Raw genomic sequence first — 144,179 nt, 5'->3', positions numbered from 1 at the left:
AAATTAACTTTGCTCACCTTTATGCCAATAAATTCAATAACTTAAATGAATGGAAGAATACCTTCAAAAATATAGCTTGCCCAGATTAAGAGAGGAAGAAATAAATTAGTTAAACATTCTCTCCTTAGAAGAATATTAATTAAATTAATATTAAATTTAAATAAAATAATAAATTATTAATCAACTCCCTAAGAAAAAATCCCCAGAACCAGATGGATTTACATGTGAATTTTACCAAACATTTTCCAGGATGTTACCTAATATTTTCCAGGATATTATCAAAGAAAACTGCCCAGAAGTCATAGAAACAGAGGGTAAAATAGACACTGAAAGAATTTATCGATCACCTACTGAAAGGGATCCTAAAATCAAAACACCAAGAAATATAGTGGCCAAATGCCAGAACTATCAGACAAAGGAAAAAATACTGCAAGTGGCTAGAAAAAAACAATTTAAATATAGAGGAGCCACAGTAAGGATTACCCAGGATCTAGCAGCATCCACATTGAAGGATCGAAGGGCCTGGAAGATGATATTTTGAAAGAACTTGGTATGCAACCAAAAATAACTTACCCAGCCAGAATGAGCATCATTTTCCAGGGAAGAAGATGGATGTTCAATGAAATAAGTGAATTTCTCCTATTTTTGATGAAAAAATGTTTGATCTACAAATATAGAACTCAAGAGAAACCTTAAAAGGTAAAAAGAAATCTTGGGAACTATATTTATGCTGTAAAGATATATAAAGAATACATGTATACCTTGTTCTAGAAACTAGAGGTGGAAAGAAAATTGTACCAGAAAAAGGGTAAAGTGGGGATACTACATCTCACAAAGAGGCAAAGGAAACCTATTATATGTGAGAGAAACAATAGAGGGGGATGAATATAGTGTGTATCTTACTGCCATCAGAATTAGCTTAAAGAGAAAAAATTTTAGACGTGTTCAATTTATGGTGAAAATTCTCCCACCTCATTAAAAAGTGGGAAGGAAAATTGAAAAAAGAAGGAATAAGCTAAGCGGAAAGGAATACAGAAAGTGTGAGGAAAAGGAGTAAGATAGGAGGAGGAACTCTAAGGCGGGGGGAGGGATATTAAAAAGGGAGGGCTGTGAGAAGCAAGTGGTGCTCACAAGTCTAATGAATCCAACCATTCTGGAGAGCAATCTGGAATTATGCCCAAAAAGTTATCAAACTGTGCATATCCTTTGATCCACAGTGCTACTACTGGGCTTATACCACAAAGAGATACTAAAGAAGGGAAAGGGACCTGTATGTACCAAAAAAGGAGGAAGAGGAGAGGGAGGGGGGGAGGAGGAGGAGAGAAAGAAGGAGAGGGAGTAGGAGGGGGAACAGGAGGAGGAGGGGAAAGAGGAAGGGGAGTACGAGGGAGAAAGGGAGGAGGAGGAGGGGGGAACAGATTAGGGGCAAAAGAGGAGGTGGGGGAGGAGGGAAAGGGGGAAGAGGAAATTTGGAAGGAAAATATCTATGGCACAAGAATGGAAGTCAGACCAGGAGACCCAATTGATGCAATACCAGTGGTAAGAATAGGTGATGGAAACAGAAGCAATAGCAGTTTAGGAGCCCTCAAGCCTGAGACAGTAAAGGTGCTAAGTAATTTGTCTGACAGTGATTACAAGGGATACCTGTACTAATAGCGGGTGTCAAACTGCAGTTTCACAACTCAATTGCCTATACCTATTTCTAGCTCACAGTTGAAGAGTAAAGAGGAACACTTGCAATTAAGAGGGAGCAAGTAATACAAGTGGTTCCTAGGGAGCAAGGCCCTAAAGAGGAATACGAATTGTAATTACAAGAGAACAAGTTCCATTACTTGGTAAAGACCAGAGTACAGACAAGAAGAGTACTAATCATATCTCTCCAGATTACATACTATCTTGGAAACACTGAAAACACCTAAACTTTTCGAATTACCTTTGAAAACATCAGTGTAGAAAAGCCTCAAGCTTGAATCAGTATCTCTCCTCCTGACTCATGTCAGGAACAAAACCCAACTTTTACATAAATTTAAGGAAAAAGGTTAAAAAATTAGTCCCACACAAGGAAGAACATTACGATAAAAAGCTAAAGATCAAGACAAAAATTCAGAAGACAATGAAGTAAAAACAGGTAAATGCAAAACTTCAAAGAGGAAAATGAATTGGATAGAACCTAACAAAATTCTAGAAAAGATATAAATTATTATAAAAAAGAGAATAAGAGAGGTAGAGGAATAAATATGTGAAGAAATGAGAATAAAGGAAGGAACTTATGAAAATACTATTAACAATGTGGGAAAAGAGATACAAAAATACTAAAGACAATATTTAAAAGACAGAATTGATCTATTGAAAAAAAAAGGTACAAAACTTCATTGAAAATAACTCCTTAAATATTATTGCTCTGTAAGAAATGACCAGCAGGATGATTTCAGAAAGGCCTGGAAAGACTTACATGAACTGATGCTGTGTGAAATGAGCAGGACCAGAAAATCATTATATCCTTCACCAACAATACTATATGATGATCAATTCTGATGGATGTGGCCCTCTTCAACAATGAGATGAACCAAATCAGTTCCAATAGAGCAGGAATGAACAGAACCAGCTACACCCAGGGAAAGAACTCTGGGAGATGACTATGAACCACTACATAAAATTCCCAATCCCTCTATTTTTGTCCGCCTGCATTTTTGATTTCCTTCACAGGCTAATTGTACGTTATGTCAAAGTCTGATTCTTTTTATACAGCAAAATAACTGTTTCAACATGTATACATATATTGTATTTAACTTATACTTTAAATATTTAATATGTATTGGTCAACCTGTCATCTGGGGGAAGGGATGGGGGGAAGAAGGGAAAAAGTTGGAACAAAAGGATTTGCAACTAGCAATGCTGAAAAATTGCCTATGTAAAAATCTTGTAAATAAAAAGCTTAATAATAAAAACATTAAATTAAAAAAATTCTCATGGAATAATAAAATCACTCAGAACTTCAAAAAAGGAAAAGAACTCCTTAAAAACAGAATTGGCTAAATGAAAAAAAAAAAGACCAAAAAAATCTCATTGAAGAAAGTAATTCTTTAAAAATGAAGGAATTTTATATTTTGACAAGAAACAAGATAAAAAGATTGAAAAATAGGAAAAAATGTGAAGTATCTCATTAGAAAAGAAAAAAAAAACGGACCTAGAAAATAGATGGAGAGATAATGTAAGAGTTATTAAACTACTTGAAAGCCATGATTAAAAAAAAGAATCTGGGTATAGATTACTATATTAGTATAGTATACTAATTATATTAATATTAATAGATTATTAGTAGTATATAACATAATTATACTAATACTAATAGATTAGTAACATAGTAATACTAATAGATTAGTATACTAGTATAGATTAATAAAAAAATTACTAATAAAATTGGCTGATATCCTAGAACCAGAGGGTAAAATAACAATTAAAAGAATACACCAATTCTCTAATGAAAGAGATCTCTTTGTAAACTCCCAGGAATATTATAACCAAATTCTAGAGACTTCAGAATTTCAAAAAGAAACTATTACAAGCAATCAGAAAGAAACTGTTCAAATAGGGTGCAAACACAGTCAAGATAACAAAAAAATTTAGCAGATTCCTTCCAAATTAAAGAAACTGAAGGCAGAAAATCTCAGAGTTTAACCAACAATAATCTAGCCAAGAAAACTAAGTATAATGCTTCAAGAAAAAAATGGCTATTTAATGTATTAGAGAACTATTAGATAATCCTCATAAAAAGAATAGAGTTTAATAGAAAATTTTATTTTAAACAGTACTTCAAGTGTTAAAAGTCAAACATAAAAGAGAAATAGTACAGGGCTCAATAAGATTAAATTGTTCACTTTTAAAATAAAGGTTGAATATACACACAATTTTTTAGAACATTACATAGACAGGTGGCACAAAAGTAAGTCAATTAAATTAGAATGATGTAAAAATGGATGGGAAAGAGAGAGGACTGGATGAAAGAAGAGGGAAAAGAGAACAAGAATGGGGAAAATTGTTTCATATAAAAGAAGCATACAAAGAAGAACTTTAACCAGGGAGGAGAAAATGGTGGCAGAAGAGCTATGAGTATTGCTTAAACCTCATCCTCATATAAATTTGTTCAAAGATGCAATCTATCTATCTATTTATATCTATCTATCTATCTATTTATCTACATATGTGTGTATACATATATACACAGAGATAATTGGGAATAGCAATCTAGTTTACTGAATATGGAATTTCGAAGGAAAGGAAATAAGAGAAAGGACAGTGATGATGGGAAGGTGATAATGGAAAACGATGAGGAGGAGAAAAAGAGATTTTAAAAAAGGGACATAAGAAAAAGAGAGAGAGAAAATAAAATACAACAGAGGAAATGCACAGTTAACAAACATTATTGTAAATGTGAATGGGATAAACTTGCCTATAAAATGCCAGCAAATAACAGAATGGATTGGAAGTCAGAATCCAACAATGTGATATTTATAAGAAAAACACTTGGAAAAAAAAAGTCACGAAGTTTGAATGAGTAAATGGAGTAGAATTTATTCTTTTGCAACTCAAGTAAAAAAAAAGGAATATATTTATAATCCCCCCAAAAATGAAAAGATATAATTCATTTGAAACCTTTTTTATGATTCAGGTTATGAAAATGCACTTCAAAATTCAAATAAGAAAGATAGAGAAAAAATTAGGGAAATATGTGAGAGAGGTGCAAAAGGAGATACAAGTTCCTTAATAATCAAAACTGGCCAAGTGAGAAAGGATGAACAAAAACTCACTGAGGAAGATAATTCCTTAAAAATAGAATTGAGCAAATCGAAGCTAATGGCTTTATTGAGAAGTCAATTTACATTAAAGCAAAATATAAAAACATGAAAAAATAGAAAAATGTGAAATATCTCATTGGAAAAACAACTGACCTGGAAAATAGATGCAGAAGAGATAATTTAAAATTATTGTTTTACCTCTAAGTCATGATTTAAAAAAATGAGTCTGGACATCATCTTTTAAGAAACTATCAAGGAAAACTGTCCATATATTCTAAAACTAAAGGGTAAAAAATGGAAAGAGATACTAAAATAAAAGCTCTCTGGAATATTATAGCCAAATACTAGAACTTTCAGGTAAAAAAGAAAACAATTGCAAACATCCAGAAAGAAACAATTCACAGTCAGGATAATGCAAGCTTTAGCAGTTTCTACAGTAAAGGATTGGAAGGCTTGGAATATGATATTCCAGAGAGCAATGAAGCTCGGATTGCAACCAGCAATCACTTACCCAGAAAAAACTTAATATAATCCTTCAGAGGAAAAAGTAGTCATTCAATGAAACAAGATTTTCAGGCATTCATGATGAAAAGAACAGAGTTGAATGTATAATTTGAATTCCAAATATAGGACTCTGGAGAAGCATAAGGAAGTAATTAGGAAAATGATATCATAAGGAACTTAAATTAGTTTTATCTATTTATAATTATACATGGAAAGATGATACTTGTAACTCATTAGAACATTTCATTATTATGGCAGTTAGGAGTATATAGAGACAGAGGGCATTGATGTGAATTGAATATGAAGGGATACTATCTTTCTGAAAGAATGATGAAATTGAGGGATGAGAGAGAAATGTACTGGGAGAAGTGGAATAATGTAAATTACCTACCATAAAAAAGAAACAAGAAAAAGCTTCATTGTGGAGGGGAAGATGAGGGAGGAGAGGATGAGTGAGTGAATCCTATTCTCATCAGAACTGACTCAAATAGGAAATAATATGCAAACTCACTAGAGGCATAGAAATCTATCTTGCACTGTAGGAAAGTAGGAGGGGAATGAAATATGAGAAGGGAGCAGAGTGATAAAAGAGGGCATATTGGGACAGGGAGTGGTCAATAACAATATAGTCAAAATATTCTGGGAGGATCAGTTGTGAATGACTTTACTATTCTGAGTAGTACAATGAGCCATGACTAGTCTGAAACACTGATGATGAAAATTCTATCCATACCCAGAGAAGTGATTTTATGTGAATACAGATTGAAGCATTCTTTCTCTCCCTCTGAATAATGTTCTGCTGGAAATTGAATACAATTTAGAAAAGGGACATAAGAAAAAGAGAGAGAGAAAATAAAATACAACAGAGGGAAATAAATGCACAGTTAGTAGCCATTATTGCAAATGTGAATGGGATAAACTCAACTATAAAATGACAATAGATAACAGAATGGATTGGAAGTCAGAATGCGGTCTTTTGGGCAAGATGGTGGAGAGGAGGCACACAACTGTGTAAGCTCCGCATTTTCTCTCAGAATCCATCTCATTACAAGCCTCTGAATTAATGCCTGACTGAAAAAAAAACATAAATAGTTACCAAGAGAAGACACCCTTGAGATTCGCCAGGAAAGGTCTGTTTTTGCTTTAGGGCGGGACGGTTTTAGATTGGGCACAGGTTGAGGGCAGCGGCAGCGGGAAGTTGGCAGGCAGCTCACAGCTGAGCAGACTGGAGGGGTTTGAGGTGTGATCTCAGCCGCCTCTGGGGGGAAAGCTTCGCTACAGGATTGGATACTTTACCCTGGCAGCAAGTCAGTAGCCCAGCAGAGAAGCTAAAAACACCGGTGAAGAATTCAACCCCAAACAGCTGGAGTTCCTTGGGACCTGGCCACCCCTCCCCCACAGCATCTCAGCATACTCTCAGAGTCTCAGAACACAGGCACAGCACAGTCCTGCTAGTGCCTCGCTGTTCCCCTTACAGTCTGTAGAAGAAGCTCGGTAACAACACCCAGCCCCTCCCCCCCAAAAAAGCAGATTTCATTTGGGGATTTTTTCCTTTTTTTTTTTCTTTGCTAGTTTGTATCTGATTCTTCTCTGACAAAATGAGCAAAAAATTGAAAAGGACCTTAACGATTGACAGCTTTTATATGGACAGAGAGCAGACTCTAAACCATGAGGAGACTAAAAGCAGATTGTCTCCAGGTGAATCCCCATAGGAGGAGATCATCTGTTCCTCAGCACAGATGAATCTCTCTCTCTCTCTCTTCTTCTTTTTTTTTTTTTTTTTTTTTTCTCCAGGTGAATCCCCATAGGGATTAATAGCCTTTTATTTACAGGTTATATATATGGGTAACTTTACAGCACTGACAATTGCCAAACCTCTTGTTCAAATATTTCCTCTCTTACTCCCCACCCACTCCCCCAAATGGCAGGATGATCACTAGATGTTAAATATATTAAAATATAAATTAGATACACAATAAGTATACATGACCAAATCATTATTTTGCTGTATAAATAGAATCAGACTCTGAAATACTGGACAATTAGCTTGGGAAGGAAATCAAAAATGCAGGTGGAAAAAAATATAGGAATTGGGAATTCAATGTAATGGTTTTTAGTCATCTCCCAGAGTTCTTTCGCTAGGCGAAGATGGTTCAGTTCATTACTGCTCCATGGGAAAAGATTTGGTTGATTTCATGGCTGAGGGTGGCCAGGTCCATCAGAACTAGTCATCATGTCATCATCTAGTATTGTTGTTGAAGTATATAATGATCTCTTGGCCCTGCTCGTTTCACTCAGCATCAGTTTATGTAAGTCTCTCCAGGCCATTCTGAAATCATCCTGTTGGTCATTTCTAACAGAACAATAATATTCCATAATACTCATATACCAGAATTTATTTAGCCATTCTCCAACGGATGGGCATCCACTCAGTTTCCAGTTCCTAGCCAGTACAAAAAGGGCTGCCACAAACATTCATGCACATACAGGTCCCTTTCCCTTCTTTATGATCTCTTTGTGATATAAGCCCAGTAGTAACACTGCTGGATCAAAGGATATGCACAGTTTGATAACTTTTTGAGCATAGTTCCAAATTGCTCTCCAGAATGGTTGGTGGTAGTCACAGTTCCACCACAATCTATTAGTGTCCCTGTTTTCCCACATCCTCTCCAACATTGCGCATTATCTTTCCCTGTCATTCCAGCCAATCTGACAGGTGTGTAGTGATATCTCAGGGTTGTCTTAATTTGCATTTCTCTGATTAATAATGACTTGGAACATCTTTTCATATGGTTAGAAATAGTTTCAATTTCTTCATCTGAGAATTGTCTGTTCATATCCTTTGACCATTTTTCAATTGGAGAATGGCTTGATATTTTTATAAATTAGAGTCAATTCTCTATATATTTTGGAAATGAGGCCTTTATCAGAACCTTTGACTGTAAAAATGTTTTCCCTGTTTATTTCTTCCCTTCTAATCTTGTCTGTATTAGTTTTTGATTGTACAAAAACTTTTCAGTTTGATAGAATCGAAATTTTCAATTTTGTGATCAGTAATGATCTCTAGTTCTTCTTTGATCATAAAGTCCTTCCCCTTCCACAAGTCTGAGAGGTAAACTATCCTGTGTTCCTCTAATTTATTAATAATTTCATTCTTTATGCCTAGGTCATGAACCCATTTTGACCTTATCTTGGTGTACAGTGTTAAGTGTGGATCAAAGCCTAATTTCTGCCATATTAGTTTCCAATTTTCCCAGCAATTTTTGTCAAACAGTAAGTTCTTATCCCAAAAGCTGGGATCTTTGGGTTTGTCAAAGACTAGGTTGCTATAGCTGTTGACTGTTTTATCCCTTAAACCTAATCTATTCCACTGATCAACTAACCTATTCCTTAGCCAATACCAAATGATTTTGGTAACTGCTGCCCTATAATATAATTTTAGATCTGGTACAGCTAAGCCACCTTCATTTGATTTTTTTTTCATTAATTCCCTTGAAATTTTTGACCTTTTGTTTTTCCATATGAATTTTGTGGTTATTTTTTCTAGGTCATTAAAATAGTATTTTGGGAGTCTGATTGCTATAGCACTAAATAAATAGAATAGGTTAGGTAATATTGTCATCTTTATTATATTTGCTCACCCTATCCAAGAGCATTTAATATTTTTCCAATTGGTTAGATCAGACTTAATTTGTGTGAAAAGTGGTTTGTAATTTTGCTCATAAAAGTTCTGATTTTCCCTTGGCACATAGATTCCTAAATATTTCATATTATCAGTAGTTACTTTAAATGGAATTTGTCTTTGTAACTCTGACCGTTGAATTTTGTTAGTGATATATAAGAATGCTGATGACTTATGTGGGTTTATTTTATACCCAGCAACTTTGCTAAAGTTGTGGATTATTTCTAATAACTTTTTAATGGAATCTCTGGGGTTCTCTAAGTATACATCATATCATCAGCAAAGAGTGATAATTTGGTTTCCTCGTTGCCTATTCTTATTCCTTTAATCTTTTTCTCAGTTCTTATTGCCAAAGCTAGCATTTATAACACAATATTCAATAGTAATGGTGATAGTGGGCAACCTTGTTTCACTCCTGATCTTATTGGGAATGGTTGCAGTTTGTCCCCGTTACATATAATGCTTAGTGAAAATTTTAAATACATACTGCTGATTATTTTAAGCAAAAATTCCATTTATTCCTATACTCTCAAGTGTTTTTAATAGGAATGGATGTTGGATTTTATCAAATGCTTTTTCTGTATCTATTGAGATGATCATATGGTTTTTGTTAATTTGGTTATTAATATGGCCAATTATATTGATAGTTTTCCTAATATTGAACCAGCCCTGCATTCCTGGTATAAATCCTACTTGATCATAGTGTATTATTGTGGGCATGATTTTCTGTAGTCTTTTTGCTAATATCTTATTTAAGATTTTAGCATCAATATTCATTAGGGAGATTGGTCTATAATTTTCTTTCTCTGTTTTCCACCTGACTGGTTTAGGTAACAGTACCATGTCTGCGTCATAAAAGGAATTTGTTAGGAATCCTTCATTCCCTATTTTATCAAATAATTTATATAGCATTCGGACCAATTGTTCTTTAAATGTTTGGTAGAATTCAAATGTAAATCCATCTGGTCCTGGGGATTTTTTCTTAGGGAGTTGATTAATAGCCTGTTCTATTTCTTTTTCTGAAATGGGATTATTCAAGCAATTAACTTCCTCCTCTGTTAGTCTGGGAAGTCTATATTTTTGGAGGTAGTCATCCATTTCACTTATGTTATCAAATTTATTGGTATAAAGTTGGGCAAAATAATTCCTTATTATTTCTCTAATTTCCTCTTCATTGGTGGAAATTTCTCCCTTTTCATTTTTAAGACTACTAATTTCATTTTCCTCCTTCCTTTTTTTAATCAGATTTACCAAAGGCTTATCTATTTTATTGGCTTTTTCATAGAACCAACGCTTAGTTTTAATAATTAGTTCAATATTTTTTTTACTTTCAATATTATTAATTTCTCCTTTTCATTTTAGAATTTCAGATTTAGTATTTGATTGGTGGTTTTTAATTTGGTCTTTTTTTTAGTTTTTTTAGTTGCAAGCTCAATTTTTTAATCTTTTCTTTCTCTGTTTTATTCAAGTAAGCCTCTAAGGATATAAAATTCCCTCTTATTACCGCTTTGGCTGCATCCCACCAATTTTGATATGACGTCACATCGTTGTCATTATCTTGAGTGAAATTATTAAGTGTATCTATAATTTGCTGTTTCACCCAATCATTCTTTAAGATGAGATTGTTTAGTTTCCCATTACTTTTTGGTCTATATACCCCCAATTTTTTGTTGAATGTAATTTTTATTGCATTGTGATCTGAAAAGAAAGCATTTACTATTTCTGTCTTCTTGCATTTAATGTTGAGGTCTTTATGCCCTAATTTATGCTCAGTTTTTGAATAGGTCCCAAGAACAGCTGAGAAGAAACTATATTCCTTTCTGTCTCCATTCAATTTTCTCCAAAGATCTAACATACCTAATTTTTCTAATATTCTATTTACCTCTTTAATTTCTTTCTTATTTGTTTTGTGGTTTGATTTGTCTAATTCTACGAGTGCAACGTTGAGATCTCCCACTCTTACAGTGTTGTTGTGTAATTCTTCTTGAACTCTCTTAACTTCTCCTTTAGGAAGTTGGATGCTATACCACTTGGTGCAAATATGTTTAGTGGTTATATTGCTTCATTGTCTAGGCTACCCTTTAGTAAGATGTCGTTTCCTTCCTTATCTCTTTTAATTAGATCAGTTTTTGCTTTTTCTTGATCTGAGATAAAGATGGCTACCTCAGCTTTTTTGACTTCACCTGAAGCATAATAGATTTTGCTCCAGCCTTTTACTTTTACTCTGTATGTATCTCCCTGCTTTAAATGTGTTTCCTGTAGACAACATATTATAGGGTTCTGACTTTTGATCCAATCTGCTATCTGCCTCCACTTTATGGGAGAGTTCATCCCATTCACATTTACAGTTAGAATTACTAATTCTGTATTTCCTGCCATCCTAATATCCCCAGATTATGCTTTACTTTTTCTTGCCCCCACTTTCCCCTTTTTAAATTTATGTACCACACTTGTATTACAACGCTCACTCTCTTTAAAATCTTTCCCTGCCCCCTTTGAATCTTTTCCCCTTTCTTCCCTTATTGCTCTTTTTCTTTTCCTTTTTCTTCTCCCCATTTTTAATGAGGCGAGAAAGAATTTTCCCTAAAATAGATGTGTCAATTATTTTCTCTTGGAGCCAACTCTGATGAGAGTAAGATTCACACAATGTTCCTCCCCCTCTCTATATACCCTCAGATATAATAAATTTCCTTTGCCTCTTCATGAGATGTGGTTTCCCTCTTTTTATCCCCCCTTCCCACCTTATTCTACCATCATCCCTTTTCCATATCTACTTCCCTTTTTTATGTTATATCAGTAAAATCAAATTATACATGTATTCTTTTTTTATATCCACAACAGAAATTCAGTTCTCAAGAGTTCTTTTTACGTTTTCTGCATCTCTTGAGTCCTATGGTTAGAGATCACATTTTTTGTTTAGTTCTGGTTTTTTCCTCAGAAGCAAATGGAATTCATTTGTTTAATTAAATGTCCACCTTCTTCCTTGGAAGAAAATGCTCAGCTTACTGGGTAGTTTATTCTTGGCTGCAATCCAAGTTCTTTTGCCTTTCAGGATATCAGATTCCAGGCCCTTCGATCCTTCAATGTGGAGGCAGCCAGATCTTGGGTGATCCTTTTTGTGGCACCACGATATATAAATTGTTTTTTTCTGGCTGCTTGTAAAATTTTTTCCTTAATCTAATAGTTCTGAAATTTGGCCACAATATTCCTTGGGGCTTTTATTTTGGGGTCTCTTTCAGAAACTGTTCGATGAATTCTTTCAATGCCTATTTTACCTTCTGATTCTATTACATCTGGGCAGTTCTCTTTGATGATTTCTTGTAAAATAGTATATAGGCTCTTTTTTTCATCATAATTTTCAGAAAGTCCAATAATACTCAGATTATCTCTCCTAGATCTATTTTCCAAGTCTGTAGTTTTTGCAAGGAGATAATTCATGGTTTTTTCCAATTTGTCATTTTTAAGGTTTTGCTGGACTGATTCTTGCTGTCTCAATGAATCATTAGTTTCTATTTGTTCAGTTATAATTTTTAATGAATTATTTTCTTCATTAACTTTTTTATTTCTTTCTGTATATGTCCAATTGAGTTTTTGAATGAATTGTTTTACTCTATGGAATTTTTTTCCATTTTCCTAATTTTTTTTTTTTTAGTGAATCATTTTCTTTTTCCAATTCAGAGATCCTACTTTCTTGTGATTTATTTGTCTTTTCCAATTCACAAATCCTACTTTCTAGTGAATTCTTTATTTTTTGCAATTCACAAATCTTACTTTCCTGAGATTTTTTTACTTTTTCCAATTGACAAATTTTGTTTCCCTGCACTTCCGGGGAATTTTTTATCTTTTCCAATTCGTATTTGAGGAAGTTATTGCTCTCGTGTAAAGCTTCTCTTTCCTTTCCCCATTTATCTTCTAACTGTCTTTTGAGACTTTTAATGGTCTCTTCTATGAGAGCATCATGTAAATGGGGACAGGTGACATTCCCCTTTGTGGTATTTTCTCGTGTCTGTTTGCTATTAGTCTCTTCAGGTTTGCTGACCTGCTCTTTTTCTGCATAGAAACTGTTGATCATTCTTTTAATCTTTTTATTCATTTTTTAAAGCCTTTAGGGTATGCCTTCTAGGCCAGAGGGTTGCCAGCTTCCTCTGCAGAACAGAGAGAGATGTAAACTGCCTTCTGGCTCCGAGGTATTGGAGTGCTCTGAGTGAGAGTTTTCCCTTCCCCCAACCAGAGGTGGATTCAGCACTAGCCGCGGTATCGAAGTGCCCAGTTGGGCTGTGTGGGTTAGCGACTGTCCTAGGCTAGAGACTAAGTGGTGAAAGTTTCACTGTCCCAGGCCAGAGACTCTTGTGGGGCTGTGGGTATTAGCAGCTGACCTCTGATAGCTGGCACTACCAGAAGTCTGCCCGGAAATCTCTGCCCCATGAAAACCAGCCCTTATGAAAGTTCTATGGCCCAAGCCAAGCCCCCTACTGCTCAGATGAGAGGCTAACCTGTGCTGTGCCCTCCTGCCATGCAGGTTCACTACTGCCCCAAGGAAAAGCCCCATAAAGCAGGTTGGGGCTGCAAGCTTGTGCAAATACTTCATTTAAAATCAGAATAGAACAAAGGGAATTGAATGACTTGAGGAGACAAGAAGAAGCAGTCAAGCAAAAGCAAAAAAATCAAACAATGGAGAAAAATGTGAAATACCTTCTTGGGAAAACAACAGACCTGGAAAATAGGTCTAGGAGAGACACTGAGAATTATTGTACTCCCAGAAAAATACAATGAAAAAAAAAGAGCCTCGACACTGTTTTCCAGGAAATTATCAAAGAGAACTGTCCAGAAGTCATAGAAACAGAGGGTAAAATAGACATTGAAAGGATTCATTGATCACCCACTGAAAGGAATACTAAAATCAAACCACCAAGAAATATAGTGGCCAAATGCCAGAACCCTCAAACGAAGGAAAAATACTCCAAACTGCTAGAAAAACCCAATTCAAATATAGAGGAGCCACAATAAGGTTCACCCAAGATCTAGCAGCATCCACATTAAAAGATCGAAGGGCCTGGAATATGATATTCCAAAAGGCTAAGGAACTTGGTATGCAACCAAAAATAACTTACCCAGCCAGAATGAGCTTCTTTTTCCAGGGAAGAAGATGGTCATTCAACAAAATAAGTGAATTTGACCTATTTTTGGTGAAAAAACCAGAACTTAACAAGAAGTTTGATCTGCAAATATAGAACTCAAGAAAAACCTAAAAAGGTAAAAAGAAATCTTGGGAACTATATTTCTGCTGTAAAGATGTATAAAAATTACATGTATACCTTGTTCTAGAAATTAGAGGTGGAAAGGACATTGTATCAGAAACAGGGTAAAGTGGGGGTACTATATCTCACAAAGAGGCAAAGGAAACCTATTATATCTGAGAGAAAGAATGGAGGGGGATGAATATAGTGGGTATTTTACTGCCATCAGAATTGGCCTTAAGAGAAAAAAACTTAGACATATTCAATTTATGTTGAAATTTCTCCCATCTCATTGAAAAGTGAGAAGGGAAATGTGAAAAGGAAAGGAATAATCTAAGCAGAAGGGAATACGGAAACTGTGAGGGAAAGGAGTAAGATAGGGGGAGGAACTCTAAGGTGGGGAGGAGGGATACTAAAAAGGGAGGGCTGTGAGAAGCAAGTTGTGTTCACAAGTTTAATATTGGGAAAGGGGGTAAGGGGGAAAGAAGGGAGAAAAGCATAAACAGGGGTTAACAAGATGGCAAGGAATACAGAATTGGTAATTTTAACCATAAATGTGAATGGGATATACTCCCCCATAAAGAGGAAGCGATTAGCAGAATGGATTAAAAGCCAGAATCCTACAATGTGTTGCTTACAGGAAACACACATGAAGCAGGGAGATACATGCAGAATAAAGGTAAAAGGATGGAGCAAAATCTACTATGCTTCAGGTGAAGTCAAAAAAGCAGGGGTAGCCATCTTGATCTGAGATCAAGCAAAAACAAAAATTGATCTAATTAAAAGAGATAAGGAAGGGCACTATATCTTGCTAAAGGGTAGCCTAGATAATGAAGCAATATCAATATTAAACATTTTTGCACCAAGTGGTATAGCATCTAAATTCTTAAAAGATAAATTAAGAGAGCTGCAAGAAGAAATAGATAGCAAAACTATAATAGTGGGAGATCTCAACCTTGAACTCTCAGAATTAGATAAATCAAACCACAAAATAAATAAGGAAGTCAAAGAGGTAAATAGAATACTAGAAAAATTAGATGTGATAGACCTCTGGAGAAAACGAAATGGAGACAGAAAGGAGTACACTTTCTTTTCAGCAGTTCATGGAACCTATACAAAAATAGACCATGTATTAGGACATAAAACCCTCAAACTCAAATGCAGTAAGGCAGAAATAGTAAATGCATCCTTTTCAGACCACGGTACAATAAAAATTACACTCAACAAAAAGCCAGGGGAAAGTAGACCAAAAATATTTGGAAACTAAATAATCTCATACTAACGAATGATTGGGTGAAACAGCAAATCACAGATATAATTAGTAACTTCACCCAAGAAAATGAGAAAAATGAGACATCATACCAAACTGTGTGGGATGCAGCCAAAGCGGTAATAAGGGGAACTTTCATATCTCTAGAGGCCTACTTGCATAAAATAGAGAAAGAGAACGTCAACAATTGGCTTGCAACTAAAAATGCTAGAAAAGGAACAAATTAAAATCCCCAGTCAAACACTAAACTTGAAATTCTAAAAATAAAAGGAGATATCAATAAAATTGAAAGTTAAAAAAAAAAAAACTATTGAATTCTTTAATAAAACTAAGAGTTGATTCTATGAAAAAACCAGCAAAATAGACAAACCCTTAGTAAATCTGATTAAACAAAGGAAAGAGGAAAATCAAATTGTTAGTCTTAAAATTGAAAAGGGAGAACTCGCCACTAATGAAGAGGAAATTAGAGCAATAATTAGGAATTATTTTGCCCAACTTTATGGCAATAAATTCGACAACTCAAATGAAATGGAAGAATACCTTCAAAAATATAGTTTGCCCAGATTAACAGAGGAAGAATTAAATATCCTAAACAGTCCCATCTTAGAAAAAGAAATAGAACAAGCTATTAACCAACTCCCTAAGAAAAAATCCCCAGGACCAGATGGATTTACATGTGAATTCTACCAAACATTTAAAGAACAATTAACTCCAATGCTATAAAAACTGTTTGAAAAAATAGGGATTGAAGGAGTCCTACCAAACTCCTTTTACGACACAGACATGGTACTGATACCTAAACCAGGTAGGCTGAAAACAGAGAAAGAAAATTATGGACCAATCTCTCTAATGAATATCGATGCTAAAATCTTAAATAAAATATTAGCAAAAAGATTACAGAAAATCATTCCCAGGATAATACACTATGACCAAGTAGGATTTATACCAGGAAGGCAGGGCTAGTTCATTATTAGGAAAACTATTAGCATAATTGACTATATCAATAAGCAAACTAACAAAAACCATATGATCATCTCAATAGGTGCAGAAAAAGTATTTGATAAAATCCAATATCCATTCCTGATAAAAACACTTGAGAGTATAGGAATAAATGGAATTTTTCTTAAAATAGTCAGGAGCATATATTTAAAACCATCAGTAAGCATCATATGCAATGGGGAAAAACTGGAATCTTTCCCAGTAAGATCTGGAGTGAAGCAAGGTTGCCCACTGTCACCATTATTATTCAATATTGTATTAGAAACACTAGCCTCAGCAAAAAGAGTTGAGAAAGTGATTAAAGGAGTCAGAATAGGCAGTGAGGAAACCAAATTATCACTCTTTGCAGATGATATGATGGTATACTTAGAGAACCCCAGAGATTCTACTAAAAACCTATTAGAAATAAGCCATAACTTTAGCAAAGTTGCAGGTTATAAAATAAATCCCCATAAATCCTCAGCATTTTTATATATCACCAACAAAATCCAACAGCAAGAGATACAAAGAGAAATTCCATTCAGAATAACTGTCGACAGCATAAAATATTTGGGAATCAATCTACCCAAGGAAAGTCAGGAATTATATGAGCAAAATTACGAAAAAACTTTCCACAAAAATAAAGTCAGACCTAAACAATTGGAAAAATGTTAAGTGCTCCTGGATAGGTCGAGTGAATATAATAAAGATGACAATACTCCCTAAACTAATCTATTTATTTAGGGCTATATCAATCAGACTTCCAAGAAAATATTTTAATGATCTAGAAAAAATAACAACAAAATTCATATGGAATAATAAAAGGTCAAGAATCTCAAAAGAATTAATGGAAAAAAAATCAAATGAAGATGGCCTAGCTGTACCTGATCTAAAACTATATTATAAAGGAGCAGTCACCAAAACCATTTGGTATTGGTTAAGAAATAGATTAGTTGATCAGTGGAACAGGTTAGGTTCACAAGACAGAATAGTCAACTATAGCAATTTAGTGTTTGACAAACCCAAAGATCCTAACTTTTGGGATAAGAATTCATTATTTGATAAAAACTGCTGGGATAACTGGAAATTAGTATGGCAGCAATTAGGCATGTACCCACACTTAACACTATATACCAAGATAAGATCAAAATGGGTACATGATTTAGACATAAAGAATGAGATTATAAACAAATTGGAGGAACATAGGATAGTTTATCTCTCAGACTTGTGGAGGAGGAAGAAATTTGTGACTAAATATGAACTAGAGACCATTATTGATCACAAAATAGAAAATTTTGATTACATCAATTTAAATATCTTCTGTACAAACAAAACTAATGTAAACAAGATTAGAAGGGAAGCATCAAACTGGGAAAACATCTTCCCAGTTAAAGGTTCTGATAAAGGCCTCATTTCCAAAATATATAGAGCACTGACTCTAATTTATAAGAAACCAAGCCATTCTCCAATTGACAAATATGGTGAAAGGATATGAACAGACAATTTTCAGATGATGAAATTGAAATTATTACCACTCATATGAAAGAGTGTTCCAAATCATTATTAATCAGAGAAATGCAAATTAAGACAATTCTGAGATACTACTACACACCTGTCAGATTGGCTAAGATGACAGGAAAAAATAATGATGATTGTTGGAGGGGATGCGGGAAAACTGGGTCACTGATACATTTTTGGTGGAGTTTTGAACGAATCCAACCATTCTGGAGAGCAATCTGGAATTATGCCCAAAAAGTTATCAAATTGTGCATACCCTTTGATCCAGCAGTGTTTCTACTGGGCTTATACCCCAAGGAGATACTAAAGAAGGGAAAGGGACCAGTATGTGCCAAAATGTTTGTGGCAGCCCTGTTTATAGTGGCTAGAAGCTGGAAACTGAGTGGATGCCCATCAATTGGAGAATGGTGGGTAAATTGTGCTATATGAATGTTATGGAATATTATTGTTCTCTAAGAAATGACCAGCAGGATGAATACAGAGAGGCTTGGAGAGAATTACATGAACTGATGCTAAGTGAAATGAGCAGAACCAGGAGATCAATATATATGTCAACAACGATACTGTATGAAGATATATTCTGTTGGAAGTGGATTTCTTTGACAAAGAGACCTAATTCAGTTTCAATTGATCAATGATGGACAGAAGCAGCTACACCCAAAGAAAAAACACTGGGAAATGAATGTAAACTGTTTGCATTTTTGTTTTTCTTCCCAGGTTATTTTTACCTTTTGAATCCAATTCTCCCTGGGTAACAAGAAAACTATTTGGATCTGCACACATACATTGTATCTAGGATATACTAGGACATATTCAACACATATAGGACTGCTCGCCATCTAGGGGAGGGAGTGGAGGGTGGGAGAGAAAAATCGGAACATAAGTGAGTGCAAGGGATAATGTTGTCGATAAAAAGTTACTATAATTAAAAAAAAAAAAGGAAATCACAATCCAACAATGTGATATTTATAAGAAACACACTTGAAACAAAAAAGTCACAAAGTTTGAATGGATAAATGGAGTAGAATTTATTCTTTTGCAGCTCAAGTAAAAAAAGAAAAAACAGTATATATTCATAATCCCAGAAAACAAGCAAAAGTAGAGTTCATTTGAAGCCTTTTTCTATGATTCCATGTTGGGGGTGCCTATGAAGGAGAGAATCTGAAACTCAAAAGTTTTAAAAACAAATGTAAAAAATTGCTTTAAATGTAACTGGGGAAATATTAAATAATTAAATTAAAAATTATTTAAAGATTTCCCAAATTAAAAAAAGTACTAAACATATATGAACCAAATGGTATAGCATGAAAATTCTTAAACATTAAATAAATTATAGGAGAAAGTATACAGTAAAATACCCAGTGGGGGACCTCAACTTTTCTCTTTCAGAGCAGGATACATCCAATCTTAAATAAGAAGTTTAAGAAGATGTATAGAATTTTAGAAAATGTAGATATAATAGAGTTCTATAGAAAACTGAATAGAAAATGAAGTGTATCTACTTCTCAGTTGTACATGACACCTTTACAAAAATTGACCCTGTATTAGTGGCATAAAAAACTCACAACCAAATGGAGAAAAAGAGAAATATTAAACATTTAATTTACACACACACAGCATTCAATAAAAGATCACAGAATCATACATTCAAAATTAATCAGAAACTAAATATCCTAATCCTAAAGAACAGATGGGTAAAAGAACAAATCACAGAAACAATAATTTCACCAAAGAGAATGACATCAATGAGACAACATTGCAAAATTATTGGATGCAATTAAGACAGTACTCAGGGAAGATTTTATATCTTTAAATCCATACATCAATAAATGAGAAAAGGAGGAGATTAGTGAATTATACACGTAACTAAAAAAACATCTAGAGGAAGACAAATTTAAACATCTCCATTTAAAAACCAAAATGGAGTGCTTTCTCCAGAGACTCATTAATTCAATATTTTATTCCCTAAAGAGATCACATGTGAAGTATGTGTTCTTTCCACACATTTTATTAAATATTAAATTATCACATGTGATTATTTTTTAAAAAGATATTAATCTGGATAAGAAAAGAATAAGAGAGACAGACAGTAAGTTTGTCAGTTTTCTCAAGTGCTAGCATCTGCCCCTTTATGATTACTTCATATTTGTTTTGTGTTCTTCGTGTAAGTATTTTTATTTTCCAAGGGCCTATCCAACACTCTTTATAATAAGCAGTTAATAAATACTTTTACTGATTGATATGTTATCTTCCTTCATTTATTCTAAAAATCACTAAAAAGGGAGATATAACTTGTCCTGCTTTGTCCTAAAAAGTAGAAACAACAATGATGATCAAAAGTTTTGCAAAGAAAAATTTCAGATATAAGAATAGATGCCTAACCATTTGAGTGGTACAAAAATGAAAGGAATTATCTTCTGGAGGAATGGGCTTTGTACCCTGGATATGATTGGGGAAAAAAAAAAAAAACAACAAGATAACCTTTATTTACCTTGTGTTTCTTTGTGTGGGTGGGGGAGGGATCCTTCTTCTTGCTTGTGAGTTTGGCTAGATGGACGTTCAGATCCCTTCTATTTTTGCCACTCAAGAATTTCTAAGCTTCCTTGAGGGAAATCTTACAAAATACAACAAAAAAGCCTATGTTAATCCTATTTGATTTTCTGCTCATTTGAATAAAAAGGTTCTTATATCAGTTCAAAATGTTTTGCCAAGTATATAGCAGGCTCAGATTAATCCCAGATTAAAGAAATGTAACATTTAAGAAAAGTCAAAGGAATAAGAGAAAAAAAAAAAAGGTTCCCATCTTGATCTATAGATATATAGCATCAACGGTGCAATTAATGATTCCTTGCATTTTTTGCCCTCAGTTACCTTTACTTAATCAATTATGCAATTTATATTTCCTTATAACAATCTTTTCAGCAATGGGTTGCTCTTTTGCTCTCTTTAATGAATCATTTCAATGTCCCAGCTCACTGCAAAGTGTCACTGAATTCCCATAGGGACTCCTTCAAAGTAAATGATTTTAAAAGGAGCAAAATGAGAATGAGAATGAGATTTAAAAAGCGAACAAAAGAAGGGACACAGCTAATAGGTAGGTGAAATCTTAGAACCTATAAGTGAATTAATAACTTGTATTATATTTTATATCATTCTTTCCTCAGTAGCCTCATTAGATCTAGAGCTGGAAGGGATTTTATAAATCACTGAGTTCAAGTTTCCAAGCAATGTGGAAACATTAGTGCTCCTCCCAGAAAATAGCTTTGACAGATAGATGACTATCTCCATTTTGCTCAGAAATTCACTGTGATCAGGAACGAGCTACTTTATAAAGCATCCATTCTATTAATTATACAAAAGGTCTAATCATCAAGAAGAAAAATAAGGGTCCTAGCCTTAGAAGTACTTGTGTTATAATTGGGGTGGAATGCACTTTTAGTTGAAAAGATCCTTAATTTTTAATATATCAGTTATTATGAGTAAGGGACAAGGTAGCTAGATATGCAAAAGGATGGACAGCTTAAAAGTTGCTTTGCTGAAAAAATATTGTGTACAAATAAAAAGTTTACAAGGACAAAATGCAGATAGATAAATAAATGGGTAGACACAGCTGCATCTATTTATATTTCTATAGATAGAGATATATCACACAAATATAAGCATATGCGAACATACATATAGACTTATATGTGTATGGATATATGTCAAATGTTTAGAAGGGAAAGGTAGACTAAAAATGACAATGTCATCAACAACATCTTAGACCATCACTAGTTGTCCTAATTTTTGTCTTGCCACTGAACTTCAATGACTAGAAGAGAGAATGAGACTGATGTTTTTGTGCAATTCAGCCTTACTGAGTGCACGAATGAAGATATCATACTTTGATGTTATTGGTCCTCTTCAAAATGAAGGAAGACAGATGTGTATATGTGTGTTTTTCAAGTTAAAATAAAAGAATGGTATGTACATATTTATATATGTATCATTTCTCTTTTCCCCAAAGATTGAAGTAAATTGAACTATGGCTGATTCTCACTACTCCACAAAGGGTAATATGGTCTAATTTTGGCATTTATCAAATGGGATAAAGGAAGCGATAATCTTTTTTAAGGATAACAACTATAAAGAATTTATGAATACAATTGAATATAAAATAACTACCTGTGTATATACAGGTTCATTCATCTTTAAGCCTCACCAGTGTCTCAGAAAAGTAGGATAAAATTTGAGATTTTGTTCATTAAAATATATATATTAACAACACACATTTCTATTGCTTTAAGACCAGTAAAGTATTTTACTATTCATGTCTGTTGAATGCTTTATATATGTATGAGTGATATAACCATTGTGCACATCAATTCATTTGTTCCATTTTTTTTCAAATAAGTGATTATTTTTACTGAGGTGAGGCTATGTATATATAAATTAAAAAAAAAAACAAATTAATTGTACAAAGTCACTGATAAACAAGGTTTGAGTTATAAATGAAACAATTTAAAATGACTGAGGAAACTTGCAAATACTCTAAGGATTATATATAAAATATCAAGTTAGGTTCTGAGAGTTCATAGTGAGACTTAGAATGACAAAGTATTCCAGTACACTCGCTGAAGAGGAACAGTTTTATGGAAGAGAAAGAAGATGAGTGCCTCAACTTTACCTCAAATCTAGATCTTTTCATCATATTGCCCCTCCTATTCCCATTATAATTTTAGCATCATCTCCTGTCAACTACAATCCATCCCCCAGGATATCAGTGATTGATTGGCTATAGTTTTTGCATCGACAAAGAAAATCACATTGAATGTGAAATAGGAAGGTAGATTTATGTTTTATTGAAGAATCTAGCAACGAAATTAGATCATACATAAGGAAATTTCTTGATCAGCCCATTGAGGTAATAAAAAACAATAATTTCCAACAACCATGAGCTATGAATGATTTCTTCCCCACATCTGTTTTCTGAATTTTTCCCCATTTGTTTTAGTCTATGTGTGTATTAAGGGAAAAGTATGCCATAGAATATTTTGTTGGAGAATTATTTAGCATTTTTTAATATTATACTATCCTAGTAAAGGATTATATCAAAAAGAAAATAAAATCTGGACAATTAAATGACCATCAATTGATATTCAGGAAAAAGGAGTATATTAGTTGGGATTCTTCATTTATTAGGTTAGAACAACCACCATTTCATCCCACCTCACAACCTTAATATTAACCCTAAAATGGTAGGGAAGAATATGACAATCTTGTCCTAGGAATCCCACATGCCAAAGGAGAATGAAAAGGTTCGAAAATACCTTACATGTTAAACATATACTTGTGCAGCTTCACATATATAGGCAAAACATTTAAAAACAGAAATTAGTCAAATAGCCAACATTATCAACAAACAACTTCAATTAAACAGTCCATATAGTGTAGAAAAAGGAAACTGGAACATTTTCTCTGAGTTTGAAAGTTATTTGAAAGTTATGTAAAATACGGAAAAATAATATAGGTCATAAAAAGATGTATCCATAAAGTAAGTTAAAAACAATGCATAATTTTCAGTTGAAACAACAGTAAAAATAAACAAACATGAAAATAGAAATTACTGGAAAAATGATAGATACTAAGTCAACAATTTTGCTGGATATAATGTTGCAGAAAAAAGTCAGCATATAGCTAATTGGATTTTTGATGGAAGTAGAACTGAAATGTTTGGAAAGATAACCAAAGAATTATCAGCCTCTAAAGAATGTACTAGATTTCATGAAGATTTTGAATATTAAATTACATAGGAGGGAGCAGAATGGTCAAAAAATATTGCATCTATTAATATATCTTAATGTAACTGAATGGGCAACTAAGTCTTAGCAAGGAGAGTGACCTGGACAAATCATATAAGACTTAATTATTAGAGCCAGAAATAATGCAACAAAGGCGTTTGCCTCTTATAACAATCTGGACTAAAGTGTTTCCTCTGACTGTTGAGCCTAAGAAAATCATCATTCTCTGAGTCTCACTTTCTTCATTTGCAAAACAAGATAGGGAAAAGGTTTGAACTAGATTGCTGCTAAGAGCTCTTCCAGTTCTAAAGTATGATTATATCTTAAATTGTTTATAAATATTATTTGAAATTTTCTAAAATTTCATCAAGCTGCTGTCAGTTTTGGAAGTGAAACAATTTCCCCCCCCCCAAAAAAAAATCAGTAATACTGATGAATAATAATATACACAAATACATGTACATGCAAACACATATGTATGTAATGTGTGGGTACATTGTGACCTGCCTTTTTTGTAAAACTATCCAAATTAATTAAATATTATACATAGGAAGTGACAAAATATAAAAGAAGGGTATTATCATAAAATCACAGAATCATTGGTGAGCCCAATGGCTGCTTGAAAGAAAATAATATATATGGAAAATATGTCAAATGTGGGAAATGATGCATACATTAATACAGCTATTAGGAAATAATTATTCCACACAAAGAAAATAATCTGAAGATGAGAAAGATTTCTTTCCTTGGTTCAGCCAAATTCAGAAGCATGCAATATAACATAAGATCTTAGCCTGAAGTGAACCAACAGCCAATAGATAGATTAGCCTTAGAAATAGGTTGACATTAACTCTCACAAAAATCAATATTGCAAAGTGGGTGAAAGCAGTAAGGATTCTATTATCTAAGTGATGATACTGAAAAATGTGATAATACATAAATAAAAGATAGGTAGAAATATATTGTAGGTGAAAATAAACAACTTCACTGGAGAGAAAGTATATGCAAGCCTGAGAAATGGAGAAGAAAATTATGGAGGAGTGGGATGGGAGATAAAAAGGGGATACAATTTTGGCCTACTTATCAAAAACTAAACCCTAGATCAGAAAACAGGAGAATTTGAAAGTTTTCAAACAGAAACATCATCTGATGAAAATTCAACCAATATGCATTTCTTATTCTTTTGTAAGGTTACATCAAGAAAACTGAGTCTGTCAGCTCCTTTCTACTAGTGCCACGTATTTCCTGTTATTTTCATTCACCATTATATACATTGAAACACGATCTGAATAATAGTGTGGTAGTTTTCATTTGCAGTGCCTGTATGTCTTTTGACACCCATCCCCATGCTACAGGACATAATGGGCAAAGGTGTCTGAAAACCATTTAGAACAAAGCAGGAAAAATAGAATTAAATACAGAAACTAAATTTTATAGACTTTATAGAAGGGTAGAAAACAACATCTTTAAAAACTAAGCTAGTTGGGGGCGGAGCCAAGATGGCAGAGAAGACACAGGCGACTTTCTAAGCTCTTCTCTTACCCTCTTTATCAATATTATATCGAGCCTCAAAAATAGTCTTGACTGCTACAATTCGTAAAGATAAGAAGTAGAACAACTCACCGGCCAAAGAAAATCTGCAGTCTCGCCAAAGGTTGGTTCGGGCCAGGGAGATCGGCACAGATGGGGAGAGAAATAGGGTTCCGAGGAGAGTCTCAAACCGAGGTGAAGGCACAGATCTCAGCACAAGCGCGCAGCCACAACCTGCAGTACGAGGCTTTTCCTTGGGGCAGTTTGTCGATCCTGCACGGCAGGAGGACGCAGCCCGGTTTAGCCTCCAATCTGCGCAGTGGGAGCTCGGCTTGGGGCCATAGAGCTTTTCCAGGGCCGATTTGCATTGGGCAGAGACACTGGGGCAGAGTTCGGGGCGGTCTGCGGTCTGCGGTCTGTGGTCTGCGGTCTGCAGTCAGCTGCTAATACTCACAGTCCCACAAGAGGCTCTGGCCTGGGGCAGTGACACTTTCACCTTATGTCTCTAGCCAGGGCAATCGCTTAACCCACTCAGCCCCTACTAAGCAGTTTGATAGCTCCACCAGTGCTGAATCCACTTCCTGTTGGGAGAAGGGAAAACTCTCACTCAGAGCACTCCCATACCTCGAGGCCGGAAATCGGTTTACATCTTTCCCTGCTCTGCAGAGGAAGCTGGTAACCCCCTTGCCTAGGAGACCTACCCTAAAGGCTTTAAAACATGAATAAAAAGATGAAAAGAATGATTGACAGCTTCTATGCAGAAAAAGAGCAGGTCAGCAAACCTGAAGAGACCTCAAACAGCAAAAATGCATCAGACTGTCCTCCTTTACATGATGCTCTCATAGAAGAGACCATTAAAAATCTCAAAAGAGAGTTAGAAGATAAATGGGGAGAAGGAAAGAGAAGCCTTACAAAGAGCAACAACTTCCTGCAATACGAATTGGAAAAAGTAAAAAATCTCAGGAAAGTAATGAATAGTGAATTGGAAAAAATAAAGATTCACTAGAAAGTAGGATTTGTGATTGGAAAAGACAAAGAACTCGCATAGAGAAAGTAGGATCCGTGAATTGGAAAAGACAAAGAACACGCAAGAAAGTAGGATCTGTGAATTGGAAAAGAAAATAATTCACTAAAAAAAATTAGTGAAATGGAAAAAAATTCCACAGACCAAAACAATACATTCAAAACTCAATTGGACATATACAGAAAGAAGTAAAAAGCTAATGAAGAAAATAATTCTTTAAAAATTAGAACTGAACAAATAGAAACTAATGATTCATTGAGACAGCAAGAATCAGTCAAGCAAAAACAAAAAATGACAAACTGGAAAAAACCATGAATTATCTACTTGCAAAAACGACAGACTTGGAAAATAGATCTAGGAGAGATAATCTGAGGATTATTGGACTTTCTGAAAACTATGATGAAAAAAGAGCTCTAGATACTCTTTTTACAAGAAATCATCAAGAGAACTGCCCAGATGTAATAGAATCAGAAGGTAAAATAGGCCTTGAAGAATTCATCAGACACCTTCTGAAAGAAACCCTAAAATAATAACCCCAAGGAATATTGTGGCAAAATTTCAGAACTATCAGATTAAGGAAAAAATTTACAAGCAGCAAAAAAAAACATTTAAATACCGAGGTGCCACAATAAGGATCACCCAAGATCTGGCTGCCTCTACATTAAAGGAAAGAAGGGCCTGGAATATGATATTCAAAAGGCACAGAACTTGAGATACAGCCAAGAATAAACTACCCAGCTAAGCTGAGCATTTTCTTCCAGGGAAGAAGATGGACATTTAATGAAACAAATGAATTCCATTTGTTTCTGAAGAAAAAACCAGAACTAAACAAAAGTTTGATCTCAAGCATAGAACTCAAGGGACGCAGAAAAGGTAAAATAACTCTTGAGAATTGTATTTCTGTTGTGAATATACAAAAAGAATACATGTATAATCTGATTGTACTGATATAACATAAAAAGGGAAGTAGAGTAGGAAAAGGGATGATGGCAGAATAAGGTGGGAAGGAGGGATAAAAAGGGAAACCACATCCCACAGAGGCTAAGGAAACTTATCATATCTGGAGGGAATTTAGAGAGGAGGAACATTGTGTGAATCTTACTCTCATCAGAGTTGGCTCAAAGAAAAAATAATTGACATATGTTTTTAGATAAAATTCTCTCTCGCCTCATTAAAACAGGGGGGGAGAGGGAAAAGGGAAAAGAAAAGAGTAATAAGGGAAGGAAGGGGGAAGACTCAAAGGGGAGGGAGGGATTATAAAGAGGATAAGTATCGTGATACAAGAGGGTACATAAGTTTAAAAGGGGAAAGGAGGGTTGGGGGAGGCAAGAAAAAGTAAAGCACAATCTGGGGTTATTAGGATGGCAGGAAATACAGATTTAGTAATTCTAACCGTAAATGTGAATGGGATGAACTCCCCATAAAGAGGAGGCAGATAGCAGACTGGATCAAAACTCAGAACCCTCCAATATGTTGTTTACAAGAACACATTTAAAGCAGGGGATACATATAGAGTAAAGGTAAAAGGCTGGAGCAAAATCTAGTTATGCTTCAGGTGAAGTCAAAAGCAGGGTAGCCATCCTTATCTCAGATCAAGCAAAAGTAAAATTGATCTAATTAAAAGAGATAAGAAACACATCCTGCTAAAGGGTAGCATAAACAACAAAGCAATATCAATATTAAACATATATGCACCAAGTGGTATGGCACTCAACTTCCTAAATGAGAAGTTAAGAGAGTTGCAAGAAGAAATAGACAACAAAACTGTAATAGTAGGAGATCTCAACCTTGCACTCTCAGAATAAGACAAATCAAACCACAAAACAAATAAGAAAGAAATTAAAGAAGTAAATAGAATATTAGAAACATTAGGTATGTTGGATCTTTGGAGAAAATTGAATGGAGATAGAAGGGAATATACTTTCTTCTCAGCAGTTCATGGAACCTATTCAAAAATTGGCCATATATTAGGACATAAAGACCTCAAAATTAAATGCAAGAAAGCAGAAATAGTAAATGCTTTCTTTCAGATCATGATGCAATAAAACTACATTCAACAAAAAGTTAGGAAATAGACCAAAAAGTATTTGGACACTAAATAATCTCATCTTAAAGAATGATTGGGTGAAGCAGCAAATTATAGATACAATTAATAATTTCACTCAAGATAATGACAATGATGAAACATACCAAAATTTGTGGGATGCAGCCAAATCGGTAATAAGAGGGAATTTTATATCCTTAGAGGCTTACTTGAATAAAACAGAGAAAGAAAAGATTAATGAATTGGGCTTGCAACTAAAAAAACTAAAAAAGACCAAATTAAAACCCCTATCAAATACTAAATTGGAAATTCTAAAATTAAAGGAGAAATTAAAAATATTGAAAGTAAAAACTATGTGAACTAATTAATAAAACTAAAGTTGGTTCTATGAAAAGCCAATAAAATAGATAAGCCTTTGGTAAATCTGATTAAGAAAAGGAGGGAGGAAAATGAAATTAGTAGTCTTAAAAATGAAAAGGGAGAACTTTCCACCAAGGAAGAGAAATTAGAGAAATAATAGGAGTTATTTTGCCAACTTTATGCCAATAAATTTGATAACCTAAGTGAAATGGATGACTACCTCCAAAAATACAGACTTCCCAGTCTAACAGAGGAGGAAGTAATTGCTTTAATAGTCCCATTTCAGAAAAAAGAAATAGAACAGGCAATTAAACAACTCCCTAAGAAAAAAATCCCCAGGAGCAGATGGATTTACATGTGAATTTTTACCAAACATTTAAAAGAACAATTGGCCAATGCTTATATAAATTATTTGATAAAATAGGGAATGAAGGAGTCCTACCAAATTCCTTCTATGACACAGACATGGTACTGATACCTAAACCAGGTAGGCTGAAAACAGAGAAAGAAAATTATAGACCAATCTCCCTAATGAATATTGATGCTAAAATCTTAAATAAGATATTAGCAAAAAGACTACAGAAAATCATCTCCAAGATCAAGATCCACTATGATCAAGTAGGATTTATACCAGGAATGCAGGGCTGGTTCAATATTAGGAAAACTATCAATATAATTGGCCATGTTAATAACCAAATTAACAAAAACCATATGATCATCTCAATAGATGCAGAAAAAGCATTTGATAAAATCCAACATTCATTCCTATTAAAAACACTTGAGAGTATAGGAATAAATGGACTTTTCCTTAAAATAATCAGCAGCATCTATTTAAAACCATCAGTAAGCATCATATGTAATGGAGACAAACTGCAACCATTCCCAATAAGATCTGAGTGAAACAAGTTGCCCACTATCACCGTTACTATTTAATATTGTATTAGAAACGCTAGCTATAGCAATAAGAGCTGAGAAAGAGATTAAAGGAATAAGAATAGGCAATGAGGAAGCCAAATTATCACTCTTTGCCGATGACATGATGGTATACTTAGAGAATCCCAGAGAATCTGCTAAAAAGTTATTAGAAATAATCCACAACTTTAGCAAAGTTGCTGGTTATAAAATAAACCCACATAAGTCATCAGCATTCTTATATATCACTAACAAAATCCAACAATCAGAGTTACAAAGAGAAATTCCATTTAAGGTAACTACTGATAATATAAAATATTTAGGAATCTATCTGCCAAGGGAAAATCAGAAACTTTATGAGCAAAATTACAGACCACTTTTTACACCAATTAAGTCTGATCTAACCAATTGGAAAAATATTAAATGCTCTTGGATAGGGCGAGCAAATATAATAAAGATGACAATATTACCTAAACTAATCTATTTATTTGGCGGTATACCAATCAGACTCCCAAAAAACTATTTTAATGACCTAGAAAAAATAACAACAAAGTTCATATGGAAAAACAAAAGGTGAAGAATTTCAAGGGAATTAATGAAAAAAATCAAAATGATGGTGGCTTAGCTGTACCAGGATCTAAAATTATATTATAGAGCAGCAGTTACCAAAACTATTTGGTATTGGCTAAGGAATAGATTAGTTGATCAGTGGAATAGATTAGGTTCAAGGCATAAAACAGTCAACAAATATAGCAACCTAGTCTTTGACAAACCCAAAGATCCCAACTTTTGGGATAAGAACTTACTGTTTGATAAAAATTGCTGGGAAAATTGGAAACTAATATGGCAGAAACTAGGCATTGATCCATACTTAACGCCGTACACCAAGATAAGGTCAAAATGGGTTCATGACCTAGGCATAAAGAATGAAATTATTAATAAATTAGAGGAACATAGGATAGTTTACCTCTCAGACCTGTGGAAGGGAAGGTCTTTATAGCAAAGCAGAACTAGAGATCATTACTGATCACAAAATAGAAAATTTCGATTATACTCAAACTGAAAAGTTTTTGTACAAACAAAACTAATGCAGACAAGATTAGAAGGAAGCAATAAACTGGGAAAATATTTTACAGTCAAAGGTTCTGATAAAGGCCTCATTTCCAAAATATATAGAGAATTAACTCTAATTTATAAAAATCAAGCCATTCTCCAATTGAAAAATGGTCAAAGGATATGAACAGACAATTCTCAGATGAAGAAATTGAAACTATTTCTAGTCATATGAAAAGATGCTCCAAGTCATTATTAATCAGAGAAATGCAAATTAAGACAACTCTAAGATACCACTACACACCTGTCAGATTGGCTAAGATGACAGGAAAAAAATAATGATGATTGTTGGAGGGATGTGGGAAAACTGGGACACTGATGCATTGTTGGTGGAGTTGTGAACGAATCCAACCATTTTGGAGAGTAGTTTAGAACTATGCTCAAAAAGTTATCAAACTGTGCATACCCTTTGATCCAGCAGTGTTACTACTGGGATTATATCCCAAAGAGATTATATAGAAGGGAAAGGGACCTTTATGTGCACGAATGTTTGTGGCAGCCCTTTTTGTAGTGGCTAAAAACTGGAAACTGAATGGATGTCCATCAGTTGGAGAATGGTTGAATAAATTGTGGTATATGAAAATTATGGAATATTACTGTTCTGTAAGAAATGACCAACAGGATAATTTCAGAAAGGCCTGGAGACTTACATGAACTGATGCTGAGTGAAATAGAGCAGGACCAGGAGATCATTATATGCTTCAACAACAATACTATATGATGACCAGTTCTGATGGATCAGGCCATCCTCAGCAACGAGATCAACCAAATCATTTCTAATGGAGCAGTAATGAACTGAACTAGCTATGCTGTAGAAAAAGAACTCTGGAGATGACTAAAACCATTACATTGAATTCCCAATCCTATATTTATGCACACCTGCATTTTTGATTTCCTTCACAAGCTAATTGTACACATATTTCAGAGTCTGATTCTTTTCTACAGCAAAATAACGTTTTGGTCAGGTATACTTATTGTGTATCTAATTTATATTTTAATAATTTTAACATATAATGGTCATCCTGCCATCTAGGGGAGGGGGGGGGGTGTAAGAGGTGAAAAATTGGAACAAGAGGTTTGGCAATTGTTAATGCTGTAAAGTTACCCATGTATATATCCTGTAAATAAAAGGCTATTAAATTAAAAAAAAAAACTAAGCTAATTGATAGATAGATAGATAGATAGATAGACAGACAGACATATGAATGGATGGACAGAAAATTTGTCAAATGCTATTTAAAACATTCTTTTCAGGAAGCCATTATAATTTCAGAATGTATTTGTAGTCACATACTTTATAGTCAGATTTATGATCAGACAGACAGACTTTAGGACAAAACCAGTCTTAGAGTTCATTGTTGAGTTTGCTTACAATTTATTGCATATATTGCACAATCATCCAGCTATAGCACATCCTAGCAGAGAGATTGAATTACAATTTGAGAAATGAGCTCTTGATTTTTCTATGTTTCAATTCGTATATTTTACATAGATAGAAAAAGAGTAGATAATGGATTAAATTATATTCATTATTTTAATAGATGCATTTGGCCAACACAGGCCCTATACTTTGCATTGAATGGGTGAACTCCCCAAAAGAAAGATATCAAGGAACACTTTATTCAGGCTTCACAGCTATCGAACTTCTATAACTCCAATAAGTAAATGCTCCTAATCTGCTGGTTTATGGTATTCCTCTATGGAATTATATACTTGTTTTATACAGCTGCAATCTATTGTATTCATTATATTACCCTCCCCGCCCCGACTCTATCCAATTGTTGCTATCAATGGCACAGATGTTATGTATAAAAAAGCTTTATTTTTTTAGTCCATGGAATGATAAATTGCTTATGAATTTTAAACAGGTATGTCTTCAAAATATAATTACAGAGCTTCTCTATGAAACAGGATTATACATTTTTATTCAGCTCCACACTATCTTCCTGATAGGAGAAAAGTTGTTAATTTAATGGTGATACTAAAAAGCAGTAAAGCCACAGATTGCTATGGAGCCATATCTTGGAAAGGATTAGATTCTTTGGCCACCAGAGACTATAAGACACACACAGGGACCATGTTGGGAGAAAAAGAAAGGGCTGCCAAACATAAATTGCTGCAGATTATATAGCTGTCACCTTGGGGATTGTGTGGCCAAGCTTTGGAGAAGTGTACTTGAACCTGTCTTTCTCCTGAAGGAAAATGAAGCATTCAGTACTATAGTTGACAGGCAGGGATTAAAGAAAAATGGAATATGACAACTCAAAGTGAAGGGAAAGATAAAATTGCTAATAGCAGCTCTTTAATTCCTCAACATGCTCTACCCTGCTATAAGGCAAAGGGTCCCTTGACACAAATCAATATCATAGTGAAAATCTATCAGCCCAGAAATCAAACCAAAGACTGTTATTGTTTCACAGGCTAGGGCCTATTGCCTTCTGACCTCCCATAAACATATAAGTGTGTTTTAAAGAACTGTGACAGGCAAAATAACCCAGAATAATTTATTATGTTATATATCACAAATAGTCCCAACAATAATTCCTTATCAATATTTTCAAATACCTATGGATTTTAAAAGATTTACAAAGGACAATTATATTTCTCAGCATTTTGGGAAAATAATAATAGATCATAAAGGATAAATTATATATTTTGAGGGAAAAGAGAAGGCAGAAAATTTATAAATGTTTAAAAAATAGATAATAGAGCCATTTTTGATCTTGCAAAGAAAAGATACGGGCAAAAATATGAACTGGTAAATATTTAACAAACTGCTCTGAAAAAAATGTACTCAGAAAATATTTTAATTTTAATTTGTATACAAGGATTTTCTCTGTTGCTTACTTAAGTCTAGACTCATCAAAACTATAGATTAAGATGCACATTTTAACACTTGTATGCATCCTGTGTACAAATGTCTATATTGAAAATTTAACAATTGACTCTTTTTTGAGCTGATTCCAACATTCCTAGAAAGTAAGACAACATAGTAGATAACTCACATGTAATAAAACAAAACCACTTTTCAGTCATGACTGATCTCTTGTATAGACTCACAAGGGGCTAGAAGTCTTTTTGCTAACAGTGTTTCCTTTTTCCATTTTACAGATTCTTTTTGGGCTTCTCATAAAGTCTTTTCTTATTAAGTAAATCAGTTTTCAGTTTCTAATGCATACATTATCAGGAGTCATTCTGTGCTACAGCTGGAACAAGACGAGGAAATTGATGAAAAAGTCCAAATCATCTGATCCTTCAAAGTTCATGACGTCCTCATTTGGTCAAGTTGCACTCTTACAAAACCAAATTAGTTCTATTCAGGTGTTTGATGGGAGAGGTATTCCATTGTGATGATTTATCTTCAACTATCCATGGTATAACTGTTTTGCTTTTTTACATAAAATACAAAAATGTGTGACCATTTCCTCAGTCACTCCTAATCTTTTCTTGTAGAATAACTCTATTTCATCTGAAAGCTTTTAATGATGTCTAAATTGATGAAGAGCTTGTTCATATTTCCCCAATGACTCTGCGTAATTGCTTCAAATTGAAAGTGTTTGTTCTCACCTAGTTAAGGTAACAATGTGTATTTTCTGACCTTTTAAGTGATTGATTCCCTTGGCCTTGCATCTTGCAACAAGAAAACAACAACAAACAGTAAATGAAACCAAATGAGTAGCTTCATCTTGCAATTTACGCAACACTCCATCTCAACTTGTCGAACATTGCAAGGACTCCTTAAATTTAAATAAAGAAGAAATAGATTATACATAAATAGACACAGAAATAAACATATTATGAACAAATAATTATAAAGAATCAGTGGCATATAGAATATAACTAAAGAAACATGTTCAAAATTGATTAATGGAATAGGTTAGCTTCCCAGAACAAAACAGCCAATGACTATAGCAATCTAGTATTGACAAACTCAAAGATCCCAGCTTTTGGGATAAGAATTTACTATTTGGCAAAAACTGCTGGGAAATTTGGAAACTAGTATGGCAGAAAGTAGTCATTGACCCATACCTAACACCATGTACCAAGATAAGGCTGAGATGGATTCATGACCTGGACATAAAGAATGATGTCATAAACAAATTAGAAGAATATAGGGTAGTTTATGTTTCAGATCTTGGGAGTGGAAAAGAATTTTGCGACCAAAGAAGAACTAGAGATCATTATTGATTATAAATAGATAATTTTGATAATGTTAAGTTAAAAAGGTTTTGTACAAACAAAACTAATGCAGACAAGATTAGAAGAGCAGCAACGAACTGGGAAAATATTTTTTTCATTCCAAGGTTCTGATAAAGGCCTCATTTTTAAAATATATAGAGAATTGACTCAAATTTATAATAATTCAAGACATCCTCCTATTGATAAATTGGATATGAGCAGGCAATTTTCAGATGAAGAAAACTGCCTTTCATTTCTAGTCATATGAAAAGCTGCTCTAAATCATTATTGAGATAAGGGAAATGGAATTAAGACAACTCTGAGACACTACTACATACATCTTAGATTGACTAAGATGACAAGAAAAGATAATAATGAATGTTGGAGGGGATGTGGGGAAAATGAGGCAGTGATACATGATTGGTGGAATTGTGAACCAATCCAACCATTCTGGAGAGCAGTTTGGAATTATGCTCAAAAGTTATCAAAATGTGTATATCTTTTGATCTAGCAGTTTTTCTACTGGGCTTATATCCCAGAGAGATCATAAAGGAGGGAGAGGGATCCACATATGCAAAAAAAAAGTTTGTGGCAGCACTTTTTGTAGTGGCAAGAAACTGGAAATTTATGATAAATGAATGTTATGGAATATTATTGCTCTGTAAGAAATGACCAGCAGGATGATTTCAGAGAGGACTGGAGAGACTTACATGAAATTATTCTGAGTGAAATGAGCAGAACCACGTGATCATTATACACTGCAACAACAAGACTATACAAAGTTCAATTCTGATGGATGTGGCTCTCTTCAAAAATGAGATGATTTAAACCAGTTCCACTTATTCAGTGATGAAAGAGCCATCTACATCCAGAGAGGACCGTGGTAACTGAGTGTGGATGACAAGATAGCATTCTCACTCTCTCTGTTGTTGATTGCTTGCATTTTGTTTTCTTTCTCAGTTTTTTCAATGTTGAAAAACTACCCATGTATATGTTTTATAAATAAAAAAAGCTGTGATATGGGGGTGTTTCCAAGATGGCAGAGAGGACACACATTTCTTTCTAAATTTCTCCTAATAACCTCATGCTAATTATGAAATTCAGCCTGTGAATTAGTGCTGGACTGGCAGAATCCACAAATACTGGGAGTGCAGCAAATTACCAGAAGATAATTTTGAAGATTGTCAGAAAATGTCTGTTCTGGTCAGATATAGGAGGAGGCCAGGTACAGGCAGGCAGGCAGAGCACGGAAGAGAAGGGGGCAGAGCAGTCTCCAAGGAAATGATGCAGACTTTGTGCTATGGAGAATCTATGAAGAGGAATCTACACCAGTGTTGGCCACTCTGCCGTGGCTGCAAGCCAATAGATCAGCAGAGAAGTTAGAAAATATACAACACAAATAGAAAGGTAAATAGTGAACCCCGAAACATGAGAGTCTCAGGGGACTTGGCCACACACACTAGGAGACAGTGCAGACCCAGTGCAGCAGCAGCTTCTTTGCTGCTTGCTGCCTGTAGAGGAATCTTAGAAACCTCCCTTGCCCTAAAAACAGATCCTAATTTATTTTTAAATGAGTAAAAAAGGCAAAGAGAACTCTATAGATAATTTCTATGGTGAAAGAGAAGAACAGATTTCAAACCCTCAGGAGACTAAGAGCAGATTATCTCCAGATGAAGCCCCAAAGGGTGGTATAACCAGGTCTCCACCACACAAGGCTCTCCTAAAAAAAATTAAAAAGGATCTAAAAAGACAGCTAGAGGAAAAATGGGCAGGGGAGGGGGAGAGAAGGAAAACTTTGCAAGAGAGTTTGGAAAAGGAATACAATTCATTAAAAGATAGATTTGATAAAATAGAAAAAGAAAATAATTCCCTTATTATTGTTCTGTAAGAAATGACCAGCAGGACAAATACAGAGAGGATTGGAGAGACTTACATGAACTGATGCTGAGCGAAATGAGCAGAACCAGGAAATCATTATATACCTCAACAACAACACTGTATGAGGATGTATTCTGATGGAAGTGGATTTCTTCAACAAAGACAAGATCTAACTTAGTTTCAATTGATCAAGGATGGACAGAAGCAGCTACAGCAGCTACACTTAAAGAAAGAACACTAGGAAATGACTGTAAACTGCTTGCATTTTTTGTTCTTCTTCCAAGGTTATTTATACCTTCTAAATCCAAAATTCCCTGAGCAACAAGAAAACTGTTCAGTTCTGCACACATATATTGTATCCAAGATCTACTGTAATCTATTTAACATGTATAGGACTGCTTGCCATCTGGGGGAGAGAGTGGAGGGAGGGAGGGAAAAAATCGGAACAGAAGTGAGTGCAAGGGATAATGTTGTAAAAAATTACCCTGACATGGGTTCTGTCAATAAAAAGTTATTTAAAAATAAATTAATTAATTAAAAAAAAAGAAAATAATTCCTCAAAAAACAGAATTTGTGAAATGGAAAAGGTAAATAAGTCCCAGGAAAATAGAATTTGTGAAATGGAAAAAGAAAATAACTCCTTAAAAAACAAAATTTTTGAAATGGAAAAAAATTCACAGAACAAAACAACTCATTTTAAAACTCCAATGAGACATCAAGGCTCAGTCACACAAAACCAAAAAAATGAAAAAAAAAAAGAAAAAATGTAAAATACATACTTGTAAAACATTTACCTGGAAAATAGATCTAGGAGAGACAATCTAAGGATTATTGGATTCCCTGAAAACCATGGTGAAAAAAAGAGACTAGAAAATATTTTTCAGGAAATCATCAAAGAGAAATACTGTGATGTCATAGAATCAGAAGGTAAAATAAGTATTGAAATAATTCACCAAACACCTCCTCAAAAGGACCCCAAAATTAACACTCCAAGGAATATTTTTGCTAAATTTCAGAACTATTGGACCAAGGAAAAAAATTACAAACAGAAAGAAAAAAAACATTTCAAATACTGAGGAACCAAAACAAGGATTACTCAAAATCTAGCAGCTTCCACCTAAAAGGATTGAAGGGCCTAGAATCTGATATTCTGAAAGGCAAAGGAATTTGTAATGTTGCCAAGAATAAACTACCCTGCTAAACTGAACATTTTTTTTCCAGTGACAAAGATGGGTATTCAATGAAACAGGTGACCTCCATTTATTTCTGATGAAAAGACCAGAGCTAAACAAAAAAAATTTGACCTCCAAATATATAGAAGCACAAGAAGGTAAAAAAGAACTCTTGACAACTGTATTTTTGTATAGGTATACATAGAGAGTGCATGCATAATTTGATTTTACTGTTATAAAAAAGGAACTAGAGGTGAAAGGTGATTATACCAGAAAAAGGAAATTGTACAGCTAAAAAGAGGGAAATTACATGTCACAAAGAGGCAACGTTAACCTATTACATTTGAGGGAAAGAAGGGAGAGGGATGAAACTTGCGTGAATCTTACTTTCATCAGATTTGGCTCAAAGAGAAAATATTAGACATATTTGGTTTATAGAGAAACTTCTCTCACCTTCTTGAAAAGTGGGAGGGTAAAGGCTAAAAGAGAAGGGGTAGGCTAAATAGAAGGAATACAGAAATAGTAGGGGAAAGGTATAAGAAAGGGATAGGGACTATAAAATGGGAGGAATTCTAAAGGGGGAGGGCTGATGGAGGCTCATAAGTTTAATACTGGGTATTACTGTGTTGCTCCTAAGTTTAATACTGAGAAGGGGGTAAGGGGAAACATAAAGAAAAGTTACTGTGGGGATGATAAGATGACAGGAAACACAGAATTAGTAGTTTTAACAATAAATGTGAATGGGGTGAACTCTCCCATAAAGCACAAGTGGATAGCAGACTGGATTAAAAGCTAGAATCCTACAATATACCAGAAACACATTTAAAGCAGAGTGATACATACAGAGTAAAGGTAAAAGATTGGAGCAGAATGTATTATGCTTCAGGTGAAGTAAAAAAAAAAAAAAAAGAAAGAAAGCAGGGGTAGCCATCCTGATCTTAAATCAAGCAAAAGCATTGATCTAATTAAAGGAGATAAGGAAGGAAACTATATCTTATTAAAGGGTACCATAGATAATGAAGCATATCAATACTAAACATATATGCATCAACTGGTATAGCATGGAAATTCCTAAAGGAGAAGTTAACAGAGCTACAAGAAGAAATAGACAGCAAAACTATAATAGTCAGAGATCTCAATCTTGCATTCTTAGAACTAGATAAATCAAAGCACAAAATAAATAAGAAAGAAGTTAAAGAAGTAAATAGAACACTAGAATAGTTAGGTATGAAATATCTTCAGAGAAAACTAAATGGAGTTAAAGGAATTCACTTTCTTCTCGGCAGTTCATGGAACCTATACAAAAATTGACCATTTTTTTTTCAGATCACAATGCAATAAAAATTACATTCAATAAGAAGCCAGGGGAATATAGACCAAAAAGTAATTGGAAACTAAATAATCTCATCATATAGAATGCTTGCGTGAAACAAGAAATCATAGACACAATTAATAATTTCATCTGAGAGAATGACAATAATGAGACAATCTGCCAAAATTTGTGGGATGCAGCCAAAGTGGTAATAAAGGTAAATTTTATATCTCTAGAAACTCACTTGCATAAAATAGAGAAAGAGAAGTTCAATGAAGTGGGCTTGTAACTAAAAAAGCTAACGGAAAAAACCAAATAACCCCCCCAATTAAATACCAAACTTGAAATTCTAAAAAATAAAAAGAGAGATTAATAAAATTGAAAGTAAAAAAAAATGATTGAATTAATAAATAAAACTAAGAGTTGGTTTTATGAAAAAAAAAACAACAAAATAGATATATCTTTAGTACAGGGAGAACTTTCCACTAATGAAGAGGAAACAGGAGCAATAATTAAAAGTTATTTTGCCCAAATTTATGCCAATAAATTTGATAACATAAGTGAAATGGTGGAATAACTATTAAAAATATAGGTTGCCCAGATTAACAGAGGAGGAAGTAAATTGTTTAAATAGTCCCATTTTAAAAAAAAGAAATAGAAGAAGATCTTAACTCCCTAAGAAAAAATCCCCAGGACCAGATGGATTTACATGTGAACTCTACCAAAGACATAAGGAAAAATTAACTCCAATATTATATAAAACTATTTGAAAAAATAGGGAATGAAGGACTCCTGCCAAATTGATCTGGAAGAAAAAAAGGTCAAGAATTTCAAGGGAACTCATGAAAAAAATAATCAAATGAAGGTGGCCTAGCTGTGCCAGATCTAAAACTGTACTATAAAGCAGCAGTCATCAAAACCATTTGGTACTGACTAAGCAATAGACAAGTTAGTCAGTGGAATAGGTTAGGTTCACAGGAAAAAATAGTCAATAAAAATAGCAATTTATTGTTTGACAAACCCAAATACCCCAGCTTTTGGGATAATAATTCATCATTTGAAAAAAAAAAAACTGCTGGGAAAATTGGAAACTAGTATGGCAGAAACTAAGCATTGCCTGACATTTAACAACATATACCAAGATGAGGTCAAAATGGATTCATGATCTAGGCATAAAGAATGATATTATAAAGAAATTAGAAGAACATAGGATAGTTTATCTCTCAGATTTGTGGAGGAGGAAGGAATTTGAACTAGAGATCACTATTGATCACAAGATAGCTATTTTTGATTATATCAAGTTAAAAAGGTTTTATACAAACAACACTAATGTAGACAATTGGGAAAACATTTTTACATTCAAAGCTTCTGATAAAGGCCTCATTTCCAAAATATATGGAGAATTGACTCAAATTTATAAAAAAAATAAGCCATTCTCCAATTGATAAAGTTTCAAAGGATCTGAACACACAATTTTCAGGTGAAGAAAGTTAAAACATTTTTATTCATATGAAACAATGCTCCAAATCACTATTGATCAGAGAAATGCAAATTAAGACAACTCTGAGATACCACTACATACCTATCAGATTGGCTAAGATGATAGGAAAAGATAATGTTGAATGTTGGAGGGGATGTGGGAAAACTGGGGCAGTGATACATTATTGGTGGAACTGTGAACAAATCCGAACTTTCTGGAGACCAACTTCGACTCATTCTCAAAAAGTTATCAAACTGTGTATAACTTTTGACCAGCAGTGTTACTACTGGATTTATATCCCAAAAAGATCTTAAAGGAGGGAAAGGGACCCACATACCAAAAAATATTTGTGGTGGCCCTTTTTGTAGTGGCTAGAAACTGGAAATTGAATGGATGCCCACTAATTGGAGAATGGCTGATTAAATTATAGTACATGGATGTTATGGAATATTATTTTTCTATAAGAAATTACCAACAGTATAATTTCAGAGAGGGCTGGAGAGACTTAACATATATTGATGCTAAGTGAAATGAGCAGAATCAGGAGATCATTATATGTAAAGGGCTGAAACGCTGAGTTGATGCACTGAGGATGGACAACTGAGCACTTAAGGCTAACTACTGATTGGACAATACTCTATTAGCATATGCTTGGAAAATGGTCCTTTCCACTATTCCGTGCTGGTTAAATCTTTTGGTCTATACAGAGAATTGTGGGAAGGATTAGGGAGAAGAGTAAGACAAGCCAGAGTCACTTTGGCTTGTAGAGGAAGAGAAAGAAGGTCCTGCTTCCATCCTGTTCACTTCTACCCCTAAAGACCAAGAATAAAGACTAAAGACTTGCTTATCCTATATCCAGCTGATTCTAAGGTATCCAGGGTGCTAACTTGATCTTCACAATTATATATGACAACAAGACTAAAAGATAAATTCTGGTGGATGTGGCTCTCTTCAAAAATGAGATGATTCTAACCAGTTCCACTTGTTCACTAATGAAGAGAATCATTTACACTCAGAGAGAGGACTATGGAAAATAAGTGTGAACCATAACATAACATTTTCACTCTTTCTGTTCTGTTTTTGCTAGCATTTTTGTTTTCCTTCTCAGAAAGGAAAGATCTTTCTCTAGATCCAATTTTTCTTGTGCAGCAAGATAACTGTATAAATATGTATACATATATTGGATTTAACATATATTTTAACATATTTATCATATATTGGACTACCTGCTATCTAAAGAAGGGGGTGGGGGAAGAAGGGGAAAATCTGGAAAAGAAGATTTTACAAGCAGCCAATGGTGAAAAATTACTCATTCATATGTTTTGTAAATAAAAACCTGTAATAATTTTAAAAATAAGTAAAATGTTTTAATAAAAATAAAATCAAAATAAAATAATACAAGAAACTATAATGAAAAAATATACTCAAAAAGAAAGATGAGATGCTTACATGGCAAAAGTTAATGCTCACCTATGTTTCATATATTAGTATTGTTCAATGTTAATATAAAGCAAGGAATTTTACTTCAGATTGGTAGGAAAATTTATGGGAAGGATGGGTGGGAATTGATCATTTGCAATTTGCAAAAATGTAATCATGAGTTCACACAACTACTTGAATTGTTAAAAGTAGCTATTTATTTTATTTTTATTTTACTATATTACTCATATTCATTATCATAACTGGTATTTTCCTAAAATTCTTCAAAGATATTTCCTCCTTCTGAATGTAGTTCACATATCTATTTAGTCAAAACATTGTAACTTATATATATGGTGTCAGGTATATATATATATACACATATGTATATTATATACATATATGCATATTACTATGTTCTTTCTCATTTAGAAAAGCAAAGTTAGGAGAAATGTCCTTTAGCATTTTAAGACACAATAGTATGATTTCATGTTGAAGTTCTACCAAGGATTTTTTGCACTCATGGGAAAGATAAGAAATATAAAAACAACTAGAATGAGAAGAAGCTTGGAAATTATAACTTGCAAAGATTATTTAAAAGACCTGGAGATATGTAGTTAAGAAAAGAAAAGTTATGAAAGAAAAGGTGGCTATCTTCAAGTATTTGATGGACTGTCATGTCAAAGTAGAAATGGACTTACTCTATGAGTAATGCCTTATATAGAAGCAATTACCTTAAGTTTTAAAGAAGTAGATGTAGGTAGATTGATAAATTAATAGGTGGAGGTTGAAGAAGTGAAGACTTTCTCTAAAGTAGACTAATCAAAAAGTAAAATGAATTTCTCCTAAAGTAGTAGGTTCCATTCCAGTAGTAATCATAATGGAATGCTGTTCACTAGAGCTTATAGTGGATCCTTCTCACTAAGGGAATGTTGGGTGGCTACTTTTGGGGGAAGTTTCATAAATCCTTCTTGGTGAGAATATAGGATGAAATTGCCATCCTCTGAGGTCTATTTCATTCACCAGATCTGGGCTCTCCTGTTATGATGTAGTCATCTTTCCTCTCTAACACTTATCCTTTTCTTCTATAAAATAAGTATTTAGGTTGGATGATTTTTAAATTCCTGTCAAATACCTATTATCATGACTAGATATAAAACCACATGATCATAGAAAGTACTCAAAGATCCTAATTCTCCAGTAATTTTATTTTGTGAGAGTAGTAAAATCAATCTATTTCTTATTTTTTTTTTTTTGCTCTGTCATGGTGATAAACCAATGCAAATTGGGCAATTTGTAGGCATTATACAGAACCAATCTGAAAAAAAAAGACAAAGATGTCAGTTCAGTGAACTGAGGAATAACATAAACTTTGAAAAAAAAGCTCAATTTTTTTTTTAATTTGGTAGACATAACTTAATTTTTTTTTAACTTAAGAAAGAAGAGATTCTCTGATGGTAATGAATTAGTTTGTGAATTGGTAGAGAAGTCTACAATCATCCCTTCTATTTTTTTAGGCATAATTTACTGTATAAAATATTAGAAAACATCACAACTTGCCTTGTCCCCTTAGATTAACATGGTAATTTTAAATTTTTAGCAATACTATCAGTTTGCTAAATGATTATCATTTTTACTCGTTTTCAGCTCCAGCTGAGGGATAGAGAGGGCCATAGTTCATAGATACATACTAATCTGGTTGCTGAAGGTTACTTAATTTTCCTTAATTAAACATAACCACAATAGTTTTTCTTTAGTTGATGAAAGGATTACAGAATTATCTTTGGGGGTTTGCATAACAGATGATGTTTGAATAAAATATACTTGCATAAACTCTAATTTTATTTGAGAAAGTGTTGAAAGCTGAGTTTCCTAATAATTAAAATATCTAACCTTATCTTGATTAAAAGGTAAGATTATCTTTATCTTGGGTGATGATCCACAAGAATATAATGTGAGACACATTATATTACATAGAGACTGCAGACAAATCAATTCTAATATCCATATTTTTTAAAGAATAAATTGAATTTTCAAACTCCCAATGCAAACTTTCTAAAATAGATACTCATGTTACTTTGGAGTTGGGATAATTCAAAAGTCACATAGTAAGACTTCAAAATTGATATCTTAATCATGTTAAAAATGTTTCATTTTTGTTATCATCCAGCCTCCAAATAGAAGTAAGCATTAATATTCATACTATTCTCTACTTGCCTTGGTTTCCTATATTTTAAATAGAAATAATAATGGCATTAACATTCCAGGACTATTGTGAAAATAAAATGAAATAATAGTTGCCTAACTTAAGGAGGTAACTAGTACATAGGACTTATATAAATACTAGCAGTGATTTTCATTGTGATTAATAATAAGAGCAAGAATTTTATAATATTGTGACATTTTTATATTTTATGTTATATTGACATAATAATAGATAATATTATCTGATCCTCACAACAACTGTGGAAAGTAGATGCTATTATTCCTATTTAATGTATTGACAAACAGGCTGAGAGAGATCTAATATCTTATTGAATGTCACATGGTTAGTAAATGAAGGAGGATTTGAACTCAGGCATTCTGACTTCAAGTCCATTGTTTAACTCCACTGCTTTTGATAGCTGTATCATTGAATTTCAATAAATATGGAAGAGAGAGTGAGGCTGACAATTTTGCTTAACTCTGCCTCACTTAATCTAGCTAGCATGGAACTTGAGACATTCACATCATGATATCATTGGTCCTCTTCAAAAAGAAAGGATAAACCACAACAGAAATGTTTCATAATGCAGCACATTCCATTTTAATTATCAGAGTAGAAGAGATTCTGGACATATATTCCCAACTCAACAGCATGTTTGGATCCATAAATGGTGGTTGCAACATCTTCCCTAAAGCAATCTAGTGAATAACTCAAACATCCTACAAGATGTCTTTATAAAATTATAGTAATATGTTTCCACTTGTGTTCTTCCTATTTAACTATCAGCTGGTATCTATCATCCAGAAATAAATTTTAGAAAAGGGAAATTATGAAAGTTGTATGTTGAGAATGTCTAAAACCTTTGTTTACCACTGCCATACCTTCTACCAAAGTTTGTGGCACACTGTCTCACTTTTACATATAGAATTTAAGGGAAAGTGGACTTGTTTGAATAACACATGAAACAAAGGGGGTAATTTATAAGTCTTTCTGGCTAAGTATCCTTTATTACACATCATTGGGGTATTTATGAAATTGCCATTTACAGTGAGTAAATTTTTATGACATTTCCTTGTTTAACCTTTTTAAGTTATCTTTTTCTGTATACTATAGTAAGTTTATTAAAATTTAGTACACATTGCTTTATGAATTATGTTGGGAGAGAAAAATCACAGCAAAAGGGAAAAACCATGGGAAAGAGAAAAAACATAGAAAAAAGAAGTGAACATAACATGTGTTGATTTGCATACAGTCTCCTTAGTTATCTGGATGTAGATGGCATTTCCTGTGCAAAGTCTATTGGGATTGCTTTGGATCATTGAACCCAGCTTTTGGGATAAGAACTCACTATTTGACAAAAACTTCTGGGAAAATTGGAAATTAATATGGCAGAAACAAGGCATTGACCCTAGTCAATGAAACTAGGCTAATGTTGAAAATTATCCTTGCATAAGTTTTGAAAATAAACAAAAACTTTAATATAAAAAGTAAAATGGAACTATTTAAGTATTTTATTTCATTTTCTGGTAATCTGATCAATTTATATTTTTGCAAATATCCATTGATTTCATTTAGATTGTTAGACTTGTTACCATAGAGTTGGGCAAAATAGTTCCTAATTATTGCTTTAATTTCTTTTCATTGGTGGTAACTTCAACTCTTTGATTTTGATGCTGGTTATTTGCTTTTTTCTTTTTTTTTCTTATCAAATTAACCAAAGTTTTATCTATTTTGCTATTTTTTTTCCATTAAAGCAACTCTTGTAAAGGGCTGCAACTCTTGAGTCAATGCACTAAGGTCAGACAACTGAGCACTTAAGGCTAATTACTGATTGGACAATACTCTATAAGCATATTCTTGGAAAGGCCCTGCCCACTATCCTATGCTGGCTTTATAATTGGTGTGGGAAGGATTAGGGGGTGGAGTAAGACTAGCCAGAGTTACTTTGATGGTAGATGAGGAGGAAGGGGGTTGTGGAGATTCTATGTCTGTCCAATTCACTTCTATCCCTTAAGACCAAAATTAAGACCAAGGACTTTTTGCTTATCCTGACTCCAGCTGATTCTAAGGTATCCAGGGTGCTAACTCTGTCTTCACACTTAGTTTTATGTATTAGTTCAATAGTTTTCTTAGTTTCTATTTTATTAATTTCTCCTTTGAGTTTCAAAATTTGTGATTTGGTATTCAATTGGGTTCTATTGATTTGTTTGGTTTTTTTCCTAACTTTTTTATTCATCAATCTCCACTTTCTCTATTCTATTAATGCAGCTGTTTAGAAATATAAAATTTCCCCTAAGAATTGCTTTATGTCTACATTCCATTTGATTTTGGTATGTTGTCTCATTATTGTGATTTTCTTGGATGAAATTATGGATTATTTCTGTGATTTGTTGTTTGACTCACTTATTCTTTAGAATTAGATTATTTAATTTCCAATTGGCTTTTAGTCTATCTTTCCCTGGCCCTTTATTGAATATAATTTTATTGCATTGTAGTCTGAAAAGAAAGCATCTACCTTTCTGCCTTTGATTGTGAGGTTTATATGCCCTAATATATGGTATATATATATTTTTTTGGTATAGATGCCATGTACTGCTGAGAAAAGTGTATTCCTTTTTTTTTCTCTATTCTATTTTCTCCAGATGTCTATCATATCTAAGTTTTCCAGGATTCTATTAGCATCCCTAGCTCTTTTCTTGTTTATTTAGTAATAAAATTTGTCTGATTCTGAGAGGGGACACATAGTTTTGCTATTTCTTACTGTAACCAGTTTAATATATTATCTAGGAATTTGTATACACCTGGTGCATATACATTTAATACCATTATTGCTTCATTGCTTACAGTACTCTTTATCAAGATGTACTTTCCCTCCTTATCTCTTTTAATGAAATCTATTTTTACTTTTTCTTTATCTGAAATCAGATTTGCCATCCCTGCCTTTTTTTCCTTCAGCTGAATCATAATAAATTCTGTTCCTATCTTATATCTTTACTCTGTATGTGTTTCTGTGTGTCATATGTGTTTGTTGGAAGTAACATATAATAAGATTCTGTTTTTTAATCCACTCAGCTCTTTGCTGCAGTTTTATGGGGGTTTATCTCGTTCATATTCACAATTATGATTATCAGCTCTATATTTCTCTTCATCTTATTTCCCCCCTGCATATACTTTTGCTCTTTTTCCACACTCTCCTTAGTGTGTGTATTTTCTTTTACCCATCCTATCCACTACTTTATCTCCCATTACCTCTCTTTCCTTCTCTTAGTAATGATTTTTAACCTACTCTACCCATTAGCTTATCTTCTATAAACCTTTTCCCTTTTCTCTTATTTTCCCCCTCCCCATCCAGAGTATTTCTGTCCTTCCTTTTATCCTGTCCCTCTCTTCTTTTTCTCTTTGTCTTCCTACTTCTTAAAGGGTTAGATAAATTTCTATATTTAAATGAATGATTAAATTATTCCCCCTTAAATGAGGGATCAAGTTTCAGATAATGCTCATCCCTTCTCTTGCTTCCCTCAATTGTAATAGGCCTTTTGTACCTCTTCACTTGAAATAATTTTCCCATTATACATCATTTTTCTTCTTTTTTTCAGTACAGACTTTCCCCCACCACTTAATGTTTTTTTTTTCTTTGATGTCATCACAACAGGTATCATTCTCTACCACATCCTAAGTCCATGTGATGACCCCTCTGTCTGCCCAAATAACAGATACAATTCTCAAGAATTACAGAGATTGATTTCCTATCTAGGGATATAAAAAGTTTAATCTTTAAATATATATTTTCCTTTGTTTATCTTTTTATGGTTCTCTTGTGTCCTGTGTTTGAAGATGAACTTTTCAATAGAAATGATTGAAAGTCTTTTACTTCATTGAAACTCCATCTCCTTCCCTGAAACATGATACTGAGTCTCACTAGGAAGTTAATTCCTGGTTGTAATCCCAGGTCTTTTGCCCTATGGAATGTGGGATTCCAGATTCTCTGATCCTTTGTTATATTAGCTGCCAAATCCTTTAATCCTGTTTGTTGCTCCTTGATATTTGAAGTGAAGGCTCTTTGGGCTTGAGACCAATTTATCTCATTCTTTGAGATTTCTTCTGTGGACATTCTATCCTCCTCTGAGTTTATGTTCTGCCCTGTCACCATAATTGCTTCCTATGGTCAAGATTCTTTTCTGTTTCTTGCTCATTTTCTTTCCTTTTCTTTGGTATTTCTTCTTTTTTTAATTTTATGATTGACCTTTGCTCCTGGGGGAAAGGTGGCACTGTCCCAAGCTTCCTGTGCACCTCTAAGCCTTGGTTTTAGTCACATGAGTCATTTGTGATTGAAGTAGGAGGCTTTTTCAGGAAACAGTCTGGTTTTCCAGAGTTTGCCTTCTGAGCTTGGACTGGAAGCTGCCTCATTGATTTTTTCCTCCACTAAGCCAGGACTGACGGTCTTAGTTATTTGATTTGCTATTATTAAGATCCTTTTATCAACTTCCCCAGAGTCTATCTGACCTGGACTGAACACTGTTTTTCACCACAGTAAGAATGATCTTTGTTGAAGTTTTTTTTTCAATCGACCTTGAGCTGGATTTTGGTTTCATTCAATCATACTCTGTTCAGAGGCTTGGTTTCATGTGGTTTTCCAGGGATATTGGGAGTGCTTAAGAAGCTTCCTGACTTTATTCTGCCATCTTGGCTCCACTCCCAGAACTCCTTAATAAAGTATTCTTTTTTTGTTGTTGTTTTTTACTTGTTTGTTCATTTATTTTCAGTGTGCCTAGATTGCTCACAATTTCTCATGGCACCAAGAAAGCCTACTCCATGAACCAAAAAGCCTAAGCCCTGACCTCCTCAGAAAGCAAGGCACTGACAAAGCAGAATAAAGAGCTTCTTCCAATGAAATTTTGAGAGAAACAGACAAACAACAATAATGCACCTAGAAATAGGGCCTGCCTCTATATGAATAACTAAAACCTTTATATATCTCTAAATAGCCAGATAAAGATATATACATAGATATAGCTCTACATAGATAGATATATTTGTATTTATTTATCTACATAATTAGTATATTTTTTCACTCTGTTAAAACTGAGTCCCCCTCAACAACTTTCCTATTTTTATTAAGGCTACCACCATATGTTAAGTCAGCTATTATTCACCAGTTCAAGGACAATTTTCAACTATTTCCTTTTATTAACTCCCGAAAGATTTACACCCTTGCTGAAGAGAGTTTTGTCAGTTTTCTCTTCACAATATCTCATACTTTTTCTTTCATTTCCACTCACATGACCTTTATGTTAGTTGATGTTCTCTTCACATTATACTTCCAATATGGTTAACGATTCTTATTTGGATTCCAAGCATTTTTTTTATTTATTCACTCTCTAATCTGTTATTCACATAGCTAGTGAAAGAAATTTCCTAATAAATACATGACCCTACCATTCCTCAATTAACATCCTTTCATGGTTTCCTATTGTTGCTAAGCAAACTACTTAGCTTGGTGTTTAATGTCCTTCACAATTCCCCTCCAATCATCTTTTTCTTTTATTCTTCTTCCCTTTCCCTCTTCACACATTTTTTTTTTGCTTTTTTGATTGCTGTTTTCCAAATGTGGTATTCTATTTATTGCATGTAAATAGTTCTTCATGCCCAGAATATATTTCCTCACTTTGGCCTCAGAATCCCTGGCTTTTCTCAAAATTCAGATGATTTATACTCTGATGATTTACCTCTTATAAGAAGTCTTCCTTGATTCTCTTTTTTATTGTTGTTTGATCTTATTTCTTCAATTTGTCATATATAAGCTCACCTATTCATAATTTTAATCCTATAAAATTTTTTAAGGAGAGGAATGATCTTTTAAAATTTTTGTCTTCAGACCCGGGGATAATCATGTTTTGCATATAGCAGAAACTCAGTAAATGCCTGTTACAATGCATTAGATTAGAGAAATTTCTTAAAACATTCATTTTTAAAGAAAAAAATCTAATGTTTTTTCTTTTAAAATCACTGATAAATTTTGTTTTCATGTTCACTTCATTTCTAAAATTATCATTTCCTAACTCCTACCCAGAAGGTCATGCCCTATAAACAAAGACCAAGATAGAAAAAAATATAGTTCATCAAAACTAAGCAACACATCAACATTGGTTTGATAGCACATACAATGCATAGCTGTAGCTCCCCTCATCTACAAAGCAAGAAAGGTATACTGATAACATCACAAAAAAGTGAATAAAAATAAATTGCACTCTATTTTTGGCTAAGACTTAGTATGCACTAAGAAAGAATTTTGAAGATACGTTTAGACAGAAATAAGTGAAATGACTGCATAAGAACAGATGAACTGAAGCTAAAGTACCCCTAAAGAAAAATCAAATAGCCCTAATTCCAGAGAAATGACAGAGAAAATTTAGAGAAAATCACCTCATTGACATACTTTTTGACTTAGAGGCTGCCTCAGTTGGCAGACTCAGATGATGCTTCTTGCAGAATTTTCAGAAGCACCCACACCTTTTCTTCTTTCCCTCTCAATGAATATACTGTCAAGAAACAAACCCTTTGTTTCCTGGAATTTTTAACATTTTCAATATCTGAACTATGTTTTCCCAGACACAGAGCTTTTGTTTTTACTTTTAAACTAAAATAACAAATGTTGGCTGAGTTACATAAGGGACTACTCCATTAACTCCTTCTCTGTCATGTGCAAATCTTTTTTTTTTTTTTTTTTTTTTTTTTAGAAAAATCATTGTTTTTAGAAAAAACTAATTTGCCTCATTTGACAACTAATTAATAATTTTCAACTCTTTAGAAGAAGAAAAGTGCAATAAAATGGGCAAATATAATCTCTTTTCATTCTGAATCATCATCATCATCATGGATTTAACATTATTCTAAACATCTATTCTCACTTGGAGATAATTGCAGTATTTGAGATACCAATTTCTTTTGGTTGCAAATTTGCTTTGATTATACTGTTGGCAGGAAGGAACAGAGCATAGATACTGGTGAACTGCTGTTACACAAATACAGTAATTGTAATATAAATTATTTCTGTAGGCTAAATTCAATTTCTAAATCTTTCTTTAGGGAAGAGAGAAATATTAGAAAATCTAACATAATCAACTTCCAATTTCACTATATTATGTTTACATTATGGTCTATAATTTCTTTTATAGTGAGAAGATTAAGGTTAGCTGGAGTGAGCCCCCTCAACCCCAACCCTATCTGTCACTCTTCAAAACTTTTTAGCTTCATCATTTTTCTTTTTTTCCATCTTCTCACTGAAAATAAGACATTCTTACTCCTCATGAAAACTATTCTGTCTTTGTGAATCCTTTAATCCCATTTATTTTCTCTTTTATCTAGCTTCTACTATTTCTTTCATACATTTTATTCTATATCAATAAACTGACTTCCTATCAATCAACAAATGGGATCAGAACTCCTCAGGGAGAAAGCTAGATAGTACAGTTTACTGGCTCTGAAATCAGGGAGAATTGAGTTCAAATCCAGCTTCATTAATTTTAATAACCATAGTGATCCTGACCAATTCATGTAACTTATTTTTCTCAGTTTTCATAGCTACAAAAAGCAGTAAACAATATTACTTACCTTGCAGGGTTGTTTTTAAAATAAAACAAAATATCATTAAAACACTTAGAACTGTGTCTGGAACATAGTAGTATATATAGATGCTTATTTCCTCCCCCCTAGTAGGAGAATGAAAATAAAAGTTTTTTTTTTCCTTTTGAAACTCTCATCTTATCCCTATAGTCCTTATTTACTCAATGTTTTGAAAGTATAGTTTACAGAATCTATCTCCACTTCTTCATCATTTACTTAATTCTCAACCTCTTACAATCTGTTTTCTCCATTGACTATGCTATTGAAATTATTTATTTCAAATATTACCTATTAAACCCAATCATCAAATTCATGACTTTCTCCTCTTCTCTATAAAGTCTCTGAGCCATAATATTATTTACTTTCAACTTCTATCATTATTCAGATAACTTTGCCAGATGTTTTCCTGTCCTGATCTTTCTCTTCAGACATCAAGAACTATCTCCCTAAATAACTATAGGACATACCCAGCTAAACATCTCAACAGTTCCTCAAACTCAATATATGCCAAAAGGAGTTTATGATTCTTAAATTATACTTTCCTATAACTTGGAAATTGCTCTCTTTCACATGAAAACTCTGGATATTAAAGATGTGAGAAAATGAAAAGATTATTCCACTAACAATAATCCTCAAACTTTTTAAATAGGGCACCAGTTCACTGTCTCTCAGACTGTTGGAGGGCCAGACTAGAGTAAAAACAAAAACTTTGTTTTGTGGGCCTTCAAATAAAGAAACTTCATAGCCCTGGGTGAGGGGAATAATCATCCTCAGCTGCTACAATAAGAGTTGAGAAAGAGATTAAAGGAATTAGAGTAAGTAATGAGGAAACCAAACTATCACTCTTTGCAGATGATATGATAGTATACTTAGAGAATCCCAGAGATTCTATGAAAAAACTATTAGAAATAATTCACAACTTTGGCAAAATTGCAGGATACAAAATATATCCACATAAACCCTCAGCATTTTTATTCATCACCCACAAAATGCAACAGCAAGAGATACAAAGAGAAATTCCATTCAAAATAACTGTAGATAGCATAAAATATTTGGGAATCAAAGTCAGGAATTGTATGAGCAAAATTACAAAACACTTTCCACACAAATAAAGTCAGATTTAAATAATTGCAAAAATGTTAAGTGCTCTTGGATAGGTTGAGTGAATATAATAAAGATGACAATACTCCCTAAACTAATCTATTTATTTATTGCCATACCAATCAGACTCCCAAGAACTACTTTAATGGCCTAGAAAAAACAATAACAAAATTCATATCTAAGAACAAAATGTCTAGAATTTCAAGGGAATTAATGAAAAAAAATGAAAGTGGCCTACCTGTACCTTATCTAAAATTATACTACAAAGCAGAAGTTACCAAAATCATTTGGTATTGGCTAAGAAATAGATTAATTGATCAGTGGAATAGGTTATGTTCACAAGACAAAATAGTCAACAAGTATAGCAATCTTGTGTTTGACAAATGGAAGGATCTCAACTTTTGGGATAAGAATTCATTATTTGACAAAACCTGCTGGGAAAACTGGAAATTAGAATGGCAGAAATTAGGCATGGACCCACACTTAACACCAGATACCAAGATAAGATCAAAATGGGTCCATAATTTAGGCATAAAGAATGAGATCATAAATAAATTAGAGGAACATAGGATAGTTTATATGTCAGACTTGTGGAGGAGGAAGCAATTTGTGACCAAAAAAGAACTATAGATCATAATTGATCACAAAACAGAAAATTTTGATTACATCAAATTAAAAAGCCTTTGTACAAACAAAACAAATGCAAACAAGATTAGAAGGGAAATAACAAACTGGGAAAACATTTTCACAGTTAAAGGTTCTGATAAAGGGCTCATTTCCAAAATATATAGAGAATTGACTCTAATTTATAAGAAATCAAGCCATTTTCCATTCGATTAGTAGTCAAAGGATATGAACAGATAATTTTCAGATGATAAAATTAAAACTATTTCTAGCCATAAGAATAGATACTCCAAAGTCATTATTAATCAGAGAAATGCGAATTAAGACAACCCTGAGATACCATTACACACCTGTCAGATTGGCTAAGATGACTGGAAAAAATAATGATAAATGTTGGAGGGGATGTTGGAAAACTGGAACACTGATGCATTGTTGGCGGAGTTGTGAATTAATCCAACCATTCTGGAGAGCAATCTGGAATTATGCCCAAAAAGTTATCAAACTGTGCATACCTTTTGATCCAGCAGTGCTACTACTGGGCTTATATCCCAAAGAAATACTAAAGAAGAGAAAGGGATGTTTATGTGCCAAAATGTTTGTGGTGGCCATGTTTGTGGTGTCTAGAAACTGGAAAATGAATAAATGCCCATCAATTGGAGAATGGTTGGGTAAATTGTGGTATATGAATGTTATGGTATATTATTGTTCTGTAAGAAATGACCAGCAGGATGAATACAGATAGGCTTGGAGAGACTTACATGAACTGATAGATACTAAGTGAAATGAACAGAATCAGGAGATCATTATATACTTCAACAACAATACTGTATGAGTATGTATTCTGATGGAAGTGGATATCTTCAACAAAGAGAAGACCTAACTCACTTCTAATTGATCAGTGATGGACAGAAACAGTTACATCCAGAGAAGGAACACTGTGAAATGAGTGTGAACTGTTTGCATTTTTGTTTTTCTTCCCAGGTTGTTTTTACCTTCTGAATCCAATTCTCCCTGTGCAACAAGAGAATTGTTTGGTTCTGCACCCATATATTGTATCTAGGATATACTATAACCTATTTAACATGTATAAGACTGCTTGCCATCTAGGGGAGGGCATGGAGGGAGGGAAAAGTCAGAACAGAAGTGAGTACAAGGGATAATGTTGTACAAAATTACCCAGGCATATGTTTTGTCAATAAATTGTTCTAATAATAATAATAAAGACATAAATAAAAACAGCAGATAGAAATTTGGATTTAAAACTAGAATCCTATAATATATTGTTCACAAGAAACATCCTTAAAGCTGAATGATACTTATGGCGTAAAGGTAAAAGGCTGGAGAAGAATCTATTATGGTTCAGATGATGTTTAAAAAACAAACAAACCAACAAATAAAAACAGGAATAGTGATCTTGATCTCAGATTAACTAAGAGCAAAAATCAAGGTATTTAAAAGAGATAAGGAAGGAAACTATATTTTGCTAAAGGATGCCATAGATAATGAAATAATACAAATATTAAACAAATATGTATCAAGTGGAAAAGCATCCAAATTCCTATAGAAAAAGTTAAGAGAGTTGCAGGAAGAATAGACAGCAAAACTTATTTTATCAGAATTTGATAAATCAAACTATAAAATAAATAATAAAGAAGTTAAGTAAATAAATAGGATTTTAGAAAAGTTAAGTGTAAAGCACTGAAACTCTGAGTTGATGTACTGAGGATGGACAACCAAGCACTTAAGGCAAATTACTGATTGGACAATGCTCTATTAGCATATTCTTGGAAAATGGCTCTTCCCACTATTCTGTGCTGGTTCAATCTTTTGGTGTGTACAGAGAATTGTGGGAAGGATTAGGCGGTAGAGTAAGACAATCCAGAGTCACTTTGGCAGTAGACAAAGAGAAAAAAGGTCGTGGAGATCCTGCATCCATCCTGTTCAATTCTACCCCTAAAGACCAAGAATAAAGTCTGAGGACTTTTGCTTATCCTGCCTCTGGCTGATTCTAAGGCATCCAGGGTGCTAACCCGAACTTCACATTTAAGCATATCTTTGGAGAAAATTGAATTGGGACAGAAAATAATATACTATTTTTCATGTTAGTACATAGAAGCTATACAAAAATTGATTATATATTAGGTAATAAAAACCTCAAAATTAGGGCAGCTAGGAGACAATGGATAGAGGACCTGTCCTGAAATAGGGAGGACCTGAGTTCAAATCTGGCCTCAGACACTTAACATTTCCTAGCCATATAACTCTGAGCAAGTCACTTAACCCCAATTGTCTCAGCAATAAACAAACAAACAAACAAATAAATAGAATTCCAAAATCAAATGTAGAAAGGCAAAAATATTAAATGCATCTTTTTCAGATCATGATGCAATAAAAATTATATGCAATAAAGGGCCAGGGGAAAACAGAGCAAACATTAATTGGAAACTAAATAATCTAATCCTAAAAAAAATGAATGGGTGAAACAACAAATTATAAACAAGTGAAAATTTCCATCCAAAAGAGTGATGATGATCAGATAACTTTCCAAAATTTGTGGGATGCAGGCAAAACATTTCTTATGGGAGGGTTTATATATTTTTACATGCTTACTTTCATGAAGTATAAAGAGAAAAGATCAATGAATTGGGCATGCAACTAAAAAAGCTAAAAAAAAGGACAAATTAAAAACCCCCAATTAAATAACAAACTTGAAATTCTGAAAATGAAAGGAGAGATAATAAAACTGAAAGTAAGAAAACTATTCAACATTTATAAACAAAAGTAAAAGTTGGTTTTATGAAAAAACCAACAAAATAGATAAACATCTAGTTAATTTGATTAGATAAAAGAAAGAAAAATCGAATTGCTAGTATCAAAAATGAAAAAGTAAACTTTTTACTGAGGAAGAGTAAATTAGAGCAATAATTCAAAGCTATTTTGCTCTACTGTATGCCAATAAATTATAAAACTCGATAAATCTAATTGAAATTGATGAATACCTGCAAAAATATAGATTGCCCTGATACACAGAGGAGGAAATAAATTACTTAAATAATCCCATTTAAAAAAAAAAAGCAATTGAACAAGTTATTAATCAACTCCCTAGGAAAAAATCAACAGGGCTTGATGTATTTAACTGTGAATACTACCAACATTTACAGAGAAATGAATTCCAATACTATGCAAAGTATTTGGGGAAAATAGCGAAAGAAAAGTTCTATCAAATTCCTTTTGTGACAGATATGGTGCTGATGCATAAACCAGGTAAAGTCAAAACAGAAAAAGAAAATTATAGACCAATTTCCCTAAGAAATAGTGATGCAAATAATATATTAGCAAAGAGATTACAAATAATATTTAGCCAAGAATGAAGGGATGTTTCAATATTAGGAAAACTATTGGCATGATTCTCTGTCAATAACTAAACTAACAGAAATCATATGATTCTATCAATAGTTGCAGAAAAAGCTTTTGACAAAATCCAATACCCATTTCTATTAAAACAAGAGAGACTATAGGAATTTATGGAGTTTTCCTTAAAATGATCAGTAGCATCTATTTAAAACCATTAACAAGCATCATATGTAATGGCAATGAAGTAGAAACATTCCCAAGAAGAGCAAGGGTGAAATAAGATTGCCTACTCTCACCATTACAATTCAGTATTATAGTACAGATACTACCTTTAGCAATAAGAGAAAAAAAAAATAAAGCAATTAGAATGGGTGATGAGGAAACCTAATTATCACTCTTTCCAGATGATGTAATGATATACTTAGATAATCCTAGAGAATCAACTAAACCAATTCACAATTTTAGCAAAGTTGCAACATAGAAAATAAATCCACACAAATCATTAGCAATTCTATATGTTACCAACAAAGTCCAGCAGCAAGAAATGCAGAGGAAAATTCTATTTTAAGTAGCTATAGCTAACATAAAATATTTGGAACTCTACCTACTAAGACCTGCTAAAAGTCAGAAACTATATAGACACAATTACAAAACTCTTTCCACACAAATAAAGTCATATCTAATAATTGGAAGAATATCAAGTACTAATAACAATCAAACTCCAAAGAAATTATTTTACAGAGCTAGAAAAAATGATAAAACTAATCTGGAATAATAAAAGGTCAATAATTTCAAGAGAATAAATGAAAAACGAAAACAAAAACAAATAAAGATGAACTAGTTATACCAGACCTAAAACTATTTTATAAAGTATTTGTCATCAAAACCATCAGAAAAAGAGTAATCAATTAGTGGACAGGTTTGGTTCACAAGACAGAATAGTCAAGGACTATAGTAATCTAGTGCTTGATAAATCCAAAGATCACAGCTTTTGGGATTAAAAACTCACTATTTGACAAAAATTACTGGGAAAATTGGAAATTACTTATCAATAATTAGACATTAACCCACCCATAACACTATATGCAAAGATAATCAATATGATAATACCATATACTAAGATAATAAAAATGAGTTCATGATATAGGTATAAAAAGTGATACTATAAGCACATTAGAAGAACAAAGGAAAGTCTACCTCTTGGATATGTGAATCAAGAAGAAATTTATGCCCAAAGAAGAACTAGAGTACATTATGTAGTGAAAAATGTATAATTTTGATTACATGATGTTAAAAATTTTTTGTACAAAAAAACAATTCAGACAATATTCGAAAGGAAGAAATACACTGAAAAAATTTTAATATCCAAGGATTATGATAAATGTCTCTAAAATAAATATAGAATTGACTCAAATCTATAATAATATAAGCCATTCTCCAAATCAGTATTGATCAGAAAAATAAAAATTAAGACAGCTTTTAGGTACCACTATATAACTCTAAGATGGGCTAAGATGACAGAAAAAGATAATGATTAATGTTGGAGGACATGTTGGAAAACTAGTACACTAATCTGTAATGTTCTGGTTGTTTTTCTGGAGGTCTTTGGACCAGTCTTCATTTCAGCAGAGTAATCACCATGATAATAGCCAGGCAAAGAGTCCAATTTCTTTATTATCTTCTTCACAGTCCTTGCCTGGGACCAGGGTTAGCTTTCTCATAACCTTCAGATGGGATTTCAGACTGAAGGAGAACAGGCCAGCCACCATGGTAGTATGAGATGAAATCAATGTCTCTGGCTGAGTTTGTCCCAGCTTATATACTCTATTATAATTACATCATCATAGGTGTGAATCTTGTAAATAGGTGTCAATCTTACAAAACTACATTAAGTACTAAGTACACATACTTAACTAGAGAACTATTAATCACCATGCTAAACTAGATAAACATTGTGTTATCAATTCCACTGAATTAACATCATTGTCTAGGTATCTTTCTCTAGCTTTCTGGCCCATTACACTAATACATTGTGGTGGAACTGTGAACAGATCTTAACATTCTGGAGAACAGTTTGGAACTATGCCCAAAGAGTTATCAAACAGTGCTTACCCTTTGATGCTACAGTGTTTCTGTTGGGCTTATATCTCAAAGAAATCTTAAAGGAGGGAAAAGGACTCACATGTGCAAAAATGTTTGTGGCAGCCTTTTTTGTAGTAGCAAAAAACTGGAAATTGAGTGGATGCCCATCAGTTGGAAAATGGTTGAAGAAGTTATGGTATATGAATGTTTTGGAATATTATTGTTCTATAAGAAACAATCATCAGTATGATTTCAGAGAGGCCTGAAGATACTTACATGAATGCATGCTAAATGAACTGAACAGAAACATGGGAACTTTGTACTTAGCAACAAGTTTTTACTCTTTTCATAAGTAAGGTTTTTCACAAAAATCCCAATAATTTTGTGTTGGAGAGCCACCTGCACCTGGAGAGAGGACTGTGGGGATAGAATGTGGATCACAGCATAGTATTTTTATTTGTTGTTGTTTCCTTGCATTTTGTTTTCTTTCTATTTTTCTTTCTTTTAAATTTGATTTTTCTTGTGCAACATAATTGTGGAAATATATATAGAAGAATTACACATGTCTAACATATATTGTATTACTTGCCATGTAGGGGAGGGGATGGGGGGGAGGGAGAAAAAATTTGGAACACAATGTTTTGTAAAGGTGAATGTTGAAAACTTTCAATAAATGTATTTTGAAAATAAGAAGCTCTATAATCTAAAGTGAAAAAAAGAGTTAGAAGCAAGAATTCAGAGAAGATCAGACAGATATATCAAACTTGTTTGGAATTAATTCACAAAAATGTTATTTGTCAAAATAGCTACTATGTACTTAGTTTATATAAAATAAAAATCAACTTTTTTTTTTCTGAGGCAATTTGGGTTAAGTGACTTTCCCAGGGTCACACAGCTAGGTAGAGTTAAGTGTCAGGTTCTCCTGACTTTAGGGCTGCTGCTCTATCCACTGTGCCACCTAGTTGCCCCCAAAAGCTAATATTTTGCAGAAGATCTTTGGAAATTTATTTTGGAAGGTATTCCAAAAATTATTTAAAATCTAATTAAGAGAGAGAGAGAGAGAAAGGAAGGAAGGAAGGAAGGAAGGAAGGAAGGAAGGAAGGAAGGAAACAAAGAGAAAGAATTAAATGCCAGAAATTGAACAATTAGAGCTGAATCTACAGGATACATAAAAATGTAACATTCTTTTGAATTAACAGAGCCAAATGATAATATGAAGTAACCTCTGACTAAAACCCTTCCCTCCAGTCTTTTCCCTTGAGCAAATTATAGATACCGAGGTTTGGGATATGAGTAATTTTCTTTTGCTATATAACTTCTGCTAGTTGATAATATAACCTTTCCCTGTTACAAAAATCAATGCATTCACTGAGCCATAAAAGGAAGAATTATCTGTGTTGGGATTAAGGAGAAATCATCTTTCCTGCTACTAAGGGTGACTTCTAGATTAGGGGATGCTAATACTGCAGAGTATCTGCCAAAAAAATATGTCATCTTCCTTCAGCCTCACAAAAATTGTAAGCAGCTGATTCAGCACAGTGGGAGAACCAAGGAAGAAAAGGAATTGTGGTAGAGGACTATCATAGGTTGCTTATACCGAGTTTAAGGAACAAAGCATGCAATTTAGCTGGCTTCATACCTAGCTCCCCAAAACTATATGAAACAGGAACCTAGCTATAGCATATATATTTTTGGATAATGATAGAAATGCAGAAAAAAAAATTATAACTACAGGTGTTTTTCAAAACACTTAAGGTATGTGATGATGTAAATAAGTTGTGTGGTATATTAGATAAGTGTTTTAAACCTAGGGTAAGGAAAATGTAGGTTAAAATCAAATTGCAAATGTTTACTTTATGTGTGACTATAGAAAATTATTTAAATGTGATCTCTCTGAGGCTCAGTTTCCTTGTGTGTAAAATGTGATAATCATATCTCTAATACATACTTACCACACAGTACTATAATTAGCCTCACATAAGAAAATGTATATAAAACTCTTTGCAAGAATGTGAACCTCTTTACAAATGTCAGTAAGTATTATAATATATCCTCTGAGTAGGATATCCCAGGTGGTAGGACTATTCTAAAGGACATTCAGCTAGGGGAAGACATAAAAATATTCATCCATCAGGAAATTCATACTTTCCTCAAGGCTTCTGTAATTTCTATGCTGAAAATATTCTTGGTTCCATTCGCATTCCCTCTGCATAGTGGTATTTCTCCTCAGGAACATCAGCTCTGCCACATTGCTACAAAAGACATGAAGAGCCATTTATTGTAAGTAGTTTACGACTTTAGATATCACCACATTACTTAAAGTAGAAACCTTCCTTTCCTCTCAAATTAGTAATAAAATATGTCTTAAATGCATCGATGTATTATTAGGGTTTGATTTGAAGAAGTGCACATTCTCCATCTGAATATGTCATTGTATGAACAATGATTTTCCCGAAATATTTTAGGAGCTATATGTGTCTGGAATGCAGCTAGCCCCTTGGTAAATCAATTTGATTTGGCTATACTGCACAGATTTGCAGTAGCATAATTCAGACAGGCTTTCCCAAATAATACTTTCTCTGATAACATTTTTAAAGTAGCAAGATAGCTTAGAAAAGTACAGAATTGTCTTGAGATCTCACATTCCCCCTGCAGAATCCGAAATACTTTTACAAAGCTGACAAAAGAGTCTAAATTGTAATGTGATGTAGCAAAACAGCTGATAGATAGTACACTGCACCAAGATCTGTGAGATCGATGTCCTTTGGAGAAGCCAAAGTTGGCAGAGAAACTGAAAAGAAAATGGGCTCAAATCTGCAGTTCAGAGAAGAAGAGAATATAATAGGAAAAGAATGGGGGTGTTTTCCAAGTTGGTTAGGTAGTGAGTTAACAGCAGCACTTTAAAGTGACATAAAAAGCATTTAGATTTAAGAGAATGTTTGATTGAGTATATTAAGTAAACAATAACAATATATTACACTGTTGAAATGCAGGAAATGGCTTTTAAATTGTTTAGGATTTGTTCAAAATGTTGTATAATGCTAGTATAAGTTTATGAGGAAAAATAAATCAAGGCAAGCCATTCAGAGTAAGGTTAAGAGTATTGTACTTGAGAGCAGATCTGCATTCCTTCATTTTTTGACTCAACTATATTTCACATTCTTAACTGAGTCTCTCAAACTTTCTGGATCTCAATTTCCTCATCTGTTAATATTGGTGAGGGTTGGGGTTTGAAATGAGAAACTGCTATATCTACTTGCTCATGACACAAAGCTAGGAGGAATAATTAACACACCAGATGATTTAGACTCAGGGCTCAAAAAGTACTTTGATAAGAATTCACTGTTTGATAAAAACTGCTGGGAAAATTAGAAACAAGTATGGCAGAAACTAGGCACTGATCCACATTTAACATCCTACACCAAGATAAAGTCAAAATGGGTTCATGACCTAGGCATAAAGAATGAGATTATAAATAAATTAGAAGAAAATAGGATAGTGTAGAGTTTGCAGTGCACTAAAGAATTTCAGTGATGAAATTAAATAGGGTTAAATGTATACTAAAATATGTAGATATGTAAATATAAAATGTAAAGTTAGCTTAAATTATAAAATATGTAGAGTCTCATTTTAATTCAAGAAATTTCAATTTCACAAATTTACAATTTCAAGAGAGAAAAGGCACAACTAGACAGTATTTTGCCTGAAGACAAGTCAAAGACTTTAGTGCACTGCAAACTCCACATGAATCAAAAGAAGTATATGATAAGTTAAAGCACTGAAAGCTCAAATAAAATTTAAAAAGGCATGACTTCTAAGAAGAAATAGTCTTGGACAGGCCAAATCATATGATTCCCATACTTAAAAATCTACAGTGACTTGCATATGGAGTGCAATGAGCAGTTCGATGGCACAGTAGATGCAGCGCATGTCCAGGAGTCAGGAAGACCTGAGTACAATTCAGCTTCAGATACTTACTGGCTGTGTGACCATAGGCAAGTATTTTAGTTTTGTTTGTCTCTCCTTTTCATTTGTAAAATGAACTAAAAAAGGAAATAACAAACCACTCTAATATTTTCCCAAGAATACTCCAAAATGGGGTTACAAATAGTATGAATGAAGCAAGTGAAAAAACAAGAACAATTCCATAAGTTCTACTTAAGCTTCTTTGCTTATTAATTTGTTTTGTTTTGATAGAAAATCATGGAGAACTTACTCACATCCATCTATCTATCTATCTATCTATCTATTTATCTATCTATCTATCTATACAACATAGTATTGCCCATTGTAAAGTGTTAACAAATACACAATTTTTTTTATTATTTTAGCTTTTTATTTACAAAACATATGCAAGAGTAATTTTTCAACATTGACCCTTGCAAAACCTTCTGTTCTAACTTTTCCCCTCCTTCCCCCCACCCCCTTTTCTAGAGGGCAGGTAGTCCAATACATATTAGATATGTTAAAGTATTTGTTAAATACAATAAATGTATACATATTTATTCAGTAACTAGCTGCACAAGAAAAATTGGATTTGGAAAGGAGGTAAAAATAACCTGAGAAGGAAAATGAAAATGTAAGTAGAAAATAACAGAAAGAGTAGAAATGTTATGTTGTGGTCCATACTCATTTCCCATAGTTCTTTAACTGGGTGTATCTGGTTCTCTTCATTACAGAACAATTGGAACTGATTTGGATCATCTCATTGTTAAAGAGTGCCATTGCTCATCAGAATTGATCATCACATAGTATTGTTGTTGAAGTGTACAATGATGGTCTCTTGGTTCTGCTCATTTCACTTAGCATCAGTTCATGTAAGTTTCTCCAAGCCTCTCTGAAATCGTCATGCTAGGCATTTCTTAAAGAGCAATAATATTCCATAACATTTATATGCCAATATATTCTCTTATTGATGAGCATCCATCCAATTTCTAGTTTCTAGCTACTACAAAAAGGTCTGCTATAAAAATTTTGGCAATATAGGTCCCTTTCCCTCCTTTAATATCTCTTTGGGATATAAGCCCAGTAGTAACATTACTGGGTCAAAGGGTATGCACAATGATAACTTTTTGAGCATAGTTCCAAATTGCTGTCCAGAATGGCTGGATATATTCACAATCCCACCAACAATGTATCAGTGTCCCAGTTTTCCCATATCCCCTCCAAAATTTGTCATTATCTTTTTCCTGTCATATTAGCCAATCTGAGAGGTGTATAGTGGTATCTCAGAGTTGTCTTAATTTGCATTTTTCTGATCAATAGTGATTTGGAGCACATTTTCATATGAGTAGAAATACTTGCAATTTCTTCATCTGAAAATTGTCTGTTCATATTCTTTGACCATTTATCAGTTGGAGAATGGCATGTTTTCTTATAAATTAGAGTCAATTCTCTATATATTTTAGAAATAAAGACTTTATTAGAACCTTATACTGTAAAAATATTTTCCCAATTTATTGCTTCCCTTCTCATCTTGTCTGCATTATTTTGTTTGTACAAAAGCTTTTTAACTTGATATAATGAAAATTTTCTATTTTGTGATCAATAATGATCTCTGGCTCTTCTTTGGTCACAAATTCCTTCCTTCTCCACAGTTCTGAGAGGTAAATTATCCTGTGTTTTTCTAATTTATTTATAATCTCTTTCTTCATGCCTAGATTATGATCCCATTTTGATTTTATCGTGGGGTACGCTTTTAAGTGTGGTCAATGCCTAGTTTCTGCCACACTAATTTCCTGTTTTCCCAGCAGTTTTTCTCAAACAGTGAATTCTTATCCTAAGAGCTGGGGTCTTTGAGTTAGTCAAACACTAAATAGCTATTGTTATTGACTATTTTGTCCATGAACCTAACCTATTCCACTGATCAACTATACTATTTCTTAGTCAATTCCAAATAGTTTTGGTGACCACTGATCTTTAATATAGTTTTAGATCAGGTACAGCTAGGCTACCTTCATTTGAATTTTTTTTTCATTAATTCCCTTGAAATTCTTTACCTTTTGTTCTTCCATATGAATTTTGTTGTTATTTTTTCTAGGGTATTAAAGTAGTTTCTTGGGAGTCTAATTGGTATAGTGCTAAATAAATAGATTAATTTTGGTATTATTGTCATCTTTATTATATTTGTTCGGCCTATCCAAGAGTACTGAATCTTTTTCCAATTGTTTAGGACTTAGTTTATTTGTGTGGAAAATATTTTGTAGTTTTGCCCATATAGTTCCTGATTTTCTCTTGACAGATAGATTCCCAAATATTTTATATTATCTATAGTTATTTTAAATGGAATTTCTCTTTGTATCCCTTGCTGTTAGATTTTATTTATTTTGATGTATCAAAATGCTGATGATTTAAGTGCATTTATTTTATATCTGCAACTTTGCTAAACTTGTGGATTATTTCTAATACCTTTTTAGTAGAATCTCTGGGGTTCTTTAAGTATACCATCATATCTACAAAGTGATAATTTCATTTCCTCTTTACCTCTTCTAATTCCTTTAATCTCTTTTTCAACTCTTATTGCCAAAGCTAGCATTTCTAATACAATATTGAACAGTAATAGTGATAGTGGACAACCTTGTTTCATTCCTGATCTCACTGAGAATAGCTCCTGTTTATTCCCATTATATATAATGCTTACTGATGATTTTAAATATACGGTACTGACTATTTTAAGGAAAAGTCCATTTATTCCTATACTCTCTAGAGTTTTTAATAAGATTGGGTGTTGGATTTTATTAAATGTATTTTCTGATTCTATTGGGATGATCATATGATTTTTGTTAATTTGGCTATTGATATAGTCAATTATGCTAATAGTTTTCCCAATATTAAACCAGCCCTGCATTCCTGGTATAAATCCTACTTGGTCATGGTGTATTATCCTGGGCATGACTTTCTCTAATCTTTTTGCTAATATTTTATTTAAGAATTTTGCACCAATATACATTTGGGAGATTGGTCTATAATTTTCTTTCTCTGTTTTTGTCCTACCTGGTTTAGGTGTCAGTACCATGTCTGTATCATAAAAGGAATTTGGTAGGACTCCTTCATTCCCTATTTTTTCAAATGGTTCATATAGCTTGGTGTTAATTGTTCTTTAATTATTGGTAGAAGTCACATGTAAATTCATCTGGTCCTGGGGATTTTTTCTTAGGGAGTTGCAAATCTTCAATTTTTAAAAACCATTTTAAGGTTCTTAACAATTTAATACTTTCTAATCAGCAGGATAAATATCAATATTTTGCAAAATGTGTGTTTCATTCAAACATGATTTTAATATATTTGCTGCCAAATCCATTGCTATTTGATAAAGGAAGGCACTATGCTTACTGGTAGAGAAGTGTACTCAGATTAGCATAACCTTATAATGATCATATGTAATGAAAGCTATATTATGGGAATCTCAGATATGAAAGAATCAGGGCATCTCAGATTTGAAAGATACTGAAGAGTATCTTTCCAAAATACCCCCATACCATCATGCTTTCCAAAATACCCCCATACCATCATGTTTACAGTATAAATTGAAGAGTGTAGTACATTAGGGGGATATCCATATTAATTTTTTGAAGGGAATAAGAACAAGAGTCACACAGGATGATTTAGCAAAGATAGGTTATAATTCTGATTTATTGGCTGACACTCCAAAACTCATGAAAAATTTATGAAAATATTTGATGATTAAAACCACCAAAAAAGATAGAAAGAGGGAAGAAAGCAACAAAAAAATGTAATCTGGAAGCATTGAAGGAAACTACAGATTCTATGAGATATAGGTATTTAGGAAATGTATTCTAGATATCTGGGGGGTGGGAGACACATTTTGTGAAGTCATGGCTATGGGAGAGGAAATGTCATTCTTGTACCAATTTCAATTTTATTGAAATGTAGAATACATGAATGAAGAGAAGTGATGTGAAATACTTTGGATAGGCAAAAGGAAATCAGAATTCAAAGTCTTTTAAATACTCAGCTAAGAAATTGGTTATTCTTCTTAGAGGCAATAGGGATTCAATTAAAGTTTTTTGAAGAAACGTCAGCTTTTCTGTAGCTTTAGCAATCTTATTTTGACAGCTGTTAAGGACAAATCACAGAGGGAAAAGAGAGGAAGCAGGAAGACCAAATAAAAAAATTATTATACTACTCTAGGTAAAAAAAAAAATATGAGGATCTGAGCAAAATTTGTAACTATGCAGATGGAAATCAAGAGAAAAATATGGGAGATACTATAGAGAAATAATTCATAAAAACTCATAATTTATGAGGATGAGTCTAAAACATGGAAAAAAAACCCATAAACCAATACAACTAAGACTGGAAGACTGAATTATAGGAGAAAAAATACCTCTCAGAAGAAATAGAGAATTTAGGCAGAACTGGAAATAGAGGAAATGAATGATTTCTGAAGTAAATATATTGAGCTTGAGGTACCACTTAGGTCCCTCTGTATGGAGATGTCAAATAGGCAGTTGATAGTTCAGGGCTAGATTTCTGAAAAGAGCTAAGTGTGAATAAATAGATTTCATAGTCATATGCACAGAGTGCTTAGGAAACCTATGGGAGTAAGTAAATGACTAAGAGAGAATTCAGAGAGAAGGAAGGCCCAAGAATGAGAAAGGAAGAATACTCTCATTAGGAAACAAAAAATATGTGTTGAAGATTTGTAAAGACAAAGAATAACAATATCATTCTAGTGTAAACATTTTGATTCAAGGTGATATGATGAGAAATTTCAGAGCCAGTTATTTGGTTTGTTGTTATACTTGTGTCTTTCTAAATTTTAACTTTTGAAAGATTTTCTTGACTTCCTTGATAATGTATTTCTTTCTCTCTTATATATGTATATGTGTGTATATATACATACACACATATATATACAGACATATCTACTCTATATCTATATATCTCTATATTTCTATCTATACATAAATATACACAAACACACACACATATATACATACATACACACATACACACATATATACACACAGATCCTGCTTACCTGATACCAGCTTAAAATATTCAAAGAAGTTTGTTGTTGGATGTTTGACAATTAGGCAATTTCTCTCCTCCTAATTCACATTCAAAGCAACCAAAAACCATATATCATATCTGTGTGGATGGAGGGAATAACTTTAGGTAAAGTGCTGTACACAAGAATCAAGAAAGTTGCAGTTTAAATCTACTACTTAAACTTTTTAACAGTATTCCCCTGTTATGTTACTTACGTTCTGTAAGAGTAACTTTTCTCACATAGAAAATAATATGGTTTTCACCAGACGCCTTTAATGGTAAATTTTATCTCTAAATCTATGATCTTATATTTAAATTGGAATGGTAAGAAATCACCCTTGATTAATTTGGTGAGAACCCTTTTTCTTCAATCAACTTTATGTGATTATTTGACAAGCCCATTTTTGTCTGAAAAGTGACCTTGCTGAGAGGGCACAAAAACTCCTCTAATTAGTTCCTGGAAACTAAGATTATCTCCTAATTGTTTGATTACTGAAAGTCAGGAGAGAGATTATTGTTTTGAAAGCTGTTGACTTTTTTTTTCCCCATAGACTTTATTCATTTATTTATTATAGCTTCTTATTGACAGAACATATATACATGGGTGAATTTTCAACATTGACCCTTGCAAATACTTCTGTTCCAACTTTTACCTTCCTTCCCTCCACTCCCTCCCCTAGATGACAGGCAATCTCAAACATGTTAAACATGTTAGAGTATATCTTAAATATAATATATGTGTACATATTTATATAGTTTTCTTCCTGCACAAGAAAAATCAGATTAGAAAGGTAAAAATAACCTGGGAATAAAAACAAAAATTCAAGTAGTCCACACTAATTTCCCAGTGTTCTTTCTCTGGGTGTAGCTAGTTCTGTTCATCACTAATCAAGTGGAACTGAACTGGATCCTCTCACTGCCAAAGACAGCCACTTCCATCAGAATTAACCCTCATATAGTATTATTGTTGAGGTGTGTAATGATCTCCTGGTTCTTCTCATTTTATTTAGCATCAATTCATGTAAGTATCTCCAATCTTCTCTGTTTTTATCCTGCTAGTCATCATAGTTGTGAATCTTGTAGAACTATAATAAGCACTAAGTACATGTATTGAAATACCATTGTCTTTATCAATTCCACTGACTTAACACCTTGTAAGAATCCTTGTTTCAGAGTTCTGGCCCATAAAAATTCTTTATGTAAACTCATAACAGAAATGATGGAGCTCACCTATTTCACTTAATGTCCATCTTCTTCCCTAGGGAAAAAAATGTTTATTTTGCCTGGGGAAGTTATTCTTGGATGCATACCAAATTCCTTAGCCATTTGGAATATCAGATCCCAGGCCCTTCGATGTTTTCATGAGGACACTGCTAGATCCTGAATAATCATTATTATGGTTCCTCTGTATTTGAATTGTTTTTCTCTAATGGCTTAGTCTTATAATTCTGGAATTTAGCCACAATATTTCTTGGAGTTTTTATTTTTTTTGTCAAAATGAGTAAAAGGGCAAAGCAGACTCTAACTATAGATAGCTTCTATAATGAAAAAGAGCAGACTTCAAACCCTGAGGAGACTAAAAGCAGATTGTCTCCAGATGAAGCCCCACATGATGATATAATCTGGTGCACATCACAAAAGGCTCTCTGAGAAGAAATTAAAATTAAAAAGGCTCTTTAAAAAGAGCTAAAAGAAAAATGGGGAAAGAAAAGGGAAGCTTTGCAACAGAGTATGGATAAGTCATGTTACCCATTAAACAACATAGTGGATAAAGAAATCAACTGCCTGAAAAACAGAATTAGTGAATTGGAAAAAGAAAATAGTTCCCTAAAAATAAAATTGGCAAAATGGAGATAAGGTCCATAGAACAAAACAGCTCATTTAAAAACTCAATTGGACAAGACCCCAGCTTTTGGGATAAGAATTTACTGTTTGAGAGAAAGAAAATTATAGACCAATCTCCCTAATGAATATTGATGCTAAAATCTTAAATAAGATATTAGCAAAAAGACTACAGAAAATCATCTCCAAGATAATACACTATGATCAAGTAGGATTTATACCAGGAATGCAGGGCTGGTTCAATATTAGGAAAACTATCAATATAATTGGCCATGTCAATAACCAAATTAACAAAAACCATATGATCATATCAATAGATGCAGAAAAAGCATTTGATAAAATCCAACATCCATTCCTATTAAAAACACTTGAGAGTATAGGAATAAATGGACTTTTCCTTAAAATAATCAGCAGCATCTATTTAAAACCATCAGTAAGCATCATATGTAATGGAGACAAACTGCAACCATTCCCTAATAAGATCTGAGTGAAACAAGGTTGCCCACTATCACCGTTACTATTTAATATTGTATTAGAAACGCTAGCTATAGCAATAAGAGCTGAGAAAGAGATTAAAGGAATAAGAATAGGCAATGAGGAAGCCAAATTATCACTCTTTGCTGATGACATGATGGTATACTTAGAGAACCCCAGAGATTCTGCTAAAAAGTTATTAGAAATAATCCACAACTTTAGCAAAGTTGCTGGTTATAAAATAAACCCACATAAGTCATCAGCATTCTTATATATCACTAATAAAATCCAACAGTCAGAGTTACAAAGAGAAATTCCATTTAAAGTAACTTACTGATAATATAAAATATTTAGGAATCTATCTGCCAAGGGAAAATCAGAAACTTTATGAGCAAAATTACAGACCACTTTTCACACAAATTAAGTCTGATCTAACCAATTGAAAAATATTAAATGCTCTTGGATAGGGCGAGCAAATATAATAAAGATGACAATATTACCTAAACTAATCTATTTATTTAGCGCTATACCAATCAGACTCCCAAAAAACTATTTTAATGACCTAGAAAACAACAACAAAGTTCATATGGAAAACAAAAGGTCAAGAATTTCAAGGGAATTAATGAAAAAAAAATCAAATGATGGTGGCTTAGCTGTACCAGATCTAAAACTATACTATAGAGCAGCAGTTACCAAAACTATTTGGTATTGGCTAAGGAATAGATTAGTTGATCAGTGGAATAGATTAGGTTCAAGGGATAAAACAGTCAACAAATATAGCAACCTAGTCTTTGACAAACCCAAAGATCCCAGCTTTTGGGATAAGAACTTACTGTTTGATAAAAATTGCTGGGAAAATTGGAAACTAATATGGCAGAAACTAGGCATTGATCCATACTTAACGCCGTATACCAAGATAAGGTCAAAATGGGTTCATGACCTAGGCATAAAGAATGAAATTATTAATAAATTAGAGGAACACAGGATAGTTTACCTCTCAGACCTGTGGAAGGGGAAGGTTTTTATGACCAAAGCAGAACTAGAGATCATTACTGATCACAAAATAGAAAATTTCGATTATACCAAACTGAAAAGTTTTTGTACAAACAAAACTAATGCAGACAAGATTAGAAGGGAAGCAATAAACTGGGAAAATATTTTTACAGTCAAAGGTTCTGATAAAGGCCTCATTTCCAAAATATATAGAGAATTAACTCTAATTTATAAAAAATCAAGGCATTCTCCAATTGAAAAATGGTCAAAGGATATGAACAGACAATTCTCAGATGAAGAAATTGAAACTATTTCTAGTCATATGAAAAGATGCTCCAAGTCATTATTAATCAGAGAAATGCAAATTAAGACAACTCTAAGATACTACTACACACCTGTCAGATTGGCTAAGATGACAGGAAAAATAATGATGATTGTTGAGGGATGTGGGAAAACTGGGACATTGATTCATTGTTGGTGGAGTTGTGAACGAATCCAACCATTTTGAGAGTAGTTTGAACTATGCTCAAAAAGTTATCAAACTGTGCATACCCTTTGATCCAGCAGTGTTACTACTGGATTATATCCCAAAGAGATTATAAAGAAGGGAAAGGGACCTGTATGTGCACGAATGTTTGTGGCAGCCCTTTTGTAGTGGCTAGAAACTGAAACTGAATGGATGTCCATCAGTTGGAGAATGGCTGAATAAATTGTGGTATATGAAAATTATGGAATATTACTGTTCTGTAAGAAATGACCAACAGGATGATTTCAGAAAGGCCTGGAGAGACTTACAGGAACTGATGCTGAGTGAAATGAGCAGGACCAGGAGATCATTATATACTTCAACAACAATACTAGATGATGACTAGTCCTGATGGATCAGGCCATCCTCAGCAACAAGATCAACCAAATCATTTCTAATGGAGCAGTAATGAACTGAACTAACTATACCCAGAAAAAAACTCTGGGAGATGACTAAAACCATTACATTGAATTCCCAGTCCCTATATTTATGCACACCTGCATCTTTGATTTCCTTCACAAGCTAATTGTACAATAATTCAGAGTCTGATTCTTTTTGTACAGCAAAATAATGTTTTGGTCATGTATACTTATTGTGTATCTAAGTTATATTTTAATATATTTAACATCTACTGGTCATCCTGCCATTTAGGGAGGTGGGGAGGGGTAAGAGGTGAAAATTGGAACAAGAGGTTTGGCAATTGTTAATGCTGTAAAGTTACCCATGTATATATCCTGTAAATTAAAGGCTATTAAATAAAAAAAAAAAAAAACATGAGGAAGCATGGAACATCAGAAATGCAATAAAAAAAAAAAAAAAAGAATTTACTGTTTGACAAAAATTGCTGGGAAAATTGGAAACTAATATGGCAGAAACTAGGCGTTGATCAACACTTAACACCGTACACCAAGATAAGGTCAAAATGGATTCATAACCTACACATAAAGAATGAGATTATAAATAAATTAGAGGAACACGAGATAGTTTACCTCTCAGACCTGTGGAAGAAGAAGGAATTTATGACCAAAAAAGAACTGGAGATCATTACTGAACACAAAATAGAAAATTTCAACTATACCAACCTGAAAAGTTTTTGTACAAACAAAACTAATGCAGACAAGATTAGAAGGGAAGCAATAAACTGGGAAAATATTTTTACAGTCAAAAGTACTGATAAAGGCCTCATTTCCAAAATATGTAGAGAATTGACACTAATTTATAAGAAGTCAAGCCATTCTTTAATTGATAAATGGTCAAAGGATATGAACAGACAATTCTGTGGGTTTATTTTGTATCCTACAACTTGGCTAAAGGTGTGGATTATTTCTTATAGCTTTTTAGTAGAATCTCTGGGATCATCTATGTATACCATCATATCATCAGTAAAGAGTGATAATTTGGTTTCCTCATTACCTACTCTAATTCCTTTAATCTCTTTCTCAACTCTTACAGTCAAAGCTAGCATTTCTAATAAAATATTGAATAGTAATGGTGATAATGGGCAAACTTGTTTCACTCCTGATTTTATTGGGAATAGTTCTAAACTAACAACCTTTTCTAACTGAAATGGGGCAGACACTAGGAAAAGATTCTCCCCCTCCCCTAACTCCACTCCGACATCTGCCCCAAGGGAGCTCTACAGAAAGCATACTTAGGTTGATCAAGAGACAAGATTTGTTTGTACCTTGGGAGCAGATTGGCGGACTCTTGGATACATGAAAATGCATGTCTCCTTTGTTCTTCAAGGAAGAAGAAATAGAGACAGATAATTGGAAAGTAGTAGGATAACAACTGTGTGAATATTACAATGATAAAGGTCCTGAGTCATTTTCTAAGGAAATATTATATATATATATATATATATATATATATATATATATATCATAATACAATTCCCCTTAAAGTATCCCACAAGTTATAGAAAAAAAGAAAGTTTTAAGAACAACCAGATGAGGAAGTGTGAGGAAAAAGAGGAGAGGATGTCATGAAAATAGCACAAGGGCCAAATGACCCCTTTGATGATTTTGTGGGATGTTTGCAGACAGCTGTCATACGAACTAAAGGTGAAAATGCAGCAACAGACATTATGATAATGCAACTTGCTAAAGAAAATGCTAATGAGATTTGTAGAAGAATTATACTAGAATTACACAAGGATCCTTCTTTAGAGGAGATTATAAGACTGTGCCACAGAGGGCACAAATACTTTTTGTAACCAGGCTATGATACAGACTTCCCAAGATCCAAACATGGGAAGACAGGGTTCCTTTTGGCAACTTCCAGAGAGACCTATCAATGCTTTCAATGTGGTAAAGTAGGGAATCTGAAAGCTCAATGTTGGCATAGAGACAGAGTGACAAAAGTGGGTGGGAGAACAAGACCCAAAACCAAATGTCAAAAATGCAACAGAGGCTTCCATTGGGCCTCAGAATGTAGACTGATTCAGGGAAACAGGATGAGGGGCCCAGCCCCAGGGCCAAAAACAACAACAACAAAAAAAAATACTTGGGCCATGATGGCAGCTGATGCTACACTGAGAGAGCCTTTAGAAGGTCAATACCCAGACATGACCAATCAGCAAGGAAGCATCTGATGTGAGAAAGGGATTACTATTGGGGAGAATAGAATTGTATGCAGCTGGGACAACTGAGAGGTGAAATCTGTTCCTCCCCAGCCTATGGATCCCTTGCCTCCAGGCACATTAGACTTGATCATTTCACCTCCTGAGAGTATTTACAAAACAGTGTTCATCCATACATTGATATGGGAAACTGGGGAATGTGTAGATAATATCCCACTCATGAATAAAGGTAGACAATGTGTAACTTATTAACTAGGAGAAGTAGTAACATCAGGTTTACTGATACAGACTCCTAATAGGCAATCTGATGGTAGTTGCCCAGATTCTGATTCCAAGCAACACAATCCAGGAATATACTGGATAACGGCTGTGACAGCTGACCGACCTATGCTCACTATCTATATAAATGGCAAACCATTAGAAGGATTGGTAGACATAGGTGCATATCATACATTCATTACAGGCACCAACTGGCCCAGTCACTGGCCAAAGATAGACACCTACATGTCTGGCATAGGAGGATCAACAGCAGGTGAAGTTAGTGGTACCCCTTTGAGATGGACTTTTTAAGGCGAAAGAGGAGTTTTTCTTCTTGTATAGTTGAAAAAATCACTGTCAATCTGTGGGGAAAAGACATTTTACAAGAATTAAAATTACAAATGAGTACTTCGTTTTTTTAGGCAGGGCTGCTGTTGAAGACCTGCCAACACTTTCACCTGTTCTTATCCAATTGAAAACTTATACATCAGTGTTGATAGGACAGTGGCCCTTAGTTAGCAATAAAATCCAGGCCTTATTAAATATAGTACAGAAGCAACTTGACTAAAGACACTTACAACCTTTTTTAAGTCCTTGGAATTCCCCTGTATTTATTGTAAGAAAGAAATCTGGAAAATGGAGGATGTTGACTGATTTAAGAAAAGTAAATGAACAGATGGAAAGTATGGGAACTCTTTAGCATGGACTTCCATCTCCTACTCAATTGCCTAGAGAATGGCCTCTTTGGGTTATGGACATTAAGGATTGTTTCTATTCTATCCCTCTAGATGAGGATGATATGAAAACATTTGCCTTTTAAGTGCCCAGCGTTAACTTAGCTGAGCCTTATAAAATACATGAATGGACAGTTTTGCCACAGGGAATGAAAAACAACCCTATAATGTGTCAAATATATGTTGTTGATGCTCTTACTCTAGTAAGAAAAGCATTTCCAAAAGTAATGTTATTATATTACATCGATGATATATTGGGATGTTCACCTCAGGAACAAATGTTAGAAGCATGTCCACAAAAGACCATTGAAACAGTAAGGAACTACAAATTGCACATAGCTCCAGAAAAAATTCAAAGACATGCTCTTTTTTAATATTTAGGATATGAAGTATAACCTAAGGTAAATTTATAGTACAAAAACTTTCTTTAAGAACAGAGAAGCTAAACAACTTAAATGACTTTCAGAAATTGATAGCAGATATCCAATGGATTCATCCAGTGTTAGGTTTGACTACCTTTCAATTGCAAACATTATATGACATTTTAAGGGGAGACAGTGCTTTGAATTCACCACACAAGCTTACAAAATAAGCTCAAGAGACTTTGAAAGAAGTTGTACTGGCTTTATCCAATGTGGTTGAAAGAGTCACTCAAAAACCCTTGGAATTATCAGTTTTTGTTACTTACAAGAGGCACTCACAGCAGCCCTTCATCAAGGAGACAGTGTGAGAGAGTGGGTGAATATCCCAGCATAACCAGAACAAAGTCTTACTCATTACCCAGTGCTTGTGACTAGAATTTTATTAAAGACCATTAAGTGATCAGTACAATTATCTGGGATAAAACCTGATAAGAACATACCTTTTATACTAATGTGCAAATTAATGTATGCTGTGAAACCATCCCAGAATGGCAAATTTTATTACCCATGGCTCCAAATTTTACACATGGGTCTCCATTAAAGATAACCAGACTATTACATAATTAGTGATGGATTCTTGAAGAAAAGGTTTCTAAAGTTCCTCTTAAATGACCAACTCTCTTTACAGATGCATCCAAACATTATATTTTTGCTGTATACTCTCATGACTTAACTATAAAGAGGGTAGTCAGAACTCCTTTTCAGTCCACTCAGCAGAATGAATTGTATGCAATCAATCTAGCTCTTACTTATTATCCAGGAGATATAAACTAGGCTTATTCAGTAGGTGTGGTACAAAGAATTGCCACAGCCCAAATAAAATTTGTAGTTTCCAATATATATCAACTCTTTAAGGAACTTCAAGTGCAAGTGAGAAAGCATCCAGGTAAGATTTATATCTTGCATGTCCACTCTCACAGTGGACTTCCAGTTCCTATTTTTGTTGGAAATTCAAAGGCAGATAGCCTTCTAACCATGTTGGCCAATACTCCTTTATTTCAGGTAGCCCAACAATCTCATTCTAAATAGCACAGGTTGCTTGAGCCTTATGTTTACAATTTGGAATAAGAGAGGAAGCTAGGAGCATAGTAAGAGCCTGTACAGCTTGCCTTCCTTTCCATGTTTCTATGCTCCCTCAAGAGAAGAACCCTTGTATTTTGAGACCTAATGGAATTTGGCAAATGGATGTGACCCATGATAAATCTTTTGGTCATCTGTCTTTTATCCACATTGTGGAAGACACCTTTTTTTCAGGATTCGCTTTTGCAATACCAGCTGCAAAAGAGACAGCCCAAGTGGTCACTTAATTCTTTATACAATCATTTGCAGTTATGGGTGTGCCAAAACGAATAAAAACAGATAATGGACCTGCATTTACTTCTAAACATTTTGCATACTTTTGTGCATAGTATAAGATTTTATACACCACTGGCATATCCTTTAATACTCAAGGACAGGCAATAGTAGAGAGGAGAAACAGGGACATTAAGATGCTCCTCCAAAAACAAAAGAAAGGGGGAGCCACAGGTAATTCTAGAGAACTTCTAAATTTAGCTCTTTATACTATTATCTTCTTGATTTTTGACAAAGATGCATTGGCTCCGGCAGACAGGTTTTGTAACCCACTGGAAGGGCACTGCCCAATGTGAGCAACTCCACTATGTTTAGATAATCACCAGGTGATGTAGAGAGACCCAGAAAATGGTGAATGGAAGGGATCAGATAGGCTAACTGCTTGGGGGAGAGGGTTTGCTTGTATCTCTACAGATGGAGAAGGAATCAGATGGGTGCCAAATAGCCGTATTCTCCTTGTCCATTGAAGAGAGACTGAGCAGACCCTTGAACTGAAGAAGAAGACCCAAGAAATACTGGGTGGTTCCATGACTGATTGTGCCCACCACTGAAAGAGTATGGCAGTTGTGACAAATGACTCATGGATATCAAAAATTGTTAGACTTCAAAACCCTCAGGAATCACTGGAATCCCTGAAACATAAAAAGATTGTTGTAGGACTTCAAAACCCTTAGGAATCATTGGATTCCCTGAGACATGATAAGACTGCTGCAAGACTTCAAAACCTGCAGGAATTATCAGATTCCCTAACACACAAAAAGACTATTGCAGGATTTCAAAAACTTGCAGGAATCATTGGATTCCCTGACATGTGAAGGAATGGACAATAGATTGGCTTTTGACTATCTCTTGGCTGTTGAAGTAGGTGTATGTGTGATTGTTTTTTACATACCCTCCTTCTAGGACTTGTGGAAATCTTTTACACCCATATTGATTCATATTGTTTGTTATATCACTACTTGCATATACAATTAATGTTTGTTACACCACATTGAGCCTGCACTGGCTGTGGGGAGAGTCATCACTAATAGCCTGTGCTTTATTGCTATGTGCTTGTGCCATACCTCCCATGCTTATGGGTTGGTGCATACCTGTTTCTAATAAGACCCTTCAGCCCAGAAACCCACTAACAATATCTGGCTTAACTCCCCACTTTTCTTTAGTATTTTTCATCTCTCTTCCTGAGAAGTCAGGGAGGGCGTGATCACCTCCTTTTTAGGGTTCTCACCTCCCTGAGAAATCAAGGATGGCGTAACCACCTGTGTTCTAAAACAAAAGTAAGCAGAAGATGTAAAGGGATGAAACTCTTAAAAGGTGTACTTGAATCAGACAACTGAACACAATGCTAATTATCTATTGGACAATAACTCTATTAGCATATGTTTGGAAAAATGGCCCTTCTCATTATTCTATGCTGGCTTGATCTTTTTGGTGTATACAGATAATCTTAGGAGGCATTAGAGGGTGGATTGAGAGGGGCAAGAGAACTTCATTTGACCGGAGGATGGAGAGGAGAAAAGTGAGGAGATTCTGGAGTATAGAATCAAGGAAGAATGCCAGTTTTGTCCATCTCCTTCACTTCTCTCCCTAAAGACCAAGGACTTTTGCTTATCCTGACTCTGGATGATTCTGAGGCCTCCAGGCAACTAGCCAGATAAATGAGGTATAATGTGCAGGAAATGTCCTTCTATACTTGAGACAACGTTACAAAAGAAGCAAAGGGAAAGCATAAGGAAAATATTGGCTTAGTTTTTTTGAATTTCAAACTTTCAGATAGGAGTAACTTTCTATCTTCCTTTTTTTTTAAAGCATAGGTTGGAAACTAGAATTCCTCTAAATTGATTTACCAGTTTAGAAGCTCACCTCATGGGTGGTTCTGAATCTGAGACATTCTCAGTTTTGCTTCTAGGCTTAAAATGTCTTAACACTGATTTTCTAAACAGTATGCTTCTTAGAAAATAAAGATCACCAATGTCCACTTCTATTTCTAGAAGACAAGAACCATATAATGAAAGACTAGGAATATGAACCTTTGAAGTCTGTCAATCAGTCAATGAACTTTAAGCTCTTCCTATATGCTAGGAGCTTTACTATGTATTATCCACACTTTTTTCTTTTATCACAATGAGTGAAATAGTTGTGTAAATCTAGGTGAATGAATGTGTGTATGTGATTCCTTAACAATGCCCTCAACAAAAGGGGGATTTAAATCTGCTATATAAATGTTTCTCACATTTTTCTATTTGTTTATGGATGCCTTTGAGTCATTCATTTTTATATGGTGAGTGAAATAGAGTCTGTCTCATATCCAGTACACTTAATTTCAGAGGTCTTTGGAACATCATATGTAGGAGAGTTTAATATTTCACTAAAGAAAACTGCTGGTTTTGGGACAAGAGCTAAAGAGGGATTATGCCCCTTTTAGAATTGGCACTTAGAACTGGCCATTATCCCTCGAGATGGTGGAAATGGTGGCCCTAAACCATGGATCATTTAAAGCTCTGTGAAATATCTAGGTAAAGTTAGAGATAAAACAATGCAAACATATTTAAAATATCATATATGTGCATTTTTGGGTAAGAGTGTGGAATGTATGATTTTACTTAGAAGAAACTCTTGATAAGGAAACTTCATTTACATTGGTAAATAAAGCCATTAAGGAACTGCTTAGCAACTAAAAGTCATTGAAAGATGCCTAGCTTTCTGAGGGGTTAAGAAATTTGCCCAGAGTTTTACATTCAATATGTGTCAGAAGAAGAATATGAGCTGAGATTTTCCGGATTCACTTTTGCTATACCAGTGGTATAAGACTCAAATCAAAACAGATTACTATCATAATATTTGACTTAGAAAACTATGTTATTTTGCATTTTTATTTAATTTGTTAAACATATAACGATTACATTTTAATATGTCTTAGAGCCCATATCCATTTGTACATTGACAACTCTGTACAACAGTATGCTGCTTATTAATGTGTGTGTGTCTACATATATACACATGTAGACACACACATATGTGTATATGTATATCTCATAGTCTGAATATCAAGCATATTTAAGAACAGAATATAATATTATACATGTTATACCCTCTCTGTTCTACTTCTACATACATATATTCCTACTCATTTGTGGAGTCCACAGAGTATAGCTTCTCTTTTTCTTTCCTCCTCTTTTGAGACTTGTAGGAAATAACTCTGAGAGGGTATAGTTCTAGTACTGTTGCTCACTAGTTTTTTCCATTGTGTTCCCTATCAACAATCAGCCAGTAAGACTTAATTAGATATTTAATAAAAAGGTCACAAATGAGAAGACAAGACTCATTTGAAAAGATCCTTTTATGGGAAAGACTGAAGGTAAAAAGACAGAAGAAGCAGAGAAAGTTAGATAACCTCATGGAAGCAATAAGCAAAAGCTTAGACAGACTTTGGGAGACAGTGGAATATAGAAGCACGTTGTACATTATAGTCCTTGTAATCATGAGGGATCAAACACTACTAAATGAATAAACAACACCAACAAAAAGAAATCAAAGCACTAACAATTGTGTAAAACATTGCCTTCAAAACCTTAAGTATTCTGTCTTACCAATAAATATTATATCTATAGGGCAAATGAGCAAATTAAAGTACAAAGCTTGTGAGACATGCATGTAGAGAACATAGATGACAAAGAGAAGATGAAACTTTTCCAATAGAATATACTTTTATCCCTTTGTGTAGTTCTTATGAAGTTCTCAGATAAAGTTCTCTCCTGGGTAGGTAACTCAGTTGCTGCTAGGATTAACTATAAATACACACATATTTGTGAATGTATATGTGAGTGTTTTGCATGTGTGTGTGTATATATAATATGATATAATATATATGTACACATGTAGATATATGTATGTTTGTAAGTGTAGCTATGTATATATGTATGTATATAACTCAATCTTAGCTTCTTTTAGTAGAAGCTGCATGGTAGCACAGCTGTTAAAATATTTGGTCTGAAATCAAGAAAACATGTTAAAATAGGTCCTCAGACACTTATTGGCTGCATATTTTCTGACAGAACAATTAACCTAAGTTTCCTCATCTCTAAAATGGGCATAATAATAGCAACTGTCTCTCTGGGTTATTGTGATGACCAAATGAGATATTTGTAAAGTGTTTTGCACAATACTTGGTACATAGTAATCACTATATAATTGTTAGCTATTATTAGGTATTGTAATTAATGATAGAGAGTATGATATATCATAATTACTCACTTCTATTAAAAAAAGCATTCAAAGGTCTTCAGAATTATTTTTTTTTCATATTAATTAATTTAGTCATTTGATTAACTATTTATTTATATGTGATCTAGTTTTCTATTACAGTTCTATTCATGTATTATTTAGGTAATACCGATCAGAATATTCATTTTGCTACTTATAAATCTAGATTTAATATTTATATACCTAAAATTAATACATATATTCATATTCATAATATCCATTTATTATATAGTACAACATTTTGCTTTAAAATTACTTACTATAAATTGTTTACCTTCTAATTTAGAATAATATTATAGCAATATGGATATGGGTTCCAAGACATATTAAAATATCATCGTGATGTGTTTAACAAATTAAATAAAAATGCAAAAGAACATAATTTTCTAAATTGCTAAATTCTAAATTTCCAAAAAATAAACACATTTTATTTTTAAATTCTTAATACTAGGAAAAACTTTACATTTCAATTGTGATTATTTGCTTAATTTGAATAAGAATATAGAAAATAAATAATATAGATTTGGACATTGATTTGGAGAATTCTGTTTAATTTTTTCTAGTTTCACATCTTTTCCATTTAGCTAACATACACACACACACACACACACACAAACATAGATGATAAATGAAGCCACTTAGATATACAGCAACACAGTATTTGTTTCTAGCTCATTATCTAGTTGGTGAATTTTTTTTTCTTGTTCAAATTTCTCAAGTTTTCATTTGTCACATGATGAAAATATTCATATCAAATTTTTTCAGAAGTACTTAGCTAATCACCTTGGCCCATGGAATAAGTTGATGCTACTGATTCACCACGTTTGAACTACCCATCAATCATGACTTTATGTTTTGGATAATTCAGATTCTGGAACAGATATCTGGCACCTTCAAATACTAGAATTGGAAAATATTGCCAAAGTGCTGATAAGTGATTTTTAGAGTAGCGGTGAAACAAGACTAGGAAAGCAAATATAATTCTCAGTTTAAAACAAAACAAAAAAAGATCTCTGTATTTATTCAAATTCCAGAAATTGATGGGTTTTCTCATAGCATTCATACAAAATGATATAAACATCCCACCTATTACATTATTTAGATGACCTGTCCCATTAATGACAGAAGATGTTAATGATCTGAGAAATACAGGTTATTATCTTGCCTGCATCTTTGACTCTCTTGCTCTTTTCCAGCTTCTCTTTTCCTTTTAAAATATAGATTAAAATGTCCTAAGTATAAAATGATGGAATGTTATGTTCTTATTTACCTATCTAGCTGTATTTTCTACTTGCATGTTAATGTTCACCATTTTTTTTTGAAAAGAAGAAAATGGCTTTTACCTGTTATTAAAATATGTCTTTAAAACAGCCTCAAGCTGTTTTTATATGCATCTAAATGCAGTGGTATAAGAAACTGTATTATGCTATATAAACTGACCAAGAAACTGATGAAGAAGAGAAAGTGACACATTTGATTTTATTGTGCATTCCCTGAAAGATGCATCTTCTTCCCTTTTTTTATTACTCCACTTTCTTTAGGAATATTTCAGCAAGTGAACAGTTTTACCTAAATGCCAATAAAATGGGGGAGAGTTAAAAGGGAGACATAAAGAAGTTGGACAAGGGTGGTGAGGTATATGAAAGTGCTGAGCTGTTGAAAAGATATAAAATGGCAGTGTTCTATTTTTTAAAAAATGATTTTGCTCCTGTTCTCTTTCTCCCAAAACATTAAAATAATCCAGCCTTGAGAAAATTACCTATGATGCTTCCCAGCAATGACAGTTGTCTCTCACCAAAACATTTATTAGATCTTTCTAAACTTTATGTCTGAATTACTAAAGCCATTGCATTAAAAATAATGGTAGTTTTCTAGTGTCAAGATGAGGGTGAAAAAGGAATCCTTTGAAGTCCTCCAAAATTTCCCTCCAAACATTGAGAAAACCAACTCAGAATTAGTCTGGGAGGAGGGAAGCAGTTTATCAGAATGTCAGGAAAGATCAGTCATAATAAGATGGGAGAAGATTGAGGGCTAAGAATAACCCCAGAAGCAGCAGCAAACTGAAGGTGCCTATAGTTTCACAGGAGGGGACCTCCAGCAAGACTGTATCTGGGGTAATCCACCAGTGAGGTCCTGTCCCCCTGAAACCCAGCAGACCCCTGGACAAATGAGCAGTCTATTCAACAAGTAAGGTCCCACTCCAGTGAGTGATTTCAACCCCAGCACAGGCCACCAGCAAGACTATGGCCCCATTTCTGGCCAGTAGTTAAATAGCCTTGTCCCAGGACCTGCCAACAGAAAAACCCTATCCCTGGGGCAGATCAGTAATAAGATCCATCCTTCAAGACTAGGCACCACAGAAATATTCTCTTGTAATAGCAACTTGCCAGAAAGACCTTATCCCTGCAGCAGGCCTGTGGCTAAATGTCAGACTTAGGGAAGGTTTACAGGGAGGTCCCACTCCCCAAAACAATTCAAAAGGAAAATCTACTCTCTAGTAAAAGCTAACTTCTAGGACCTGAAGCCTAGTGAAAGCAAGTAGTAAGACCCTGAGGTCCAGAAAAAAAAAAGAAAGAAAGAAACAAAGGAAGAAGGAAACAAAGGAAGAAGAAAAGAAAGAAAGAAAGAAAGAAAGAAAGAAAGAAAGAAAGGAAGAAAGGAAGAAAGAAAGAAAAGCCTGGGACATTACTGGACCAGAACCTAACTCTCATATGAAAAAAAAGTATTGATTATAGAAAGTTACTATTGAAGATAGCTAGATGGCACAGAGTAGAACACCAGCTCTGGAGTCAGGAGGAGCTGAATTCCAATCTGGTCTCAGATATTTAATTTTCACTACCTGTGTGACAATAGGCAAATCATTTAACTCCAATTGAATTGCTAAAAAATGAGGAATGAAGAAAGAAAGAGAGAAAGAAAGAAAGAAAAGAAAAGAAAAAGAAAGGAAAGAAAGAAAGAAGAAAAGAAAAGAAAGAAGGAAAGAAGAAAGAAAAGAAAGAAAGAAAGAAAAAAGGAAAGTAAGAAGGAAAGAAAGAAGGAAGGAAAGAGAAAGAAGGAAAAAAAGAAAGAAAAAAAAAGTAAGGAAGCTACTATTTTAACAGGGAGAATCAAGGCATTACAAGTGAATATGAAACCTCAGGGAAAAATGCAATTTTCTCTCAGGTCCATATAGAATTCCCAGGAGAGGATTTTTAAAGACAAATTAAAGAAGTAGAACAAAAATTGGGAAAACAAATTAGCATTATATATGAGAATCATGAAAAAAGAACCAATAGCCTAATTTTACTGAGAAAATAATTCCTGAAAAAATAGAATTGGCCAAATGGAAAAGAAAGTACAAAACCTCATTGAGGAAAATAATTGCTTAAAAATTGAAATTGAGGAAGTGGAAGCTAATGACTGAATGAGACATGATAATTTCATCAAATAAAGTTTAAAGAGTTAAAAAACAAAAAGGAAGAAAATGTGAAATTTCTCCTCAGTAAAACAATTGACCATGTAAATAGATCCAGGAGATATAATATAAGAGTTATTAGATTATCTGTAATTCATGATTTAAAAAATGCCTGGACATTTTTCAAGAAATTGTCAAAGAAAACTATGTCATATAAGAATCAGAGGACAAAATCTACCAATCAGGGCTTTAAAGAAACCCCTAAATGAAAATTCCCAGAACATCATAGGTAAATTTAAGAACTCATAGATAAAGGAGAAATACTGCAATAAAAACTGTGGAGCTATAGTTAGGATTACACAGGATTACACTTTAAGGAACCAGATATCTTTCACTATGATACAACAAAAGGCATAGGTATTAGGATTCACAAAGAATCACCTATCTAACAAAATTAAACATAATCTTTTTGTAGGGATAGGGGTTGGGGCAGTATACATTTAATGAAATAGAGGACTTGAAAGCATTCCTAATTAAAAGACCAGAGATTAATTTAAAAAAAAATTGATCTTCAAATGAACTACTTAAAAGAAACATAAAAAGGTAAAAAAAAAAAAAAGAGAGAGAGAGATAAAGAATAAGAAATTCGTTAGCATTAAATTATTTATATTTCTATATGACAAGAAAATATGTGTAACTCTTTAGAATGTTATCACAATAAGAGCATTAGAAGACAGAGAGAGAGAGAGAGAGAGAGAGAGAGAGAGAGAGAGAGAGATATTAAGGGTGTGCATATAAGGTGACTTTGATGAGATGATACCCCCAAAACAAAACAAAGGGATGAGAAAAACAAACTTGCATTTGGAGAAAAAGTGGGAAGATTGACACATCCCCTCCAACATTCGTTATTATCTTTTCCTGTCATCTTAGCCAATCTGACAGGTGTATAGTGGTATCTCAGTGATGTCTTAATTTGCATTTCTCTGATCAACCATGATTAGAAACACCTTTTCATATGATTAGAAATAGTTTTAAATTCTTTATCTGAAAATTATCTGTTCATATCCTTTGACCATTTATCAATTGGAGAATGCAAGTAATGACTTTAAAGAAATTTTACAATATCAGAATTTTACCCAAAAAGACAGAGTAGAATATTTTCTAGCTAAAGACAAAGGGGATGTGGGAAAACTGGGACACTGATGCATTGTTGGTGGAGTTGTGAATGGACCCAACCATTCTGGAGAGCAATTTGGAACTATACTCAAGTTCAAGTTCAACAAAAATGTCTGTGACATCAAGGTGAGAGTCCTAGAACAGGACATGTGTGGCAAAACATGCCAGGGAAGCCCCAGATCGGGCCCTAGCCTAGCAAAAGCCCAACATCTAAATCAATTGGCAGGTGTGGTGGCTTCCAGATCTGTCATCCCAGAGACACCAAAGATGACCTAGAAGGTGAGTAAAAAAAAGGTTTGTGAAAGCATGCAATCCCACTGCAGGCCTGGTCCCAGCTTCATCTTAGATTCCAACTTCAATAATACAATACTTCTGAATCAGAAACAATGCTGGAGGCTTCTGGACCTCTCAGCTTGGGGACACCAGGGAGAATTCTGAAGAAGAGTGGAGAGGCTCAGTGACAACAGGGTGGGAGTCATAGTATAGCCCAGGTCCACATAGCTCCAGTCCCAGCCAGGATATTAGATCTTACAGCTACTATGGGGCAGGAACAATCCTAAGAGCTCCAGGGCAGAAAAGACTGCTTGTGATCTTCTGAAAACAGCTGCACAAAACCTCTGAAGCTTGGGGCAGTGTATCCTTCACCCTAGAAACAGAGCCCTATTTTATCAAATAGTTAAAATCTAAAATCTAAAAAGAGTTAAGGATCTTATTGGGAATGTGTCCAGCTTCTCTCAATTACAAATAACATTTACTAGTGATTTAGATAGATTTAGATTCTGCTTATTAAGGAAAGTAGGAAAAAGATAGGATAAAAAGGATAAAAGGAAAGCTCCGTTTATCCCTATGTTCTTTAGGGTTATTAATAGGAATGGGTGCTGTATTTTGTCAAAAGCTTTTTCTGCATCTATGGGATTTTCATATGAATTCTGTTGGTTTTGTTCTTGATATGTTAGATGATGGTAATAAGTTTCCCTGATATTGACCCAGCCCTGCATTCCTGGCATAAATTCCATTTGATTATAATGTATTATCCTCCTGATAAATTGTTGTAACCTCTCTGATAATATTTTATTTAAAATTTTTGCATCAATATTCATTAGGGAGAGTGATTGATAAATTTCCTTGTCTGTTTTAGCTCTTTCTGGTTTAGTTATCAAGTTATTTTTGTATATTTGTATCATAGAAGCAAGTTGGCAGGACTGCTTCTTTACCTCTTTTTCAAGATATTTTAGATAGTATTGATATTAATTGTTCTTCAAATGTTTGATAGAATTCATTTGTGAATCCATATGGCCTTGGAGATTCTATTTTATGGAGTTAATTAATGGCTTGTTTGAATTCATTTTTTAAAAATGGGATTAAAAAAATGTGTTCCCCCTTCCATTAATCTGGCAATTTACATTTTTTATAAACATTCATTTTGGTTAAACTATCAAACTTACTGGCATAGTCAGACAAAATAGCTCCTAATTATTGCTTTACTTTCTTTTAAATTATTGGTTAAGTTTAACCTTTCATTTTTGATACTGGTAATTTGTTTTTTTTTTTTTTTCCTTTTTCTAATCAAATTAACCAAAGATTATTTTTTCTATTTTGTTGGCTTATTTTAAAAATAAAATCAACTTTTAATTTTATGTATAAGTTCAATAGTTTTCTTAGTTTCAATTTTATTAATTTCTCCTTTGAGTTTCATAATTTCTAACTTGGTATTTAATTATGGTTTTTAAATTTGTTCTTTTTCCAGTTTTTTTAGTTGCATGGCCAATTCATTGATCTCAGCTTTCTTTATTTTATCCATATAGCTATTTAAAGATACAAAATTTCCTCTACAAACAGTTTTGACTGCGTCACATAGGTTTTGGTATGTTGTCCCATTATTGACATTATCTTGGATGAAATGATGGATTGTTTCTTTGATTTATTGTTTGAACTACACATTTTTTTAGTGTTAGTTTATTTCTAATTGATTTTTAGTCTGTTTTCCCCTCTCCTTTTATTGAACATATTTATTTTTGTATTATGGTATAAAAAGGAAGCATTATTATTTCTATTTTTCTGCATATGATTATGTAGATTTTATGCCATAATGCATGGTTAGTTTTTGTGTGTTGCCATGTATTGCTGAGAAAATGATACATTCCTTTTTTTCCCCTATTCAAATTTCTCCAGAGATCTCTCATATTTAGCTTTTCTAGTATCCTATTAAGCTCACTAATCTTTCTTTTATATTGTTAGATTTGGGTGCATATATATTTAGTATCATTGCTACTTCATTTTTTTATGATACACTTTATCAAGATGTACTTTTCTTCCTTATCTCTTTTAATAATCTCTTTTTACTTTTGCTTTATCTGAAATCAGAATCCCTAACTCTTTTTTTTTTAACTTCAATTGAAGCATAATAACTTCTGTTTCTTCCTTTTATCTTTACTTTGTATGTGTCTTTCTATGCCAAATGTGTTTCTTATAAAGAACATATTGTAGGATTCTGTTTTTTTAATCCACTCTGCTATTTGCTTCTGTTTCATGGAAGTTTAATCCCACTCACATTCAGTTATGATTAACACCTCTATATTTCTCACTATCTTATTTTCTCACCTGTGTATACTTTTGTACTCTTTTACTACCTTGTCCTTAGTAGTGTTTTTTTTTTTTTACCCATCCCACCTACCACCTTCTCTTCTATCACTTACTTCCCTTTTTTCTTACTTTTCCCCCTAATGATTCTGCCCTTCCTTCTATCTTATCCTTACCTTTTCTTTGCTCTTTCTCCTCCTACTTCTTTATAGAGTTAGATAAAGTTCTATATCTAACAGAATGATTGTTATTCCCTCAATTGTAATAGTTTCTTTTTTGTACTTCTTCAAGGTCTAGTTTGTCCCATTATCTCTCCTCTTTCCCATTTTCCCAATACAGTTCTTTTCCCACCCCTTTAATGTCTTTTCTTTGACATCATCACATTAGATTCCACTCACAACCATATCCTCCATCCATGTAATGTCCCCTCTGTCTGCCCCAGTGACAGAGTTCTTAAGAGTTTCAGATATTGTTTTCACATCAAGGGATACAAACAGTTTAACCTTTAAATAATATATATTTTCCCCCTTTTTACCTTTCTGTCTTCTTGAGTTCCAAGTTTAAAGATAAAATTTTCTGTTTTTTTTCAGTAGAAATGACTGAAAGTCTCTTATTTCATTGATGATCCATCACACCTCCTCCATCAAAAGATGATGTTGAATCTCTCTAGTTAGTTAATTCTTGATTGTATCCCTATTTCCTTTACCTTCTAAAATATGGTATCCCCTGTCCTCCAATCCTTTATTGAAGAAGTTACCAGATTTTGGCTAATACTGACTGTTGTTTAATATTTGAATTGTTTTGTCTGACAGCTTGTAGTATTTTTTTCTTGAGAATGTTTTTCAATAATAGTCCTTGTGGAATTTATTTCTGAAGATGACTGATGATTTCTTTCTGTAAGCATTTCCCTCTCTGTTTCTCTGTTTCTAGAATATCTTGAAGAATGCTATCCATGTTTTTTTTTTTTTTTTTTTTTTGGTCATGGCCTTCAGGTAGGCCAATAATTTTTAAATTGTCTCTCCTCAATCTATTTTCTACATCAGCTGTTTTCTAATGAAGTGTTTCATTTTTTCATTCTTTTTAGTTTGTTTCACTGATTCTATTTTGTTGTATTCAATTAAGTGCTATTTGCCATATTCTAGCTTTTAATGTATGATTTTCTTCAGTTAGCTTTGGTATTGCCTTTTCCATTTGGTTAAATCTACTTTTAGTGTTTTGTTTTTGTTTTTGTTTTTTCATTTGGTCTGTATTTTTAAATTATTTTTTCAGACAATTTTTTCCTTCCTTTTCTAAGCTTTTCCTTTTTTGACTTTCTTTTGCATACCTCTCCTTTCTTTTCTCATTTTTTCTTCTACCTCTCTTATTTGCCTTTTAAAGTCTTTTATACACACTGCCAAGAAGACTCATTGGGATTGAGACCAATTTAAGTCGCATTTTGAGATTTCCTCTTTGGACATTTTTTCCTCATTTGAGATGTTGTTTTGGTCTTACCTGTCACTATGGGAGCTTCCAGTGGTCAAAGTTTTTTTTTTTTTTTGTTTGTTTGTTTCTTGTTCATTTTCTTTCTCTTTCTTTTGGTATTTTTCTCTTTCTCTCCTCTCTCTCTCTCTCTTTCTCTCTCTCTATCTCTCTTTACTTTTATGGTTGAGTTCTGCTCCTGGAGTAAGGAGAGCACAACTCCAAACTTCCTGTGCAGCTGTTAGCCTTGACTTTGAGCATAGGGCCCTATTGTGTTTCCAGGAATAGTTTTGCCTTCTCTAATTCAGAAAACAGCCTGGTTTCTCAGAGTTAGCCTTCTAAGCTTAGACTAGAGGTTGCCGCACTGATCTGCTTGTCTACTGAGCCAGAATTGATGGTCCTAGTCTTAGTTTCTGATTTGCTATAACTAAAATCCTTTTCTAGCTATCTCAGAGTCTATTTGAGATGGGCTGAACAGCTTTTTCACCCCAATGAGACTGACCTTTCTTGAATTTTTTTCCAGTCTATCTTAAGCTGGAAAGTTATTTCATTCTGTCAGACTGTGTTCAGAGGCTTGCTTTCATGTGGTTTTCACATGAAACTGGGGTAACTAGAGCAGGTTCATGAGTTTACTCTGCAATTCTGGCTTTGATTCTCTAATTAAAAAAGAAAAGTTGCAGCTATATGGCAATTTCTTATGCCATAGAAATAGTTCCTTTAAATAAAACTCTTTTTTATGCTACCAGCTGTGTTATTTTACCTGCACTATAAGTTTTTACTTGAAAGGTTCTATCAAATCTCTGTTTAAACCAAGAATTTTAATTTTATTCTTTTTTTTCTGTTCAAAGCATCATGACATTTCCCCATTTTACTAATTCAATTTGTTATGGTTACCTTTGGGTTAGTCTACTTATAACCACTCAGTATATCTACTGCTTTAGAATACAGTCCATTCCTGCATATTTCACTCCCCTGCTGTTACCTATTCTATATTTCTGCTTAGCTCATGACAGATTCTGTGGCTTGATTGTACACAGATATCATTGTGTCTTTTCTTATACTTTGTGAAGGCTATTATTGTCTTTTTTATTTGTAATAATTCCTTGTTTGATTTACCAGATTCATAAACAAAAGGTTTAGGAAAAATAAGAGTGAATTTTTCATGATATTTTAATTTACTCACTCTATAATGCACTTATAATCTGAAAATGTTTAGACAGCATATTTGCAACACAGTAATCTTGTCCCTTTTTCTGAACATGTACATATAAAGATTATCTCTCTGTTTGAAAGACAAGAAATTATAATGTCTTTGCATAGCCTATAAAAGTCTCATAGCTCTAGAACATAGAGTATTAAGATTTGTTCACTTTGAAATTTAAAGTACACTGAAGCAATAAAGATAGTTCTGCAAGCTGGGAAAAAATCTTATTGATAGTTGCTATAGTTTTGTTCATCTTCCAGGAAAGAGTCAATTGCTAAAGAAGACTATATATCATCCTACTTATGTAAAATTATTACTATTGAATCATTCTTATTTTATTAAAAATCCTAAATTATGCAGGATTCTACAGTTATTTTGGCTACATTGAAAGAGCTATATATTGAAAAATCAGAAAGGCGGAATTGAAAAAAAAATACTCCAATAGTTTTTAATGCCAGGATTGTTCTTTCTCCCATTCTCTAAGAGGAGATATTTTTCTGTTCAGTAAGGAAAGAGATTCTAAGTATTACATGCAAAACAAATTTATCTATTTTTATCCTTACAATCTTAATTTTTTGGGGAAAGATTCTCCAATTATAAATAAACAATTATGAAAAGTTTTGATTTTTAATCCTGGAGTATTTTTTAAAAAGATATTATGAAAAAAATAGAGTAGTAAGGTACTACAATGTCTGGCACTATCTCCTTGAAGTTGTCTAACAAAGGACTATCCAACAGATTTCAAGAGCACAAGTTTCATTCTGGAAAATCTCTATTAGGAAGTTGAGCGTAATATTAAACCCAAATCTCCCTCTCTGAACCTCTACCTATTGCTTTTACTTGTGTATCCGATTAGAACTGACACCTTTCTTATCAAATAATTTACAATTGTTTCTGTCTACTGGAAAATACACATTAAAGGAAAGTCTGCCTTTATTCCTTTATTAGGGAAGGTCATTCCTTCAAGTTCCTAGTTACACAATAATCATGCCCTTTAAGAGGATGTCTCAGGGACGGGAATATTATTTCATTTGTTTCATTCTGTTAAGATGATAGAAGAGCTTTTTTCTCTGTTCTATTGACATTTTAAAAAAGTTTTCCACATAATAATGTTTTATTATTTCCAATTATATGTAAAGACACTATTCAACATTCACTTTTATAAAATGTTGAGTTTCAGTCTTTTTCCTCCCTTCCACTCTCCAAAATGAAAAGCAATTTCATATAGACCATACATATACAATCATATTAAAAATATCTACTTATTAATTAATCATATTGTGAAAGAAGAATCCAAACAATTTTTTTTAACTTTTCTTTCTAGAGAGGCTAGATTGTTCTCCTTCCCCTCCACTTTGCAGGAATCAATCTGAATCTCAGTTTTTTGCTAAACTATGTCAGGCAGGTCTCTTAGGACTTTTGTCCTTGTCACATGGCTTCTGGAATATTCCAGAATGGAATCAAACACCAACTTCCTCATGATTCTTTCTCCTGACCTTTCAAAGTCACTGTGCCATAGCCATTCTTCTCAGTAAAATGCAGGGAGAATAGACACAATGGTGACAAAAGCTACATGAAGGTCAGGTTCCCATAGATCACATTTTGGTTGCTTTAGTGAGGAGATAAAGGCTTGAGGACTTTCTCCACATTGAAGGCTTAGTCTTTGTTTTCTCATTTGAATGTAGCAGTCTTTAAAATTTGTCTTTCAGAGGACAAATAAAGATCCTGGCCTACTAGTACTCTTTTGAGTTTATCCCAGTTCCATTTATGTAGCCTATCAATATTTTATTTCCTCATTATTTCATGATTAGCATTCCAGAATCATTTACAGAGCATCTACTCATGGTCAAAATTAGAAGCAGGACAACTCTGTTATACATCATCATACTTTTGGGAAGCTGACTCCCTAGGGATTTACATGTAGAAACAACATAAATTATTCCCTTAATAAGAGCAAATAAGGAAATTATGATAAAATACCTGAGATATTTCTATAGGATCTTACTTATTCTCTGCCTGTTCACTTGTACTGCCATTACTTTTCATTTTAAAGGTTTGAGAAAAGAGTATCCTTTGTAGGCTAAACTTTAGAGTTTTCATTTTGTCACTGATTGTTGAAGAAACTCATTCCTCCCAGCAAATTATTCATTACATCATATTCAGTCAGTTGAAATCTCATTTTTAAAGCTCTCAGAAAAATCCCCAGAATTTTATGCACTGGAAGTACTCTTGCCCTCTGAGGTGCTTTCTCTGAATGGCTGATTCCTTCCAGAATCTTTCTGTTAAGAAAATGTCTAGTAATTCATTTCTTCATTTTTCTTCTATTCAACTTGTTTAGTGTTCCCACACTAGTATGTAAGCTCATTGGTGTCAGAAACTATATATGTTAATTTTTTTTCTTTTGGCTTGAATTCATATTCTGAGAGCTTAGCACTAAACATAATGCCTGACAAATAATAAGGGTTAATAATGCTTTTTGATTGGACCATAGTACAAGAAACTTTGTTTCTCCCCACCTGAGGCATCATGAAGAATAAGTTATATTCAAAATGAAAGATAGAAGCAAAACTTTAGAGTCCAGATCTTTTTATTCCTTCTCTTTTCAGGTTCTCTCATCCATTTTTCAGTCCTGCTTCTATCGTACTCCAAATATAATTGCAACTATTCATTTACACTCTTGGTATTTTAAGAAAAAATTAAAAATCAAGTCTCATTTTCTAAGAGCTTCTAGGTATAGCCCTAAAGTTGTTCAGCTCTATAAACATGAGTTAAGTCCTTACTTTTTTATTCTGAGTATCATCTTTTGAATTTGCTGCCCTTATTCATCTATTTTCAAGTTATTCCAACTTTGATAAAGTCAGTCTTCTACTTTTATAATTTTGCTATTTTTTACCCTTTCACTGTATATTTTTACATTAGATAATATAGAATCTGACATAAATTAACACCTATAAAACTTTCCTTTATCCTAGAGTAGGCCTAAGTGGTTCTTATAAACCAGTTAAATCTCTGAACTCACAAAGAAGTGTAATTAAGGGACTTAAATCTCTGGATTTGAGTCTCTTTGCTTCCTCATGGAATTAAAGTGGCAGAAGTTTTTTTTTTTTTTTTTGTTTGTTTGTTTTTCTTTTCTTCCACCCCCACATTGTTTATTCATCTTATGACATATCTTTTAATTCTTTGCCTTACCTCTGACCTCCTGAACCAATTGTGCATCAAAAACATAAAAATTTCATTATTAAGTGGGTTTTTATTTGTTTGTTTTTGTATCATGGTCCCATGTGACAATCTTGCGAAGATTATAGAACCCTTCTCCAAATAAGGCTTTTAATGTATAAAATTAAATATATAGTATTACAAAAGAAAATAATTATATTAAATATCCAAGTATTAAAAATATAAAATCCTATACAAAAGTTTTATAATATCTGCAGAAAAGAAAATAGTACCATAGCCAGAACAGGTTTACTTCTTTACAATCATCATCTTATTCTAACCATCATCATCCTCTAAGTTTTTCTTATTCCTCTGTCTTTCCTTGGAGTCAAATTTCTTTGCAAATAAGAGCTATGCCATTTTATTCCTGGTTTCTTCTGATCAGTACCTGAGCTTGACTACTCCTTAGTGAAGGGAAGGGAACTTGAATATAAATTATTGTAACTAGTATTAGGGCTACTATGTGTATGGCATCATGTGGGCATCAAATGAACTCCTTGAACAAAGTATTCCTGGGTGGGCTCACAAACTCTCCTCTCATTTCTTACAATTATTTTGAATGAACAAATGAAAGTTTTTTTGTTAAATGTTATTCAGAAGTAGACATTAATTTTTTTAACTTCTGTAGAATAAAAAATGTAAATGGCATCAAATGTCCTATATGAATATATCCAGGATCACTTTTTTCTATTCATGTAACATAATAGATACATTGTACATAGTATTCCAAATACAATAGTCATAATAAAGCACTGTGATAAGTTTAGAATCACTCCTGTTCCTTTAGGAATATCACCTTTGAACACCAATGCTCTGAGGGGTATGTGTGTGTGTGTGTGTGTGTGTGTGTGTGTGTGTGTAGCCTATTTTATTCTGGCCTTTCTACAAGGGAGACTTTTATTACTGACAATAAGGAAAGGAAATTAGGACTAGAAGCTATTGCCCTGATTTCTTTGGAGAGAGGGATACACGATGATAGAATATGCTTCCTTAAATATTATTCTAGGAATGTGGTCAGGTGCCATCTAACTTCTGAATACATTGTCATTTGAGGAAGAAAGGAGAAAGCCCAAGTCCTATACCTAAGGCTTGACTTCTTTCTACCAATACCAGTTCCATATGAACACATATTTCAAAAAAGTAAAATAAACAAAAAAACCCTATTTATTTAAATCATTACAAAATAGAAATAAGATAAGGTGTATAAGAGAATATATACAAGAAAATGCAAAGTGAAAGAGTTCTTCTGTTTGGTTGAAGTAAGCCAGCTAAACCAAGAGAGATGAATTCTCTCATGAATAAACTCCTTGATCTCTTTAGAGTAGCAGACTAAAAATAATCAAGACCATTTGCTCCTTTCATGTCTTCCCAGATACTTTTTCTTCATGAACCTGAAGTGTGGTTGGGTTTTTTCATAGTTTCTCTCAAAGCAAGAAGTAGAATTAAAACTAGAAAAAGGACTTTTACTTAGAGAGTCCCCAAAGAAGAATTGCCTAAGAAGTGAATCTATGATCTCTCACTAATTCCATCTTTCCCTTTAGGTAGGGTAAGAAAGGTTTTGCCTTCCACCACTAATAAGAAAATTCCACATATGTGGGCTTTGGGACAGGGGTTAGACTTAAATAAAATATTAATGTGCCTTGATTTAAAACGTCTTTGGTATTCTGCTCACTACACTTCAATAAAGAGATAAAAGACCTCTGCTATAATGGAAAAGAGGATTCTACTTAAAGTATAGGATAAGACAGTAGTTAAAGGAATGGAAACTGGCAACTGGTAGAGAGGGAAGGGGATATGTTGAGGATACTTTAGGAAATTATATAGAAACCTGATGATTCCAGATCAGATAAAGCAAATGGTTCACTAACAGAGTTTAATTGTTTGTTATTAACACAGGATTTTCCATATTATATATCCATGCTTTTGCATAAGTTGCCTATAGTGTTATATAATTTGTAGTGATCAGCAGAGTCAGAATGCAAATTCAAATCTTCAGACAAACTCCAACTATTATTTTTGGTAAATCCTAGGCATGATCCATTATAGCAAGCCCCAGAATAACAATACAAACTTTTATTTCATTCTTAACATTTTTGTTAGCCCTCTTTTCTTTATGATCTCTGACTCTACTTTACAATCCTACAACCAGCAAAGATAACATAAATGTCACAAGTAACTATATAACTACTATTGGATATTGTTTTCCAAATAGCATAATTATTTCAGTGAGATATTCCTTCCTTTTAAGGCAACTGGACAATACTTTTGCCCCTTTGTACTCTAAAGCAGCAACACATAATTGTTATATACTAGCTAGAAGATTAGTTGCTTTCTTAAACACTGCATTTGTCAGACACAGATATTTATAATTAATGAGCAAAAGTACTTCAGGTAACTATTAGAGTTTTAGCTTGAACATAATTCAGTAAAGAAAAACACCATCTTTCCAGGCACAGAGATAAATCATTATGAGTATTGAATTTAATTTCATTGTTGAATACACCTGCACTGTTCAGAAAAGGCAATGTACTGTACCTTATATCACCATCACAACCCTTTGATCTCAAGGAGGGCATGGTTCCAATATAGTGAGAATGCAAAAAATAAATACTGCCTGGTGGAAATTATGCTATCACACTCTGCTGGAAACAAGTCCTGGATGCCTCAGTGAAAGGCATAGACTCCCTACATATCAAAAGAAATCTTTAGAAAGTACCAGTAAGTAGTCAGGCTAGTTTGGGTTGGAATAATTTGTTTTCAGATTTCATTTCAATATTATCAAATTCAAGCAATTTTAATTAAATGCCTGCTATGTATGAAGTACCATGTTTTACTGGAGATGTTAAGTTAAATAGGGTAGAGGTCTTACCATCATGGAGTTTACAGTCTTAGAAAGGACATATGGTTATGAGGCTTAAATGAAATAATAAATGTAAAAACATCTTGTAATACTTAAAATAATATATAAATGTCAACATTAAGATTACTACCATTATTTATTATTATTAGCTTATAATCAATAACCAAACCTCTAGTCCAATGCCGAATTTATTCCCTATGTCTTTTGATATATTCCTGCTGAGCTTGTTTATAGAATAACACTGCAAAGTTTTGATAATATAAAACAACCAAACTATGCTCTCCTCTTTTCCCCTTCCCTTCCATCCCCCAAAGAACAGTAGATGCATACTTATTCTTTCAAATTTCTTCATTTTATTTTAATTTTATGAAATAAAAGAAATAATAATGCATAATCTGCATTATTAGAACTTTCTTAACTCAAGACAAAAAAATCCAATCTTATTCTTACTTATTTCTGAGGTATAAATGCTCTTACAAATTGATGAAATTTAACTCTAGCACAATTCTACTTACATTTTAAGTGAGAGCATGACAATTTGGCAAAAGAAATACTTGTGCTCAAAAGGAGAAATTTTAATACAACTATAGTTGTTTTACCTGATATATGGGTATTGGGTAAGAGTGGTAAGAGAATGCTAATTCTACTTCATGGAAGGATTTGTCACATGAGTTTGAAGGTAGAGAGAGAATTCAGAAGACAGAGGTGAGAGTTGGGAATATGTTTCAGAAAAAAGGGAACAGGGATTAAAATTATGGTGACAAGATAGAATGAAGTAAGGATGACATTTGTCTAGGAAGCACCTTTGTTGTGATGCTGCATCTTTGTAGAGTAATAGTCTTTTCTCTTCCTAATGCCTTTCTCTCTAGTCAAACTTTCAAATCCCAGTATTTTTGGTTGTTGTTGTTCAGTCATATCTAACTCTTTGTGACTCCATTTAGGATTTTCTTTGTGAAGAAAGTGGAGTAGTTTCTCCACTTCTCTAACAAGTTTTGTAGATGAAAAACTGAAGGAAACAGGATTAAACGAATTGCCCAGGGTAATGCAATCAGTAAGTGTTTGAAGCCAGATTTGAATTCACAAAGATGAGTCTCCCTGACCCCAGGAATAAAGCTCTATCCACAGGACCACCTTACAGTATTTTTTGTAGATTTTCTCAACCATTTTTACATTATCTGTAACAAGATGATAACCTGAATCAAATTTCCAGAGTCTTCTCTTAATCTTTCTTTAATCTTCTGATGAGAATGTAAGTCCTTTCCTGTATAAAAGAAATGATTTCCCTTTCTTGTGGTTACACACTCCCACTGCATGTTTAACTAAGAGCTAATATGACTATCCAATAACCTATTCCTAGTAATCAAAAAGAATAGATTAAATGAAGACACATCTTCACCTTGAAAGTAATGTATTGTGCTCCATCTCATTTAAAAGTTAATATGAAGAGAGAAGCTCTCTATGATTCTTATGAACAAACAACTTTACATACATCATTTATTCTTCTTTTTTGATGGCCTGATGTTACTCTAAGCTTTCTAAAATCAAAACAGCTTCCAATGATCCAACTACCAGAAATTAAATTTCCTTCCAAAATTTCCTATACCTTGTAGAAAATTAATCATGTAATTTTGGAAGAATGAGACTGCCACCTAAACCAAAGGATAGATCTATGAATGAATATTAAAAACAAAATATCACTTATTAGATTGAAATTGACAAAAAAAGGAATTATGCAGTCTTTACTTTAACACCTACAATGTGCCTGAAAGTTCTTTAAGAATGAGGTAGATAATAGCCCATTTATAGTCATTGTCAAAACCCAAGAGGTTTAGATATCAGCCAATCCTTTAACACTTTTTTTTTTTTGGTAGCACCCTCATGGCCATCTTTATGAGAAAGGAAGTGATTATAGGTAATAAAACAGATTTAATTGATTATTATGCTTTTTATTAAGCATTTCTTTAGTATCATTCATTGTGGCAGGATTTCAGGATACAAAAATATTTTCCAAATAATATCCAAGACAGCTGATCATTAGAAAAAGGAGTCCTGAACTCTAGATCTGTGATTCACCCTTATTTTATATCATAGCATTTTAGGAGGAGAAAATGTCATGAACAAAGACATGGAATTAGAAAGCTACAATTCACATTCAATGTCTAGTGAATAGTATAGGTATAATCTGAAAAATGTTCTAATGTAACAGTGTAGATATGACATGAGAAGGCATTATTTTTTCAAGTTCAGAATAAGGGGGGTTAATTTTGGGATGAAAGAGTTTTGGTACTATTCGGCAGGGAGCTGAAACAAACTAAAACTTGAACAATTATACTAAATATAGGCTTTAGGAAGAATAACCCAACAATCTGGAAATCGTGTTCAGAATGGCAAGATATTGGAAAGTTTACTAGGAACTATTAGAACCTTCTTAGAGGCTACTGGAAAAAAGGAGACAAAAAATCCATTTAAGATACTGCACTACAGTCCTAAGATAGAACTGCAAAGAATGATTACATGCACTGGTTTAAATGTTTTCTTATAGTATAATATATCCTCCAAACAGCAGACAAAATAATCTTCCTAAAGCACAAGTCTGACCATGTCACTCAGAACCTTTAAGTGTTGTCTCTAGGAGCAAATAAATCTCCTTCTGCCTGACATTTAAAGTTCTTTTCAAGTTTATTGTATATAACTCCCCTTAACCCACTTTGCATTCTGTGAAAAATGTAACTAACTCTCTTGAGGTTCTACGGCCAATTATTTTATTTCTTACCTTGATGTCCATGTATCATCTTTCTTTTATACTAGATATGCTTCATTTCTGCTTCTTGGAATCTTTCACTTAATTAAGGACCATCTTCACATATATGCTACTTCCTAAAAACATAACCTGATGTCCTTAGTGTTTTCTCCCTACTCAAATTATCACATATATACTTATGTGTATGCAACACGGTATAATAGAGTGCTGGAATTGGAATTAGAAAGTTCAAGTTTAAGTCCTGTTACTGACAAGTATGGGAAGTGTAATCCTGGGAAATCATGGAAACTCTTAATGGTATAGATAGCTCTCTAAGAGAATAACTTGCAGAACAGTTGGCAACCTGAATGAATGAAAGTGGTCCCTCATTCAGAATCTCAGTGTCAATTACAATTCAGATTCAGACCTTTTCTTTAAAATAATGTAAGCTCTTTCAAGGCAAGGATTACTGTGTTTTTCATTTACTTTACATATTTCTAGAATCAGGCCCAGTGCCTTGCATTTTAGTAAATTTTTTCTTTGATATTTTATTGGATATATATTGGACTTAACATATATTTCTACCATGTTTAACATATATCAGACTACTTGCCATCTAGGGGAGGAAGTGGGGGAAGGGAGAGAAATGAGAACACAAGGTTTTGCAAGGGCTAATGTTGAAGAATTTTCCATGCATATGTTTTGAAAAAAAAAAGATTTAATAAAAAAAGAAAACTTATTGGATAGATTGGAATATTTAAATGTAAACAATAAAAAGAGTTTACATGTAAAATGTCCTACTCCATCCTTTCCTGAGAAATAGTACATCAAATAATAAAATAGCTTTAGTTAAATTGAGCACTCAAGTTTTCTCCCTAACCTTAAATAGTCTTTTTACAATTCAAAAGTCAAATTCATACTTCCTATATTTCTTTCTTTCTCATTTCTACCTTATGTGCCATCTTTGGAATTGATTGAAGATAATTCAGGACAACTAGCTAGCATCACATTAACCAGTTCTTGCCATGCCTTTTCTGAATAAATCTTCTTCCAAAGCCTTTGTCTTGTGTAATAATAAGAATCAGATTAATGATGAAATAAATAATGATCCTAAAATACCTGAAATATTATCTCAAGCATATCTTCTTCAAATGGTAGTGACTGTGAAAGGGGGTTTATCTTAACTATGTAGCCACTTAAAATTGATAGAATGTAAAACCAATATATTTTGGTTGCTTTGTTAGACTATCATTATCAATGTAACTAAAGTGTTGTAAAGCATTAATAGAGAAAGGAGTAAAGAATTTCCAAGTTTTTTTGGGGGGAGTACAGTTTAGGATAAATATAATAAATGTACAAAGAAATCACTGTCAAATGATTTGTGCATGTATATGCAGAATTGATTCTAGCAAATCTTTCAAATGGATATTTGGCAGATGAATCTGTAGTTTTACATGCTAGTGCAGAAAAGATTGTGTTAATAGACCAATAGTTCCAACAGCTGACACGTTCTGGAGACATAATGGTCCATCATATCAATGATCAGTGACCTTAAAGGCTATAAATACACAGTAACTGTCTTTTGTGTCAAGAATCTGCTAACTAAAAGGTGCCCAAGAACCATAACCTGCAAAGGTACAGTCCCTAAATATGACTTTAGGTGATGGACTGTGACTACTGAGAATGAGCCGTCACCCTCTATTGGATCAGTAATCTGCATTTTTAATATTCATGGGAGTTGTACAGCAGAATCCTCTGTACCTTGCAATAAAGGAAGAGTGCACATTTTGTCCTTCACCATTCAGTTTCATCACAGGAAATGCTACCTATTTTCCCATCTTCTGTTGAAATGTTTTTATTAATATTCATCTATAATGTTTTTATCAAAGGAATAAAAGGTGTAACTATTCTTATATGGCATAAGAAAATAACTTGTAAGGAGTAAAACCCATATTGTTCACCCTATGGCTAAAAAAAATCTATCCAACAAAGTTAAACATTTCAGGAAAGTATATTTCTAGTTTAAAATTCAACTGTAGCATTTTCATACCATTTATTTGCATATATCACAAAATATCATTAGGGAAATGGAGACAATTATAAATCAAGATTCAAACTCTATTTCTATCATAGTATTACTTATCTATATTTTGCTTTTAATGGCTAGATAATTATCCCTATATTTTATATTCCACTTTGTGCAAGATACAGGAACCTAGAGTGCTTTACAAATCTTATGTATATATATATATATATATATATATATATATATATAAACCTTTATTTCTTCATACACATCTATCTGTATCTGCTTCTAGCATATAACAAATCTTTCTTTGAAGCATTGTTTGAAATTAGCAAAATAAGGATATATAACCATAGAAGAACTATTGTTTTTAATTCAAAAGTTTTGAACAGGCTGTAGTAAATTTTTTTTCTTTTAAAATCAGAAATATGCATTTTTAATTTTTATCTACAGATCAGATTCCCCCAAATTAGAATTATTATATATAATTTCTTATACTTTGGACCTCTTTCATATATTTCATATTTTTCCTATATTTTCCTATATTTCCTCTTTTACTATTCAATTTAACAAGGATATAAATTAAGCTCCTACAATGTCCAAGAAACAAAGTACCTCTTTCATGCTTATCTACAAATTCAAATTATTCAAAATGTTTTTTAAAATGTTTTCTAGATTTATTTTAATATTATCCTTACTTTTCAATTAGTGTCTTCCATCATGGAACTTGTCCTTATAACATTGAAAATCTACTAAATAAAACAAAGTGATTCATTTACATGAGAATGAAATGATGCTATGATCTGAAAGAATGTATTTGTATATAGGTAGAGTTAAGAACAAAATTAGTGCTTCATCCATGACTGTTTTTTTTCCAGTGGAAATTTTTTTTTAACTAGAATTATTCAGATAATTATCAGATTGCACCATTCTTCATTAGTTAGGAAATATTCATTAAAAGTCTGAGTCACAAATGCTTTCTCCATTCTATTCACAAAGGAAAAACAGTCCTTCCTTCATATGGATGTGGTAAATGAAAGTAGGTACTCCTTCACTAGGCTTACAGTGAATTCATATATAAAAAATAAGCCTTTATAAGTCTAATGAATTTGTGATTAAAATTTATAGCTATAGAATAACTATAAATTACAATCTGTGCTCTAGGATTATGATGCTTATTTTTGGGTGCCACATTTGAAATATAATATAGAGAAAATAAGGAGAAAAACGATAGATAATTAATGAGTGGACTCAAAATAAATCCAAGTAAGGCATATTAAATGTTATGAGTGATTATCTGAAAATAAGAAAATTGCAGGTCTATATATGATCATATTCTTCAATTTGAAGAGTTATTATATTTTAAGAAATTGAGTTTGTTTTGCTTGATTCCAAATATAAATTAAAGAATAACAGGAAGCCAATACAAAGTATATTTCAGGTCCATGTGAGAAAAATATTTCTAATAATTGTTTTGTTAACTAATTTCAGTTCTGTCCAACTCTTTACAATCCTATTTGGGGCTTTTTGAGCAAAGATACTCAAGTGGTTTGCTATTTCTTTTTCTAGGTCAGTTTACAGATGAGGAACCAAAGAAAAGAGTTAAGTGACTTGCTCAGAGTGATGGGTTTTCCTTAATCCAACCCCAGAACTCCATTCACTGTACCACCAACATACTTTTCTAATAATTTTAACTTTCAAAAAGTAAAACAAGTTGACTTTGTAATTACTTTTTCAATCACTAGGCTTTTAAGTGTACTTTGGATAATTACTTGATTAGTATACAAAAGTAGAGAGGAATTGTCTTTTAAGTGACCAGTTTGAGAAAATGACCTCAAACTTGTACTAACTCTAGAATTTTGAAATTCCGTGATATAAATCTAACCAGTATATACAAATATTTCATTGAAGAACTTTGAAGAAAAAACAAGTCATGAGGTGGAGTAAGAAGAGACAAAAAAGAAAGGAAAAAAACATAATGAAGAAGAATATTTTGTTTTCTGTGGAAGGTTTTTTTAACTAGAATTATTCAAATTATTATCAGATTGCACCATTAAAAATAATTTCAAAGGAAAATTAGAAAAACTGATTTATTTCTCAATTCAGGATTACAGTAAATAATAAATTTTTCAATAGAAAAAATCTTTCATTAGCTTTTAAATGATTAAATGTAACATCATACTATAACCAGGATATTTTTAGTAATCTGGTGAAAGTCATTTTGACTACTATTCCATAATAAATAATTTAATGATACTTATCTGAAAATATACATTGTGCATGCTAAATCAAAATTTCAGAACTGTACACCATTTTGGAAAGTCAGTATTGGCTGTTCTGTTTGTCCATATTGAGAGAAAACTTAGGTATAGTATTTGAGAAATTTTTTTTAAAGTAATCAAAGATTCAATGAGAGAAAATTTTATTGAAAACAATGAAAACTATAAAGAGTAACTTTTCAAAATTATATTTTATAATAAATAAAGTGAGCAATAATAGAGAGAATTTCCCCATCTTGGGCAAACACAGTAAAGAATATGTAGGATAATCTTTGGACTCATGGAGAAGAAAAGTAAAATTATAATTCCAAAGATAATTCTTTCTGGTACTTTGTTTCATAAAGATTGCAGGGAAAATGGAGTTGAGAGAAGGTTCTCAGGATAACTGGATGTGTGAATACTATGATCTGACAGAGGAAGCACTCTCTTTCCTCTAAGATGTTAACTATCCAGGGTAAATCTGTCTTTGCCAGGTATAAGTTTTGACTTTGTTAGCACTGAAGCATTAACTGAAATATTATTTTGCATATTTATCATTGAATTATTTAAATCAGATGAGCCTAAGAGTAAGTTTGAAGGTTATCTGAAAGAGTAGTGCCTAGGGCAATAGTATTCTTTTCATTCAATTGTGATGGTATATAAAATTCCACAACTGAAGGTACATATATTTAGATCTTAAGAAATGTGGAATCTTGAAGAACACCTTACTGAAAGATAAAAATAAAATTAAAATTTCATATGTTAATCCATTATATATTAACAATTTTTTGAAGATAGATGGACAGTTAAAAGATCTTGTAGAAAAGGTACAGGGGGGCAGAGCCAAGATGGCGGAGAAGGCACGCATGGCTTTCTAAGCTCCTCTCATGCCCTCACAACCAACTATTAAATTCAGCCTCAAAAATAGTGCTTGACTGGTAAAACACATGAAGGCAGGGACACTTTTGGTTGGTGTAGGCCTTTTCACTGGTCAGCCACTAATACTCTCACCGACACCATGAGCTTTGGCCTGGGGTAGTGACACTTTCACTGACCAACTTCTAGCCCCAGGGCAGTGCTTAACTCGCACAGCAGGGTTCTTTGCAGGGCACTTCCACAGCTCTGCAGTACAGGCCTGAGTTACTTCTGGGGTGGAGGGGACTCTTTCCCAGAACACTCCTGTACTTCCCTGCTCTTTGTAGCCAGTTGGCAGGACAGCTACCCGTCCATACACCTATCCTTGCTCTGCAGAGGAACCTGGTAACCTGCTGGCCCTGAAGACAGACCCTACAGGCTTTAACAAAATGAGTAAAAAAAAATCAAAAGGACAATCTATAGCTTCTATACAGAAAGAGAAAGGTTAAAAACCTTGAGGAGACTAATAGCAGACAGTCTCCAGACAATTGCTAGTCCCCAATGCAAAAGGCTCTCCTAGAAAAGACCATTAAAAACCTTAAAAAAGAAAATAAATAATAAAACTAACAAATAGTTAAATATTATTAAAATAATACTTTTGTACCATTAGTAAATAAAAATAAGTTGGTTTCATGAAAAAAACAATAAATTTAATAAATCTTTGGTAAATATGATTAGAAAAAGGAGAGAGGAAAATCAAATTATTAGTCTTAAAAATCAAAAGGGAGAACATTCCACCAATGAAGAGGAAATTAAAGAAATAATTAGGAGTTACTTTGCCTAACTTTATACCAATAAATTTGATAACCTATGTGAAATACCTCCAAAAATATAGGCTTCCCAGATTAAAATTGTGGTAAATTGCTTAAATTGTCACATTTCAGAAAAAAGAAAAAAGAACAAGCTATTACACAACTCCCTAAAATAAAAAAAAATCTCCAGGAACAGATGGATTTTCAAGTGAATTCTACCACATATTTAAAGAACAATTAGCCACAATGCTATATAAACTATTTGAAAAAATAGGGAATGAAGGAGTCCTACCAAATTCCTTTTATGACACAGACATGGTACTGATTCCTAAACCAGGTAGGTTGAAAACAGAGAAAGAAAATTATAGACCTATCTCCCTAATGAATATTGATGCTAAAATCTTAAATAAGATATTAGCAAAAAGACTACAGAAAATCATCCCCAGGATAATACACTATGATCAAGTAGGATGTATACCAGGAATGCAGGGCTGGTTCATATTAGGAAAACTATCAATACAATTGGCCATATCAATAACCAAATTAATAAAAAAAATATGATAATTTCAATAGATGCAGAAAAAGCATTTGAGAAAATCTAACATCCATTCCTATTAAAAACACTTGAGACTATAGGAATAAATGGACTTTTTCTTAAAATAATCAGTAGCATCTATTTAAAACCATCAATGAGCATTATATATAATGGGGACAAACTGCAGCCATTCCCAATAAGATCAGGAGTGAAACAAGGTTGCCCACTATCACACTAACTATTCAATATTATATTAGAAATGTTAGCTTTGGCAATAAGAGTTGAGAAAGAGATTAAAGAAATAAGAATAGACAATGAGGAAACCAAACTTTCACTCTTTGCTGATGATATGATGGTATACCTAGAGAACCCCAGAGATTCTACTAAAAAGTTATTAGAAATAATCCACACCTTTAGCAAAGTTGCAGGATACAAAATAAATCCGCATAAGTCATCAGCATTCTTATATATCACTAACAAAGTCCAACAGAGTTACAGAGAAATTCCATTTAAAGTAACTACTGATAATATAAAATATTTAGGAATCTATCTGCCAAGGGAATATCAGAAATTTTATGAGCAAAACTACAAAACACTTTCCACATAAATTAAGTGTGATCTAACCAACTGGAAAACTATTAAATTCTCTTGGATAGGGTGAGCAAATATAATAAAGATGACAATACTACCTAAACTGATATTTTTTTTTTTAGCACTATACAATTCAGACTCCCAAAAAACTATTTTAATGACCTGAAAAAAATAACAACAAAGTTCATATGGAAAAACAAAAGGTCAAGAATTTCAAGTAAATTAATAAAATAAAAAATCAAATGACAGTGGCCTAGCTGTACCAGATCTAAAATTATATTATAAAGCAGCAGTTCCTACAATCATTTGGTATTGGTCAAGAAATAGACTAGTTGATCAATGAAATAGGTTAGGTTCAAAGGACAAAACAGCCTATAACTTTAATAATCTAGTGTTTGACAAACCCAAAGACCCCAGTTTTTAGGATAAGAACTCACTATTTGACAAACATTGCTGGGGAAATTGGAAATTAGTATGGAAGAAACTAGGCATTGACCCACACTTAAAACCATAGACTAAGACAAGGTCAAAATGGGTTCATGACTTAGGCATAAAGAATGAGAGTATAAATAAATTGGAATAGCATAGGATAGTTTCAAACTGTGCATACCCTTTGATATCCCAAAGAGTTCATAAAGAAGGGAAGGGGACCTGTATGTGCACTAATGTTTGTGGCAGCCCTCTTTGTAGGGGCTAGAAACTGGAAACTGAGTGGATGCCCATAAATTGGAGAATGGCTGAATAAATTGTGGTATATGAATATTATGGAATATTATTGTTCTGTAAGAAATGACCAACAGGATGATTTCAGAAAGGCCTGGAGAGACTTACACGAACTGATGCTGAGTGAAATGAGCAGGCCCAAGAGATCATTATATACTTCAACAACAATACTATATGATGACCAATTCTGATGGACTTGGCCATCCTCAGCAATGAGTTCAACCAAATCATTTCCAGTGGAGCAGTAGTGACCTGAACCAGCTACGTGCAGCAAAAGAAGTCTGGGAGATGACGAAAAACCATTACATTGAATTCCCAATCCCTATATGTTTGCCAACCTGCATTTTGGATTTCCTTCACAGGCTAATTGTACAGTATTTCAGAATCCGATTCTTTTTGTACACCAAAATAACAGTTTAGTCATGTATACTTATTGTGTATCTAATTTATATTTTAATATATTTAACATCTACTGGTCATCCTGCCATCTGGGGGAGGGAGGGAAGGATGGGAGAAATTGGAACAAGAGGTTTGGCAATTGTCAATGCTGTAAAGTTACCCATACATATAACCTGTAAATAAAAGGCTATTAAATTTTTAAAAAGCATAGGATAGTTTCCCTCTCAGACCTGTGGAAGAGGAAGGAATTTATGACCAAAAAAAAAAAATAGCGATCATTATTGATCACAAAATAGAAAATTTTGATTACATCAAATTGAAAAGTTTTTGTATAAAGAAAACTAATGCAGACAAGATTAGAAGAGAAGCCATAAACTGGGAAAACATTTTTACAGTCAAAGGTTCTGATAAAGGCCTCATTTCCAAAATAAATAGCAAATTTACTCTAATTTATAAGAAATCAAGCCGTTCTCCAATTGATAAATGGTCAAAGGATATGAACAGAAAATTTTCAGATGAAGAAATTGAAACTATTTCTAGCCATATGAAAAGATGCTCCAAGTCATTATTACAGAGAAATGCAAATTAAGACAATTCTACGATACCAGTACACACCTGTAAATTTGGCTTGAATGACAAGGAAAAAAATGCAGAATGTTGTTGGGGATGTGGGAAAACAGGGACACTGATACATTGTTGGTGGGATTGTGAACATATCCAGCCATTCTGGAGAGCAATTTGCAACTATGCTCAAAAATTTATCAAAGTGTGCATACCCTTTGATCCAGCAGTGTTTCTACTGGGCCTATCTCTCAAAGAAATCTTAAATAAGGTAAAGGGACCTGTATGTGCAAGAATGTTTGTGGCAGCCCTCTTTGTAGTGGCCAGAAACTGGAAACTGAGTGGATGCCCATGAATTGGAGAATGTCTGAATAAATTGTGGTATGCAAATATTATGGAATATTTTTGTTTGGTAAGAAATGACCAGCAGGATGATTTCAGAAAGGCCTGCAGAGACTTACATGCACTGATGTTGAGTGAAATGAGCAGTACCAGTAGATCATTATAAACTTCAACAACAATATTATATGATGATCTATTCTGATGGACGTGGCCATCTTCAACAATAACATGAACCAAATCAGTTTCAGTAGAGCAATAATGAATTGAATCAGCTACACCCAGCGAAAGAACTCTGGGAGATGACTATGAACCATTGCATAGAATTCCCAATCCCTCTATTTTTGTCTGCCTGCATTTTTGATTTCCTTCACGGGCTAATAGTACACTATTTCAAAGTCTGATTATTTTTGTACAGCAAAATATCTGTTAGACATGTATACTTATATTGTATTTAATTTATACTTTAACATATTTAATATGCATAGGTCGACCTGCCATCTGGGGGAGAGTATGGGGGGAAGGAGGGGAAAAATTGGAACAAAAGTTTTGACAATTGTCAATGCTATAAAATTACCCATGCATATAATTTGTAAATAAAAAGGTATATATAAAGAAAGAAATGGTACAAAGAAAATGAAAATGGTTGCATAGTGATAGGAATTCATTTGAACTCTTCCAAATCCTCCCCTTCTCCAAACAATATAAAAATAATGATTAAGTTGAATTCCAAAGAGACCAACAAAAGAACCAACCGAATAACAGGGTAAACATTTTTTTTGCACACAAGTTAGCTTAGAAGATTAGAAGGAAAAGTCTATCTCACTGGTATAAGGATAAATGTAGCCTATAATATGCTGAGTCAGTGCAGACCATGCTCAGCAAGCCAGTAGTAGGTGTAGGGCTGACTAAATCGACAGCAGTTACTTTTACAATTCTCATACCACAAAGCATAATGTGGATATTTTTTATTATTATTATTATTATTATTATTATGTAATGGGACATCTGGTTAAAATATTAGAGGAGACATTACACTAGCAATAGGAACAGGATTTTATTGCATTGTTCATACATAGCTCCAAGTTGCAGTCCCAGGGTGAGAAGGAATATTAGCAGGAACAGAAATCTGGCACAGTTCTAGGGTTGCAAAATGTTTATGATCATTCACAGAGCAGAGTACATAAAGGTCAGAACAATAAATATAATTTTGCTTAAATCATACCACCTGTAAAAACTGAAAACTTACATATTCCCAGAACTAGTTCTGAAAACAGTAACATGAAAAACCTGAAGCTTAAGACAATTCATCTCTCTACTGTTTAATTTACACTTCGCTCTACTATTAGAGCAAAGTATAACTTGAACACAAAGTTAAAAGTTAAGAAATGGTCTGGAAAGATACACAAACAACAGCAACAAAAAATTGACCATAGAAAGTTAGTATTGTGAAATAGAAGATCAAAATGCAAGCTTAGAACTAGACTACGATATGCCCATCTTCCCAATCTCCCTCCAAAAAAAAAAAATCTACATGGAAAGCCTCAAAGGAAAATATGAATTCTTCTAAGTAATCTCCCAAAAAAATTCCTGGGAGATTTCACAAAGTATTATTATTATTATTATGTATTTTTTGCTCAGGCAGTTGGGATTAAGTGATTTGCTCAGGGTCACACAGCTAGGAAGTGTTAGATGTCTGAGGACAGGATTACACTCAGGTCCTTCTGACTTCTGGTCTCGTTCTCACATAAATGATTTTTAAAATCAAATAAGAATAGTAGAAAAAACATTTGTAAAATAGATAAGTGATACAAGGGGACCATGAAAAAAGAATCAATAGTTTAGTAAAGAAGACACAAAAATACTGAAGAAAATAACATCTTAAAACCCCCAGAATGAGGCAAAATGGTACAGAAATCCACTGAAGAGAAGAATTTAAAAAGCAGAATTGGCCAAATGGAAAAATAGATATAAAAGTTTACTGAAGAAAATAATTTCTTCAAAATTATAATTGGGAAAATGTAAATTAATAAACTCCGTGAGACATCAAGAAACAATAAAATTAAATTAAAAAGTTAAAAATAAATGAGAAATCTTTAATGAAAAAAGTGAATTGAAAAAATTTTTAAATTTATGACCAAAGAAGTACTAGAGATCACTATTGACTACAAAATAGAAAATTTTGATTATATCAAATTGAAAAGTTTTTGTACAAACAAACTAATGCAGGCACAATTAGAAGGGAAACAATAAACTGGGAAAACATTTTTACAGTCAAAGGTTCTGATAAAGGACTCATTTCCAAAATATATAGAGAATTGACTCTAATTTATAAGAAATCAAGCCATTCTCCAATTGATAAATGGCCAAAGGATATGAACAGACAATTTTCAGATGATGAAATTGAAACTATTCCAACTCATATGAAAGAGTGTTCCAAATCACTATTGATCAGAGAAATGCAAATTAAGACAACTCTGAGATACCACTACACACCTGTCAGATTGGCTAGAATGAAAGGGAAAGATAATGCACAATGTTGGAGAGGATGTGGGGAAACAGGGACACTGACACATTGTTGGTGGAATTGTGAACACATCCAGCCATTCTGGATTGCAATTTGAACTATGCTCAAAAAGTTATCAAACTGTGAATACCCTTTGATCCAGCAGTGTTTCTACTGGGCTTATACCCCAGAGATACTAAAGAAGGGAAAGGGACCCACATGTGCCAAAATGTTTTTGTGGCAGCCCTGTTTGTAGTGGCTAGAAGCTGGAAAATGAATGGATGCTCATCAATTGGAGAATGGTTGAGTAAATTGTGGTATATGAATGTTATGGAATATTATTGTTCTGTAAGAAATGACCAGCAGGATGAATACAGAGAGGATTGGTGAGACTTGCATAAACTGATGCTGAGTGAAATGAGCAGAACCAGGAGATAATTATATACCTCAACAATGATACTGTATGAGGATGTATTCTGATGCAAGTGGATTTCTTCGACAATGAGAAGATCTAACTTAGTTTCAATTGATCAGGGATGGAGAGAAGCAGCTACACCCAAAGAAAGAACACTAGGAAATGAATGTAAACTACTTGCATTTTTGTTCTTCTTCCCGCATTACTTATACCTTCTAAATCCAATTCTCCCTGAGCAACAAGAGAACTGTTCAGTTATGCACACATATATTGTATCTAAGATCTACTGTAACCTATTTAACATGTATAGAACTGCTTGCCATCTGGGGGAGGGGATGGAAGGAGGGAGGGGGAAAATCGGAACAGAAGTGAGTTGTAAAAAATTACCCTGGCATGGGTTCTGTCAATAAAAAGTTATTTTAAAAAAAAGAAAAAAAAATTAAATGGACTACCTGAAAACCATGATAAAAAAGCAAACCTAGATATTGTCTTTCAAGAAATTATCAAGGAAACTAATAATATATGGTAAAATAGGAATGGGAAGAATCCATTGATTATCTCCTGAAAGAGATTTCAAAATGAAAATAACTAGTAATATTATAGACAAATTCCAGAGTTCCCAAATCAAGGAGATAATATTTCAAATCCCAGAAATAATCATTTCAAATATCTTGGAGCAACAGACAGAATTAAACAGACTTTTGCACCTTCTTCTACATTAAAGTATCAGATAGTTTTTAGTATAGTCCTGAAGGCAAAAGATTTAGGATTGCAACCAAGAATCACTTACCCATCTAAACAGTATTAATCTTCAGATTTTAAAAAAATGGCTATTTAATAAATAGAGGATTTTCAAGCACTCCTGATAAAAAGACCAGAAATGCATAGAAAATTTGACTTTCAAATGCAAGACTAAAGAGAAGCATAAAAAGGTAAGTACAAAAGAGAATTACAAGGAAATAATTGGTTACATTTCTGCATGAAAGGGTGATATTTGTAGCCCCTAAGAACTTTGTCTTTAAAAAGGCATTTGAAGGCATACACATAGGGGAAGGGAGAAGTAGAATGGCTCTTATTTTCCCAGTGAAATTCTGTTGCTCATCCATTAATTTTAATTTTCTTTATATCATTTCATCATGGTCAACTGATACCCATTCCCATTGCCTATGTGTATGCCTTCAAATACCCCTTTTAAGACAAAGTTCTTAAGGGCAACAATTATCTTTCACATAGGAATGTAACGATAAGCAATGGTGATGGTGGCAGCTTATTGAGGACTCAGCTTACAGAAGATGTTTTTACTAACACTGAGGAAGGACCCTATTGCTTTAACACACTAGATCTTAAAGCTACAATGGGATGGGATCAAATAACAGTTACAGGATAGAAATGAATGCTTGTAATTAGGTCCCTAGAAGGATTTCTGAAAATAGCTTGGGACTCCCCACCCTGGAAATGGAGCCTTACATTAACAAATAATTAAAAACCAAGTAAAATGCTAGGCAAATGAGCAGACAGCAGAAGCAAAAAGATTGAGACCATAAAAAGACACTAGGTTGATGAAGAAGATCACAACACATATTCACAAGAAGATAGCAAAGTCAAAGATGCTACATCCAAAACCTCCAAGAAAAATAAGAATTGGTCTCAGGCTATAAAAGAACTCAAAAAAGATTTTGAAAATCAAATAAGAGAGGTAGAGGAAAATAATGAAGAAAATTGAGAGTGATAAAAAAGAAATACAAAAAAAAATTAATGAGGAGAAGAATGTTTTACAAAGCAAAAATGACTAAATGGGAAAGAAAAGGCAAAAGTTCACTGAGGAAAATAATTCCTTAAAATTTAGAATTGAGCAAATGGAATCTAATGACTTCATGAAATATCAAGATATAATAAAGTAAAATCCAGCAAAACAGAAAGAAAATGTGAAATATCTCATTGGAAAGACAATTGACTTTGAAAATAGTTCCAGAAGAGATATTTTAAAAACTATTGGTCTCCCTGAAAATCATGGTCAAAGAAAGAGCCTAGTCATATTTCAAGAAATTATCAGACTGTTAATATTCTAGAACCAGGGGGTAAAATAGAAATTGAAATAATTCACTAATCATGTCCTGAAAGAGATCCCCTCATGAAAACACCCAGGAATTTTATAGCCAAATTCTGGAATTCTTAGGTTAAAAAGAAAATATTGCAAACATCCAGAAAGAAAGAGTTCAAGTATAGCAGAACTATAGTTAGGATAACTCGAGATTTAGAAGGCTTCTACATTAAATGATTAGAAAATGATACTCCAGAGACCAATGGATATAAGATTACATCCAAGAATTGCCTACCCAGAAAACTGAGAATAATCATTTAGGGGAAATTTGGAAATTCAATGAAATAGAAGATTTTCAGCTATTTATGATGAAATGACCAGAGCTGAACAGAAAATTTGATTTTCAAATACAGGACTCAGGAGAAACAGGAGGTAATCAAGAAAGTTATATCATAATGGATTTAATAAGGTTTAACTATTTATATTCCTAATCAGGAAAGTTACATCATAAAAAATTTAATGAGGCTTAACTATTTACATTCCTACATGAGAATATAGTACCTGTAATTCACCTGAATGCTTTCATTATTACGGCAATTAGAAGTAATATATTTAGAAAAAGGGCACAGGTATGAGTTGAATATGAAGGGATAATATTTTTTATTAAAAATGATGAAATTAAGGGATGAAAGGAATGTATTAGGAGAAAGGAAAAGGGAGAAGTGGAATGGTGTAAATTATCTGCCACAAAAACAGAAGCAAGAAAAATGTTTTATAGTTGAGGGGATGAGGGGAAGGACAAAGTGAGTGAATCACCCTTATTCTCATCAAAATTGGCTCAAAGAAGAAATAACGTACATATTCAATATGTGTATAAAAATCTATCTTACCCTGCAGGGTATATAGAAAGGGGGAAAGGTGATAGAAAAGAGGATATATTAGGGATGTAATAAAAGACTTTTGATGAGGAACACGATGAAAGAAGAAAGAGAATAGATTAAATGAGGGGGGATACAATTAGCAAGAGTAATTGTAAAAAAATGATGCAAGTTTCTTTGTTGAGGCCTTATTTCTCAAATATAAAGGGAACTGAGTAAAATATATAAAAATAAGAGCCTTATCTCAATAGATAAATGATCAATATATTTGAATTATTCTAAAAGGGTTATACAATTATGTCTATACCTTGACCTAATGATACCCTACTTAGCATAAATTCCAAAAGAGATTTTTTAAATAGAAAAATAACTTAAATGAATAAAAATATTTATAGCAACTCTCTTCTCATAGCAAAAAATTGGAAACTGAGGGAATATCTATCAATTAGGGAATGACTGAATAAATTGTGGTATATGATTATAATGGAATATGACTGTTTTATAGGAAATTATGGGCATTATGTTCTAAGAAAAATCTGGAACTCAAGCAAAGTAAAATTTACTGTGTACAAGGAAATAGCAATGTTTTGGGATGATCAGCTGTGCATAACTTTGGTGTTCTGAGAAGTACAGTGAGCCAGGACTACTCTGAAGTATGATAAAAATGATGAAAAATTCTATCAAGACCTGGAGAAAAAACTGATTGTGTCTGAATATAGAACTCTCTCTCTCCCTCTCTCTCTCTCTATCCTCTCTCTCTCTCTCTCTCTCTCTCTCTCTCTCCCCTCTTTTTCTCTCTCTCTTTTTCTCTCTCTCTCTTTCCTCTCTCTCTCTCTCTCTCTCTCTCTCTCTCTCTGTTTCTCTGTCTCTCTCTCCTTTTCTCTTAACTTTATTTTTCATGAGACTTTCTTTGGGAAGAGGGGCACATGTTTTCTTTCACAACATGAGTTTTGTGAAAATGTTTTGTAAAATATAATTGAGAAATATAAATATCAACTAAAGTATAAATGGACCATATAATGTGTTTCTATAGGTTGAAAGAAACAAAGTCTTTAGAAGAATTATATATTTTAGATATAAGAAAGACTTTTTCCAGTAATCTATTCCAATCCCTTTAATTTACAGATGAGATACTGGGGACTTGTCTAAGGTCACCTAGATAGTGAAAGAAATGAGGTTTGAATCCAAGTCCTCTAACTCATAAGATGTGTTCTTCCATTCTTGGAGGTAAGGATGTCTAAAAAATGAAATAATAATGTACCAGTGAAAAGTCATATCCACTTTACAACCTTATCATAACTTATATTTGCTGAATAATATATTATTGCTAATAAATATATAACATAATATACTATACTATAATAATATATTAAAGCATTCACAATTAATTTTCACAGGACATAATATATTGTTTTTCAGTTTTTCAAAAAACAAAGAAAATTGCTAGTGTGATATGAAGGATGAACTATTATCTCTTTGTAGAGGTTATCCTCAGTACCTGTGTAACATGTAGTCCACACCTGACCCCAAAGTCTCTCAGTTTATATATACCTACATCAAAATGTGATCATCACAATGTCAATATCTCGCTTGATTTTACTGGCCTAATCTCACAGTTATGCTACAAGAAAGTCAGATTAAAGTTTAACATGTATCTATATTTCTCCAGAGTGGATAATAGGGTCTACAATCTTACATAGTTGAGTGTTATAAGCCAGAACTTGAAACAAGATGCTAAGTCAGTGGAATTGAGGAGACAGTGGTTTTAATCTAGTTTAGCACTGATTTAATCCTATAACAAATAATGGTTTCCTAGTGATATAATGATTGGTATATACTCAGTGTGGAAGATATAAAGAGGAGTTGTCAGGGCCAGAAAGGATAAGCGCACTAAAAGCTCTCTGAGGCTGAGACAGATTCATTCCATCTTCCACTTTTGTTGTGTCTGGAGACTGAAGCAAAAACCTTTGGAGTCTGGGAGATTCAGAAGTCAGAGAAGGCAATAAGACAGAACTAAGGAAAACAGAGAAGTGGTGTCAGTCTGTTCTGGGGAGAACACTGAAACCAAGATCTAGAAGGCCTCCAGAAAACTACCCGAGACCCAAGTGAAGGAGATAAGACTTTCAAAGAGACAATAAAAGATTTGGACTTTAATCCCTGCCTGTACTTGTAATTACTGAACAGAAAGGAAGCTGCCTTTAGAAGCCCACCAAGAAACCTGCTCCCAGAGAACATTACATATTAGAGAAGAATATTACAGTTGCATGTTAGCCTTTAATATTTTTAACCTAAAAAATTCTGGACACATGAGAACATTGAATCTTATTAGCAAATATGAAAATATAAATTACTTGAATAGCACATTAGCTTCCTCAGATTCCCCAAAGAATACAAACTTCTCTGTAGGCCCTGCAAAACACATATATACCATTTACTGTACCTTTTAAGCAAGTCACTGCAACATCATAAGGAATGGCTAAATCTAGATATCCTGCCTCATTCTCACTCCATACCTTGGCTGTATTCTTCCATGTGTAAGATAGTCTTCTTCTCCCCCCACATTACATGCTATTAAGGATTCTTATATTCAGGTAATCATGATTTTTTCTGGAAACCTAGAACTTTCACTGGCCCTCAGAAATCCCTATGATATACTTCAAAAGGTAGAAAATATCTATTTTGGTTTACTAGTCTCTGATCTATATTCAGAAATGAAAACAGAAAGGAAAAAATCATTAGAAAACTCAAGATTCATGAATTCACCTGTCTGGATAAAGGGACAAACTTAAACATGATGCCATGTGCAGAATTCTCCCTATCACCATTTTCTAATGGAGATAGAAGTGGGGAGGTTTCCCCCCATTTTACTAAATTCTAGGATTGAAGTTAAAAGGAGAAACAATATTGAGAAAGGAAAAGGAAAGTTATTTAATGGGCCTTGAGCTTTAGTCAACCAATATCTAAGACCCAGTCACTGCATAATTCAGCATCCATTAAAGATGCCTGATTAAGTTAATGTGAGTCATGAAAATGATTAGCTACTCCTTTGACTCTTCCCCTTATACTTGAGAGCCATTTCACCTTATTTTTTGTATTGTAGAATTAATTTATTTAAAATGTTTTCACAAATTACTTCTATTGCATACCTATCTACCTTGGTTTCTTATTACAAATGACTACTCTCATAAATTGCTTTGTATATGTTTTATATTTATATTTCATATATATTATTTTTATTTATTATTATTATTATTATTTTATATTAATTTCCTATGAATAAGTCGTTACTCTTCCGCAATAAAATAAAAGTTTTTAAAAGACTCCATTTTTTCTTGGACTTTACATTTTACATACCAACTATAAGTTCTAGGGCTTAGTAGATATTTAATAAATGCTTATTGAATAAAACCAAGGCAACTATAGTTCTTGGGGCAAAGAAGGTATTCAATAAATGCTTGTTGAATCAATTTAGTTGCTAGTTCAAAAATCTATAGGGAGTGATGGCACTTATTAGATAATGCACATACATATAGAGAGGGGGGAGTTAGCCAATGGAAAAGATGGGGATTATTTATAACTCGTGCTCCTTATCAGACAATTCAGGAAGTCTTGAAGTTACCCCATTAATTGGAATATAAAAAGAAGTTTGGGAAAATCATTTGAGTTTAAATTTCAGCAACACAGTGAGCTCTAGGAAGTTTGCCAGTTTTAAAATCAGTAGAGTATCCTGTGACCAATAGACCTTGAAGTATGAGAGTTGTATGCTTCAATTCTACCTCTTGCACTTGCTGTGCAATCATTAGCAAATAACTTGAATTTATTAGGCCTTAATTTCCTAATTTGTAAACCAGAGATACTACCAACTATCTTATAAGATTGCTGTCAAGATCAAATGAAATAAGACATAGAAAGCATCTATAGCTAACTTTAGACATTGAAGATATTACTCAAACTAGTTAGAAGTTCGAATAATATTAACTATGTATTCCTCCCTCTCAAATATGTCCTTAATTGAGTTCTCATGTAGCTGGTGAAGCAGTGTCCTTGCATAGCCCTCCTTCACAAATTCAATTGACTTGCTTTTCTTGATAGCAGCTCCTTGATGCTAAAGTTCTTTTCAATAATGAAGGGCAAACAACAACAGAACTGATACAGAAATGTTGCCATTTGTGATTTATACTAGTAGTATGAAAGAGGAGTAAATATTTGCCATAAAGGAAACAACCCCCTTAGAAACTACAGGAGAGAATCCTTTATCAATGAAAAATAATCTTCAGTCTCTGAAGTGCTGTGTTATTCCATGTTATAGGTCAGGGAGTATTCACATTTCTATCTAAAGACATAAAGGAGAATATAAATTTGATATATCCAAGAGACATACAAAACTCACAAATTCATTGTTGCTATTGATTTATGTTATTTGCATATGCAAATAATTATATTAAAAATATCTTTAGCTGTTCCTTCCTTCCTTGCTTGCTTCATTCGTTCTTTCTTGTTTCTCAAGATTTTAGATCTCAAGGTGATGTCACTTCAACAGCAAATAGGGTGATAATATTTCTTATTAGTGAAATAGACTTGACTACAGGCAAAGCTGAGAATAAAAACCTATTGGAGGAAGCTCTCTGATGTTATGTTAAAGGATTCCAAAAAGTGAATTCAATTAGAGTAACAAATAGTGCTGTTATTTCTATGTGCATTTTTAATAGGGAGTAAGAGGTAGAGGGTAGTTGGAACTATCAAACATGAATGATTATTTATATAACAATATAATTATAATTGTCTAAAACTCCCACTAAGTGCTTCAGATACATCCTTGTTTAGATAAATTAAAATTTGGAAAACATTATAATGCCTCCCTTCCTTTCAGCCATGTTGGGATGCAAAAACATATCCTAAGAAACTTCACATAAAAGAAAATACGATTTTCTTCCCATGCCTTGGAAGAAGTTGAATGTTCTAATTCGACTTAGGATAACTTTTCTATATATACATACATAAACACATGCATACATACACATTTATAGATATATCATGGTAGTATTCAAACTGTATTTTGGAAAATCAGTATAATTGTTAGTAATTGAATAATGTACTTGCGATTCTGAATTTTCAAGCTTACATTAAGGACACACAGTGTTCTCAAGAAAGTGTGTGTGTGTATATATACTTCATAATTTCTTAAAGGAACTGTTGTTACTATATTCATAGTCTGACTGGAAAGTTTCTGTTTTCAAAGTTCTTTTTGGTTGTTTTTTGAGACTGCCTTTGCAAGCTTAGATGGTCTGATGTCTATATAAATTTTTCTCCAGTGAACTCGAGCTGCAGAAACGAATAATTTGATTTTCAACAGGTGGAAGAAAAAGGTTATATCAACATGATGCATTTCTAAAACAATTGGAAGATTGTTTGAGGAGTAATAATAGTTATATCTCTTCTCATCCAAAGTAGTATTATAGTTCTACTCTGATTATTATATTTTCTATTCAAAATGTTTTATTGTGAAAAGAGGAATGCAGCCATAGGTTTTCATTAGGTTCAGTATACAAGAGTTTATAGAGATTGGCAAGAAGACATAGAAAGAGGTTGAAATGAAGCTTCGCTGTCACTGCCTTTCATGGACCAAGTATTCATTGAAACTCTCAGGAGAAAACCAATAATAGATTTGAATTGTTGTATTCTTACCTGTCAAGTGGAAATGAGTTTAAATAAAGTATTTCTTGATCCTTTAAAAATATGAAACTGGGTTATAGGATCAAGTAGTCACCTCAAATCTTTTAATAAAATTGATATTAATTATTAATATAAAATAAAATAGAAGCTTCTTGACACTGTAGTTGCTTTTGTCTTTATATATTTACATCCTGAAACAATGTCTAGTCCAATACAGCATTTTACTGTATGAAGTAAAAATTGAAGTTTAAATTGTGCTTTAAAATTTATGTTTTGAATACTATTACTTTAGTTTCTTCTCACAAATATCCAGTGAGATATTATTACAAATATTTTGATAAGCACAAAAATTGAGTCAGTTAATAGGTATTTATTAAGTACCTACCTTGTGCTATTACCTGAGGATGTTTTTAGCTTGATAATATTTTTTCCCTAATTAAATGTAAAGATAGTTTTCAACATTTATTTTGGAAGATTTTGAGTTTCAGTGTTTTCTCCCCTCCTTCATTCCTTTCACCCTTCCCAGACAGCAAGAAATTTTATATACTCTGTATATATACAAGTATGTTAAACATATATTTGTATGATCCATGTTGTGAAATAAAAATCAGAACAAGAGACAGAAAAAAACCCCAAAATTTTAAAAAGTTAAAATAGTATGCCTGGATCTACATTCACTCTCCATAGTTCTTTCTTTTTATGTAGATGGCATTTTCCATCACAAGTCTTTTGGAATTGTTTCAAATGATTGCATTGCTGAGAAAAGTTGATTAATGTTGTTAACTATAGACAGTGATCTGATTCTGCTCACTTCTTCAGCATCGATTCATGGTCTCTATATTTTTTTTTCTGAAATCTACATCAATTTCCAATTCCATGTAACTATAAAAAGAGCTGCTACAAATATTTTCATATACCTGGGTCATTTATTATTTTATATGATCTCTTTTAGAATTGCTGAATGGAAAGAGTATGCAAAATTTTACAGTCCTTTGGGTATAGTTTCAAATTGTCCTCCAGAATGGTTGGATTAGTTCACAACTCAACCAATAGTACATAAGTATTCCAATTTTCCCACACCCCTCCAACATATGTAATTTCCTTTTTTTTTTTTTTATCTTAGCCTATGTGATAACTATAAGATAGTATCTTGGAGTTGTTTGAAATTGAATTTCTCCAATTAATAATGATTTAGAGCATTTTTTCATGGCTTTAAATAGCTTTGATTTCTTCATCTAAAAACTTGGTGTTCATATCCTTTGACTACTTTCAATTGGGGAAAGACATATTCAAATAAATTTGACTCAGTCCTCTATATGTTTGAGAAATGAGGTCTTTATCAAGAATACTGGCAGCAAATAATGTTTCCCATCTTCATGTTTCTCTTTTAATTTTGGCTGCATTAGTTTTGTTTGTGCAAATCCTTTTAAATTTAATATTATCCATTTTCATTTCATAATGTTTTCTATTTTTTGTTTGGTTGTAAATTGCTCCCTTCTCCAAATATATGAGAGGTAAATTACTCCTTGCTTTACTAATTTGCTTATAATATCACCCATTATATCTAAATCATGAACCCATTTTGACTTTATCTTTATATACAGTGTGCAATGCTGATTTATGCCTAATTTCTGCCATACTGTTTTCCAGTTTGCTCAGCTGTTTTTGTCAAATTGTGAGTTCTTATTGCAGAAACTGAAGTTTTTTTTTTAATTTATCAAACAGTAAATTGCTGTAGTCATTGACTTCTGTTTCCTAGGTACCTAACCTATTCCAGTGATACATCAGTCTATTTCTTAGCTAGTACCAAATTGTATTGATGATTGCAACTTTTTAATTCAGTTTTACATATGGTACAGCTAGGCTATCTTCCTTTGATTTTTTTTTTCATTAATTCTTTTGACATTCATGACTTTTTGGTACTCCAGATGAATTTTGTCAATATTTTTTCTAGCTCTATAACATCATTGTTTGGCAGTTTAGTATGGCACTGACTTATTAGATAGAATTGACATTATTATTATATTAGTAATCATAGGCAATTATTATCCTTCCAATTATTTAGATCTGACTTTTTGTGTAAAAAGTGCTGTGTGATTGCATTTCTATTCTTCCTGAGTTTGTCTTGGCAGGTAGGCATTGCTTAATTATTGATTGCTTCAAGTAGCTTTTTAGTTAATTATCTAGGATTCTGTAAATCTCATATCATATGCAAAGAGAGATGGTTTTCTTTCATCATTGTCTACTCTCATTCCTTCAATTTCTTTTTCTTCTCTTATTGTTAAAGTTAATGTTTCTCACACAGTCCTGAAAATAGTGTTGAGAATAGGCATCTCTTGTTTCACCCCTCGTTTTAATGTGAATGCTTCACTTTAATGTAAAAGCTAAGCCCTGGGCAATCCTGACTGGGATATTTTAGTATTTTGATTTTTTTTTTTTTTTTTGGTTACCTAGAGTATTTTCTCTTTCACCTGCTAATTTAGAAATTTAGCTACAATGTTCCTTGGAGTTTTCATTTCAAGAACTCTTTCAGGAAGTGATCTATGAATTCTTTTTCTTTTTTATTTTAATCATTGGATTCTAAGATAACAGGACAGTTTTCCTTGATAATTTCTTGAAAGATGCCTAGACTCTTCTTTCTTTCTTTCTTTTCTTTTTCTTTTTTTTTCTTTTTTTTTTCTTTTTGGTCATGGCTTTCAAGTAATTCAATCATTTTCAAATTATCTCTCCTAGATTGATTTTCCAAGTCGGTTGTTTATTGAAAAAAGTACTTTATATTTTTTTGATTTTTAAAATTCTTGTGTTTTTATTTGATTTATTTATAATGTTTTATAGAATCATTGCCTTTCACTTGTCCAATTCTAATTTTTGAGCAATTATTTTTTTTTTCATTTAGTCTTTCTTGTCATCCTTTTCATTTGGCCAGTTCTAAGTTTAAAAGTGTTGTTTTTCTTCAGTCAATTTTAGAGATTCATTTTCCAAGTTGCTGACTTATTTTATTTTGTTTTTTTATAATTTCCTACCCAACTCATTTCTTTTACGAATTTTCTTTTTATTTCACTTAATAAAAATCCTTTTTGAACTCATTCAAGAGAACTTTTTTGAGCTTGGTACCACTTCATATTCCTCTGTGAAACTTCACATGTAGGAATTTTGCCATTGTTCTTCTTCTGAGCTTGTGTTCTGTTCTTTCTATGGTTAGGATTCTTTATAAAGTTTTGCTCATTTTTAAAAGTTGAACTCTGCTCCTAGGCATAAAGGACATTGTCTCAAGTTCATTTTACTGGGGGGCAAGTTTCTGAATAATGGCTTTCTGTACTGGGGCTTGAGATGTTGGAAACTCATCGGCTGTGCCTAGTCTAACCCATTGTGCTGTGGTTCCAGAGCTCAACATTTGGCTTTCACACTAGGGTTAGAGGCTTCATAGCTATCTGCTGTGCCACTAGCCTGCTGAGACAAAATCAATGGGTCTATCAAAATAAGACATACCTTTCCTAAATCACCTTAAGTTGGAAAATTCTTTAACGCCATCATTTTGTGGAGCTTTTCATTCCAGAATCCATTTAGAATCTTGATTGAGCTTTGGTTCATAGGCAAACTGATGAGAGTTCAAGCAATTTCCTTACTTCCCTCCACATTTGGTTTGACCCTTTTAAGATTAATGCAGAAAGTATAAGAGCTGATATTTATACTAAAACCTCCCTGAGAGCATACTGAGAGCTCCATATTAGAAATGTTTAACTTGATATGATTATGTTGTATTTGTGTGTATATATGAATGTGTGTTGGACCCATAGACTCCTTGCTAGAACAATGCTTTTTGATACAGAAAATAAAATATTTAAGGTTATAAAGGAAAGTAATTTTATTGAGATAAGGTTATCAAAATATTTTTTAAAAATTCATGGTCCTGAGGCTAAGAAACGTGTTACTGCTTATTTAATAAAATGTATGCTTGTACTATGTTTAGTATGTGAACCATTTGAAAACTTGACATTCAACATTATTATTTTTTTATTACACATTTGTTTCAGCTTTCTAGATCAAAGTGTTTCTAGGTTGTTTTTTCTTTTCTTTCTTTCATTATAAGTAGACATATGTTGGATTTAACATATTTAACATGTATTTGACTGCCTGCCATCAAGGGGAGAGGGTGGGGAAAGGAGGGGACAATTAGGAACAGAAGGTTTTGCAAGAGTCAATGTTGGAAAAAATTACCCATGCATATGTTTTGTAAATAATAATAAAAAAAGAAAGTAATAGGATGAAGAAAGAAAAGGATGCTAAATTTTGTCAAATGCTTTTTCTGCATTTATTGAGATAATTATATGTTTAGTTATTGATATTAGTTTAGTTTATTGATATATTCAATTATGCTAAGAGTTTTTCTAATATTGAGCTATCCCTGCATTTCTGGTATAAATAATTTTTAGTCATTATGTATTGCTCTGTAATCCTTATTGCTTATTCTAATTCCTTTTTCTTTTCTTATTGTTCAAGTCAACATATCTAGTACAATACTGAGTTATAGTGGTGATAGAGGGCATCTATCCAGCTTCTCTCCATTACAAATAATGTTTGCTGTAGATTTTAGATAGATACTGCTTCCCTGTGCTCTCTAGTATTTTAAACAACAATGGGTGCTGTATTTTGTCAAAAGATTTTCCTAATCTACTGAGATTATCATATGATTTCTGAGGGATTTGTTATTGATGTGGCCAATATTCTGATATTGAAACAGCTCTGAATTCATAGCATAAATCCTGCTTGGTCGTAGTGTTATTATCCTATTAATAAGTTGCTGTAATTTATTTTCTAATATTTTATTTAATATTTTTGCATCAATATTCCTTAAGGAGATGGCTTTGTAATTTTCTTTCTCTATTTTGGCTCTTCCTACTTTAGGTATCAGTACCTTATTTGTGTCATGGAAGGAATTTGGCAGGATTGCTTCTTTACCCATTTTTTCCAAATAGGTTATATAATATTGGACTTAATTATTCTTTAAAATTTTGTGGAATTCACCTATGAATACATCTGGTTATGGGAATTATTTTCTTAGGGAATTCATTAATGATTTGTCCAATTACTTTTTTTTTCTAAAATGGGACTATTTAAACAATTTAATTTCTCCTCTGTTAACCTTACCAATTTATAATTTTGTAAATATTCATCAATTTCAGTTAAATTGTCAGACCTGCTGAAATAGAGTTGGGCAAAATAGCTCCTAATTATTTCTTTAATTTCTTTTTTATTGGTGGTAAGTTCACCTTTTCCATTTTTGATCCTGGTAATTTGTTTTTTTTTTTTTTTTTCTTTTCTATTTCTGATCAAATTATCCAAAAGTTTATCTATTTTGTTGATTTTTCATACAACCAATTCTTAGTTTTATGTATTAATTTAATATTTTTCTTACTTTTTATTTTATTAATCTCTACTTTGAGTTTCAGAATTTCAAATTTAGTATTTTATTGATGGTTTTAATTTGTTCTTTTTGTAGGTTTTTTTTTAATTGCATGCTTAATTCATTAATTTCTTCTTTCTTTATTCTATTCAGGTAATGATTTAGAGATATAAAATTTCCACTAAAAACTGCTTTGGCTGCATCCCACAGGTTTTGGTATGTTGTCTCATTATTGGCATTCTCTGGGATGAAATTATGGATTGTTTCTATGATTTGTTGTTCGAGTCAGTTATTCTTTAAAATTTGATTATTCAGACTTCTGGCCAAGATGGTGGAGAGGACACACACACATCTACTTAAGCTATGTCATTTCTCTCATATTAACTTATTTCATGACAAGCCTCAGAATTAGTGCTTGACTGAAAAAAAACACAAATAATTAGCAAGAGAACATACCTTTGAAATTCACCAGAAAAATTCTGTTTTTACTTGTGGGTGGAGACAGTTAGATTGGACACAAACGGAAGGCAGATAACATCAGCATAGTAGACAGAGTAAGGCAGGCAGTTCACAGCTGAGCAGACTGGAAGGAGGTGGGGTGTGATCTCAGCCATTTCTGCTGGAAGAGCTTTACTACAGTGGTGGCTACTTTGCCCTGACAGCAAGCCAGTAGACAAGCAGAGAAGCTAAAAACATGGGGGGTAAAGACTATAACCCAGAAAAGCTAGAGTCTCTCGGGACCTGGCCACACTCATTCACAGTGTCTCAGCAGACTCTCAGAGTCTCAGAGCACAAATGCAAGTCAGCTAGTGCTGTCCTGCTAGTGCCTCGCTGCTGCCCTCTGCATTCTGTAGAGGAAGTTCAGTAATCCATCCAGCCCAGAAAAAGAAAAAAAAAAAAAAAAAAAAGCAGACTGCATTTGTTTTTCTTGGTAGTTTATTTTCTTTTATTCTTCTTTGACAAAATGAGCAAAAATTTAAAATGGACTCTAACCATTTATAGCTTCTATATGGATGAAGAACAGACTTTAAACCCTGAGGAGACTAAAAACAGACTGTATCCAGGTGAATCCCCAAAGGGGGGTAGGATCTGATCCTCAACACACAAGACTCTCACTCATAGCAGCCATTAAAATGGCTCTCACAAGAGAACTAGAAGAAAAATTGGAAAAGGAAAGAGAAGATTGGCAAGAGAGTCTGGATAAGTCATCCCACTCATTTAAAGACAGAGTGTATAAAGAAAACAAATCCTTGAAAAAGAGAATTAGTGAGTTGGAAAATGAAAATAGCTCTTTAAAAAATAAAATTGGCAAAATGAAAAAAAATTCCAAAGAACAAAACAACTCACTGAAAAACTCAATTGGACAATTAGAAAAAAGATATAAAAAGTGAGTAAAGAAAATAACTCCCCAAAATTAGAATCAAACAAATGGAATTGAATGACTTGAGGACACATTAAGAATCAGTCAAACAAAACCAAAAAAATGAAACAATGGAAAAAATGGCAATTATCTTCATGGGAAAACAACAGACCTGGAAAATAGATCTAGGAGAGAGAATCTGAGAATTATTGGACTTCCTGAAAAATATGATGAAAACAAAAAGATCCTTGACACTATTTTCCAGGAAATTGTCAAAGAGAACTGCCCAGACGTTATAGAAACAGAGAGTAAAATAGACATTGAAAGAATTCATTGATCACCTACTGAAAGGGACCCTAAAATCAAAACTCCAAGAAATATAATGGCCAAATTCCAGAACTATTAGATGAAGGAAAAAAACACTGCAAGCTGCTAAAAAAAAATCAATTCAAATATAGAGTAGCCACAATAAAGACTACTCAGGATCTAGCAGCGTCCACATTAAAGGATAAAAGGGCCTGTAATATGATAATCTGAAAGGCTAAAGAAATTGGTATGCAGCCAAAAATAACTTACCCAGTCAAAATGAGCATCTTTTTCCAGGGAAGAAGATGGAAATTCAAAGAAATAAGTGAATTTCATCTATTTTGATGAAAAACCAGAACTAAACAAAAAGTTTGATCTACAAATATAGAACTCAAGAGAAACCAAAAAAGGTAAAAATAAATCATGGGAACTATATTTCTGCTATGAAGATATATAAAGAAAACCATTCTAGAAACTAGAGGTGGAAAGGAAATTGTGTTGAAAAAAGGGTAAAGTGGGGGTACTACATCTCACAAAGAGACAAAGGAAACCTGTTATATCTGAGAGAAAGAATGGAGGGGGATGAACACAGTGTGTATCTTACTGCCATCAGAATTGGCTTAAAGAGAAAAATATTAGACATATTCGGTTTATGGTAAAACTTCTCCCACCTCATTGAAAATTAGGAGGGGAAAAGTGAAAAGGGAAGGAATAAACTAAGTAGAAGGGAATACAGAAATTATGAAGAAAAAGGGTGAGATTGGGGAGGAATTTTAAAGTGGGGGAGGGATACTAAAAAGTGAGGGCTGTGAGAAGCAAGTGGTGCTCACAAATTTAATATTAGGTAGGGGGATAAGGAAGAAAGAAAGGAGAAAAGCATAAGAATGGATTAACAAGATGGCAAATAATACAGAATTGGTAATTTTAACCATAAATGTGAATGGGGTAAACTCCCCCATAATAAGGAAGTGGCTAGTAGACTGGATTAAAAGCCAGAATCCTGCGATATGTTTTTACAGGAAACACACCTGAAGCAGGGAGATACATACAGAGTAAAAGTAAAAGATTGGAGCAGAATTTACAATGCTTCAGGTGAAGTCAAAAAGCAGGGATAGCCATTCTGATCTCAGAGCAGGCAAAAGTAAAAATGAATCTAAATAAAAAAGGTAAGGAAGGCCACTTTATCTTGCTAAAGGGTAACATATCAATATTAAACATACATGCACCAAGTGGTGTAGCATCTAAATTCTTAAAAGAGAAATTAAGAGAGCTGCAAGAAGAAATAGACAGTGAAACTATAATAGTGGGAGATCGCAACCTTGCCCTCTCAGAATTAGATAAATCAAACCACAAAATAAATAAGAAAGAAATTAAAGGGGTAAATAGAATATTAGAAAAAATAGGTATGATAGATCTCTGGAGAAAGCTGAATGGTGACAGAAAGGAGTACACTTTCTTCTTAGCAGTTCATGGAATCTATACAAAAACTGACCATATATTAGTACATAAAAACCTCAAACTCAGAAGCAATAAGGCAGAAATAGTAATTGCATCCTTTTCAGACCACAATGCAATGAAAATTACATTCAATAAAAAGGCAGGGGAAAATAGACCAAAAAATAATTGGAAACTAAATAGTCTCATACTAAAGAATGATTGGGTGAAACAGCAAGTCATGAACATAATCAATAACTTCACCCAAGAAAATGACAATAATGAGACATCATACCAAAATGTGTGGGATGCAGCCAAAGTGGTAATAAGGGGGAATTTTATATCTCTACAGGTCTACTCGCATGAAATGGTCAATGAATTTGGCTTAGAAGTAAAAATGCTAGAAAAGAAACAAATTAAAAACACCCAGTCAAAAACTAAAATTGAAATTCTAAAAATAAAAGGAGAGATTAATAAAATTGAAAGTAAAAACACTATTGAATTATTTAATAAAACTTAGAGTTGGTTTTATAAAAAAAAACAAACAAATAGATAAACCCTTAGTAAATATGATTAAAAAAGAAAAAAAGAAAATCAAATTGTTAGTCTTAAAAATGAAAAGGGAGAACTCGCCACTAATGAAGAGGAAATTAGAGCAATAATTAGGAATTACTTTGCCCACCTTTATGCCAATAAATTCGATAACAAATAAAATGGAAGAATACCTTCAATAATATAGCTTGCCCAGATTAACAGAGGAAGAAATAAATTGGTTAACTGTCTCATCTTAGAAAAAGAAATAGAACAAGCTATTAATCAACTTCCTAAGAAAAAATTCCCAGGACTAGATGGATTTACATGTGAATTCTACCAAACATTTAAAGAACAATTAACTCCAATGCTATATAAATAAACTATTTGAAGAATACGAATTGAAAGAGTCCTACCAAATTCCTTTTATGACACAGACGTGGTACTGATAAGTAAAGCAAGTAGGACAAAAACAGAGAATGAAAATTATAGACCAATCTCCCTAATGAATATTGATGCTAAAGTCTTAAATAAAATATTAGCAAAAAGATTACAAAAAATCATTCCCAGCATAATACCCTATGACCAAGTAGGATTTATACCAGGAATGCAGGGCTGGTTCAACATTAGGAAAACTACTAGCATAATTGACTATATCAATAACCAAACTAACAAAAACCATATGACCACCTCAATAGATACAGAAAAAACATTTGATAAAATCCAACATCCATTCCTAATAAAAACACTTGAGAATATAGGAATAAATGGCCTTTTTCTTAAAATAGTCAGGAGCATATATTTAAAACCATCAGTAAGCATCAAATGAAATGGGGAAAAACTGGAACCTTTCCCAGTAAGATCTGGAGTGAAGCAAGGTTGCCCACTATCACCATTATTATTCAGTATTGTTTTAGAAACCCCAGCCTCAGTAATAAGAGTTCAGAAAGAGATTAAAGAAATTAGAGTGGGTAGTGAGGAAACCAAATTATCACTTTTTGCAGATGATATGATAGCATACTTAGAGGACCCCAGAGATTCTACTAAAAAGATATTAGATATAATCCAAAAGTTTAGCAAAGTTGCATGATACAAAATAAATTCACATAAATTCTCAGCATTTTTATACATCACCAACAAAATCCAACACCAAGAGATACAAAGACAAATTCCATTCAAAATAACTGTTGATAGCATAAAATATTTCAGAATCTCTCTACCAAAGGAAAGTCAGGAATTATATGAGCAAAATTACAAAAAAAAAAAAAAAAAAAAAAAACTTCCACACAAATAAAGTCAGATTTAAATAATTGGAAAAAAATATTAAATGCTTTTGGATAGGCTGAGTGAGTATAATAAAGATGAGAATACTCCCTAAACTAATCTATTTATTTAGTGCTATACCATCAGACTCCCAAAAAACTATTTTAATGATCTAGAAAAAACAACAAAATTCATATGAAGAACAAAAGGTCAAGAATTTCAAGGGAATTAATGAAAAAACAATATCAAATGAAGGTGGCCTATCTGTACTTGATCTATAACTATATTATAAAGCAGTGGTCACCAAAACCATTTGGTATTGGCTAAGAAATAAATTAGTTGATCAGTGGAATAGGTTACGTTCACAAGTCAAAATAGTCAATAACTATAACAATCTAGTGTTTGACAAAGCCAAAGATCCCAATTTTTGTGATGTGAATTCATTATTTAACCAAAACTACTGGGAAAACTGGAAATTAGTATGGCAGAAATTAGGCATGGACCCACACTTGACACCATATACCAAGATAAGATCAAAATGGGTCCCTGATTTAGGCATAAAGAATGAAATTATAAATAAATTAGAGGAACATAGGATAGTTTATCTCTCAGACTTCTGGAGGAAGAAATAATTTGTAACCAAAGAAGAACTAGAGATCATTATTGATCATAAAATGGAAAAGTTTGATTATATCAATTTAAAACGCTTTCGTACAAACAAAACTAATGCCAACAAGATTAGAAGGGAAACAACAAAGGGGAAACCATGTTTACTACTAAAAGTTCTGATAAAGACCCTATTTCCAAAATATATATAGAATTGACACTAATTTATAAGAAATCAAGCCATTCTACAATAGATAAATGGTCAAAAGATAAAAAAAGACAATTTTCAGATGATGAAATTGAAACTATTTCTACTCATATGAAAGAGTGTTCCAAATCACATTGATTAGAGAAATGTAGATTAAGACAATTCTGAGATACCATTACACACCTGTCAGATTGGCTAAGATGACAGGAAAATATAATGATGAATGTTGGAGTTGATGCGGGAAAACTGGGACTCTGATGCATTGTTGGTGGAGCTGTAAACAAATCCAACCATTCTGGAGAGCAATCTGGAATTATGCCCCAAAAGTTATCAAACTGTGCATACCCTTTGATCCAACAGTGCTACCACTGGGCTTATACCCCAAAGAGATACTAAAGAAGGGAAAGGGACCCCCATGTGCCAAAATGTTTGTGGAAGCCTTGTTTGTAGTGGCTAGAAACTGGAAAATGAATGGATGGCCATCTAATTGGAGAATGATTGGGTAAATTGTGGTATATGAATGTTATGGAACATTATTTTTCTGTAAGAAATGACCAGCAGGGGCTTATACCCAAAGAGATACTCAAGAAGAGAAAGGGACCTGTATGTGCAAAATGTTTGTGGCAGCCCTGTTTGTAGTGGCTAGAAGCTGGAAAATGAATGGATGCCCATCAATTGGAGAATGGTTGAGTACATTGTGGTATATGAATGTTATGAAATATTATTGTTCTATAAAAAATGAACAGCAGGATGAATACAGAAAGGATTGGCGAGACTTACATGAACTGATCCTAAGTGAAATGAGCAGAACCAGGAGATCATTATATACCTCAGCAATGATATTGTATGAGGATGTATTCTGATGGAAGTGAATTTCTTCGACAAAGAGAAGCTCTAACTCAGTTTCAATTTATCAAGGATGGACAGAAGAAGCTACACCCAAAGAAAGAATACTGGGAAATGAATGTAAACTGCTTGCATATTTGTTTTTCCTCCCAGGTTATTTATACCTTCTGAATCCAATTTTTCTTGTGCAACAAGGGAACTGTTCAGTTCTGCACACATATATTGTATCTAAGATATACTGTAACCTATTTAACATATAAAGGACTGCTTGCCATTGGGGGGAGGGGGTGGAGGGAGGGAAGGGAAAAGTCAGAACAGAAGGGAGTTCAAAGGATAATGATGTAAAAAAATTATTCATGTATAGGTACTGTCAATAAAAAAGTTATTTAAAAAATTAAAAAAAAATGATTATTCAATTCCCAATTGGTTTGTATTCTATCTTTCCTTGGATACTTTTGAATATTTTTTTACATTATGGTCTAAAAAGAAAGCATTTACCATTTCTGCCTTTCTGCACTTGATTGTTTGGTTTTTATCCCCTGATATATGCCAAATTTTGTATAAATTTCATGTACTTCCAAAAAAAAGATGCATTCCTTTATGTCCCTATTCAGTTTTCTCCAGAGTTCTATCATATCTATATTTCCTAAGATCCTATTAACCACCCTAATTTCTTTCTTGTTTATTTTGTGATTACATTTGTCTGATTGAGAGAGGAAAGTTGAGATCCCCTAATAACATAGTTTGTTATCTCTTACTTCTTTTAATTGACTTAAAATCTTCTTTAGGAATTTGCCTGCTCTACCATTTGGTTCATTCACATTTTGTATCCTTACTCTTTCAGTATTTATGATATCCTTTGACAAGATGTATTTTCTTCTTTATCTATTTTAATAAGATTTATTTTTACTTTTGCTTTATCTAAAACCAGAGCCCCTGCTTTTTTTTGTTTTTTTTTTTTACTTCAGCTAAAACATAATAAATTCTGTTTCAGCCTTTTACTTTTACTCTATATGGATCTCTATGAATCATATTTGTTTCTTGTAAACGACATATTGCAAAATTTTTAATCCTCTCTGCTATTTGCTTCCATTTTCTGTGACAGTTCATCCCATTAACATTGATAGTTATGACTATTAGCTCTGTCATTCCTTCCATCCTATTTTCTCCCCCATATATAATTTTCTTTTCTCCTACCCTCTCCTTAGTTACTTTACCCACATCGCCCATTATCTTACCTCCTATCACCCCTCCCCATTTTCTTATTAGTGTTGTTACCTACTCCACCCACTACCTTATCTTCTATCAGCTCTTTACTTCTTCTCTTAACCTTTTCTCCTAGTGTTTCTATCCTCTCTTTTACTCTATTCCTTCCTTTACTTTTCCTCTTTCTCCTCCTTGTTTTGTAGAATTAGACAAATTCCTATACCCAAATGAATGATTAATTTATTCCATCTTAGGCCCAAAACTGATGAGATAATCAGACAATTTTCATTCCCCTCCCTTCTTTCCCTTGATTATAATGGATCTTTTGTACCTCTTCTAACAAACTAATTTTCCCATTACATCTCTTCTTTCCTCTTTTTCCTGTATAGACCCTTTTTTTGACCCTTTAATATCTTTTTCTTTGATGTCTTTACATCAGAGTCCATTCACAACCACATCCTCAGTGCATGTGATATGTCACTCTGTCTATCCCATTGACAGATACAATTCTCAAGAGTTATAAATAGGTTTTTCCATTTAACTGTAAACAGTTTAACTCTGAAATTGTATATATATGTATATATATATATATACATATATATAAAACCTCCCTATTCACCTTTCTATGCTTTTCTTGAATCCGATGGTTGTAGATTAAATTTTCTGTATAGTTCTGTTTTATTTGCAATAAAAACCACTGAAAGTATTTTACTTCATTGAAGGTTCATTGCCTCCCCTGAAGATGATGCTAAGTTTCACTAGGTAGTTAGTTCTTGGTCATAAACCTAAGTTCTTTGCCTTTCAAATATGCTATTCCAGGCTTTCCATTATTTTGTTGCTATATATTGGATAATTCTGATTATTGCTCCTTTATATTTGATTGTTTTTTGTTTGACAGTTTTCAGGATTTTTATATCTTGAGGTTATAGTTTTGGCGTTTCACAACAATATTCCTTGAGGTTTTCCTTATGGGATCTTTTTCCAGAAGTGATCAATGGATTCTTTCAATTAGCATTTCACTTTCTGTTTTTTAGAATACGGGAGCAATTTTGCTTTGGTAATGGTCTTCAGGTAGAACAATAATTTTTAAATTGTCTATTCTAAATCTATTTTCCAAGTCACCTGTTTTTCTATGAAGTATTTCATATTTTCTTCCATTTTAAAATTATTTTTAGTTTGCATGACTGATCCTTGCTGCCTCATAATGTCATTAGCTTTCATTTGCCCTGTTTTACTTTTTAATGTGTGATTTTATTCATTAACTTTTATATTTCTTCTTCCATTTGATTAATTCTGCTGTTTAAGGAGTTGTTTCCTTCATACAATTTTTTCTTTCCTTTTCCAAGCTGTTGATTCTCTCATTCATGACTCTAATTTATATCTCATTTTCTTATTCTACTTTTCTTATTTTCCTTTTAAAGTCTTTTATGAGCACTAGGAAGAAGCCTCTTTGGTTTTGAATCTGATTCAAGTCACTCTTTGAGATTTCTTCTGTAGACATTTTATCATCTTAGTTGGTGTTTTGGTCTTCTCTATAACTATAGTAGCTTTATATGGTTAAGATTCTTTTCTATTTATTGTTCTTTTTCTCTCCTTTCTCTTTTTGTATTTCCTTTTTTGTGCCTTTTACAATTAAGCTCTGCTCCTGCAAAAAAGGGGACACTATCCTAAGCTTCCTGCACAGCACTGTGCCTTGGATTTAAGTACAACTGCCCCTTGCAGTTAATGTCTTTGTCACAGCAGGAGATAGCTTTAGTTGCTATTTCTAGGAAACATCCTGGTTTCCCAGAATTTTCCATGTAAGCTTGAACTGGGGCTACCCCACTCATCTGCCCCACTAATGAGCCAGTACTGAGGTTTTCAGTTGCTGATCTGTTATGTTTAACACTTTTTTACTGGCTTTCCCAGAGTCCATTTGAGATGGGTTAAGCACCTGTTCCATCCCAGTGAGACTGACCATTCCTAAAGTCCTTCCAACTTATCTTGATGTGGAGTTGTTTCATTCTGTCAGACTCTGTTCAGAGGCAAGGGTTTCATGTGATTTTTGAGGGAAAGTGGAAGAGTTCAAGCAGCTTCCTGATTTCACTCTTCTGTCTTTACTCTTCCCCTGAAATGCCTTTATACCAAATATTTACAAAACAATTAATTTCAATACCCTATAAAATATTTGGAGAAATAGTCTAGTTTTAACAAACTCTTTTTGTCACACAAATATAGTGCTGCTAATTACACAAGAGCTAAAACAAAGATTGCTGTAGACCTAACTTCTAATTAATATAGATGTAATTTAAAAAGTAATAACAATGTTATTACAGTGTTATGTAACAAGGATTATATGCCATGACTTGATGGGATTTATAGTCATAATTCAGGGCTGGTTCAGTATTTCTAAAAAATCAACATAATTGGCCATATCAAGCAAATCAAAAGAAATCATATAATTATATCAATTGATTCAGAAATAGATTTTAAGAAAACACAGCACCCATTCCTAATAAATAATAATAATATGCTAAAAAGCACAGGAAGAAAGGGAATATTCCTTAAAATGATTAACGGTATCTACCTAAAACCATCAGCATTACATATAATGGGGATAAACTAGAAACCTTTTTATATGATTGGGTGAAGCAAGGATACCTACTCACTATCATTCAATATATTATTTAAAATATTAGTTTTCTTATAAGAGAAGAAGAAAATTATAGGGAATTAGGCTAGAATTTGAGGTGAAAAAAACCTATCTTTTTTTGCAGATAGTTTGATGGGTATATTTAGAGAATTCTAGAACATCAATTAAGAAATTACTTGAAATAATTAAACATTTTAGCAAAGTTGTACAATATGAGATAACTTCTAAATCAACATCTCTAATGAGAGAAATGAGTATTAAAAGAAAGTAAGGAAACAAGTATTTATAGAGTTTCTTCTAAGTGACAGATTCTAAGGAGTTTTTATAAATATTATCTCATATGATCTTCACAACAACTCAGAAAATAATAATTTTTATCCTTATTTTATAATTATGAGTAAATAGATGACCCGAAGGCATACATTTCTGGACTGATCTGTGATAAAAATCTGATTTTGACATTTGTTTTTTTGCAACTACAGGAAACTTTTCTCCCTCAGTTTCCTTATGTATAAAAAAGGGAATATAATAACTGATACTACACAGGGTTATTCATATCATCAATAAGATTATATTGTAAACTGTTTGGCACAGTGAATAGATGGCACAAAAATGTTATATAAAGATTATTTATATATTGTTACATCATAGTATAAATCAATTATAAAATACATTATTGAATATTAATTATTATTTTTGAAAAAAAACAGAGATTAAATGGCATTTCCAGGGTCATAAATGTATAAATGTATAATGTATAACTAATGTATAAAGTCAGATTTAAATTCATAAATTCATATTAAATTCACTATGCTCATTCTAGAACACAGTACCACAAAAGAATATAATGTCAGTGCAGGCTTGATGTGGTGCAACAGACATGAATTGTACACACAAGTAGTGGTATATCAAACAATATAAATCAACATGGTGTTGTAAAAGATTTCCAGAAATTCTAGAAGGAGGGTATCTAAACAACAGTCACACATATGCCTTCTTCAGCAGCCAAGAGATAGTCCAAAACCAATCTACTGTCCATTGCTTCACATGTCAGGGAATCCAATGATCCCCTCAAGTTTTTGAAATCCTGCAACAGTCCTTTTATGTGGTAGGGAATCCAATGATTCCAGCAGATTTTGAAGTCCTGCAACAGTCATATCATTTCTCAGAAAATCCAGTGATTCCTGAGGATTTTCAAGTCCTACAACAGTCTTATATCTCAGAGAATCCAATGATTCCTGAGGTTTTTCAAGTCCTACAACAATCATGTCTCAGAGAATCCAATGATTCCTGAGTGTTTTCAAGTCCAATAATTTTCGATGTTCATTAGTCAAAAGCCATAACTGCCATGATTTTTCTTTTTTTTTTTTCCATGCTCTTTCAATGGTGAGCACAATCAGCAACAGAATCACCCGATATTTCTTGGGTCTTCTCCTTCGTTTCAAGGGTCTGCTCTGTCTCTCTGTGACGGACAAGGTGAATATGGCTCATTGGCACTCATCTGATTCCTTCTCCACCTGTAGAGATACAAGCAAACCCTCTCCCCCAAACAGTTAGCCTATCTAGTCCCTTCCATTCACCATTTTCTGGGTCTCTCCACATCACCTGGTGGAGCCATTCACACTGGACAATGCACAAGACCTGTCTGCCAGAGCCAGTACATCTTTGTCAAAAATCAAGAAGTTAATAGTATAAAGGGTTAGATTTAGAAGTTCTCTAGGGTTACCTGTGGCTCCCCCTTTCTTTTGTTTTTGAAGGAGCATCTTAATGTCTCTGTTTCTCCTCTCTACTATTGCCTGTCCTTCAGGATTAAAGGGTATGCCAGTGGTGTTTAAAATCTTATGCTGTGTACAAAAGTGTGCAAAATGTTTAGAAGTATATGCTGGACCATTGTCTGTTTTTATTGCTTGTGCCACACCCATAATTGCAAATGCTTGTATGAGGAATTCAGTGACCACTGGGGCTGTCTCTTGCTGTTGGTATTGCAAAAGTGAATCCTGAAAAGGTGTCTATGACAATGTGGATAAAAGACAGGCTACCAAAAGATTTATAATGGGTTACATCCATTTGCCAGATTTCATTGGGTCTCAAACCACAAGAGTTCTTCCCTGGAGGCAGTGTAGGAGCGTGCAAAGGAAGGCAAGCCATACAGGCTTTTTTTATGCTCCTAGCTTCCTCTCTTGTTATTCCATATTGTAAACATAGAGCTCAAGCAGCCTGATGATATTTAGAATGAGATTCCTGGGCTTCTTGGAATAAAGGAGTATTGACTAATATAGTTAGAAAGCTATCTGCCTTTGAATTACAATGAAAAATGGGACCTGGAAGTCCACTATGAGAGTGGACATACAAAATATAAATCTTACTTAGATGCTTTCTCACTTGCTCTTGAAGTTTCTTAAAGAGCTGATATATATTAGGCTGCAAATTTTATTTGGGCTGTACCAATTCTTTGCACCCCACCCACTGAATAGGCTGAATCAGATATTATATTTATGTCTCCTGGATAATAAGTAAGAGCTAGAATGATCACATACAATTCATTCTGCTGAGTGGACTGAAAAGGAGTTCTAACTACTCTCTTTATTGTTAAGTCATGAGAGTATACAGCACAAATATTACGGGGGATGCATCTATAAAGATAGTTGGTCTTTTAAGAGGAACTTTAGAAACCTTTTCTTCAAGAATTCATGGCCAATTATATAATAATCTGGTTATCTTTAATGGATACCTGTATGTAAAATTTGGAGCCATGGCCAATAAAATATGCCACTCTGGGATGGTCTCACAGCACACAATAATTTGTGCATTAGTATAAAAGGTGCATATCTTGTCAGGTCTTATCGCAGATAATTGTACTGCTCGCTTAATGGCCTTTAATAAAATTATAGCCACAAACACTGGATAAGGAGTAAGGCTTTGTTCTGGTTGTGCTAGGAATGTTACCCACTCTATCACACTGTCTCCTTGATGAAGGACTGCTGTGGGTGCCTCTCGTGTATCAAAACCTGATATTTCAAAGGATTTTAGAGTGACTCTTTCAACCACATTGGATAAAGCCAGTTCAACTTCTCTCAAAGCCTCTTGAACTTCTTTTGTAAGCTGGTGTAGTGAATTTAAAGCACTGTCTCCCCTTAAAATATCATATAATGGTTGCAATTGATACGTAGTCAAGCCTAACACTGGTTGCATCCATTGGATATCTCCTATTAATTTCTGAAAATCATTTAAGATGTTTAGCTTCTCTGTTCTTAAGGACAGTTTTTGTACTGTAAGCACCTTTGGGTATACTTTATATCATAAATATTGGAAAGGAGCATGTCTTTGAATTTTTTTCTGGAGCTATGTACAATTTGTAATTCCTTAGTGTTTCTATGGTCTTTTGTAGACATGCTTCTAACATTTGTTTCTCAGGTGCACATCCCAATATATCATCCATATAATGTAATAGCATAACTTTTGGAAATGCTTTCCTTACTGGAGTAAGAGTAGCAACATACATTTGACACATAGTAGGGCTGTTTTTCATTCCCTATGGCAAAACTGCCCATTCATATCTTTTATAAGGCTCAGCTAAGTTAATGTTGGGCATTGAAAAGGCAAATCTTTTCATATTCTCCTTATCCAGAGGGATAGAATAGAAATAATCCTTAATGTATATAACCCAAAGAGGCTATTCTCTAGGCAACTGAGTAGGAGATGGAAGTCCATGCTAAAGAGTTCCCATAGTTTCCATCTGTTCATTCACCTTTCTTAAATCAATCAACATCTTCCATTTTCCAGATTTCTTTTTTACAACAAATACTGTGGAATTCCAATGACTTAGAAAAGTTTGTAAGTGTCCTTGGTCAAGTTGCTCCTGTATTATATCTAATAAGGCTTGAATTTTATCGCTACTTAAGGGTCACTGTTCTATCCACACTGGTGTATCAGTTTTCCATTGGATAGGGACAGGTGAAAATGTTGGCAGGCCTTCAACAGCAGCCCTGCCTAAAAAACTGAAGTATTCATTTTTAACCCTAATTGTTGTAAAATGTCTCTTCCCCACACATTGCTGGGAATTTTTTCAACTATAAAAAGAGTAAAAACTCCTGTTTTGCCTTCAAAAGTTCATCTCATAAGGGCAGCACTAACTTTAGCTGCTATTGATCCTCCTACACCAGACATGTAGGTGTCTGCTTTAATCTTTGGCCAGTGACTGGGCCAGGTCAGCAAAGGGTTCATTTGACCCTTGTGTTATTTTTGTGAAGGCCTCACTCTTGTTTTCTTTATTATGGAGAGAAGCCCATACTTTGATAGCATTAGCAGCAATTTGCTCATATGCTGCTATGAAATAATGGTCACAGTAGAGTGATCTCTAATGACTGTATGATCTGCACCTGTGTCTACCAATCCTTCCAATGGTATGCCATTTATATAGATGATGAGCATAGGTTGGTCAGCTGTTACAGCTGCTGTCCACTATATTCCTGGATTTTGTGGCTTGGAGTCAGAATCTGGGTGACTATCACCAGGTCGCTTATTAGGATTCTGTATCAGCAAACCTGATGCTACTATTTCTCCTGGGTGATAAGTCATACATTGTCTACCTGTATTAGTGACTGGGATATTATCTACACATTCCTCAGTTTCCCACATCTGTGTATGGATGGACACTGTTTTGTATGTACTCTCAAGAGGTGAAATGGTCAACCCTACTGTGCCTGGAGGCAAAGGATCCACAAGCTGGAGAGGAACAGATTTCATTTCTCCAGGGGGTATCTCAGTTGTCCCAACTACATACAACTCTATTCTCCCCAATTGTAATCCCTTTCTCCCATCAGGTTGCTTCCTGGCTGATTGATTGTGTAATCCCTTTCTTCCATCATATGGGTTCCTGGCTGACTGGTAATGTCTGGGTACTGGACTTCTAGGCACTCTCTGGGTGTAGCATTGGCTGCCATCATGCCCCAAGTGTTTTTTGTCTTGGGCCCTGGGGTTGGGATCCTCATCCTGTTTCCCTGAATCAGTCCAATGGAAGCCTCTGTTGCATTTTGGACATGAGGCATTGGGTCTTGTTCTCCCACCCTATTTTCTCATTCTGTCTCTAGGCCAACACTGAGCTTTCAAATGCCTTACTTTACCACACTGAAAGCATTTATGAGTCTCTCTGGAATTCCCTTGCCAAAAGGGACCCTATCTTCCCATATTGGGATCTTGTGAAGTCTGCATCATAGCCTGGCTATAAAAGGGATTTGTGTCCACTGTGGCACAGCATCTTATGAGCTCCTCTAAAGGAGCATCCTTGTGAAGTCCTAGTATAATTCTTCTGCAAACCTTCTTAGAATTTTCCTTGGCAAGTTGCCTTATAAAAATGTCTGTTACTGCATTTTCACCATTAGTTCTTGTGATAGATGTCTGCAAACATCCCACAAGGTCAGCAAAGGGTTCATTTGGCCCTTGTGTTATTTTTGTGAAGGCCTCACTCTTGTTGTCTTTATTGTGGAGAGAAGCCCATGCTTTGATAGCATTAGCTGCATTTTGCTCATAGGCTACTATAATAATTAATCTGTACTGCGATGTCTGCATAGGAACCTAAACCTGCTAGTAGGCCACAGGTGATTGCAGTATGAACTCCACTTTGACTATTTTGTTGGGCTTGTATGCTACAGAGTCAGTATATTCAGAAAGCCACAACAAGTTTTATCTAGGTTCTAGGCATACCTTTGTTATAGATTTCCAGTCATTAGGGGTTAAGATTTCAAAAGCCAAATTCTGTAATAACATCTTAGCATAAGCTGATTTAGCCCCATAAAGAGTGCAAGCCTTTTTTTATGTCTTTGAGGATTTCTATATCAAATGGAGCTTATTTTCTACTTTCTTGACCTGAAGAGTTAAACTGTTGAATGACAGGAAAAATGTGAGCTTGAGTTCAGTTACATCTCTCTCTTCTGCCTTGGCTTTAATTAGTCCCTTTTGCAATCTAGTCATAGGAGCAGTTGGGTGCTGGGGGAGAGGTGCTGGTGCTGTCACTGCCCCCACCCACTACTTCTCCTTCCTTCATCCCAGAAAGTGGAGTTGATGGAGGAGAGTCAATTACCTACTCCTTAGGTGGGGCTGAAGCTGCCTCATGGGATGGAAAGTCACCACACCATTGAGTCTCACTTAAATCTCCATGCCCTGTGAGCATACAGTCATTAATCTGTTCATTATCTTCCTCCTTTACATCAGGCTTCCTGGCCTGGCTATTCCTAGAGCTCTTTTTCTTTCTTCTATAACTCATGGGATTTTTTAAGGCCAACTGTATTATATTGTATACAGAGAATGCCTCAATGGAAATTGAACGAGGTTCATTTTCATTGTAATATTCAGAGAGCTGGTGCCCTATTAAAGTCCAATTATATGGAGAGTTTGCTCTTCCTCTAAGAACCATGGGGAGGAGCGTTTTAATGTACCCAGAAGTCTAGCTATCTGTTCCCAAGTTATAAGTAGCTCTTGTCCTTCTATCAGCTTAAGCATGCTTTCTATAGTGCCACTCCTGGGTGGGGGTGGAGGTGGGGAAGGGGTCGGGGCATGGAGGCTTTCCTAACATCTGTCCCATTTGTCTATTAAAATATTCACCTAAGTTCCTGGTCACCAGAGACTTCTTCAGTGAAAGTAGGGTCCTTGGTTCCCACACTTGGGCACCAAATGTGATGACCACATAGTTTAACATCAGCTGGAGTCAGGAATTCAGGTTAAAGGAAAATCTTCGATCTTTATTCTTTGTGGAGGTGAAAGGGGATGGTGAAAGGAATGTGAGCAGCCATGATATGAATCTGGCCAGCAGTCTCTTGCCTCTCTCTCCACCCACCAAAATCGTCCCTACTTCATTTCCTATACAACACATCAGAACTTGCATAAAGAATGGGTGGGGGCCATTCTTTCTCCAAGCATATATTAATAGAGTATGGTCCAATTATTATTTAGCTTCACGTGATTGGGACCTCATTGCATCAACTCGAGCTTCAGCCCATTACAAATAGGTGTCAATCTTATAAAACTATATTAAGTACTAAGTACATGTACTGAACTAGAGAACTATTGGCCTACTATGAACAATTGATATTTTTTTCAATTTCTTAAATCTGAGTTTATTTGTATGAGTAGTGTTTTGTAATTGCGTTCATACAGTTTCTGGATTTGTCTTGTAGGTAGTCCCCAAATATTTTATTTTGTCTACAATTATTTTAAATGGAATTTTTCTTTCTATATCTTGCTGTTGGGCTCTGTTGGTAATATAGAGAAATGCTGATTAGTGTGGGTTTATTTTATATACTGTTACTTTACTAAAGCTGTGAACTGATTCCAGCAGGTTTTTGTGTGATTTTCTAGGATTCTTGAAGTATACCATCATATCATTTGCAAAGAGTGATAGTTTATCTTCTCGTTGCCTATTTTAATTTATTTTTTTTCTTTTCTTATTTCTAAAGTCCATATTTCTATTATAATATTAAATAATAATGGTTATAATGGGCATCCTTGT

This window comes from Sarcophilus harrisii, chromosome 1, assembly GCF_902635505.1.
Source record: "Sarcophilus harrisii chromosome 1, mSarHar1.11, whole genome shotgun sequence".
Classification (NCBI taxonomy): Eukaryota; Metazoa; Chordata; class Mammalia; order Dasyuromorphia; family Dasyuridae; genus Sarcophilus; species Sarcophilus harrisii.
Note: the sequence above shows the minus strand (reverse complement) of the source record.